The sequence below is a fragment of the Molossus molossus genome, unplaced genomic scaffold, assembly GCF_014108415.1.
Source record: "Molossus molossus isolate mMolMol1 unplaced genomic scaffold, mMolMol1.p scaffold_m16_p_12, whole genome shotgun sequence".
In the NCBI taxonomy this organism is placed as follows: Eukaryota; Metazoa; Chordata; class Mammalia; order Chiroptera; family Molossidae; genus Molossus; species Molossus molossus.
In genome coordinates this window covers 70,355,693-70,477,588 of record NW_023425347.1, presented here as the reverse complement: position 1 = coordinate 70,477,588, position 121,896 = coordinate 70,355,693, and the positions used below count along the sequence as shown (strand labels likewise).

Sequence of the window (121,896 nt, the reverse complement as noted above, 5' to 3'; positions counted from 1 at the left end):
AGGATAAAAAAAATAAAAAAGAAAGATCTCTTATCCTTTGAGATGGCATGGAAGGACTTGGAGAGTATTATGCTAAGCAAAACAAGCTAAGCAGAGAAAGACAAGTATCACATGAAAGACAAGTATCACATGACCTCACTTATTTGTGGAATATAATGAACTAAATAAGCTGCTAAACAAAATTAACCCAGAGACATAGAGGTGGGGTACAGACTGACAAGCCTCAAAGGAGGAGGGGCTTAGGGGGGGGAAGAGATAAACCACAGAATTTACATGCATGTATGCATGACCAATGAACATAGACAACAAAGCTGGGGATGAGGTGGGGGAAGGGGAGAAGGGTGTCAATGGAGTAAAAATGAGAAACATCTGTAACAAAAACAAATTAATAAAAATAAAGTAATAAATCCGTTCTCTGCCTACACCTCTACTAAGTTCTTTTTTCTCTAATTTAGGATCTTTTTCCGTGCAACTTCTGCCTTGAAGGTCTTTACCGCCCCTTTTTGCTTAGCTAACTCTTTCAGTATTCAACTAACAGCTCCCAGTCCTCCCTGATTCCCCCAACTGGAGTAGGGACCTTTACGAAGTGTCTCCCAGTACTCCAAGTATCTAGGCGGGGCCACCATTCCGCGTGAATGTTTGTTCTTTTTCAGCATCCTCTAATCCGGATTTGCACTGAGATGTAAAGGTAAGCAGAGCCCGGGGAGGAGCCAGCCGTAAGCCACACCCCCTTTCGTCCCAATTGGAGCGCACCACCTCTCCGGAACCAACGAGTTTCGCGTTGTTGTTCCGGTCGGAATTACCCGGCGGTGCACGCTGACATGGCTGCGCTGGTTGTGAGAGGTGTTTGGGACCTGCTGAAGCAAGCGGACTTCGCGAAAGTCCTGCGGAGACACCGCCATAAGAAGAAATGGGTAAAGTCCAGCCGGGGACCCAGGAGGGAACAGTGATAGTAGCCTCTGTCGGCAGCCCCTCGGGAAACTTCTCCGGCCCTTCCACGTCACGCTTCGTTCAGTTCGGTTCGCTACTCCCGCCTCTTTGGAACGCCTTTGACCTCTTTACCCCGCCCCTTACGGGGCGTCACTAAGCTCCTCCCTCTGACATCTGTATCGTCATCATCTCTGTCCGCCCTTTTATTTCGCCACAAGTCTTCGCCTCTCCCTCTAGTTACTTCTGCAGCTTCTTGTGTCCGCCTCTCTAAGTTACGTAATCACTTCCGCCTTCATTCTTCCAGTTACGTCACCGCCTCTTGTTCTCAGTTCTAGGTTATCTTCCCCTTGACCCCTGCTACCCTTTCCACTTCCCGTCCTCCCTTTTTCCCTCCCTCCCCCTCTTTCTTACCCTGCCTCTTCCCCTTCTCCCACAAGACCTCTTCTCCTCCATTCTGTATAGAATTTCCAGCCCAGTCACCCTCACCCCTCGAAAAAGGCCATAGCGACTTTCCCATTCTTCCTGGGTCTCCACCGTCCTCCGGGAAAGGATTGAACCCTTTTCTCACCTTCGAGCTGCCTCTGGCGCCCAGGAAAGGTTACAGCGATCACCCTAACCATACCTCTGGCCCGTCCCCAAACCCGGGCAAAAGGTGCACCGACTCCCCTCATACTCTGGGTTCTCCCCGATTCTCCAGAGACCCTTTCTCTGGCCTCACCTGTAGCTCTGGTATTTCTTCCAAAGCCAGCAAGCCTGGCTCCCTACCCGAACCCGCACCGTCCCTCTCCCCATCCCCACAAACTTCCCTTTGCCTGGCAGGATGTTCTTTTGAACCCTGTTCTCCACCCCTCGGAGGGCAATACTGCCACCAGCCTATCCACTTGGGTTTGCCACATCTGAGCCCTTGTTTTGACCGGTTCAGACTTAAGGGGTCACCCTGTCTTCATCCACAGAGCCTTGACTACAGCTTGATGAGTCCTCAGAGAACACTCGGTCCTGGTCCCCAAAGCCCTTACATTGACCAGAACACTCATCTCTGTCAGTCTGTTCAATACCCTTCAGCCTTGGTAACAAGCCCGGTGACCTCTCTTCCCCTCACTCATGTCCCTTTGGAAAGTGGCCCCACATTTTCACCTCCCCTTGCTCACCGACCCACGGAAAAAAGACCTGTAATTTCCCCACCAATTTCTCAAAGGGGTTTGGAGATCTCACAGAACTCCCCTCTGTACCCTTCCTGGTCCTTAGGGAGAAGTTATAATGATCCTCTTTCTTCAGCATCTTCGCCACCCACTGGCCAGTTTTACCAAGACTACCTTAAACCTCCAGACTCTTGTGAACCTAAACCACAGCTTGACTCATCCCCTGGGAAAAATTACTGTAGCTCCCCACCCTCTTCTCAGGCAAATGTGCCTGGTTGTGCTAGCTCACCTCAGGAGGGCTCACATAACTATCCCCATCTTACCCCAGAGGCCCACATATCTACTTCTGGGAGCCCTTATGGTGTCATCTATTTACCCCCTGGGATTATTGGTTCTTCTTGCTCACCCCAGTCCCAGGCTCCCAGGAAGCCTTGCTTTGAGTCCATTTCCTCCCGGGAGACTGCTGGGAATTCTTACCTCTTTTCTGGCACCACGATTTCTGGTCCCCCCTGTTCCCAGGAACCACCTCTTCCCCTGTCCTCTCATTGTCCTAATTCTGGCTTCTCTTTCCCTTCACCCCTGAGCAACCAGTTTATATCTCCACCTCAGTCACTTCACCATAGAAGCTGTAACGAATCCCCTCTCCTTATTCCAGTTTGTCCCCAAGTGAAGTCCCCCAAATATCTAGAGTTAAAACAGCCACATACGCCCCACAAACATAGCTCCCTGGTCAACCCTGCCCAGGACACTCCTTCTGACCAACCCAAGCCCCCTAAGGTCAATGCCTTTCCTCCACCTCCCACCAAATCTTCTGGTCTCACTGGTCCTTCTTGTATGGTGACATCCATCACAACTTGTTCAAAATCCCGCCCCAAAAAACTTCCTCAAGGGACTGTCTTACCTACTCTGGTCCCTAGAACCCTCAAAACTGTTATCCCCACTTCCCTCCCTCTCCGCTCTCCTTGTAATCCTATCTTACCCAATATTTATACTCAGAGCCACCCCCATGGACCCTTCCTAGGAGCCCCATGCAATACTCATATATATTCTGTGGTTCCCCCGACCCCTGATCCCTGCCCACTCTCTGGTTCCACAGGTCCCCCTCAGTGTCATAACCAGCCCATGGTGCCCCGTTGTAGCACCTATGGCACTCCCAGGGACCCATCTCAACCCCCTCGTCAGCCTATAGGACCTCCATGTTCTACCCACATCTATTCTTTTACCCCTTTAAGAATGCCTTTTGACCCCCAAAGTTTTCCCATTGCCCGTCGACAATGGGGCCACCCTGACACTATGCCCTGTGGCCTCCACATCTATTCTGTGGCTTCTCAAGGCTCTCCCAAAGAGCCTCCCCAGATACCCTACAGCTCTCCGTTGCCTTCATCCAAGAATTCCAGCTGTAGCACTAACCCCAGCTGTAGTTCAACTGTTAATATTAGTGAATGCCAGAGTAGTAACAGGCAGAACAAGAATACCCACCAAAGCAGAAGTCAGAGCCAGTGTGAGAGTCCCCACCATCCTAGCAGAAGTCGGAGTAAAAGCAAGAGTCTCCATTTTAGTGGAAGTCCAAACCCGAGCTGGAGCCCTCATCAAAACAAAAATCAAAGCCAGAAAAATAGTCCTGAACAATGCATAAATGAGGATCAGAGTGAGAGTCTTCAACTTGGCATATTTCAGGGACGGAGTGAGAGTTCCCAATATAGGAAAAGTCAGGGCCCTAGAAAGAGTGCCCTCCATAGCAAAAGTTGGAGCCGAAACAAGAGTCCCATCCTGGCAAAAGGCAGGGCAAGAGCAAAAGCCCCTGTCACAACAGGAGCAGAAGCAACAGTCTTCACCATAATGAGAAATGAGAGCCAGAGCAAGAGTTCTGACCAAACAAGAAATCCAGGCCAAAGCAAAATACATGGACCCGAACAGGACTGCCAGCCATAGTAAGCATCCAGCTGTAGCAATCAGGACCAACTTATAGACTCCTCAGTTGAAGTATTCATTTTCCTTTTAATCTTTCATGCTCTTCAAGCCTGACTGATGTTCCTCTATGCTACCCCATGCAGTCATCCTATAAGCTCCCGGGTTTTTTTGTACCTCAGAGTTTCTGTTAGCTCTCCTTTTCCTACCTTCCTGGGGTCTGGAAACTCTCCCAAAATGACCCTCTACCCTGTGATTGCACTGTGGTGTCTTCTACTGCATGACCTTAGGTAAGTTACTCTCATCTCCATCAAATGTGGAAGGTTGATATTTTTTGTATCCCACTGAACTATCTGTTGTGCTCACATACGCTAGGAGACATGAAAGTGCTTTAGAAAATGGAAGGACTGTTTAGAGAGAAAGGGTCTTTTGTTTTTAAGCCTGGCCTGAAGCTTTCTGCAAGGCCTCTATAGTTTTTTTCCAATCTTCTGTAGATTTTCCTCAAGAGTCCTCTTCTGAGCTCCCATTCTGTTAAGTTCCTCTTACTCCAAGGCCTTAAGGATTGCCCCCTTTCTTGGTGAGCCCCATGTGCCATCATGAGAGCTACAGCTTTCTTTCTCTCACAACCCTGAAATAGAAAGACCAGGTCCTCACTAGTTTTCTCTACCACATTTCTCTGGCAGCAGAGGCAGGGTCCAAAGTCAGGAGTGGGCACTTACTGGATCTACATTAGCTCTAGAGATCTGAGGTATTGGTGGGGTCAGGCAGTAGGGGGTAGAGGCAAGATTGGAAAACAGATAAACGTATTCTTTCCCTTTTAGGCTACCACGGAGCCCAAATTTCCTGCCACTCGACTGGCACTGCAGAATTTTGACATGACCTATGATGTGCAGTTTGGGGATCTTTGGCCATCGATCCGGGTTAGTCTTCTCTCAGAGCAGAAGTATGGGGCACTGGTCAATAACTTTGCAGCCTGCGATTATGTGAGTGCTGAACTGGAGCAGCTCCATGCCAGGGACTTTGTGAATAAAGCCTACTTGCATGGGGAATTGGAGCCTGAGAGTGGCCAAATGGCAGATCCATCCCCAGCTTCCTGGGCCTGCAGTCCAAACCTTCGATGCTTCACTTTCACCAGAGGAGATGTCAGCCGTTTCCCTCCTGCCAGGTAGGATCTGGAGCCATGGCTGGGGCTGTCCTGAGTGTCTGCTGGAAGTAGACAGGAAAAGACCCAGTTCTTGCCTTCTTTCTTTCTTTCTTTAGTTTTTATCCTCACCCAAGGACATTTTTACATTTATCTTTAGATAGAGCAGGAGGGAGAGAGGGAGGAAGAGAGGGAGAGAAACAACAATGTGAGAGAGACACATAGATTGGTTGCACCCACACGACCCCAACGGGGGCCGGGGATAAACTGCAACCGAGGTACGAGCCCTTAGCAGGAACCGAACCCAGATCTCGCTGGTCCCTGGGCCAACGCTCTAACCACTGAGCAAACCGGCCAGGGCTGTTTTATTTATTAAAAAAGATTTTTTTTCTTTACTGAATTTTAGAGAGAGAGGTAGAGATGGAAACATCAGTGAGAGAAAACATTCTGCAAGCCCCCCAGGGGGGATTGGGCCCACAACCTGGGCATATGCCCTGACTGGGGATCGAATCAGTGGCCTCTTGGTGCATGGGTTGACATTCAACCACTGAGCACACAGGCTGGGCTCTTGCCTTCTTTAAATAGAGATCATAATGTTGCTAATATTTACTGAGTGCTTATACATGTTTGCCATTTTTCTAAGTGCTGTACATATGTTATCTCATTTTGTTCTGTTACCAGCCCTAAGAGGTTATATTATTCCTCTTAACATTTGAGGAAACTAAGGTGCAGAGAAGTTAGGTCCTTCCTTAGTTGTTTCAGGTCCCTTAGATAGTAAGTGGTACAGCAAATATTTAAATTCAGGTGGTCTGACACCAGAGCCTGGACTTTGAACCTACTCTGATGTACTGCTTCCTATAGAAAACACTCACTTCTGATGAGCATTTTACTATATCCTGTCCAGTTAAAATGTGTGTTAATTACAACTGCTTTCTCATTTTCCCCTCATAACCACCCATCAAAGTGAGTAGGATAAGGACCCTCATGGTACCAAAGGAGAAGAGGGACTTGCCTAGGAAACAGGGTTTGCCTAGGGACACAGAGTTAGTCCAAGACCAGGAAAAAGAAAGGAAAACTTCTGGTCTTCTGATCCACTGCTCAGATGTATATGAAGCTGAATGAAAAAAGACTGTAACCAAATGCTAAATTGTGCTTTACAAATTGAGAAAAGGAGAGATCAGAGTTAGTTGTAGAATGTGGAATTGATCTTTGAAGTATTGAGTCATTCAATGGATTTTTATTGTATACCAAATGCCAGGCATTCTTAAGTGCCTATGTTACGGATGTATCAGCCCTCATGGAGCTTACAGTCTAGTGAGGAAGACAGCTATTAAAAAACTCTTTAAGCCCAGCCGGTGTGGCTGTGGCTCACTGGTTGAGCGCTGTCCCATGCACCAAGAGGTCACCGGTTTGATTCCTGGTCAGGGCACATGCCCAGGTTGTGGGCCAAATCCCCAGTGAGGGGCATGCAGGAGGCAGCCGATCGATGTTCTCTCTCATCGATGTTTCTGTCTCTCTCTCTAAAATCAATAAAGAAAAAAAATAAACAAAAAAAATCTTTAAGTCCTGGCAGGTTTGGCTCAGTGGTTAAAGCATTGGCCACAGACCAAAGGGTTGAGGGTTAGATTTCCAGTCAAGGGCACATACCTGGGTTGCAGGTTTGATCTCTGGCCCTGGTTGGTCTGTTGTTCGGGAGGCAACCAGTCAATGTGTCTCTCTCACATTGTTTCTCTCTCTCTCCATCTCCCTTCCACTCAGTCTGAAAATACATGGAAAAACATCCTCAGGTGAGGATTTAAAAAACAAAACAAAACTATAATTTTGATAAGTACTACAAAGGAAAAGTGCAAGATACTGTAATTAGGAGATGTAACCCAATCTTTTCTGAGGATGTGAAATTTAAGCTAAGACCTGAAAACTGAGTCGGATTTGAAGCTGGTGGCATGGGGGTGGGATGGGGATACGAGGCTACAGGAGCAGGAGCCAGATTATAAAGGTAGCATAGGCCATATAGGATTTTGGACTTTTTCTCTAAGGTTAAGAGGGAACCATGAAAGGTTTTAAGCTGGGGAACGATATGACCAGATTTGAATTTTTAAAATATCATTTTGGCTGCTGTGTGGAAAACAGATTAGACAGGGGCAAAGCTAGAAATAGGAATGTAAATTAGGCTTTTGCAACAGCCCTAAGCGACCGGCTTGAAGGAAGGCTGTATGCTTAAGAGTAGTAAGAGATGAGGCTGGAAAAGTATATGGAGACCATATGTGGGAATCTTGAATGCCAGAAGTTTGTAAGTTGGGGAAAGGGGATTATTTTTCTGGTGGCCCAGGGTTGCTTAAAAATAGCTGGAATTGCCCTGGCCGGTTTTCCCAGTGGTTAGAGCATCAGCCTGAGGTCCAGAGAGACCCGGGTTCAGTTCCCGCTAAGGGCATGTACCTCGGTTGCAGTCTGTCCCCGGCCCTGGTTGGGTCATGCGGGTGGCAGCCACTCGATGTGTCCCTTTCACATTGATGTTTCTCTCTCTCTCTCTCTCTCTCTCTCTCTCTCTCTCTCTCTCTCCCCCCCCCCTTCCCCCCCCTCTCCCTCCCACTCTCTCTGAACAAAAAATGGAAAAATTGTCCTCGGGGTGAGGATAAAAAAAAATAGCTGGAATTGCCCTGGCTGTTTTGGCTTAGCAGTTAGAGCGTCAGCCCAAGATTCCTGGTCAAGGACAGGTACCTGGGTTGCAAGTTCGATTCTGGGCCCTGGTTGGGGTCCTACAGAGGGAGTGAGGGTAGGGCAACCAGTTGATGTGTCTCTCTCCCACTGATGTTTCTCTCTTTCTCTCCCTCCTTCCTCCCTTTCACTCTATCTAAACAATCAATGGACAGGTAGACTCAGGTGAGGATAACAAACAAAAAGCTGGAATTGCCAGCGCTGTATGGCAATTCCATGTGTCCTTAGTACATTCTGCTGTAAATTGCCAAGATCTGTTTTAGAGAACCACCAGAAAGGGTTACAGAGCAGGAGAAAGGCAATAATGCACAGTAATTACAAGCATGGGCATTGAAGTCAAGAAAACCTAGATTTGGCTTGGCTGGTATGGATGAGTGGATTGAGCGTCATCCCATGGACTGAGAGGTCCTGGTTGGATTCCCGGTCAGGGCACATGCCCAGTTTGTAGGCTTGGTCCCCAGTAGGGGGCGTGTAGGAGGCAGCTGATTGATGTTTCTCTCCCATATTGATGTTTCTGTCTCTCTCTAAAAAAATCAATAAAAACATATTTAAAAGAAAAGAAAACCTAGATTTGGATCCTGCCTTTGCCACTTGTTAGACATGTGGCATTGGATTACTATAGCTCACTGTATGCCAGCTACTGTTCTAAGCATTTACTTACATCAGTTTCTTTACTCCTTACAATAATCCTGTCTGCTGAGTACGATTTTTGCAGATGAGGATACTGAGGCACAGAGAAGTTGAGTACTTTGCTGAAGTTCACACAACTAATGAGCAATGGGGCTGGATTTGAGATCCAGGCAGACTGGCTTTGCAATTCGGATTCTCCCGCCTCGTAGGGTTGTGGTGAGGATTAAATGAAATGATGCATGTTAATCACCTAGTATAATACCTTCAATATAGTACTCATAAATACTATATCTTACTATTGACATTATTCTCATCAAAGCTATGCTTCAGAAAGGTAATTTTAGTCATTGTGGGGGTGGGAAGATAGATTATAGCAGGTTTAGAAACCAATTTGGAGGTATTGGCTTTAGGCAGAACCATAGAGTAAGTAAGAACTATGTAGTTTCCTAAGTTAAGCTGTCTGAGATGCTCAGCTGCTATTCAGGGAGGACACTTTGAGAGTAGTTGGGAAAACCACCCCTATATGTTTGGATTTTTTTTTCCTTCTTGTCTTGATGGGCTCCCTGTAAATCAAGAGGATCTTAATCTCTCAGGAGTTCAAGGATGTATTCAGGGAGTCCAGGAACCTCCTGAAATTGTCCAAAAAGTTATGCTTTTCTTTTTTTTGGAAAGCCACTGTAGCTTTTAGCAGATTCTCAAAACTGTGAACTAAATAAAGGTTAAGGAATGATGCTTTCAAAAGGAAGGAACTTACCCGGCTGGTGTGGCATAGTGGTTGAGCGTCAATCCATGTACCAAGAGGTCACTGGTTGGATTCCCGGTCAGGGCACATGCCCGGGTTGTGGGCCAAATCCCCAGTCAGGGGCATGCAGGAGGCGGCCAGTTGATATTCTCGATGTTTCTTTCTTTCTTTCTTGTTTTTTAAAGTAATACATGTTTATTGTGACTATTTTATTTTTTATCCTCACCTGAGGACATTTTTTTCATTTTTTGTTCAGATAGTGTAGGAGGGAGAGATTAGAAGAGAGAGAGAGAGAAACATCGACATGAAAGGGATACATCGAGTGGCTGCCAGACGTACTTCGGTTGCAGTTTGTCCCCGGCCCTGGTTGGTCGTGCGGGTGGCAGCCACTCGATGTGTCCCTTCACGTCGATGTTTCTCTCTCTCTCTCCCTTCCTCTCTCTCCCTCCCACTCTATCTGTACAAAAAAATGGAAAAATATCCTCGGGTGAGGATAAAAAAAAAAAAGATTACTCTGGCTACTATGTAGGTGAATGGGTGGATGAGTAAATAAGTGAATGTGGGTCCGAGAAGTGAGTTTTTGCTAAGTAGAACTCAGTAGCCCCTGAGGACATGGAATTGGTGACCTTGACTTCCAGTGGGTCTTCTGATTTGGAATTTGACAATAAGGTGCTCTTCTCTCTTCTAGGCTTGGCAGCCTGGGTGTCATGGACTACTACTTGATGGACGCTGCCTCCTTGCTGCCTGTCCTGGCCCTTGGCCTGCAGCCTGGCGACATGGTGCTTGACTTATGTGCAGCCCCTGGGGGGAAGACACTAGCATTGCTTCAGACTGGCTGTTGCCGTAAGTCCAAGGGCTGGGTCTTGAGCAGGGAGGTCTCCCTACCTCACCCAGTTAGGGGCACACTGAATAGGATGGGCTCTCTGCCCCTAAGGTCAGAGAGGGGATAGTGCTTGCTGGTGTATTTTTCCTGTTGGTGATTATTTCCTCTATTTCTCTGTTGGTTGGCCAAGAAAGACTGTTGAGCAGAGCAAGGTCTCTGAAGGCAGAGTAAAGTAGTGCCCTGATCAATCTACTTTCACCCCTGTTTACTTTGTCTCTAAAATTAAGTTCCATGTCCTTAGCCTGCCAGCTAAAGCAATAAGTTCTAGCTGCAGCAACTCTTTATAGTTTTATGTTATTCTTCCCCAGGCTTTATGTACTTTAGCCATATCCTGCTACTTTCTGTTGCCCAAATTAGCCTGCCCCTTTGTTCGTGTTATGTTTTCTCTCTAGAATACCTGACCCCAGGTGGCCTCTCTACATCCTTTTAACTTTCAAGCCTCAGCTCAAGTCTGCCACATCCTGAAAAGTCTTTCCTCATGACCTATACTGGCCAACTGAGAAGTGATGCTTCTGTCTTCTATGCATCCAGTCATGGGCATCACCCTTGCAGCTGTCAGCACATTATTAGCCTTGCATCAGAGCTCCTTCTTCAATATTATGAATTCTGAGAACAGGCTTATGTCTTATCATTTTAGTAGTGTAGCCTAACCTGATCCTTGTGTACTGTAAATGTTCTTCACTTTTGTCATCCACTGGCCTACATCCTGCCTTAAAATAGGCAGTATTTTCTCCTTAAGGACCTGACAAATATCCACAAGGGGGCTGTGATTTTCACACTCACCCTGGCACTCAGACAAGTTTCTCTTGCAGTATGCCCTAGCCTTTTTTGGGGCCAGGACCCTTCTTTTCCAGTTCTCATCAGACAACTTGTACAGTTTGAGTTAGCTTCCGACTTCATGGCAGGCCCTATGGGTGATTCTTGAGAGGTACCACATTTGATCTCAGCCTTCTGTAAGTCCAGAGAGAAGAAAAGATGTTGATATGGCATAATGAGGCCAATGCAAGAGAGCCCAGCCTGTGTGCTGAGCTGTGCTGATCTTACTGAATGATGTGGGAATTCATCAGAAGTAGGATTACTTGGAAGAGGAGGAATTTGAACTAGGAGGAGCAAGAAGGGCCAAGGAGAAGTTGTTGAAAGTCTCTCTTCTAAGGTGTGCTAAATTACCAGGAACTCACCTCATCGCAGCGACTCCTTGATCCTAGGGAGACAGGAATTTCAGTGCAAGGAGAGAACTTAGAGTTCAACTAGTCCAGCCCTCCTATTTTATGGAGGGAGAAATTGAGCTGTGGAGAGATTAAATAAGTTAAATCTTTTATATAAGTTGAAGGTAGAGCCAGAACAGGACCCAGCTTTTCTGTTCTTATTTTATATCCAACTTCAAATTCCTCTTGAGCAGAGAATTCAATTTTTACTTCCTTGGTGTCCTCAAAAACTGGGACCATATTTCTTTGTGGGAACACTAAACTGTATTATAGTAGTGACCACTACCATTAGATAAGATGTGCACTCTCTAGTTTTTTTTTTTCTTCAAATATTAAATTTGTTGCCCAGCCAGTGTAGCTCAGTGGATGAGCATCATCCCATGGACTGAGAGGTCCCAGTTCCATTCCTGGTCAGGGCACATACCCGGGTTGCGGGCTTAATCCCCAGTAGGGGGATGTGCAGGAGGCACTGATTGATGTTTCTTTTTCACATCAATGTTTCTATGTCTCTCTCCTTTCCTCTCTCTCTTAAAAAAATTTTAAATTTATTGAGATAACCTTGGCTAAAAACATTATATAAATTTCAGATGTGCATTATAATTCTATATCTATACTCTATTGCATGCTTACCACCCAAAATCTAGTTTTCTTCTGTTACCATACATTCACTCACTGGTTATTGACCACACTTCCCGCTTCCATTTTACTCCTTGACTCTGAGGCCAGGTATCAATGGCCATTTGTCATGAAGTTTGCAGTAATATTTTTTCCTTATTGTAGAACTAAGAGCAAAATGAAATATTTCCTGAACTTGTGTCTGTTACAGAAGGGAAAATGAAAGATAGATGGTGAATCAATTAGGATTAGGTTTGGTAATATACAATAGAAAACTCAACTAAATGGCTTAAAGAAGAAAAGTTTATTTTTCTCTTACATGAGAGAAGCTGGGATATAAGCATTCCAGAGCTGGTATGGAGGCTCCACAATCATCAGGGTCTTGGGTGCCTTCTTTCTTTTGCAACCTATTTTATTGTTGGCTTTAGCACCATTGCTTGTGAGATGTTTTGTTGGGCCATGGCCTCTGAAGTTTCTTTATTCCCACAGACATAAAATGTCCATACTACCCAAAGCCATCTATAGATTCAGTGCAATCCCTATTAAGATCCCAATGGCATTTTTTATAGAAGTAAAAAAAAAATATATATATATATATATCCTCAAATTTATATTCCCATAGGCAATCTTGCTGCCAATGATCTCTCCACTTCCCGAACAAGCAGACTTCAGAAGATCCTTCACAGCTATGTACCTCAAGATATTAGGGATAAGAGTCGAGTTCGAGTCACCTCATGGGATGGCAGGAAGTGGGGAGAACTGGAGGGGGACACCTATGACCGAGTGAGTGATTCCTGACTTGGAACATCCAGTCAGCTAAATATGACCTCCTTAAGCTGACTCCAGACTCTGGGGCAGTAGGATTGAGCCCTACATGTTTGAGCATGTAGGGCTGTTTCTGGACCTGGTCAGCTCTCCATGGGGATTTGGAGAAAATAGGCATATGCAGTTTAGATGACTGGCTACTACTATCTTTATTAGAGACAGCAGTAAAAAGAGTTGAACCTGACCAAGTGTAAGAAAAGTTTATTAGGCTTATTTTATTTCTCAACTCATTTGGTTGCTCAGAAACCCTCACCAAAATAAGTATGAGCCAGCCCTGGCCAGTGTGGCTCGGTTGGGTGTCATCCCAAGGTTTCCGGTTCAATTGCTGATTCGATTCCTGGTCAGGGTACATGCCTAGGTTGTTGATCCCCAGTTGGTTCGCATGTGGGAGGTAATGGATTGATGTGACCAATGTTTCTCTTTCACATTGATGTTTCTCTCTCTCCCTTCCTCTCTCTCTAAAAGCAATAAAAACATCCTCAGGTGAGGATTAAAAAATTTTTTTAAAGTATGAATAAAAAAGTATGAATAAGCTTATTTATTTTTTGAATATTTATACAGCACATGGTACAAAAATCAGAAGGCGCAAAAGCGTATTCAGTGAAAAGTGCATTTCCCTCTTACTCCTGTCTCACAACCATCTACCTTCTCCCTACAGATGACCATTGTTTATATTTTATTCTATACCCTTGAAAATATATTCTTTGTGTATATACAAATATAAATGTGTGTGTATTTTTTAAAAAGTAAGAATGGTAGTATATATATTATACTCACTATTCTGAACTTGGTATTTTTTTTCAATTGATAATGTACCCTAAGATTCGGTCCTTTTAGTTTTATGTTTTTGAAGTATAATTGCTAGAGAATAGTTATATGCATTTAAGATTTTGACAGAAGTTACTAAATAACTTTGTGGAGGTTAAATCAGTTTTGATTTGGGTAATGAGTAAGAGTACCATTTCCTCATATCCTACCACCATTGGTGGTGTTAGACTTTTTGTTTTTTTGCTAAACTCAAACTGATAGTATATAATTTACATTCTGTTATTATGAATGATGTTGAAAGTAATTTCATATTTAAAAATTATTTCTATTTTATTTTTATAATTTTTTTTTTTATTATTGATTTTAGAGAGAGAAGAGGGAGAGGGAGAGAAAGATAGAAATATTGATGAGAAAGAACATTGGTTGGCCACCTCCTGTATGCTCCCCACTGGGGATTTGGCCCATAACTTGTACATGTGCCCCAACTGGGAATCGAACTGGCGACCTCTTGGTACATTGTGTCGACACTCAACCACTGAGCCACACCAGCCAGGTGTATTTTCTTTTAATTGACATGTTCTAAAAGTATTATTGAAAGCATATATTTCTAAAGATATAAAAAATATATAGCTATTGTTTCTGAGTTGTCATCTGTTCTCATCGTCCTTCCTCAACCACTCTAAGAAATTAAAAGAAAGACCAAGGATTATAGAATCTTGTTTTGGTGTGAGAGACCTGCTTCCTACCTGTGTAGGAATCCCCTATTCAGTTTTTTTGATATGGAAGCAAGTAGAACACAGTGGAGAGTGTGTGACCTCTGCCATTAGCCTAACCTGTTTACTGTATATATCACAGGGCTGCCACGAATTCACCTTGGGAAAGCTGCTTGATATTGCTGAATTTCAGCCATTTCATTTGTAAAATAGGGAAAACTACTACATACTGTTGTTATGAGGATTCAATGAAAATATATAGGGAAAGCTCTTAGCACTGTACCTGGCCATAAAGATTAGGCAGATACTAGGTGTCGTCGTCATTTAACCTGTGCCTGCATGCTCCCATTGACAGGTACTCTCTGAGGTTCTGTGACTGAACACCTCTGATGTTAGAAAGTTCTTGTTGAATTAAAATCTGTACATTGTATGGTATATGGTCGAATACTAGGATTCTGGAGTCAGACTCTGATGTTAGATTAGGTCTGTTGGATTAGAGTCCTGGCTCCATCACTTACCAGCAATTTACCAGGAGAAACTTGGGCAAGTTAACCTTTCATTAAACTTCAGCTTCTTCATCTATTAAATGATGATAATAGTAGTGCCTTTTTCATAAGTTAAGATTAAACAAGAATACATTTAGCCCTGGTCGGTTGGGCTCAGCTGTTAGAGCATTGACCCGCAGATGGAAGGGTAGCAGGTTCAGTTCTGGTCAAGGGCATGTACCTGGGTTGCAGGTTTGGTCCCCAGCCCCAGTTGGGGTTGTGTGGGAGGCAACCAATTGATGTGTCTCTCTCACATGGATGTTTCTCTCTCTCTCTCTCTCTCTCTCTCTCTCTCTCCCCCCCTCTCTCCTCTCCTCCCCCTCCCTCCTGCCCTTCCACTTTCTCTCTAAAAATCAATGGAAAAATATCCTTGGGTGAAGATAAACAAACAGAAAAGAATACATTTAGCACAGTTTCTGGAATATAGAAAGCACTTAATAATATTGTCATTATCACAATTTTTATTTTTTAATTAATTTTTTATACTCATCCGAGGGCTTTTGCATTTATCTTCAGATAGAGCGGGAGGAAGAGAGGGTGGGAGAGAGAGAGAGAAACATCCACATGAGAGAGAGACACACATTTACTGGTTGTCTCCCGCATGACCCAACCAGGGCCAGGGACTGAACTACAACCGAGGTACTTGCCCTTGACTGTAATTGAACCCACAACTCTTTGGTCCACGGCTGATGCTCTACTGCTGAGCCAAACTGGCCAGGGCCACAGTTCTCATTTTTATTATTATCATTTCTGTTGATTGATCCTAGCTATGCCTTCTGGAACAATATAGAATGAGCCACTTCCTCTTTTTAAAAAAAATATGTTTTTATTGACTTTTTTTAGAGAGAGAAGGGAGAGAGAGAAACATTGATGTGAGAGAGACAGATTTATCGATCGGCTGCACCCCCCCATTCCTCCTACTGGGGATTGAGCCCACAACCTCAGCATGTGTCCTGACTGGGAATGGAACCTGGACTACTCAGTCCCTGGGTCGATGCTCAATCCATTGAGCCACACTGGCTGGGCAAGCTGCCTCCTCTTTTTCTTGAAAGTGCTTCAGACATTTGAAAACAGTTTTAAAAAAAATGTTTTCATTGATTTTTTTTTAGAGGGAGAAGAAGACAGTTTTAATGTCCTGAAGATAGATGTCTTTGTTACTTTATTTGTTGAACAAATAGTTGTGTGCAAACTCAGTTTTCTTTTTATATGCATTTTCTTTTTATATTTAGCCTTGTTGAATCACTTCCTTTTAGGTATGTCTTTTATATACTGCATAGAATTGTGTTTTGCTTTATAAATGAATCTGTAAATTTTATTATTTTTTTTTTTTTTTTTTTTATTTTTTTTTTATCCTCACCTGAGGACATTTTTCCATTTTTTGTACAGATAGAGTGGGAGGGAGAGAGAGAGGAAGAGATAGAGAGAGAGAAACATCGATGTGAAAGGGACACATCGAGTGGCTGCCACCGCACGACCAACCAGGGCCGGGGACAAACTGCAACTGAAGTACGTGCCCTTAGCGGGAACCGAACCCGGGTCTCTCTGGACCGCAGGCCGACGCTCTAACCGCTGAGCCAAACCGGCCAGGGCAATTATTTTAAAACAGTTGATATCACTGATTAATTTGGTTTCAGCTCTGTTCAATCATTTTACTTTGTTTTAGTCACTGTGTCTTTCATTATGTGATCTCTCTTCTTTGTTCTTTTGGTTTTCTTTTGATGTATTATTGACAAAGGTTTATATTTTAAATCTACATTAGATAATTTCAGTGTAAAACTGTTCGGGGGCCTGGCTGGTGTGGCTCAGTGGTTGAGTGTCAGCCTATTCCCAGTGAGGACACATGCCTTGGTTGTGGGCTCAATCCCTGGTAGGGGGCATGCAGGAGGCAGCCGATCAATGTTGATGCTTCTCTCTCTCATTGACGTTTCTTTCTCTCTCTCCCTCTCCCTTTTTCTCCAAAAAAATCAATTAAAAAAAAAAGCATTAAAAAAATTGTTTTGGGGTTTAATTCTGCTGGTTGTAGTTTCTGCAAACTCTGTTCAAGGAGGCTTTTTCCTTTTAAGTTTTGTGGTTACTTTTGGCATCATAATTTTCTAATAACTTTTGGAGTATAACACAGAAGTGATCAAATCATAAGTTAATTGCTTAAGAATTATCTTTTATGAAATGCACTTCTACAGGATGGGGCAAAAGTAGGTTTACAGTTGTTCATATGGAAAATAATACAATAGTAAATAATAATTGAAGAATAAACTGTTTTGTATACTTACAACTGTAAATTTACTTTTGCCAAACCTTGTATTACTACTACCCTTTCAAGAACTATATTACCAGCATTCTAGAAACTCTTAGGCTCCTTTCTATCCTCCTAGAGGTAATCACTATTCTGGATTCTAAAACTATGGATGTTTCGAACTTTATATAAATGTAATCATATAGTAAGTACTCTTGTCTGACTTTTGTCTCAACATTATGTTTGTGAGATTCATCCATGTTGTTACCTATAGCAGTGGTTGGTTCACTGTTGTTGCTGGACTATGTCCCATGGTATGCATATATGACAATTTAATTGTTCATTCTATTCATAATAGACAATTGGGTTATTTCCAGTTTGGGACGATTACCAACAGCTTTGCTATGAACAGTCTTGTAAATGTTTTTTTGTTACACTTATGTACCCATTTCTGTTGAACTGTTGGATCATAGACTATTTATATGTTCAACTTTAGTCAATACTGTCAAATAGTTTTCCAAGTGATTGTGCCAGCTTACATTCCTACTTCCAGTCCCTCAAGTTTTTGTTTTTTAGTGGACTTCTAATGGTTTCAGATAGATATTTTAAATATTTTGTTAAGCATTTCTAGTTGTTTCAGCTGGATGGCTGGTTTGCAACAAGATATTGTGCCTTTACTAGGATTGAGAAAACCTGATTTTGTTTATTATCAGTTTATGATCATTGGCTAGTTAAATATCGAGCCCTAGTTAATTAGAAGATTAGTATTCCTCCTGAAAGAAACCTGCATTTGCTTTTTCCAGGTATTTGGAGGATCTGTCAACCCAGGACCATTAATTGCACTATATGGAGTTTTCTGGATCATTTGGGCATTATGAATTTGAACCTTTTACCTTAGTGATTACAAACTCTTAGGAAGAGTCTTTCTTTTTTTTCTTTTCACCCAGAGTTAAAGCCACAACAGACAAGTTCTCTTGTCTATTGTGGGCTGATTTTTTTCTAGTTCGTTGTTTGATTGAAAGTGTAGTCCTTTGAGGATTTCGGATTTACTATTGATTTCCATTCCAGTTTCCTACCTCAAGTGGGCCCAGTGCCTTGTTTTCTGTCCTTTCTTTTGGTGTGTGTGTGGTTTGCTAGGGATTTGATAAAAGATGGAAGCCATTAGCGTCAGCTCTAGCATGCCTCCTGAGACCTGTGCTCCTGCATTTTTTTAATTCTCACCTGAGGATATGTTTACTAATTTTAGAGAGAGGAAGGGAGAAAGAGAGAGAAACATTGATATGAGAGAGAAACATTGATTGGTTGTCTCCTTTACACACCCTGACGGAATTGAAACCAAAACCTAGGTATGTGCCCCGACTGGGAATTGAACCCACAACTTTTTTGGTGTACAGGATGATGTTCCAACCAACCGAGCCACCCGGACAGGGCTGTGTTCCTGCTTTTTCTTTGTCTTTTGAGGATTTCTCTAATTTTCTATGAGCTCTATGTGTTAAAATATTTTTAAGATATGTTTTATCCGGCCCTGGCTGGTTTGGTTCAGCTGTTAGAGCGTCAGCCCACCTTTCTGAAGGGTTTCGGGTTTGATTCTTAGACAAAGACATGTACTTGGGTTGCAGGTTCAATTGTTGGCCTGGTCAGGGATATGCAGGAGGCAATCAGTCAATGTGTCTCTCTCATATAGATGTTTCTCTCTCTCTCTCTCTCTCCCTCCCTCCCTTCCACTCTATCAAAAAATCAAGGGAAAAATATCCTCGGGTGAGGATTAACAACAACAAAAAGATGTATTTTATCCAATCTTTAGGTATTTTGTATTACAATGGTTTTCAGGACATTTAGTTCACTACATTGCTGGAAACAGAAGTATTATTTGCTTCTATGATGTGGTTTCTGAACATCCCAGTGTCCCTTCTCTGGGCTTCCCTATTTAATATTTCTTTTTCCTGTGAAGGCCAGCCCCATCACAGTTCTTGAGATGTGGGACCTGACCAGAATACAAGTTAATCATTATTTCTCAACTCTGTATGTACTGTGTCAATTCATGCAGCCTAGGAATACATTAGAATGTTAAACATTGGGTCATTATTAATTTACTTGGAGTTTCTGTTTAACTAAAAATGAACAGATCTTTTCCTAGATGATTTTACTTTTTTGAAATGTAAATATAGGACAATTAAAAATTTTTTGTTTTTGTTTCTAGTGCCTAGCACAGAGTAGGCTCTTAGTAAATGAATGCTTTTACATTTCTCACTTTAAGCTTTTCATATTAGATATGACCTTGTTTTAGCATAAGATATTTTATTTTAAATATTTATTGATTTGAGGGAGAGAAATATCAATTTGTTGATTTATTTATTGATTTGAGAGAAAGAAATATCGATTTGTTATTCCACTTATTTATGCATTCATTGGTTGATTCTTGTGTGTGCCCTGACCGGGGATCAAACCTGCAACCTTGGCATATTGGGAAGGTACTCTAACCAATGGAGCTACCAGGCCAGGGCACCATAAGATATTTTAAATCCTGATCCTGTTATTGAGTATATTAGCTACTCTCTGGGCATTGTATGATCTGTAAGTTGGATGTTTTCATTCAAATAGCTAAGGATCAAACCAAGGACACCTCTCAAGCCCTAAAGACTTCTTCATAGGTTGATATCAGTTATTTAATTATAGCTATCTGTGTGTTGGTTTTAGTTTTTTGGCCAGCCATGAGTATGCCTAAACATACTATTTTCCCACCCATTATTTCACAGTTGTCACCAGGTTAAAATGAGAAGCTTTGCCAGAGACTCTAGAGCAGCGGTTCTCAACCTGTGAGTCACGACCCCTTTGGGGGTCGAATGACCCTTTTACAGGGGTCGCCTAAGACTATCAGAAAACATATTTCCGATGGTGTTAGGAACTGAGACACGGCTCCTCTATTCGTCTCCAGGCGGGTCTGCCCACATGCAGATACGCCCACATATAACGTGAAGAACTGTATTAAAGGGTCACGGCATTAGGAAGGTTGAGAACCACTGCTCTAGAGGGAGCTCTCTGCAAACCCACCAGGTCCGGGGCCTAGAACAGCCCTGGCCTTAAGAAGCTCTAATACTTTACCCTTTAACACTTCTGGGCAGGTGCTGGTGGATGTACCCTGTACCACAGACCGCCATTCTCTTCATGAGGAGGAGAACAACATATTTCAGCGGTCGAGAAAGAAGGAGCGGCAGACGTTACCTATGCTGCAGGTGCAGCTTCTTGCGTGAGTAATAGACTTACAAAAACTCAGACTCTGTGCCAGAATACTCTGGGGGGTCTGGGGGACTGGAAGCGGTTGCCAAGACCATCACCCATAGAAGGGTCTTCTGGCTGTGGACCTGATTGGAAGAGACAGACATCATGGGATGGTCCGTGTCTGGAGCATAAAAACTTTATGTGGTAGGACATGCATAGTAGTGTGGACTGCACAGATTCATGTATGTTTGCTTATCTCCATGTTAGTCCCAGTACCAGTAAGTAGCTCAAGTTTGAAAAATAGTTGCTGAAGTCAAGGTTCTGTAGGGCTTGGGTAAGGACTCAATCCATAGCCAGTATCAAGGTTTGGTTCATAACTCTAGAACCAGAGCTCAGGGGATCATTTCAAGAAGGCTTTTAGAGGAGAGCCCTTGGAATAAGGTTGGGTTGCTCTCTCTTGAGGATGACTTTTCATTGTGGAAGAAACTTCATAGGCTGTCTAACCCAGCTACCCATCCCACAGTAGACACCTCTATCCATGCTTCCAGCTCCTTCTCTTGCCCTCCTACTTCTGGGAAGTTCACTTGTTACTGTTTTGTCTCTTTCTGGTTTCAGGGCTGGACTCCTTGCCACCAAACCGGGAGGCCACGTCGTCTATTCCACCTGTTCACTCTCACACTTACAGAATGAGTATGTGGTTAAAGGCACCATCGAGCTCCTGGCCAATCAATATAGCATTGAAGTTCGGGTGGAAGATCTCACTCACTTCCAAAAGCTTTTCATGGACACATTCTCTTTTTTCCCATCCTGCCAGGTTGGGGAGCTGGTAATCCCAAACCTCATGGCCAATTTTGGGCCTATGTACTTTTGCAAACTGTGTAGACTGACATAGCATCACCCTGTTCCTGAAGCCCTAGTGTACGAAGACAAAGGGTGTATTCCCATGGAGGCACCGGAAGCTGAGACCGGTGGCAAAGATGCACTCTGGGTCCTATCTCCATCTGGTTCAAGTCTTTCTATAGATAGTTTTTAGCAATAGGAAGTAGGAGTTTTTTTTGTCCTGCTGTCTAATTGTGGAGCATCAGCAGGTTTTTAACTCACTTATATCCAACCCCCCACTTCCCATCTCTAAGCCTGTACTAAAGATTCCTGCCACCCTGGGGGCTTAGAAGGAGGATCTAGTGAGCAGGCCCACACTTTAAGCTGTAAACTTGGGAAGAAGCATTTAGCCAATAAAATTGTTGAAGCTTCATAGAGCTAAGGCTGTGGTTGAGGGCCTCATGTTAGTCTAAGTACTGTTAGTTCTACTTGTACCAGCTGCTGCTACTGAGCACCAGCTCCCAGGTGCCCAATGTCTAGGATCACAGTCTGGTTACAGGCCTCTGGTTGCAGAGCCCCTCTTACACTTGAAGTTAGTTCTGCATGATCAGTCTTGAGCACTTGGTGGGCCCAAACAAGGCTATCTAGTTTCTTCATATGGCCTATGGTCTACTTTAAGAAACAAGTAACTAAAGATGTTAAGCCAGTGCAGCCTGCTTACTTATATTGAAAAAGCTCTCCTAAGCTGAATAATTCCAGCTTTTCCTCCTGCTGTCAGCAGCACTGCTGCTTAATTGTGGTTGGGGAAGCTGCTCTGTCACAGGGCTGTGATACAGTAAAACCTCAATATAACGGACTAATTCTGGCGAGGGGGGTGTCCGTTAAAGCTGAAAGTCTGTTAAATAATAAAGTAGGTTTTCCAAATGAATATATTAAAAAATTGACAAATTTGTTAGTTTACCTGTTTTCACTTATGTAGACAGGTTTGTGTAATTAAAATTAAATATGTATGAAAAGTTTTTTATATGTATTACAGTAATTTTATTTTGTATTTATTTTTTTATTCCTCACTCGAGGATATTTTTCTACTTATTATCAGATAGAGTGGGAGGGAGGGAGGAAGAAAGAGAGAAACATTGATATGATAGAGTCACATCAACTGGCTGCCTCCCACATGACCCAACCAAGGTTGGGGACAAACTGCAACCGAGGTTTGTGCCCTTGACCAGAATCGAACCTGCAACTCATTGGTCTGCGGGCCAATCCTCTAACGGCTGAGCCAAACTGTCCAGGGCTGTATTACAGTAATTTTAAATTTATTCTGAATAGGGTCTAGTAAATGCCTGCATTTACTAGGCACCTCAAGTAAACATACGTACATGCACCTCAAGTAAACATACGTACATGGCTGAAACTGCTGCAGAAGGTCACAACACACAGAACCAATCACTGCACTTGATTTGGTGTGATCACATGATAATTATTCACCAAATTTTTTTTTTTTTTTTTAATCCTCACTCAAGGACATTCTTTCGTCTTTTGTTCAGATAGAGTAGGAGGAAGAGAGAGAGAGAGAAAAACATCGACGTGAAAGGGACACATCGAGTGGCTGCCACTCGCATGACCAGCCAGGGCCAGGGACAAACTGCAACCGAGGTATGTGCCCTTAGCGGACACTGAACCCGGGTCTCTCTGGGACTGCAGGCCGACACTCTTAACCGCTGAGCCAAACCAGCCAGGGCTCACCAAATGTTTTTTTTACTATCAGTGACTTTTGGATTAAATATGTAGACTGTAGTTATAGATATGTAATATTTATTTATGTTGGTGAACTTACCAGTGTTTTTTTTCTTTTTTTTCTTAATTTATTTTTGTTACAGATGTTTCTCCTTTTTCTCCCATTGACACCCTCTTCCCCATCTCCCCCTGCCCCGCCCCCAGCTTTGTTGGCTATGTCCATTGGTTATGCATACATGCATATAAGTTCTTTGGTTTATCTCTCTCCCACCCCCACCCCCTCTTCTGAGGATTGTCAGTCTGTACCCTACTTCTATGAGTCTGGGTCTATTTTGTTCATCAGTTTGTTTAGCTCATTATATTCCAGAAATAAGTGAGATCATGTGATATTTGTCTTTCTCTGCCTGACTTGTTTTGCTTAGGATAATACTTTCCAGATCCCTCCATGTCATCTCAAAAGATAAGAGATCTTTCTTACAGCAGCATGGTACTCCATTGTGTGTATGTATCACAGTTTTTTATCCACTCGTCTACTGCTGGACACTTGGGCTGTTTCCAGATCTTAGCTATTGTAAATAGTGTTGCTGTGAACATAGGGGTACATATTTTCTTTCTGATTGGTGTTTCAGGCTTCTTAGGGTATATTCCTAGAAGTACCACAGTGTTTTTTTCAACATATGGCTTATTTGCTGAAATTTGTTAAAAGTAACAGTGAATTAATAACAAAAAAATAACCTGTTAATTATAAGCAATTTTTGGTTAAAAGATTTTTAAATTTAACAGGGTGTTGATTTTCACATATGACATGTGAATTGGAAATTTTGTCTGTTAAATCTGAAGTCCGTTAAATTGAGGTCTGAAAAATCAAGGGTTTACTGTACTCCTTTGTATTTCCTCTATTGTTCATTCCTCTAGCAAGTATTCCTTGAGCTCATGTGTGACAGGTAGTCAGGGAGCTGCTGGCGATGTAGCAGTTTGGACTGTGGGGAATAATGAGGCCTCATCCTTGGGAATGGCAATGCTCCTCTTTTGCTTTCTGAGCACCTAGGGATCTCCTAATGTCTTGTTATTTTCTGTTTTTGTTTTGTTTTATTTTCCTTGTTCCTGAACTGTGGCTGAACTCTGGTGCCAGTTGTTTGGGCCTCAAATAACTCAGAGCTCTTCCTTAAGCATCATAGGGCCTCACCACACACATTGTGTTTTGGGGAGTGACATTACATCATTTACTATTTGCATGCTAGTTTTGTTGTTTTTATAACTTTAGCACAAATAAAGCAATACCTTAATGGCAGGGATATTAAAAATTGCTTGTGGTCACTTGCAGATACTGTTTTTTAAATTTTTTTATCATTTTTATTTTTTAAATCCTCATTCGAGGACATTTTTCCATTTTTGTTCAGATAGAGTCGGGGAGAGAGAGAGAGAAACATGGACGTGAAAGGGACACATCGATTGGTTGCCACCCACATGACCCAACCAGGGCTGGGGACAAACTGCAGCCGAGGTACATACCCTTAGTGGGAACCGAACCCTGGTCTCTCTGGACCGCAGGTCAATGATCTAACCGCTGAACCAAATCGGCCAGGGCGATTTTTTTTTTTTTCCTCACCCGAGGACATTTTTCCATTTTTTGTTCAGGTAGAGTGGGAGGGAGAGAGAGGAACAGAGAGAGAGAGAGAAACATCGACGTGAAAGGAACACATCGAGTGGCTGCCACCCGCACAACCAACCAGGGCCGGGGACAAACTGCAACCAAGGTACGTGCCCTTAGCGGAAACCGAACCCGGGTCTCTCAGGACCGCAGGCCGACGCTCTAACCGCTGAGTCAAACCGGCCAGGGCCAGGGCGATTTTTTATATTAATTTTTTTTTCCCTGAAAAACTGGTCCTTGTGCAGAAAAGAGTGCATAATTTTAGAACCCTGGTATTCTTAGCTCTTCCTACTTTCCTTATCCTTTTTCTTCTTCTGTCACTCCTTTTGTTCTTTATGCCTTTCCTTGTTTGGGTATTAGAGTTGTCAGCTGAGAGAGATTTAGATGAGGTTAAGCTTTCTCCTTTCTTGGGATTTACATTGTAACTGTGGCCCCTGGAAGACCTTCTAGACTCAAAATCCTAGTGAACCTAGGAAGCTGGATCTCCAGGGAGTAGGATCATAATTAACTTCTTGTGTGGTATGGGCTTCCTGCCTGTTGTTTACTCAGATGCCTGGACTTTTGCCCTTAGCCTCCTGGGTATGCAGGCTGGTACTAATTGAATTCTAAGCAGTGTTAATTCAAGAGTAGAGGGTCTCCTTCCCCTGAGGTCCAAGTCTAATTGGAGACAGAGAGACCCAGGTAAGAAAAGCAGACAAGTACTTTGAAAAACAGTTTATCTCCTGTAATTGAATATTAACTTACTTTACCAACCCAGTTATTCCAATACTTGGGATAAATCCAAGAGAAATTTGTACATGTACACCAGGAGACATATACAAGAATGTTCATAGCAGCCCTAGTCTCAGAAGCAAAGCTGAAATGCCCATGAACAAGAGTGGACAAATAAACGAATTATTCACACAATGGAATATTATTCAGCTGTTAGAACAAATGAACTACAGTGACACATAGTATGGATGAATCTTAGCAATAAAATATTTAAAAGTTTAGTCCCAAAATATTAAATTTAACATGATGTCCTTTAATAAAAATGTAACAAAATGCCCTTATTTTACTTACATACAATATAACTTATTAATTTAAATGTACTGCTTAATGACTTTTGGTAATTATTCCTTTGCACTGAATCACCTTTCTCCTATCCCTGGTACCAGATAATCACTGATCTGCTTTCTGTCACTATAGTTTCACCTATGTTACCAGACTGAAGAGGTCGTTTGCCTGTGTGCATCAAAACCCAGTAAGACATGAATAGGAGTTTGCAGCCAGAAAAGTAAGGATTTATTAAGGAGATGATGCCATGCCCTGATTGGGAAAAAATCATTAACCATGGAGACTAAGGGAATTAGGGTCATGGTCAGGATTGTGGTCTCTACTGACTGGTCAGCACTAGGGTAGGGGTGGTTGATCATTGCATCTGGTCCTGATGTCAGCCATGGTGTTGATTCGTCTGGCTGCTCAAGGATGCGGTTGGTGGGGTTGTTCTGAAGCTGAAACACAACTGAGGCCTAGATGCTCTTTCTAGTTTGACCAAAACTCTCTGTGATCAACACACCTGAGGCTTTGTTTCTGAGGCTATTGCATGCTGACCAGAATCTCATTGCCCCGAGGGCTCAATGGTTAAGCAAGGGAAAAGGGAGGTGGGTGAGTCAGGGCACTAGATGCGGCCAATTTGAGTCAAAGGAAATAAATAAATAAATAAAGGCAGATGAAAGAAAATAAGGTTCCTGTGTGGTTACACCTGTTCTGGAATTTCATATTGTGGAAGATAGAGTTGATTTACAGCTGGATTGCAAAGCCCTTGTCTTTATCTGAATATCTGATTTTTCTCTCTTGGCCAAGGTTAGGGCACTGACCTAACTGGTTACATGTGTTTGGCTTGATTACATGGTCAGAGTAGCATAAAAGCCTTGCTGGGAACTTCTAATTTGAGCTCTCTCAAAGCTAAGAAACACAGATTATGGTAATTCAGTCCAAAGATAGAGTGCTTTATTTCATATCCTTGCCTAAAACTTGGAATTGTGTTTTAAACTTTTTTCTAGAAGGTATGTCTTGGTGTCTCACTGTGGTTTTATTTATTTATTTTTAATCCTCACCCAAGCATATATTTTTATTGAATTTTAGAGAGAGAGGAAGGGGGGAGAGAGAGAGAGAGAGAAAGGGAAACATCCATGTGAGAGAGAAATATCGATCAGTTGCCTCCCACATGCACCCTGACTAGGGATCGAACCTGCCACCTTTTGGTGTACAGAAAAATGCTCCAGCCAACTCAGCCACCTGGCTAGGGCTCATTGTGTTTATTTATTTATTAAGATATGTTTTTATTGATTTTTTTTTAGAGAGAGAGGAAGGGAGAGAAAGAAACATTGATGTGAGAGAGAAAAATTGATTGGCTGCCTCCTGCACACCCACACTGGGAATTGAGCCCATAACCTGGGCATGTGCCCTGAGCGGGTGAACTGGGACCTCTCAGTCCAAGGGACGGACGATGCTCAATCCACTGAGCTACACAGGCCGGACTATTTTTATTTTTTTGTACCAGGATATTTTTCCATTGCCTTTTTAGATAGAGTGGGAGGGAGGAGGGGAGAGAGAGAGAGGAAAGAGAGACATTGATGTGAGAGAGACACATAAATTGGTTGCCTCCCACACGACCCTGACCAGGGCCAGTTATTGAACCTGCAACCTAGGTATGTGCCCTTGACCAGAATCAAACCGGTGACCCTTTAGTCTGTGGGTCAGTGCTCTAACCACTGAGAAAAATGGCCAGGGCTCATTGTAGTTTTTTTGTTTTTTTAAATTTTTTAAATTGATTTTAGAGAGAGAGGAAGGGAGAGGGAGAGAGAGAGAGGAACATTGATGAGAGAGAGATCATCGATCAGCTGCCTCCTGCATGTCTCCCACTTGGGATTTGGCCTACCACCTGGGCATGTACCCTGACCAGGAATCAAACCAGCGACCTGTTGGTGCATGGGTCGATGCTCAACCACTGAGCCACATTGGCCAGGCTTGTTTTTTTTTTAAATCCTCACCTGAGGATATTTTTCCATTTATCTTCAGATAGAGTGGGGGGTGGGCATCGATTTGAGAGAGACATATTGATTGGTTGCCTCCCTTACAGCCCCAGCCAGGGCTAGGGACCGAACCGCAACTGAGGTACATGCCCTTGACTAGGATTGAACTTGGGATTCTGGTCTTTGGGTTGGCCCTCTAACTGCTGAGCCAAACTGGCCAGGGCATATATTTTTCTGACTAGGGATGTTATCAAATTAAATACAACTAAGATTGAAAAACTTACTTTTTTAAGGCAAAGATCTTTTTTTAAAAAAAATTGATTTCAGAGAGAGGGAAAGAGGGAGAGAAACATCGATGTGAAGATGTGAGAAAGAAACATCCTTCAGTTGCCTCCCGCACATGCTTTGACTAGGGATTGAACTCACAGTCAGGCATGTTCCCTGACCGAGAATCGAATCTGCCACCTTTTGGTGCAGCGGATGACGCTCCAACCAACCGAGCCACACTGGCCAGGGCTGGAAAACATTTTTAAAGAACATATATTCAATAAAACTATGCAAAAAGAAAAGAACTGATCTCATTGTGGGATGCAGGGGGATAGGATGGGCTGGAGGGAACATAGTTAAATTAGGTTATTGTCAGCATTCTGCTTTCATATTTAGTGCTTGTTACAATATCAAAACAACTAAAATGGTAAAAACTGCATAAAAGTGTATTGTTCATGATAAAAGGATGTCTTAAACATAGATTGTGCTTAATCCAATTTTGTGCACCTGACGTCCAAAAAGAGGAGGTGGTAGGGAACCAAGTCTGCAGAGTATAATAGTGCCAGATGTGGGAGGGGCTGTATCCAGAGACCTGGAAGCTTAGCAAAGTTGCCTCAGTCTTTCTCATGTTCCCTTTCATTGTGATGTATAATGGCCCATCTTTAGCAGAAGACCAGCCATGGGTCAGGGTAGAGAGATAACATGGATCTGTGGTTTTCATATTTGGGGAGTCACAGATATGTTTGATAGACTGGTAAAAATTTTGGTCCTTCTCAGAAAGGTACACACACACACAAAACACCACATTTTACACATAATCTCAGGGGTTTGGGCACTCCCTAAAGTCCATCTGTAAACCCCAAGTTAAAAACCTTTGGAATAGAAGGTTTTATAATTTGAGGGTCTTCAGTGGAAGACGAGGGGGGCATGCAGAGCCCCCACGGCCAACTTAAATGACCCACTCTTTTCCCCTGCCAACTTGCTCTTTTTCCTACCAGCTGAGCTACCTGGCCACGGCCAAACAAGTTCAACCTGCTCTTGTTCCTTTCTGTATTCCTCATCTCCAAACACAGCACCACTATCCACCCTCCTGCCAAAGCCAGATACTGCAGTTACTCTTGATGCCTAATTAATAATAGTAGTGACAATAATTACTGTTGGATATTGAACACACTTACTTGAGCCAGGCCCATGCTAAACATTGTTTTACAGCCGTTTCTTATCCTCACAAAAACCTTGAGAGAGGGATATCCCCCCCCCCCCAAATGATTTTTTAGATAGAGTGGAAAGAAGGTTGGGAGGGAGAGACAGAGAGAGAGAGAAACAATGTAAGAGAGATTCATCAATTGGCTGCCTCCTGCATGACCCAGACTGGGTCAGGGATCGAATCTGCAACCCAGGTACATGCCCTTGACTGGGAATCAAACCCTCTACCCTTTGGTCTGCAGGCCGACGCTCTAACCATTGAGCAAAACCGATCAGGGTGAGATAAGTACTCTTTCTTTTTAATACTTTATTTTTATTTTTTTAATTACAGGTTACACTCAATATTATTTTGTATTAGTTTCAGGTACACAGCATAATGGTTAGACAATTACGTACTTTACAAAGTATTCCTCTTGATATATATATATATATATATTTAAACCTCACCTGAGGATATTTTTCCATTTATCTTCAGATAGAGTGGGGGGAGGGAAGGGGAGAGAGAGAGAGAGAGAGAGAGAGCGAGAGAGAGAGAGAAAAGAGAGAAAGACAAAGAAACATCAATGTGAGAAAGACACACCGATTGGTTGCCTCCCACACTACCCTTACCAGGGCTGGGGACCAAACCGCAGCCAAGGTACATGCCCTTGACTAGAATTGAACCCACGACTCTGGTCCACAGGCTGACGTTCTAACTGCTGAGCCAATCCAGCCAAGGTGAGATAGGTACTCTTTTTAGTTCCATTTTATAGATAAGGAAATAAGCCTAGCACATAAGTAAATTTTTTAAAATTTGTTTTTATTGATTATTTTAGAGTGAGGGAGAGAGAGAGAAAAACATCAATGTGAGAGAGAAACATCGATTGGCTGCCTCCTGCACACCCCCAACTGGGGATCGAGCCCGCAACCTGGGTGTGTACCCTGACCTGGAATCGAACCAGGACCTCTCAGTCCATGGGACAAATGATGCTCAATTCTCTGAGCCACACTGGCTGGGCCACTTAAGTAACTTTAAATGATTATAATCTGACATTTCTTTTTAATTAAAAAAAAAATTTTTTTCCCTTTATTGATTTTAGAGAGAGAGAGATAGAAACATAGGTGAGAGAAAACATCAATTGGTCACCTCCTGCATGCCCCCTACTGGGGATTGGGCCCACAACCTGGGCATGTGTCCTGACCGGGAATTGAACCCATGACCTCTTGGTGCATAGGTCGATGCTCAACCACTGAGGCACACTAACTGGACTGACATTTCTTTCTTGAAATAACTCTTTTATCTAAATATCTGTTGTATCTTAGGTCAGGCCTTATTTTTCACTGAACAATAACAATAGCCTCAAAACTGATTTCTCTGACTAACCCATCCTAAATCTTCCCATTCTCTCCCACATTCTCATGCCATCCCTTATCTGTTGTATGGTACTGACCATAATTCTTTGCATCCTGTCCCAGTGCAATGTGACTTTGCCACTTTTCTCAAGAAACAAAAGTTGATTCCTCACCCCTTAAATTGGGGCTGACCTTATGATTTGCTTTGACCAGTCAAAAGTTCCTTCTTATCAGCTTGGAAACACACCAGCTCCGCCTCACCTTAAATATGTTTTCCTCAACTTGTTTCAACCTATGCCTTCTTTAGATATACACAAAATGCTAGGCTTTCTCTGTCCTTAATTTATTTGAAATTGTGGGGATAAGTTCACCATTCTGCACCTGAGTTTCCTCATCTGTACTACCTCATTGGTTATTATGAAAATTAAATGAGTTAATGTTAGTAACTGTTTAGAACAGTACCTGACATGTAGCACAGACTATATAAAATAATATAATAAAATAATGTGACTGAAAATGGATCATAGCAATAGCAGTTTTATTAGGGAAATTTTTTTTTTTTTTTTTTTGCATTCACCTTCAGATAGAGTGAGGGGGAAAGAGGGAGGAAGAGAGAGAAACATCAGTGTGAGAGAGACACATTGACTGGCTGCCACCCACACAACCCCACCCGGGGCTGGGGACAAACTGCAACCAAGGTATGTGCCCTTAGTGGGAACCGAACCCAGAATTCTCTGGTCTGCGGGCCAACGTTCTAACCGCTGAGTCAAACTGGCCAGGGCTAGGGAGACATTTTTATTTTAATTCTGAAAAGTAGTTCTTTTTACTTGGATCTGGTGACATCAGTGTGAGTGTGGAGTCAGTTTGTATGCCATAAGCTCTTAAAGGTGTGGGAGACAACATCTCATAGGTGGCAAACCAGTTTTTGAAAATTGACATGCAGAAAAGTGCATGCTTCTCTTCTTGAGAAGCACTGGTAGGATATTATTGCACATTTACCTCATATTTCACAGAGAATATATTCTTGATAGGTTGTAATTCAAATCCCAACATATCCATGTTATTTAAAGAACTCACCTGGGGATTAATTCTGCAAACTAAAGATGGCTTTTGTAGAGCAATTAAGTATCCCTCTGAAGAACATTCAAATTTTGACTAGAGATGGACTGAATTTCTTTGTCTAAAAATGCCTACCCTAGGTAGATTTCCCTCAGGGAACTCTGGTCCTCTCTTTCCTGTTGAATTTGGTGGAACCAATGTTTTTCAAGTTCTAATCTTAGGCCTTAAGAGGCCTTACAGCTTCCACTCTAACCTTGGAACTCTTCATTTATTATTTTCTAAGTTTACTGGTTTACTGGTGGTTCTGCGAAGATAAGCTGGGCTTGGCTAGGCTCATTCAAGTATCTGCAATCAGGTCTCTGCTCATCTTGGCTGGGCACTTTCATCCATGTTAGGAAGGGTCTGAGCAGGGGTAACTGCTGAGTAGGTTCCACTCCACGTGGCCTCATCCTCAGACAGACTAGCTTAGACTTGTTCTCATGGCTGAGGCAGGGTTTCAGAAAAAAGAGAGCAAACAATTCTCTTGCAGCCTAGGCTCAGAACCAGCACAATTCCTTGCACTGCTTTCTAGTAGTTAAATCAAGTCACAAAGGTTGGTCCAGATTCATGGGTGGGAAAATAGACTACACCTTCTGGAAGGAGAAGCTACAAAGGTATTTTGTAAAGAGCACAGGTATAGGAAGAGGAGGAGTATTGGGATCATGTCTGTAGTCAATTTACCACAGGAGACAAACTCTAACTCAGAGGTAGTAGGGGGCCTCTGCGGTGGTAGTGGGACTTGGGCCTGAGGTAAAAAACCTGACAGTGTTTTGAAAAGTCTAAAGTGCCCCACATGTAGTGGTTCTGGGTGTGGTGTCCTACCTCACCTGTGTGACTGTGAGTTCCTTGGAGCAGGGTTTTATACCCTTCCTGACCTCCCTTTCAGTACTGAAGAGAGCCTCACAGAAGTGAAAGAAAACAGGAGCAGAGCAGTTACTGAGAACAGAGGTAAAACACTGTTCTCTCATCCCCAGAACAAAGACAGACTTCAAACCCTCTGGAATCTGAGAAGCTCCCTTCTGCAAGCTTTCCTCCTACTCCTTGTAGCCCCACCCCACTTCTAAGGAAACTTGGCAAGGTAGTACTTGTCTTTCCATTTGACAGCTGAGGGCACATTAGGATGAGTTGTTCAGAGTTAGCAGCTAATGGGGGAGAACCTTATCCTGCTCAAGGAACCCACCAGGCTGCTGGTGGGACTAAAGGTAAGAGTAACTCTTCCTTACATGTACCACCTGAGTGCAGGTATATGCTGTTCAGCCTCATAGTCTGGTGTGGTATTGAGTTACAGATACTTTTCTGATAACACAGGTGGAGCCCTGGAAAGCCATCCCCACTGAATCCTTGCATCATCCTGCTCTTTCATTCCATTAGCCTCTGCCTCCAGCTTGCCTCTCCCAAATCCTCTTCCTCATTGCCTTCCCAAAACACTGGTAGGATTGTATCACATTTCTGCTTAGAAATAATGAGCTAATGTTTATTGAGCCCTTATCATGGGCCAGGTGCTGCTCTTTTTTAATCTTCACAATTCTCTGAGGTAGTCACTATTATTATCCCCCATTTTGCAGATGAGAAAACAGGTACAAGAGGCTAAAGTGACTTCACTCAAGGTTACACAGTAAGTGGCAAAGTTAGTATTTGAACTCAGGCAGTCTGGCTCCTGTGATAGAATTCTCAGGCCAGAAAACCCCTCTGTAGATTTCTGTTATTCAAATAAAAATAATATAGTGGTTGATATATATGGATTGCTTACTATATGCTAGGCCCTGTTCTGGCTGTGTTACATGTGTTAAGTATTTGATTCTTACAATAGTACTAGAGATTTGGGTTTAATATTATTAATATATAATATCCTAATTTTACAGGTAAGGAAATTGGGGCACAGTCACAAAACAAAGATGGATTACCAAATACTCCAGCTTCAGAGCCAAGCTTTGAACTGTGCTATCTGGCTTCCCCAAGGCTGTTCAGGCCAAGGTCCCAGCATCCAAGGCTCTTTGGGTTCATGTAGCATGATCTCTGCCTTTTGACCAAAGCATGGCTTTTGTTTCTTGGTCTATGCATGTTTTTTTTCCTTCCCAACCAGACCTTAAGCTCCACAAGGCTAGATTTGAGATCTGGTACATGCCTCAGTTTTTCCAGCTCACAGCAGGAGTCTGTAGATACCTGTTGAACTACAGAATGCCAGAGGTGAATTATCTTGGGATCCTCTCTCAGAGGACTGGAGTTAACATCCACTGTGACCTGAACATTAGACTCAGTCTGTTCCTGATTCAAGGTTTGTGTGCCTGATGCTAGAAAGCCAGTATTCAAGCCCTGGCCGGTTTGGCTCAGCGATTAGAGCATCGGCCCACAGACCAGAGAGTCCTGGATTCGGTTTCCACTAGGGGCACGTGCCTCGGTTGCAGCTTGTCCCCAGCCCTGGTTGGGGTCGTGTGGATGGCAGCCAGTTGATGTGTTTCTCTCACATCTATGTTTCTTTCTCTCTCTCTCTCTCTTTCTCTCTCTCTCTCTCTCCCCCTCCTCCCTCCCTCCTGCTCTATCTGAAGATAAATGTAAAAATGTCCTCGGGTGAGGATAAAAAAAAAAAAGCCAATATTCAAGACATCAGAGTTTGCAGTAAGAAACAGTTTATTGATGGAGAAAGTGCCAGCTCAAGAAGATGGGGAGGCCCTGGCCGGTTTGGCTCAGCGGTTAGAGCGTCAGCCTGTGGTCCTGAGAGACCCAGGTTCGGTTCCCACTAAGGGCACGTACCTCAGTTGCAGTGTGTCCCCGGCCCTGGTTGGGTTGTGCAGGTGGCAACTACTCGATGTGTCCCTTTCACGTCGATGTTTCTCTCTCTCTCTCTCCCTCCCACTCTATCTGAACAAAGTATCAAAAAAATGTCCTCGGGTGAGGATACAAAAAAAAAAAAAAAAGAAGAAGATGGGGAGCCTAAAGGTTTTGCAAAGCCATATTAAGGGAGCTCAGAATTTAAACTTTTTATGTCAAGGGAAGGGAGAAGAGAATACTTGTGGCAAGAGGTGTGTGACACCCAGGTGCCAGCATGGATCCAAAGAAGAGGGAGAAATCTCTAAATCTCTTTGTGCCCTGGTCCTGAACCCTGCTGATCTGAATCCTGTCTTGAGGCTCCTACACATCTTTGCCAAAAGCTCAAGCCTCTAGCTGGTTTTCTAATAATTAGTATATCTATGACAGGAGCTATTCATCTGAAGGTCTTGGGAGAAATGCAGGCTAGAACTAAGGTAGAGCCCTGGCTGGGGTGGCTCAGTTGGTTGAGTGTTGTCTTATGCACTGAGAGGTTGCTGGTTCCATTCCTGGTGGTGGGGTGCAGTGGGGTGGGGGTTGAGAAGTTGCTGCAGGCTCGATTCCCAGTAGGGTACCTCATTTATAAATTCATAATAAAAATGCCTTCCTCATAGGTCTGTTGGGAGGATAAATGAGATAAAGCACATGAAGTCCTGTGAGAGGCCTAGATGGGGAGCACCCAGTAAATGGCAATAAAGTATAACGTTTTATAGAAGATAACATTCCACCAAGTTCACCTGTGTATGCCTTCAAAGAATGAAACCTAAACCCCAAATTTTATGCATGGATTAATCTTGGACATAATGTATAATTAATACATATGCAAACCTTACTAGCAAATTCTGTTTAGAACTGTCCAGTTGTAGTGTTTCAATGAGGTAGACATTGTGGAAAACCTGTAGTGAAGTGCTTCAGCATTTTTATAATTAATATTGTGTGTGTGCACATGTGTGTGTAATCCCTCACCCCACTAATGAAGGGCACCAGGTGCCCAGACTCCTCTTGGTCAGACATACTTTCTGCCTGTTGGGTGTAAATTCCAGAAGGGGCCCAGGACTGTTAAAAGATGGCCTGGGAAGATCAGTCTGTGGGGTGGCTGAACAGAAGGACAAGTGATGGACAGTTTGATCATGAAGAAGAGCCCAGGGTTGGAGAATGAGGAGGGGCAGCAGGTGGACCCCCCAGAAGAACTTCCTGTGGAGGGTCCGAGGGCTATCTCTCCGCCTCGCCCCCGCAACTCCAAAGCCTCTCGCTGGGGGAGAAGTGGGCGTACTATGGTGTCAGCCTTGATGCAAGGTTCTCCAGGAAAGATGCCGCTAAACTGTTTGCAGCGATTAGTCAGGTCCGCGAGCCCAGTCTGTTTCTGCTCCTAGTTCTCTGGGCTGGCCTTTCCCGCCGGGGCTCCGGCTGTCCGCATCCTCCGGGAGTTGGGGCTCTAGGGTGCGCGGGGCTGAGGCTGGGCCGGGCCATGCCGCCGTGCCAAACCGCTGCTACGCTCGTGCTTCTGAGGACGCCCACGAGAAGCAGCTGCCCCTCCAGCTGAGCCTGACCTAGTGCACGAGGACACGGGGAGCGACGCAGCTCAGACCGTTGCGCACCGCCAGCCTCGGGCCCGTTGCCCGGCAACGGCGCGCTCCCGAGCGGGCCTGCAGCAGCGCAGCTCTCCGGCTCCTCCTACAGAGCGGGGCGCGGATCCCCGGCGGATCCAGGCCGCGTTTTGCGGCGGAATCCCCGAGAGCTGCTGCTTCTATCGCTCACGGTAGCTCTGGGCGGCGGGAGATCATGGTGCTGGACGAACTGTGGGCCGCGCTCTCTGGCGCCTCCGGGGCTGCCCTGGCCTGCTGCTTCGTAGCGGCGGCCATGGCCCTGCGCTGGTCCAGTCGCCGGACGGCGCGAGGTGCAGTGGCCCGGGCGCAACAGAGACGGAAAGCGGCCCTGGAAAGCATGGACAAGGCGGCACAGCGCTTCCAGCTCCAGGTGACGGTGGGGTCGGAGTACCGGGATCGCTGGGTGGGAGAACCCCCAGGAGCACTTTCAGCTGCCTGGATGTGCGCGGAGGGGCAGGTGGCGGGCAGTGCAGGTGTGTGGTCAGCGCAGGTTTGTAACTTTCGGAACCTCTTCTTGCCTAAATGCATTCCGTGCTCTTTCTGAGTCAGGTGAGGCCAAGGGGAGGAAGGGAAACGAAAGAGGTTAGTCTTGGAAGGCTATCGTGGCACTGGGTCACTAGAGGAGCTTTGCTCCGGGCCACAGAATCTCCAGATCATCTGACAATTAGAACCCTAAAATGCAGGCATGAGAACCGATAGGATACTAGGGTTAGGACTTTGGAATCGCCGAGTGATGACCAAGAGCTTACAGTTCAAATTCATTGATTTGTGGGTAAGGAGCCTCAGAGGGGCTGGAGAAGGACTTGCACAAATGCAGAGGGGGTTATTGGCAGAGCCAGGTTGGAATGAAAGTTTCCCCAGTTCCTATCGCCCAGGTTGTCAGTGGCCAGCTCGTGACAAGTCCCTTCCATGAGCAGGTTTAGTTCCACCCCTTCCCTGGGCGATCTGTTAACAAGCTTTTCTCTCATTAGATCAGCTCAGTGTGTGTATGGGGGCGGAGGGAGGGGCCTACAAGAGGGGCTTTCCCTCCAAGTATATGAGACACTGGACCCAGTTAGAAATCAAAATACTGAACTGTGGTCGCTGTCGTATGTGCTGAGGGAGAAAAGGCTTGTCATGAGTGTTTTTGAGTGATGCGTTTGATAGGATTACAATCTGACAGGTAGGAAGGTGGTCCAGGTGATGGGGACAACAGGAGGCAGGAGGGTGTGACTAGGGGGGAGACTGGGAATGAGCCACAAAAAATTACACATAACAGATGCTCAGATGCAGCAAGTGATTTTTGAGTTGGGGGTTGAGCTTGAACTAGAACCTAGATGCCCAGTGGGACTATCCAGTCTCATTCCAGTGGAGAGGAACAGTGGAGAGATATTAGGAAAGGAGACTGGACCTTGGATGCCAGTCAGGCCCAGAGTGTGGCCTTATTATGGTGAGGTTTTGGCTATATGTAATGGTATGAATTTATTCTATACCATTCCTGGGCCAGCATATGTCATATTTGTTTATTTATTGAAATCAAATACATTTCAATAAATAAATTCTGGTTCCAGCCTCCATTCATCAAGCTGGCTGAAAAATCTACCATCAATTTTTAGGATTTCCTCTACCCAGATTGGGAGGTCCTGGTGTTCAATCCAAATTGGTCACTTCCCCTACTTGAGCACAGGCTCTTCACTGTCTAGTCCTCCTCTGCCTGAGCTGTTAGTTGCCCCACTTGGGGATCCACTCAGCTGCTCCTGAGGCACCGAGTCCTTTTGTGCAGCCAGCTGAGTTCTGCCAGCTCCAGATACTGCATGGGACATCTGCAGGAATCTGCCCACAGTTTCTGCCTACAGAACTCCCCTCCCGGTCGCAAGGAATCCACTGGCTGGCAGGAGTGTGGGGTGGTGGAAGGGTGGGTCATCCCTCACTTCAACCTCAAGCATCAGTATATAGTTTCCCTCTGGAGATACTACCTTTCATTAGTTTAAGAAACGAATTTTCCAAGGCAGAAGTTTTGGCCCTGAAATACTAAGAGCTATTTATACACTCACCATGAGGTAAGAGAACTTGGCCTCAGAACCCAAAAGCTTGGCTCTTTCAGGAGGGGAAGACAGAAAATTTTTACCTTTTGGTTTTGCAAAGACTAGAGAAGAAAGGGAGAGCTACCTCGGGAGTTTGATTCTTTTGAGCTGTGAGCAAAGGGGTGAAATCTTTTTTTATTTTGACAGAGAGAGAGGGAGAGATCAGTTTGTTGTTCCACTTATTTATGCATTCATTGGTTAACTCCCATGTGCCCTGACTGGGGATCAAACCTACAACCTTGGTATATAGAGACAATGCTCTAACCAAATGCATTACCCGAGTAGGGCAAGGGGTGGGGTCTTGGCAACAATAGCTTTGTAGGCCTCCAGGGCAAGTAGGAGGTGGGCTGATGTCCACCCCAGCCTGAGCCTCCCTGACCCTAAGGTGCCCTCTGCTTAGCTGTGGAGTCACTGGATGACAGAGAGGTGGGTTTTGAGGCTGTCTCAGCAGCCTTTCTCCGCCCAGCCCTGAATAGCAAGGGGCATTGAGGTAAGCAGGGCCCTGAGCAGACCCTGGGAGAATACAGCAGCTTGTAGTACAGCTCCCGCTTGATAGACTCCAGACAAAGCTTATTGGGAGCCCAAATACCTTCTGTATTTCAAGTTGGTGCTGGAGGAGAGGGGACTCATAAGCATTTCCTGAATCATCACAAAATAGTTATCTCTCTCTAGATCTAGAACAATTCTACAGTAAGGCGTGTCTATGGTAACTCTCTGTTGACCATGTAAGGCTTAACAACCTGTAACAATTCTTTGCCAATTTCCTGCCACGCTGCTTCCTAAATGAGTTTTGATATTCTTTCTAGACCAAAGAGAGTGATAAAATTATGACAGAAACTTTAACCTTGGACGTAGCCAGGAGGGTCTGTGGGAGGAACTGAGGCTTATGGGAATAGTTCTGGCACTTTATGTCATTGGATAGCCCTCCACGGAAGAACCTTGTTTATAACAGAGTTCTATGGTTGCAACAACCTCTCCCTTTAACTTCCGCTTTCCTTTTTCAAGTCTCTCCTTCATCTTTGTTTGGTTCAGTGTGTGCATATGGTTTGCCATTTCTGCACACACTGGATTTCAATCCTTTCTTTTTCCTGAATAAATTCTTTTTTTGGTGATAGAATACCTAGTTGATTCCATTGTTTCTAGTCTGTCAGAGGGAGCACTATTAATAGAATATTATGGCTGGGAGAAATATCTCAGAACTGCTCATGCCTCTGTGCCTTTGCATTTGTAGTTTTACCTTGAATGCCTTTTCCTCACATTTGTTACAACCCCTTTTGTCAAAATCCCACTGGTTTTACAAATGTCACTTCCTTCAAATGGATCTGACTTGTAGTTCCTTCTCCAAAGCCCACCTTGAACCTGATTTTAACTCAAAATGACTCAGTAGATTAATTTGTTAACAGTGAGTTTGAGTTCTTATCTCCTGATATAAAAGAATTCAGGCCCTGGCCGGTTCGGCTCAGTGGTTGGAGCATCGGCCTGCGGACCAGAGAGTCCTGGGTTTGGTTCCCGCTAGGGGCATGTACCAAAAAAAAAAAAAAAAAAGAATTTAGACCAGGGACACTGATCAAAGCAAAGGCAGATTTATTGAGGCTCTGCAGAGGGCAAGAACACTGAGATAGGTTACCAGGTTCTGTACTTAAATGTGTGGGGCTTAGGGGTTTTTATGGCTTGGGAACATGGAAGTTGCTGGGATTAACCAATCAGGGAGTAGGTTAGGCTTTTTCTTTTTTGGAACACTGATGTCCAGCGAAGCAAAGCATTTGGGGATAGTGCAGCACTTTTTTTTCTTTATTGATTTTAGAGAGAGAAGAAGGGAGAGGGAGAGAGAGATAGAAACATCAATGAGAGAGAACATCGATTGGCCGCCTCCTGCATGCGCCCTACTAGGGATTTGGCCTACAACCTGGGCATGTGCTGTGACCAGGAATCGAACTGGCGACCTCTTGGTACATGGGTTGACGTTCAACCACTGAGCCATACCGGCTGGGCTGTGCAGCATTTATTATAGGATGCAGGAAGGGACTTTCCTAACCAGGTATTGAGTTGGTTCCTGTGATTAATGGGTTAGCTTTAGATCTGAAAAACAAATTTAAAAGAAATCAGGGTGGTTCCTGGACCATTGTTTCATAACTACCTATTGATAACTGCCAGAGTCCTGGTAAGCACTTGACTCGATGGGGGAATTTTGGGGAACATTTTATTCTGCCTGTTTCAAATTGAGGGACAGTATAGTTTTTGTTGAGACTAGTATTAGTGACATACATGATCAAATGGAAGAGAGATCTTGAAATAGAACAAAAGTGATTTAAAAAAAAACCATGAGGAAAATAAAAAAAACATGAAGACAATCCAGAATATCTGAAATTAGGACATAGCAGTTCAAAAGGAGGAAAACAGATGGAGGAGTGGTAATGATTGTCAGCGTGGAGCCGTCCAGACCTGTAGAGAATGTTTTTAAGAGTGTTTTAAGGCAAACGTATGCTGGGGAGCAAGATCTCAAATGCTCCAGAGAAGCGACTTTCAACCTTTTTTGTCTCATGGCACATATAAACTAATTGCTAAAATTCTGTGGCACAACAAAACAAATATTTTTGCTGATCTGACAAAAATATAGGTATACTTTTGATTGATTTACCCCTCCCAGAATAGTAGTTACCTACCCTTTTGCTCCCAAGTGACTTAAAAAAAAAATCAGGTGCAGCCCTGGCCAGTTTGGCTCAGCGGTTGGAGCGTCAGCCTGCAGACCAGAGAGTTCCGGGTTCGGTTCCCGCTAGGGGCATATACCCCCCCCCCCCCAAAAAAAAAAATCAGGTGCCTATACTTGTATATAAGGATTTCTGGTACCAAGAATTAACCAATCAGATGCAACCTTGTTATGCGACATGACCAATAAGATGCAACTATATTATATGACCTATATATTTATGGTTCAAAATAGAGTATTCACACCAGATGACTATTATTGTGTTGGCTGTTGTCATTTTTTTTTTTTTTTTTTTTTGGTGACAATCTAAGGGAGAAGAGGTCAGTGACTCTGACTAAAGAGTCAGGTATGGCATGTTGTAAAAATTCTTGTGGCACACTGATTGAAAATTGCTGCTCTAGAGAATAATAGTTTTGCATCTTCTTTTATGCATTTGAAATTAAGGAGAGGATGTGAGAAAGGTTGGAGAAAGCAAGGCAGGGATTGGATTGCAGGACAGTTAATAGGATTATGTGCTTTCTTGAGGGTTAATACTCCCAGGAGTGTTACTTCTGGTATTTCAAAGGTGTGTTAACCTAGATGCACAAGAACAATGGACAGGGCTGGTTTAAAAGCTTTCACTGAAGAAATTATAGGCCTGGGGAATGACTACCTACCATGCCTTGCTCAGTCAGGAATTTATGATTAGCTCACTTTGTGAGATTACGTTCCATAGAACCCTTTTTTTGGTCCACGGATTCAATGGTAGCTATAGTATCCTTCCCTTGAAAATGTATGCATGCAGACTGGCCACAAGCTCTGTTTGAAGTTATTTGTACACGTTCCTGCATTCTCCACACAAAGTTAAAATTTCCTCCTTGTTCACAAATTAATCTCCTGGAGGTGCAGACTTATCTTTTGGTGTCTTGTAAAGAGAAAATGTCTCAGATTCCTGATAACCAGTTAAAGACTAAAATTCTTTCCTATGTCTGCAAAGTCTTCAACTTGGAAGAACATAGGTAAGAATCAAAAATTTATGCTGAGAATGAAGGGGAGCTTGCTGACAGCTTCTTCTTAAAAAAAAATTGTTGATTTTGAGAGAGAGAGAGAGAGATCCATTTGTTGTTCCACTTTTTAAAGCATTTATTGGTTGATTCTTGTGCCTTGACTGAAGATCGAACCCACAACCTTGGTGAATCAGGATGATGCTCTAACCAACCCAGCAACCCTCCCAGAGCTGCTGACAGTTTCTAGTTGAGATGCACAGGAACTTTGTGGGCACCCTGTCAGTGAGGTGGGAAATGGTGGCGACCGGACTATCAGTGGTAATTATCCCAGTGTGGTGGGCCCTCTGGTGATTTTTTTTTTCCTCCCCCGAGGACATTTTTTTTTTTTTTCATTTATCTTCAAATAGAGCGGGAAGGAGAGAGGGAGGAAGAGAGAGAGAAACATCGATGTGAGAGACCCTTCGAGTGGCTGCCACGTACACCACCCCAACTGGGGCCTGGGACAAACTGCAACTGAGGTACATGCCCTTAGCGGGAACCGAACCCGGGCCTCTGTGGTCCATGAGTTGATGCTCTAACCACTGAGCAAAACCAGCCAGGGCCCTCTGGTGATTTTTACTTTCTTCCCTATACTGTTAGGAATTTAAAAAAACTAAAATGGTGATCACATATTTATATAATCGAGGAAAAAAGTGATCTTACTATTTTCATTGTGAGGTGAGAAAGGCAAGGTGTAGTACTGTGTATATAGTAAAATCCCTTTGTGCAAAAAATAGGATATATATCAATAATTATATGCATTGTGGGTTTTTCATAAACATTTTTTTCCTTGTAAGGTTTCATCAGAAACTAACTATGGTTTCATTTTTTGAAGAGAGACTGGGCAGGGTGGTTCCCAGAGATGGGGGAATGTTCACTTTTCATTTTTTATACCTTTAAAAAAATATCTGGGGAAGAGCTAAATGTGTCATCCTGATGAGCTAGAACATGCGATGCCTTGCCCAGCTGGTGTGGCTCAGTGGTTGAGCATTGACCCATGCACAAGAGGTCGCTGGTTCAATTCCTGGTCAGAACACATGCCCAGGTTATGGGCCTGATCCCCAGTGGGGGGCATGCAGGAAGCAGTCAGTCGATGTTCTCTCTCATCGATGTTTCTATCTCTCTCTCCCTTCCACTCTATCTAAAATCAATAAAGAAAAAAAAAAAAAAAAAAAGAACATGCGATGTCTTGATATGAACTAATAAAGCTGTTACACCAACAAAGAAATTAAGTCTTTAGAATGAATTATAAGTTGTAAAAGTAAATAAATTGAACTGTGTGTGTGTGAAAAAAAAATCCAGGGATTATTTAGTGTGTATGGAGAGAGATCATGGATCCATTTTTTTTCTTCTCTGTAACTCCCTGTATTATTTTTTTAAATCCTAAATAAGTATTGTATCTATTTAACAAATTAAGGGAAATGGTAGAGTGTTCTTTTTTTTTTTTTTTTTATCCTCACCCGAGGACATTTTTCTATTTTTTGCACAGATAGAGTGGGAGGGAGAGAGAGGAAGAGAGAGGGAGAGAGAGAAACATCGACGTGAAAGAGACATATCGAGTGGCTGCCACCCACACAACCAACCAGGGCCGGGGACAAACTGCAACCGAGGTACATGCCCTTAGTGGGAACCGAACCCGGGTCTCTCCGGACTGCAGGCTGATGCTCTAACCGCTGAGCCAAACCGGCCAGGGCGAGTGTTCTTGATATTGAGGTTGGAATACACAAGCTGTGTGAGGGGTATGTGTGGAGGGTGCTCAGCTCTGGCGGGTGTGAGGAGGTGGTGTTGCATTGAGGGGTACAGAGGAGTCTGACAGAATCAAGCTTGGAAGCACCTTCTGAAACATGTTCTGGAGCTTGTGGTGAAAGTGGTTTTAAGGGGAGAGGCAAGACCTGGTTGGGCTCACGTTGTCTGGGCTTGCAGGAAGGAAGGATGGGTGGGAGTGACAAGGCTTGGGCAGGGCAGCCAGCTAGGTGGCCCCTGGGTGACCTGGGAGAGAAAGGATGAGCAACAGTGAGGATCTTGGTAGAGGAGATGGAGAGGGTGGCCATTTTCCAGAGCTACTTAGGGGGCTTAGTGACTGAATGGATGCAGGTGGGAGGGAGAGGGAGGAGTCCAGGATGACTCCTGTTTTCTCGCTTGAACTTGGATGTATGCCCACCTTGGTGAGGGCATACACGAAGGAGGATGAGGAGCTGGTGGAAAGCGGGAGAGCAGGTTCAGGGGTTAGGACACAGCAGCGTGGGCACCAATGGGAATAGTCCAGTGACTGGATCTGAGTTCAATTAGGTCAGGCTGGGTAGAGGATCAGGTGTCCGTGGGGTAGGTGGATAGCCTGGAGAGGAAGCCACCAGAAGGAATGACTTCTCCCAGCATCAGAGAGGAGAAGAGGTGCCCAGAGGGAAACTCAAGGAGTCTCTGTCTTTCCCTACTGTCTGGCTCCTTCTCATCCTTCAAATCGCAGCTGAAATGTCACCTCCTGGGAGAGGCCTGCCCATGCCATTGGGGTTTGTTCTCTGTTGTTTCTATCACAGCACTCTGTTTATTTGCTTTCTCTTATGTACCATGATCTGTTCATTCTTTGTTAATTTGTTTATTTTCTTGAATGTAAACTCTCTGAAAGCAGGGACTTGCCTGTCTTGGTTACTTCTAATTCATAGTCCCTAATGTAGTCCCACATAGTGAGTGCTCAAAAAATGTTTGTTGATTGACTGAATAAGTGGGATGACAGAAGTAGCCAAAAGGCTAGAGGGTAATATCTCCAGGCCCAGAAGAAAATTGAAGAAGCTGACTTGTGGTCAATGAGACATGGAGCAAAATAAAAGAGTCAAGTTTCTTTTGGATTTGGCAACAAGGAGACCCCTGAAGACTTAGACAAGAGCAGGAGACCATAGAATTGAGAATTGGTGACTGTGACTCAGATCTTCTCTAGCCCGTTTACTAATTAGTCCAGTACCCTTGAGGAGGAAGCAACTGGGTGTTTGCAGGTAGGGGCTGATCTGGGAGCCTTTGAGGCCTGGCAGTGAGGTGTCAGAGCAAATGTCTCTCCTTCAGAGAGCTCTTCCCTGACTACCCTCTACCTGTGTGCTGTCCATTTTCCGCATCCAGTTTTATTTTCAAGTTATTTCTCACTATTTCAAATTCTTATTTGTTTACTTATTACTTATCTGCTCACTCCCAACCTGCACCTTATGTAAACCCCCCCCCAAAGCATGGATATGCCTTCTTCGTTTACTGCTCTAACCCCATGCTTAGTGTGGAATGAATGAAAAAATCCTCTTCCTTTTTTTTCCTTTTATCTTCAGATAGAGCAGGAGGGAGAGAGGGAGGAAGAGAGAGAGAGAAACATCGATGTGAGAGAGACACATCGACTGGTTGCCACCCACATTACCCCAACAGGGGCCAAGGACAAACTGCAACCGAGGTATGTGCCCTTAGTGGGAACTGAACCCGGGACTCTGGTCTGTGGGCCAACGCTCTAACCGCTGAGCCATACCAGCCAGGGCAAAAATCCTCTTCTTTATGCAGCCTAACCACCCAGGATGGGGTCTTCCTGTTTTCAGCCTCCCCTGCTAGTGGTTGGGTGGTCAGATGGTCAGGTACAGGTGGACAGCCAGTGGGCAAACTGTTCTGCGTGGGCAGAGAACTATAGTTTGCCTGTATGGTCCTAAGCAAGGTACTTCACTTCTCTGAGTCTCAGTTTCTTTATTGTGCAACAGGAATAATAGTAGATTTAATCAAAACATGGTGCCGGGCACACAGTAGGCACCCATTGACAATGGTTTAATAATCAGCCTGGGCCAGGACATTCCAAGGGCTCAGAGGCTTCTTCCTGGAGCCAGACAGGTCAGACATTTCTTTGTTATGTGCAAGTTCTGAATATCCCAGACTTGCTGAGTCAATGCTTTAAGCACACATTTTCATTTCTCTGGGATAAATAGCCTGGGGTTGAGTTGCTGGGATGTGTAATAATTGCATGTTTTTGCCATAGTTGTTTTTCGAAATCACCATACTGTTTTTTAGAGTGATTATGCCATGTTTATCATCACCACTGATGCACGAGTGACTGGTTTCTCCACATCCTCCCCAGCACTTGGGACTGTTCCTATATTTAGTTTAAGATGTTCTGATATGTGTGTCATAATATCTCACTATGATTTTATTGTTTTCTTCTGTTTATTTGCCATCTGCATATACTCTTCAATGAAATGCCTGTTCATGTCTTTTGCCTACTTTGTAATTGGATTGTTTGTTTTCACTGTTGCATTTTGAAGGGTTTTGTATTTTTGGATACTATCACTTGGATGGATATGTGGTTTGCAATATTTCTCTACAGTGTACACTTTGTCATTTCATCTTTCACAAAATTTATTTTAAAAAAATCGACCTGGGCATAGCTTCTCCCTGTGTATCCTTTCCAGGAAGAGATCATATCTGCACTGTCCAGGGTGGCAAGGGCTTGCCCTGGCTGGGTCACAGTGTCAGATTTGTGGGTGAGCATGTTTGTAATGGATTGGCATGTGACTGTGAGCATTTTCTTAGTAGGTGTGGGGACCTAAGGACATGGGCCACAGGCATGTAGGACCTGCAGGGAGTGAGGGACTGATCTGAGGTATCTCCCCAGAACCCCGACCTGGACTCAAAGGCGCTGCTGGCCCTGACCCTGCCTCAGCTGGTGCAGAAGTTACGCAATGGGGAACTGTCCCCGCAGGCTGTGCTGTTCACCTACGTGAGAAAGGTAAGTTCAGCCAATGCCAGCCATTGATCTTCCCTGCTTATTCCTGTGTTCTTTGTACACAGGTTGTGGGGGAAACCTGGCCTGGAGTTCATCCTGCTGAGGGCCATGGTGGGACCACAGTGCTAGGGGCTGCCAGGGAGAGAAGGAGCCAGAGCTGTGTGTGTGTGTGTGTGTGTGTGTGTGTGTGAGAGTGAGAGAGAGAGAGAGAGAGAGAAGAGAGAGATGGAGAGGAGGGGGACACTGAGCATGTTGTCTTAGCTAGAAACCTGACTTTTAGCCCAGACTTCCCTCTCCCTCCTGCCCCCACCCCATTGGTCACCAAGTCTAGTCTCTTCCTTTTCTTTTCTTTTTATCCTCACCAAGGACTTTTTTTTGCATTTATCTTCAGATAGAGTGGGAGGGAGAGAGGGAGGAAGAGAGAGAGAGAGAGAGAGAGAGAGAGAGAGAAACATCGATGTGAGAGAGACACATCGAGTGGCTGCCACCCACACGACCCAACCAGGGCCAGGGACAAACTGCAACCGAGGTACATGCCCTTAGCGGAAACCGAACCCAGGACTCTCTGGTCTGTGGGCTGTCGCTCTAACCACTGAGTCAAACTAGCCAGGGCTAGTCTCTTCCTTTTCTATGGCTCTCTCTAGTCCATCCCCTTGTCCCCACCCCCACCTCAGCCACCCTGGTTCTCCACCACTGTCTCCCTCCAGGATCAAGCACCAGCCTCCTGACCAGATCCTGTTCAGTTCTCCAGTTTTTCAGGTGCTACTCTTCTGTTTCGACTCTGTCTGCAGCATCCTCTCTGGCCAAGGCCTCTGTAGCTTGGGGCATCAGTGGTAGCTCAGCTGTTGGCAGTTCCCTGGCACACAGGGCCTGCCATGCTCTGTGCTGGCTTAGGTGGTATTCCTTTTACCTGAAAGGCCCTTCTCCCCTTCTTTGCTCTGCTTGGTGCAACAGGCTCCCCTGGCTGACCCTTCAGGGCTCAGAGAAGGAGTCCCTTCTTCCATGAAGCCTCCCATGACCCTCCTTCCCTCCCAGCCCAAGTTAGGGTTTACTCTTCAGTGTTCACTTTCTTTTTAAAAAATTTTTTTCTCTTTATTGATTTTAGAGAGAGGAAGGGAGAGGGAGAGAGAGAAACGTTGATGAGAGAGAACGTCGATTGACCGCCTCCTGCATGCCCCTCACTAGGGATTTGGCCCACAATGTGACTGGTAATTGAACCAGTGACCTCTTGGTGCATGGGTCGACACTCAACCACTGAGCCACACCAGTAGCCACACCAGTTGGGAGGGTGTTCACTTTCTTTTTTTTTTTTAATTATTATTATTTTTTTGAATCCTCACCAGAGGATATTTTCCTATTTATCTTCAGATAGAGCGGGAGGGAGATAGAGAGAGAGAGATAGAGAGAGAGAGAGAGAGAGAGAGAGAGAGAGAGAAAGAGAGAGAGAGAGAAACATCGATGTGAGAGAGATACATCGACTGGTTGCCTCCCTCACAACCTCGACCAGGGCCAGGGATGAACAACAACCAAGCTTTGTGCCCTTTACCAGAATTGAACCCTAGACTCTTTGGTCTGCGGGCCGATGTTCTAACCGCTGAGCCAAACTGGCCAGGGCGAGTGTTCACTTTCTTATAGCACTTTTTTCATTGCATTATGGGACCTGCCTTGTCGTTCTCTTTCCCATGTCAAATGTGAGCTTTTTTGTGACAGAACTTGTCTTTGCACCTTACCGCCAGACACTGTGTCTTTCCTATAGTAAGTGCTCAAAGAATATGTTTGAAATATGTTTCAAACATGAGTGTGGCTCTGTATAATTTCTTTTTTCTTTTTTTTTGGTACGTGCCCCTAGTGGGAACCAAACCCGAGACTCTCTGGTCTGCAGGCTGACGTTCCAGCTGCTGAGCCAAACTGGCCAGGGCACTCTGTATAATTTCTTGAAAGAGATCATAGGAAAGCATTCTGGTGATAGGTTGGCCTCCAACCTTCCTGCCTTAGGTAGCCTGGAGACAGATTTCATGAGACTGGGTGTGACAGCAGGATCTACACCCATTTTCTCCCAGTGTTTCACAAGAACGAGTTTTTACTGAAAGCTGTACTTCATTCTTCCCTGGCCTTTCCCTCCTGTAGAGCCCTATTGAGTGTGGTTTGAGGGCTTTAGCAAGGCCTAGTGGCAGACAGCCACACTGAGTGTGTCATTATTTTCAGTCACGTGCCCACCCCCTTAACTATGAATCAGTCACTCCTCCGTGTGCCTTGATTATCAGATTCAAGAGTTCCCGGGAGAGGGGAGACTTAGCTGGGGCAGATGTAGGCCAGGCCTGGGGCAGAGGAGAGTGTGCTGGGCTCTGGGAGGCTGGAGCCTGGGTCTAGCCTTGCTCTGTGCTGACGCCCAGTGTGGTCTGAGATGGGATCTGCCCCTTCTGGTTCCTGTCTGCTTCACTGGGCAGAGATGTAGCTTGAAGGAGGAGGGGAGTGGCCAAGGGTCAACCTCTTTTTAGCTCATTCCCTCTGAGGGGCTTCTGGTGCCAGTGCCTTGCTCCTTTGAGTGCCCTGATTGTGCCTTGCCCCTGGGACTACGCTCTCTCTTCATTTTGGGGTTGAAGGCCAGAGGCAACCAGGGTGAGACTGGGGCCAGATGTCCCCAGTGAGGGGGGTGCTGGGCCTTAGATTATCCTCTCTGCTCCTGGCTCTGGGCCATGTTGCTGGCTACTCTTTTCCTGACTATACTTTAAAGGCCAATTTTATATTATATTTTACATATATATATTTATTTATTCATTTAAAAAGGCCAGCCTCGCCCTGGCCGGTTTGGCTCAGCTGTTAGATCGTCGGCCTGCGGTCTGGAGAGACCCGGGTTTGGTTCCTGCTAAGGGCACGTACCTCGGTTGCAGTTTGTCCCCGGCCCTGGTTGGTCATGCGGGTGGCAGCCACTCGATGTGTCCCTTTCACATCGATGTTTCCCTCTCTCTCTCTCTTCCTCTCTCCCTCCCACTCTATCTGTACAAAAAATGGAAAAATGTCCTCGGGTGAGGATAAAAAAAAAAAAATCATTTTAAAATGCTCTGGCCGGTTTAGCTCAGCGGTTAGAGTGTCCACCTGCGGTCCGGAGAGACCCGGGTTCGGTTCCCGCTAAGGGCATGTACCTCGGTTGCAGTTTGTCCCCGGCCCTGGTTGGTTGTGCGGGTGGCAGCCACTCGATGTGTCCCTTTCACATCGATGTTTCCCTCTCTCTCTCTCTTCCTCTCTCTCCCTCCCACTCTATCTGTACAAAAAATGGAAAAATGTCCTCAGGTGAGGATTAAAAAATAAATAAATAAATAAAAATAAAAATAAAAAGGCCAGCCTCATTGTGCCTTGTGTCCATTTCTCCCTCCCTCTAGGCCTGGGAAGTGAATAAAGGGACCAACTGTGTGACTACCTACCTGGCAGACTGTGAGACTCAGCTGTCCCAGGCCCCAAGGCAGGGCCTGCTCTACGGTGTCCCTGTGAGCCTCAAGGAATGCTTCAGCTACAAGGTATGCCCTGCCTCAGTATCAGGCCTGAACTTCCCCATCCCTGCCAGCCAGCTCTGTGTCCTGGGCTACCCTGGGCCCTCAGAGGAAGTATCAAGTCCAGAGGCCCTGAGCAGGCACCATGCTGTGCCTTGGCCTGTGGGAGGGTGGTGGGAATGGACCCTGTGCTGCTGAAGGGTCCCTGATTCATCAGCCACGTTCCCCTCGGTGCCCTTTCTTCCCTCTAGGGCCTGGACTCCACCCTGGGCTTGAGCGTGAACCAGGGGGTACCAGCAGAGTGTGACAGTGTGGTGGTGCAGGTGCTGAAGCTGCAGGGTGCTGTGCCCTTTGTGCACACCAACGTCCCCCAGTCCATGTTCAGGTTCGGTCTCGGGGTAGGGTGGAGGCAGGGTCACCTGTGCCAGGGTGACATGACTGACCTGTTCCTGCTTCCTCCAGCTATGACTGTAGTAACCCCCTCTTTGGCCAGACCACAAACCCATGGAAATCCTCCAAGACCCCAGGTGGCTCCTCAGGAGGCGAAGGTGCCCTCATTGGAGCTGGAGGCTCCCTCCTGGGCTTAGGAACTGACATCGGGGGCAGCATCCGCTTCCCCTCCTCCTTCTGTGGCATCTGTGGCCTCAAGCCCACAGGGAACCGCCTCAGGTATGGTGTGGGAGGTGGGTGGACGAAGCTTCTGGATCCCTGGAGGTGTGACCTTGGCCTAGCTTCCCACCTTTCTGGATTCCTGCCAGGGATTCCCTCACTGGGTTTTTTCTGGGAGGGAGTGTTACAGCCCCACTGGCCCTAATTTCTAGTTTCCAAGTGCTAAGAGTTCCAAGCTGCTGTATGGGTGTGGAGTGGGGCAGAGGTTGGCTATTTCCTGTTTCCAATGTCTTGTTTTTCTTATCCAGCAAGATTGGTCTGAAGGGCTGTATCTATGGACAGGTGGCAGGTGAGATTTGTGGTTTCCTTAGTGCCCTGGAGGCAGGGTGGGTGTTTGCCTGATCCACCTTTGACCCTCCCTCTCTTGGGGGCAGAGTTTGGCCCTTAGGCCACTTTAGGTCTGAATCCTACCCCCTTGTCTCTGCCCACACTCCTGGGCTATGGCCCAGTCTTTGCTTGGACCCAGCCCCAGATCCCACTTGGGCCGAGTGATCTCTCTTTTCTCCCCTCCCCACCCGACAGTACAGCTCTCAGTTGGCCCCATGGCCCAGGATGTGGAAAGCCTGGCGCTGTGCATGCGAGCACTACTGTGTGAGGACATGTTCCGCTTGGATCCTACTGTGCCCCCCCTGCCCTTCAAGGAGGAGGTGAGCAGGGATGGGGGGTGGGTTCAGTTGTCACTGGTGCTCCTGAGCCCAGAGAGCAGCCCCCAGGTAATGTGGGCAGGCCTTAGAGGCCCTGTCTCCTGAAAACCACCCCTAGGGGCCCGGACCAGGGTCAGCTGCTACTCCCCAGATAACAGATGGAGCCTTTACCTGCGTTTAGAAACCAGTCTTCCAAATTGGCAGCTGGGAACCTTTGCTGAGGACAAGCTCTGCCTTCTAGCCCCAGCCTCTGCTGCTGTCACTGAGAAACCACTTCCCATCACCAAGAACAGCTTGCGGGAGAACTGATGTACTTCCTCTGTGTTTGGCTCTCTGCAAATAGGAGCCTTTCTTCAGTGTTTGCCTCTGTATCCCCAACCTCCACTGTGGTGCTTAGCAGGTAGGCTGAGTGAGTTAAGGACAGTTAAAGGCGGAGCTGCCTCCCTGCCAGAGAAAGCTGGGATCTGTGCGCAGTGTGGAATGCTGGCTCTCTGAAATACCACCAAAACAGCCTGTTGATCAGACAAAGCGGTGTTGACTAATTTCTGTGGTGAGGGAGGATGCTGCCTCAACAGAACCTTAGTAGCACCAGGGCAGGAGGGGCAGGTGTGGAGGGTGGGTGGAGGGGGGGCAAAGTAGGGATATTTGTTGAGATTTTAAAGTTTGGTTTAAGGTGGGTATTTCAATGTGGGGGTTTGTAAGGATCATGATGGAATAATAGTTTAGGATTGGTGGACACAGCAAGGTGAGAATTTTAAGGAGGTGAGGGATTTAAGTAGTCTTGGAGCATAAACTGTCATTTGCTATTTCTGCTGAAGAGTTGATGGGTCTTTCAAGAATGAAAAATAAAGTTATTTGTACTTTATTTACAAAGCATTCAGGAGTAGTCAAGTCAGATGGATGCAGACAGTGGAGTAGTCAGGTCATGTTAATGTAGACAGTAACTGTGTGATGTAAGCTCCAGTTCTCCCTCACCCAGCCCAGGATGCTTGGAAAGGCTGAAGGCCCCTGGACAGGAGAGTGGGCCTCGGTGTTTCTTGGCAAGTGCGAAATCTGAGCTCAGTGGGGTGAACTTCTCCTCCCCAGCAAAGGAGGATGTTCTAACTGAACTCAGTGGCTCATGAACCCCTCCCTGAGAGGGAGGAGAGGTGGAAATGAGGTCCTTGTCCTGAGGTCTGGAACAATTTATCATGGGAACCAGGGCTTGCGTTCCCATGAAACAGGCAGTGCAGAGCCTCAGCTCAAGGAGACAGGGTGCCTGGTTTCTGGACCTAATATTGTCACTCTGCATTGGGTGGCTTTGGACCAGTTTCAGCCCCACTCTGAAGCCTTTTTAGATCTGAAGCCTTAGTTTCCTCATGTGACCAGTGGGGATCTTCAGACTTGCTCTGCCCACCTGCGGAGTCACTGTGAAGTTATTTTGTGAAAGGCCTGGCTGGCCGACAATTTTCAGAGGATCCATCCAGGCTGCAGCCTGGCAGTTGTCTGGCTGAGTAGCTTTGGATCTCTGGGAGCCCTGCCATGGGCCACCCTCTCCTGACCTGGCTCTGATTCTTGTGTTTTGTTCCCAGGTCTATAAAAGCTCTCAGCTCCTGCGTGTGGGGTATTATGAGACAGACAACTATACTATGCCCACCCCAGCCATGAAGCGAGCCTTGCTGGAGACCAAGCAGAGACTTGAGGCTGCTGGCCACACGGTATGGCTGCAGGAGCCCAGAAGTCCTGCCATGGTCCTTTCTTCAGGGATACCACAGTGGTGCACAACTGTCCATAGGTTCCCAAGACCCTGAGCTGGTAGACTAGTGGGTTTTAGTCTGCTCATCTCAGACACATTTATGTATGGCTCCAGGGAGTTTTCATGAGCCAGCAAGGCTACCTTTGTGACTCCAGTAAGAGCTACCATGCTGCAGAATTGGTCCAGTCCATCCTCAGGGCCACCTGGGAAGCATGGGGGTGGTGGACCCAAGGGTTTCTAGGTATGGGGGGCTTATACCTTTCAATCCCCGCAGCTGGTTCCTTTCCTGCCAAGCAACATACCCTATGCTTTGGAGACCCTGTCGACGGGTGGGCTGTTCAGTGATGGTGGCAGCAGCTTCTTACAGAACTTGTGAGTGATGATGAGCCTCGGGGTCTGTGGGGGGATCAGGCCATGGGTAGACCCAGGGAGAGCAGTGGGGGTGCTTTGACCCCCAGTGATAGGCCACCTGGGGGAAGATGGGAGATAGGCCTCAGCTAAACACAGAGAAGGACTAAACATTCTGGGCAGGGACCATGCGGCATCTCCAACTGCAGGTTGAGCCTGGCAATACCTCACTTTAGAAAGGTGCTAGTGCAAGGAGAGGCTGGATTGAACATCTGTGGCCTGGCCCTGAGATGAGCTTTTTGGGAGGTAGGAGATGGGCAGGGAGCTACCTCTGTCCTGGGAAAGATTGAGACAAAGACAAGGTCAAGCAGGAGGGCCGGGGTCTAGACATCATGCTGTGACTCCAAGCGCTTGTTTTTCTTTTTTCTCTCTTTGGAGGGGGCACTTGGATAGGCTCTTCTTACTTGAGCCACATCTTTCCCTTTCGAGCAGGACCTCAGTTCTCTCTTCTATGAAGTTTGTGGGTTGGACCAGACCCACTTTAAAGGACTTTGCAGAGCTCATGTTTAGAGAAACTGGTTCCACTCTAATGTTTTCAGACCTTAAAGACTGACAGAGGCAGAGGACAGGCCTGTAAAGGTGCCTTGTGGTGATGTGCCCAGGCTTACCGGACTTCCCCCAGAAGCCGAGTGTGGTCCAGGCTTCAGTGAAAGGTGCTACCTCTTACTCTGGCCCTGGGACAAGTGTCATGGGTGGCCCACTTTGGACAGCCCCATTGGTGCCTCCAGGCTGGTGTCATCAATAGGGGATGCCCTAAGTATTAAGCCCTGGCCGTGATGTTGCCCTCAGCCCTCATTGCTCCAAGCTAAGTTTGTCAGGGAGTGTGACATGGAGTCCTGCCTCGGGGAGCTCCAGTGGGTGTCGGGCATCCTGAAGGGTTAGCAGAAACAAGTCACACATTTGAAAGGAGGCAGATGAGCCCAGACAGTGTGGCTCAGTGGATTGAGTGTTGTTCCAGGGACTGAGAGGTCCCTGGTCAGGGCACATGCCTGGGTTGTGGGCTCGATCCCCCGAAGGGGGCATGCAGGAGGCAGCTGATTGATGTTTCTTTCTCACATTGATGTTTCTATCTCTCTCTCTCTCTAAAAAAAAAAAAAAAAAAAGCAATAAAAACGTATTTAAAAAAGAAAGGAGTCAGATGAAGGGATGAGAGACCAGTGGTTGCAGGAGTCTGGTGAAGAGAGAGATGGACAAGGGTTGCTGAGTAGAAAGGGGGGACCCAGTGGGTAGGGGTAAGCCAGGAGGGATGTCTGGGGTGGGAGTGCCTGGACTGGACCCTTTGTTTCCCAGCAAAGGTGATTTCGTGGACCCCTGCTTGGGGGACCTGATATTGATTCTGAAGCTGCCTAGATGGCTTAAAGGACTGCTGGCTTTCCTGCTGAAGCCTCTGGTGAGGGCACAAGGAGTGGGAGGGGTGGGGTGGGTGAGAGAGAGCTTCTGGGGCTCTTCCCACTTCTCCTTAGCCTCTCTTGTTTTGGGAGGCATGGTCTCTTCTTCTTTCCAGCCCCTACCCAGACTCCTCTCCTCCTCCCATGCCCTATAAGCTTTAATCAGCCTGCATGCTGAACGGGTGTCAACTTGGGACCTGGGGGAAGGACAGAGGGAGGAAGCACGGGTGGCTTGGCCTGAAGAAGACTGTTGTCAGCACCTGGCCCAAAGATGAGCGACTGACTGTTCTGTCCTGCAGCTCCCAAGGCTGGCCGCCTTTCTCAGCAGCATGAAGTCTCGGTAAGTATTTCCATGCTCGAATGTCTGCCTCTCTTTTCCCCTGGCCTGGGTTTAAGTGGTTTCTGACAGGTAAAGAGGTGGGAAATAGCTTCTGAGGCTGGAAGTGGCCCAGATAGGGTGGCAACTCTGTTATTCAAGATCTCCAGCTTGACTAGTGCGGGGAACGGGAGCTTCTTGTTCCCAACACCATTCAAGTTGGAGGCCTTGAGTTAGAGTTTGTGATGCAGCCCCTCTGTGGCCTTCAGATGGGACCCTGAAGTTGTCTCAGCAAGGTCCAGGTCTGGCTGGAAAGCAAGGGCCTGAGGGAGACTACAGGATGGAGCAGTGGAGAGGAGAAAGTTGACCTGGCTGGGGCATGGGTGGAAAGGACCAGGAGGGATTGCTGTGGGGCAGGGGAGAGGGGGATGGTGAGGGCCCTGTAAGAGACACTGTTCTTAGAGATCTGACCTGACCTGAGCTGCGCTGGGTCTGACCTGCCCCTTAGTGGCTCAAGCAGGAAAAGCAGGGCATAAGCTGCCCCACTTTCAGGCCCTGGCATCCTGTGGACTTGCTCCTTCTCTCACAACCAGACATTTAGGACTTTTGACAGCTCTGTCCTCTCCTAAGGGTAGCTAGGAATCCTGCCTGGTCTGGTCCTAGCTCTGCTGTGGAGTCACTAAGTACCCAGCCTAAGTCCCTCTTAGGGCCGTATCTCAACGGGACAGTGGGGATTTGAACTTCTGCCCTGCACTACTTCCTTCTCGGAATTCCCATAATGTTGAGAAGGGTCTTTGCAGGAATGAGATTTGGGAGGTTAAGAATAGGGGTCTGATGTTGCAAATCTCCTAATCTCCATGGCCATCATGGCCGGTGACTCCACTCCCTCTGCCAGGTCCACTGGAAAGCTCTGGGTGCTGCAGCATGAGATTGAGGTGAGGCCAGGGCCCCTGGACTGGACTAGGGTGTGGGGATGTGGACAGGGCACCTGCCAGTGGGATCTCTTGGGCACTGGTCCTACTGGTCTCCTAGAGCAGCCTGTCATTCCCCCTTCCCCTCCCTGGACTGGCCTGCTTGGGCCCTGCTCTTTGACCCTCACTTGCCCAAATGCACATCCTTGGGGGCTGGGTCAGCCCGGGGCTCCTATTCTGGATGCCTCTTCGCCCCTCTCGTGCTGCCTGTCTGGGCACTGTGTGGCCTTTCCCCGGCAGGAAGAATGGTGTCTACAGTTCTTGTAGGAGGTGGGGAAATCAATTCCCCCCGAAAGCAGCCATGCCTGCATGTCCTGAGGACCTCTATTCCACTGTGACTCGGTTTAGATCCCCCGGCAGGTGCTGGGGCCCAAGCCACCCAGCCACACAATGCCTGCGTTGAGTTCATGTGATGGACTGGGTCTGAGTGCTTCACCTGCTGTGCTGGAACCCTCCCCAGGTGTACCGTAACTCTGTGATTGCCCAGTGGAGAGCACTGGACTTGGATGTGCTGCTCACCCCCATGCTGGGCCCTGCTATGGACTTGAATGCCCCAGGCAAGGCCTCAGGTGAGGCCTGCTTCCCTAACATGCCCCTGACACACCCACCCATCCCTTCTCTTCTGTGAGTTCAGCCCTGTGCCTGGCAGGGCTGCTGGGAAGTCGATGAAGAGGAGCCCTGGGGGAGGATCGGGCTCTTGGGGGACTCAAGTCTAGCTAGCTGGAAAGATGAGAGTCATATGGGATGCCCTGGGAAGGAATAGTTTCCTGTCCCCCACACTATTCAAGTTGGAGTTAGAGTCTATGGTTTTTGGAGGTAATAACTGAAGTCCAGTGGGATTTAGATAAGCCAAGAAAAGAGGAACAACATTCCAGGTAGGAATGGGCAAGGGCATGGGGAAAACACCAGCAGGCTCTCCAGCCTGCCCTGAATCTGGATTCCTGGGCTTTGCCACTCACTCAAGTCTCAGCCCTGGGAAAGAGCCTATCTCTGTCTGTGGTCAGGCGCCATTTCACAGGGTGGGGGACTGAGGCGCAGATAGGACAGCTGACATTAAAGGTCACCCGGCCTGCTCCAGCCACTTGTGCTATGTCTCAGGGGCCGTCAGCTACACTCTGCTCTACAACTGCCTGGACTTCCCAGCGGGGGTGGTGCCTGTCACCACGGTGACCCTTGAGGATGAGGCCCAGATGGAACATTGCACGGGCTACTTTGGAGATATGTGGGACAAGGTGCTGTACAAGGTAAGGTCATGGGGACTGGCCTGGCCGACCCTGGGTTTCCCTTCCCCGGGACTCACCCATACCCTAACTCTAGCTGCTGTGGAGGAAACAGTATAAACACATATAGTGCTTGCCTGTTTTTCTTAATGAAAGACTGGCCTGGCCTGCTCTGCTGCCCCTCCCTCCATCTGGGGTGCTTCCTGGACCTAGGGTGGGGTCCTGCCTCGCCGCCTCCCATCCTGCTCCCGGTGTCCTCTGCAGGCCATGAGGAAGAGCATGGGGCTGCCTGTGGCCGTGCAGTGCGTGGCTCTGCCCTGGCAGGAAGAGTTGTGTCTGCGGTTCATGCGGGAGGTGGAGCGACTGATGACCCCTGAAAAGCGGCCATTCTGACTGCTGCCTGCCCAGCCACCCAGCTGGTTCCAGAGGACCTGCTCGATCTGTGCCCAGCCTGGTCAGGGCACCGCTGCCACCCTGCAAGGACATGTTTGCCTGGGGGCAGAGGCCTCCTCCCCTTGCCCCCTCCAAGAAGCCAAGATCCCCTGAGTCTGGACCTTGCTCCTCCGTCTGGTCCCCAGTCTCGGCCCTGACCCCCTCCCCATGTGGTATGACATGGGCAAAGCCCCACTAAGAGTCAAAAAATGGTTTCATTCTGTGTACTTTCTGGCCGTCATTGTTAGAGCACTGGGGTTTGGAGACTTGACCTTCTAGAGCCTAATTCTAGCCATGTCAATTTCCTGCTCCCAAACCTCCCCTGGTTCCCATCATATACAGGATGGACACAGGCTTCTCAGTGGGTGTTGCAGACCCAGCACTTCACCCTTCCCCCCACCCCCCCACTTTAGACTAAGTCCTACTTTGCTAGATATTGCCCTTTTTCTTCTTCCTTCCTTTGCTTCTTCCTTCTGCTGAGGATGCTCTTTCTGCTCCTCTACCTTTAGATCCTTTGAAGCCCAGCTCACATCTCTCTTTCTTCAGAAGGCTTTCCCTCCTTCCTCTAAGCCTTGGAGTAGGTGGCCAGTTTCCTTCAGTCTGCCCCATGTGCTGGGCATCTGGGGGTGGGGTGGGGCTGGGGCTGCCTCTCTTAGCACGCTGGCTCTCCTTGATGGCAGGGACCCTATTGTATATCTTTGTCCTCAGTGGCCAGCACAGGGCTGGGCACAGGTCAGCAGGTCTGGAGTGCTGACCCTGAGCTGGGACTGTTGGGAGGAGGAGTCCACAGGCCTGGGGAGGTGAGCACCAGACAAAGTGATCTGGTAGGGAGTGCTCATAGGGCTGGCCAAGGACTGTATGAGTCTGGGAAGGCTTCCTGAAGGAGGAGGATCTCTGTTGAGTCTAGAAGGTTCCCAGAGGCTGAGATAGGGGACAAGGACATCCCAGGGAGAAGGAACAACAGTATGCCCAAAGACCAGGATGAGTTTGGTAGATGGAGGTGTGTTGAATGGGCACAGGAGAAGGAGCAAAGATGTAGGTGGAGCCAGATCAAGGTGGACTTGGGGGGCCAGTTCAGGAACTTGAATCCTGTCTCAAGGAAAATGGGGAGCTCTTGAATGATCACACAAGTGCAGCAAGGAGAGTAGACTGGATGGACAGGGGCTGGGGAAGGATAGGAGGTTGCTCCATTATCCTAATCTGGGGAGGAGGCCTGAGGCCTGAGATAGGGTGGGGGTCCAGGGGCAGAGAGAGGTGTTTTGGGAACTGACAGTTGAGATGCAAGTGAGCTGTCTCAGCTCAGTCTCCGGGTCCCCTCTCACTGTGCTATGTTACCTGACAGGTGGAAGGTTGGCTCAGTTGTGACAGACTTTTTGGCCCTACTCACAGAGCCCCTCCCTTCTCCCTGGCCCCCTGCTTGCTGTAGGTGTTTCTGAGCCTGAGCCTTCTGGTAGGGTAGGCCCCAGGTTCTCATCTGGCCTACTTCAAATTATTTTCGGGGCTCACCAGTGAAGGCTTCTCCATTCTGATTTTTCTGCTCCTTCAAACATGCTTCCCTTCCCAGTTGCACAACCAGTGGTACCTGCTTTCTCTGCCAAAGGCGTTCCTGCCTTGGCATAAGTTTCGGGACAGACATGAGGCACCCACACCTTGGGGCTGACTAGAAGGCCCAATCCCCATGAACACCTAGATTAGTAGTTGCTGTACTTTGCCCTGATTTCTTGTAACTGCTGTGTCATTTCACCTCATATTAGTCCATAAAACCACCTGCCATCTGCCCAGTTTCCTCCTGACCCATTTCTCTTTTTGGTTACTAATATCCTCGCGAGGCTACAGTGGGGGATGCTCCTCCTTCATTCCTTCACTGGTTCAGTGATTCATCCTTGGAGCCCCAGCATGGTCATACCAACCCTGTGCGGAGCAGTGCTGGAGCTCAGCCAAGCCTGGTTTCTGTCCTTGGGCCTCTGGGCCTGTGGGGGTGGTGGACATTGACACAAACACACCTGTTCCCAGGTGATCAGGGCTGGGGAAAGGGCAGACAAAGGGCCAAATGCTGCCATAAGGCGGGGGAGGGTGGTGGTCATTGCATAAGTACTGTCTCCACGGCTATGCTCTAATCCAAGCAACCTACCTCTCCTGGACACCACAGTAACCGACTGGGCTCCCTGCTTTCCTTGTCACCGTTTCCCAACCTATTTTCCACATAGTAGCCAGAGTGATCTCTTAAAAGTGTATATCAGATTGAGTCACTTCTCTCCCTACAACCTCCCAGTGACTTCCCATCCCATCAAGAATAAAATCCACCCTGGCTGGTTTGGCTCAGCAGTTAGAGCGTTGGCCTGCGGTCCAGAGAGACCCGGGTTCGGTTCCCGCTAAGGGCGCGTACCTCGGTTGCAGTTTGTCCCTGGCCCTGGTTGGGCCCTGTGGGAGGCAGCCACTTGATGTGTCCCTTTCACGTCGATGTTTTTCTCTCTCTTCCTCTCTCTTCTTCCCACTCCATCTGAACAAAAAATGGAAGAATGTCCTCGAGTAAGGATTAAAAAAAGAATAAAATTCAGTGTCCTTGTGTCCTACAAGGCCCTGTGTGAAGTGGCCCTTGCCCACCTCTCCAGCCTCACCTTGGGTGTCTCTGCTCTCGTTCGCTGTGCTCCAGCCACACAAGCACCTTTTGGTTTCTTGATCATCTCAAGCTGGCCCATGAATCACAGCCTTGGTGTTGGCTGTCCCCATGCTTGGAACACTCGGCTGCTGTGTCATCTCTGGTCACCCACTGATTAAACGGCTTCCCTGACACTGTCTCATATGTCACCCTTTGTACTTTTTAGCATTATCACCATCTGGAACCACATGATTTTTTTTTTTCTTTTCTCAAACAAGCTTCCTGAGAGCTGTTTATCACTGTATGGCATGTGGAATGGGGCTTATGAAGTACTCAGTTCTTTGAACATTCAGTGAGCATGTGCTGAGGACCAGGCTCTGTACTGGGTGCTGGGACCGCAGTGATGAATAAGACTAGGTTCTCGTCCTCTTGGAGCTTGCATTCTGGAAGATACTTGCTGAATGACAGGAGGGAGAGAGAGGGCAAAACAATGTGAGAGAGAAACATTGATCGGTTGCCTCCCATATGCACCCCGACTGTATGTGCCCCAACCAGGCATCAAACCCACAGCCTTTTTGGTGTACAGGATGATGCTCCAACTAACGGAGCCACCTGGTCAGGGCTGAGAGAACATTTTTTTTTTTAAGATGTGGGAGACTTAAGCTTGATAAATGCTGCTAGGAAGGAGTCAGCAGAGTTACATAGATATAAACGTGGGAATGGAGGGTTCAACCCATGTATCACTCCATTTAAGAAATATTAAGCCATGGCCGGTTTGCTAAGTGGTTAGAGCATCGGCTCGTGGACCAGAGAGTCCTGGGTTCAGTTCCCACTAAGGGCACGTACCTCAGTTGCAGTTAGTCCTCGGCCCCAGTTGGGGTCGTGTGGGTGACAGCCACTTTGATGTGTCTCTCTCACATCGATGTTTCTCTTCCTCCCTCTCTCCCTCCCGCTCTATCTGAAGATAAATGCAAAAAAAAGTATTAAGCCCGGCTGGTGTCAGTGGTTGAGCATCAACCCATGCACCAAGTGGTCACTGATTCGATTTCTGGTCAGGGCACATGCCCAGGTTGTGGGCCAAATGCCCAGTGCAGGGCATGCAGGAGGCGGCCATTCGATGTTCTCTCTCATCGATGTTTCTATCTCTCTCCTTCTCTCTAAAAATCAATAAAGAAAAAAAGCAAATATTAAGCAACTGCCATGTGTCAGGCACTTTGAAAAAGGCTTACAAAGCCCTTGCTTTTTGGCAGCTTACTTTCTAAGGAAGGAGGCAAGAAATGAGTAAACATAAAAGGTGATTTGAGCTTCTAGGAAGTGGAATGAAGAGATAAAATGGGCCCTGGCCGGTTTGGCTCAGCGGTTAGAGCGTCGGCCTGCGGTCTGGAGAGACCCGGGTTTGGTTCCCGCTAAGGGCACGTACCTCGGTTGCAGTTTGTCCCCGGCCCTGGTTGGTCGTGTGGGTGGCAGCCACTCGATGTGTCCCTTCACGTCGAGGTTTCTCTCTCTCTCTCTGTTCCTCTCTCTCCCTCCCACTCTACCTGAACAAAAAATGGAAAAATGTCCTCAGGTGAGGATAAAAAAAAAAAGAAAAAAAAAAAAAAGAGAGATAAAATGGGGTAATGTGGTAATGAAGTTACGCAAATCAAGAAAAGGTGATGTGCCCTGGACGATTTGGCTCAGCGGTTAGAGCGTCGACCTGCGGTCCTGAGAGACCCGGGTTCGGTTCCCGCTAAGGGTGCATACCTCGGTTGTAGTTTGTCCCCGGCCCTGGTCGGTCATGCGGGTGGCAGCCACTCGATGTGTCCCTTTCACATCGATGTTTCTCTCTCTCTCCCTCTCACTCTACCTGAACAAAAAAATGGGAAAATGTCCTCGGGTGAGGATAAAAAAGAAGAAAAGAAAAGGTGATGTAACAAGGCTCAGGGTGCTGTGGGGGTGATGCAGGTACCAAATGGTCCAGGGGAGCTGAGTCACCACAGGAGTGCCAGGGTTCAGTGAGGGAGGTGGAGGTGGGGGCAAAATGTCAAAAAAAGAAGAGGAAGTACATGAAGAGTGTGCCCACAGGAGGGCTAGTTCCAGAGGCCCCTTGGAGGTGACAAAAGTCAGAATGTCAGAGGGTGGATGACTTTAGGATTACCCTTTAGGTCATGAGCAACAGGTCAACTGCTGCCTGCACATCTGGCCCTGGGTGACCCTTGGGTGTTCAGACAACATCACCAACCACAAACCCACCTCCATCCCACCAAATCTGCTGACAGTTCGTTCCTCTCTTTCCCTCTGAGACAGAGGACTGGGCTGAAACACCCAAAAAGAGTGGAAGGGCTCACACACTCAGCCCCTCCTGCCCTACTGCTTTACAGCTCCCCCATTTTTCCTGCCCTTCCTCAGCAAGTCACATCCACCTCCTCACCTCCCCCCACCCCAGACTCCTCTCCACTGCCCTCCGTGACCATAGGGAACTCCTGGGCCAAGGAGGAAAAGGATGAGTCTGGAAGAGAACCAATAGACTAGGAGGCTGGAATCCTAGCATCAGAAGTGTGGCCTTGCTTTGGGAGTCAGGAATGAAAGCTGACCTGCGACAACAGGGGCAGGGGTGAGGGCCATGCAGTCCTCACCTCCTTGCATCATCTCCCCTAGGGTGGATGCCTTCTGAACTCTGCCTACTTCCCTGGGTGTCTTTCCTTTATTCTCTGCCTGGGGCCCAGATGCCCTCTACCCCCCTACCCCACTGTGGGCTGTTAACTTTGGGCACATATGGCTTGTTCAATCCACCTGGCCTGGGAGCCATATTAAGGCGGTTGGCAATTATCCTGAAAACAACAGGAAACCTTAGGAGCAACCCTACCAGGAATTGGCAGCAGTCAGACTAAGGTGCTGGTGTCTGATTGCGAGGTGAAGGAGGAGGATGAGAAGGAGGTGTAATCAGAGCTTGGCCACCTGCAGGCTTGTCTCTGCCAAAGCCTCTTGCACATAATGGACTGAGGGACAGGGGTCTTTGTCCCCAGGATGTCCAGGTGGAGGTAAGAACCAGCTGGGAGGGCTCCTGCCGCTTGGGGCCCCAGAAGTGGGAGGGTGCTCCAGCAGTGTAGCTGACAAGTAGGAAGTGATCTTGAGGAAGCAGTTGATACATCCACACAGGCCCCCTGATGCCCGGGATGGCTTTGCTGTTTCACCCCTTGCTGGGGCTATTCCTGCTGACGCTGCTGGGGCTGCTCACTAGGCGGCTGCCCTGTTTTTCTGGCAGCGTGCTCCAGCATGGAACAAGATCCGCAGGGCACAAAGGCGTCGGGAGGTGGCGCTGGCACAGCGTCTCCGGCAGCAGGTGAGTGGACACCAATCCCTGAAGCCCCTAGCCTCAATTCCAACAGGTGGATCTTACCTCAGGACACACCCCTCCCATTGCCTTATCCCCTTCAGAAGACAGGGAGCCTGGGAGGACAGTCCCCTACCCAGCTCTCTCTATACTAGATCTTTGTGTAGTCAGTTCCTCTCCATTTTTGTCTTTCAAGTCCCTTTAGGTCAGGGGCAGTGTTTTCGCTGTTCTCCCAGTGCCTGGCAAGCTCACACTATGCTTTGGGTTTGCTGTATGGCCTGGAGGATGTGACAGCCCCCTTCTGGGCCTTGGGCTCCCTGACTGCTCAAGGAAGGGTGGGCGCGTGGTATCTTAGGGTCCCCAACTTTGGTTGACGATGGTCAACCCTGTAATTGGGGGTTGGAGAAAGTGCCTGAGGTGCTGTCCCTGTGATCTGGAGTTGCTGAGTGTCTTCTGCCATCCCCTGGACGGTGATTGATGGCCCCAATGGGCAGCTTCTCTGCCCGAGCTGCTGTAGTTCCTGAGAAAGTGTATTAATATTAATTGGGGCTAATTAGTTGGATGAATCAATCTGCCCCCAGAGAGCAGCTGCCCCTCCTTGGCTGATGGAGAGGAAATCTGGGCTAATGGGGCTGCTGTGGCGAATCAGCATGATGGAGAGGATTCCTGTGTGCAGTGGTGGCCTCATCTGTGTGCAGTGGTGGGTTTAGGTTCCTTTACTGCCAACACCAGGGCCTGACTGTGTGCTCCTGCTAGTGTGTTACTGTGTGCTGGTTGGGATGCGTCAGGCTGTGTGCTGCTCGTGTTTGGTTGCGTGCCTGTGATGTGCGTGTGCCTGTCTGGGTGTGTATGTGTCGTGTTACTAGTTGGAGTGTATACATCTAGATATGTCTGGGTCTGAATGTTTGGTTGAGTGTGTTTGTGTGTGATCATGTGTCTGATGTGTAAGGACACCTGGTTCTGTACATGTCTGGGCATCTGGATGGTAAATGTGCGGGCATCTGAAATATGTAGCTATTGGGCAGGGTACCTGGTGGGGCTCTGTGTGTCTGGTTGGCTGGGGGAGTGGAAAGGGTTTGGGGCGGGTCACCCATGGTGTCTCCAGCCTCCCCTCAAGGCTATAAGCCTTTTGGTTCTCAGCACCTATTCTGTCCTCAACAAAGCTATACAGGTCTATCCTGGGCACCTTCTCAGTCGGGTCACTCTTCTGCCAGGGATACCCTCAAGGCCTCAGGTGTCCAGCTTTATGCCCTAGGGAGGTGGAAGGCTGAAACACAGGTCAAACCTTCAAAGGATTCAAACAAATTCAGTTCAATTCAGTTTTGCAAAATTTCACAGAGAGCTCCTGTGGTCTTGCTTTCTGCTGAACCCTGGGGATAGATTCATTTAAAGATGAATCTGAGCCCTGGTAGGTTTGGCTCTGCGTCGGCCTGCGGACCAGAGAGTCCGGGGTTCGGTTCCTGCTAAGGGCACGTACCTCAGTTGCAGTTTATCCCTGGCCCCGGTTGGGGTCGTGTGGGTGGCAACCACTCGAAGTGTCTCTCTCACATTGATGTTTCTCTCTCTCTCTTCCTCCCTCTCTCCCTCCCACTCTATCTGAAGATAAATGCAAAAAATGTCCTTGGGTGAGGATGAAAAAAATAAAGATGAATCTGACATCCAACTCAGACTTGCCTTAGAGATGTTCTCACTCTGGGTGGGGTGTAATGGAAACAGAGCTGTGCCAACCAGGATGGGAGGCAACTCAGCTGAATGTGACAAAAGCCAGATGCCCATGGAGCTGTGGGACTTGGCAGGAGGGGTGATTTGCTCTGTCTAGAGCAGGTCATGTGGGAAAGGCTTTAAGAGCTGAGCGTTGCAAGATGTATAGGAGTTTTCCAAAAGGAGGAAAGAACAGGATAGGAGGTACCAGACAGAGGAAAGCCTGAGGTAAGGCAGTGTTTCTACAGAACACAGTAAATATTTGTAGGGTCCACCGGGGTAAACAGATAAGCTGCTCATGGCTGAAGGTTGCTTACCAGGAGGCTCTGGTCACCTCTGGACAAAATTGACTGCCCTGAGGGTTGAGGGTTTTTACAATATCAAACATATTTAACTACCACTTTGGAAATATTAATAATAAATCAATATGCTAAAACTTTAAATATTTTCTTTGATTTTCAAACCATGATAGAAGGAAACACCAGGTGAGTGTGGAGAAGGCAGATGCTCATGGGGCTGTTGGACTGCACAGGAGGGGGTGATTTGTCCTGCATTCTTAGCCCTATTATTGGTCCAGGATGGTTATCAGTCAGACGCAGGCGGTCTGGATGACGGATGCCAGGTGGTCTGGAAGATGCGCACCAAGAAGGCTGGTTATATCCAGTGGTCTGGATAATGGATGTCAGGTTAATGTATGTGTGAGTCCTTCCGGGATAATCAGGGGGTTATCTGGAGGTCTGATGTATGTCCAGGCACTGATGCAGGACTGGAAAACTCAGAAGTTTAAGTTCCCAGGCTAGTTAAAATGAGAATAGAATCACTTCCTCAGGCCTCAACCTACTTTACTTGAGTAATTTAGCAGCCTGACTATATTGAGTCCATTTTACCTCTTCACTCTTTCTTTGGGGACTGGAGAAGAGAGAGGACTGAGAAGCTGAAAAGGAGAGATGGCACTGGGTGTGGATCCCTGGTTGCCCAAGAACAGACAACCCAGGTTACATAATTTGGCTCTTTTTGTCTCCTTCCCCTGCTTTTAATTTTAGCAACTAAAATTCCACTACCCTACAGGGTTCTTCCTCCATCCGTTCTGCTTTTATCCTCTGACTTCCCACAACCTCCTATGGTCCCCCAGCTCCGGCTGCCCCCAACTAGGACCATTCAGTGACTCAACAAAGGGAAAGCCCTGTTTGTGCTGGAGGAGTGGGGTTTGTGGGGAGGAGGATATGGTTCTGGCTGGGGAGCTGGGGAGGGGAGGGAAACTGGTTTTGTGTCCCCCCCCTTTTATTTTTGCCTCTGTTCATTCATTTCTCTGCAGAGGGGAGCCCAGCTTAGGGAGTAGAGAGAGACTGGAGGGCAAACTGGGCCTTCTCAGGACCAACCTATGGGTGGGCCAGCAGGCTTCTCATCTTCAGCTGAGGGCATGGGTTAGTGTGTGCCTGCCTGTCTCAGGTGTGTAGGAGCTGCGGGCTTTGGCAGGTGGGGCAGGAAAGAAGATGTCATGGGTGATGAAAACCACAGCAGTGGGAAAGGCAGAGGGGACACCGGGAGCGAGATGTGGAACCAGGTGTTTATTAGGAAATGGCAGAGTCAAGGAGCAGTGGTGATGCCCCCCCCATTACAAGTTTCCCCACCCACCCCACATCCTCTGTTATGCAGCATCTGCCTGGTCCTCATCATCCCCAGGCAGCAGGTGCCCTTCCTGCTGCCCTGCCCTTAAGGCTGAGTTCCCAGCAGTTTCTCCTTGTTTCCCCGAGGTCGCTTGAGGGCCTCCTCCGGAGAAAGGGCTGTCACAGCTCCCATCCCGCGGAATCGTTGTAGGAAGCGATCAGGGTGTCTGTGAACCTGCTGGACCTCAAGTACCTCCTCAGAACCCCTGCTCCTCCAAGGGGTGGGGGGCTGGCCACCAGGGCAGAGTCGGGGCACCTCACCAAAGTGCCAGAGGCCGCTCCCCCAGCTGCTCTGTGGCTGCTGAGTCCCTGTGAGCCTCCTGCCCCCGCCTGGCTCTCACGCAATTCTTCCTCCTTGGCCGCTGCTCTTCCTCCAGCCGCAGGGCCTCCAGCTCCCTTTGCCTCACGCTGCCGCTGGCACTTCTGGACATGTTGCCGGGCCAGGCGATCTGACCAGGCTGAGAAGGCCTCGGGTTTCTGGGCCGCACGGGAAGCATGGTCTTCGAGCGGTCCTACCACTCGGGCTCTAGCTTTCCCTGCAGCTTCTGTCTCCACTCGTGCTCCCTGGACGCCTCATCTTCTTCCTCCTCTTCAGCCCAGAATCTGCCCAGGGGTCTTCCCATCCTTATTCTTTATTCCCTCGGCAGAGGGACAGCCACTCAGCAGTGGCAGGAAGAAGTCAGTGTAGGCATCAGGGTGGCAGCGCGCGACCGCTGTGTTCCGGTGGCGGTCCTGGTGGGTAGGGGCACCCTGAGCCCGAGAAGCAGGCACAGGGCAGGGGTATGGTGGCAGGCACGGGCCTGGTGCAGTGCGGGGTGGGTGCTGCCCAGCATGAACATCAAGGCCTGGGTGTCTCTGGAGGGCCAGCCAGCCTGCAGACAAGTACCCACAGAAGCTACGCCGGTGCTGGCAGCGGGGAGTGGAGGTTTAAGCAGACTTGTAACATCACTAATTTCATTCCTTGTGTTGAATCCTTCTCAGCTTCTGCTGAACCAGTAGCAGTTACACTCACAATTCGCTAGGTTTTCTAAGGCCCTCTGAGATTTTCCACAGGCCTCAGTGAGAAGTGTGACACGGTAGTGAAGGGTGCTGGGCTCCCTATTTGAGTCCTGATTCTGACACTTAGGGGTGAGCAAAGTTGGTTTGCAGTTGCGAGTATGCCAGTTTATTCTTGTATTATAATTTACTAATTATTGTATCGTTTTCCATATGAACAACTGTAAACCTACTTTTCCCACCCCTGTATATTTTATATAATTTCTCTGTGCTTTAATTTTCTCATCTCTACAATGAGTGAGGATTATAATTATAGCACTCAAGTTAATAAATGTTTACAGTGGTGCCTGGGTACCCAAGTGCTATCTATTCTCACTTTCGTAATAAAGTTAATATCTTTGTTGAGTTGACATTTGGTGAGTTTCAATTAATTTGATCTACTAGATGGAAGTGACACTCAGCAAGGTTGGTGAGAAGGTGTGGTTGGGCCTTCCCCTCCCCTCCAGGTCAGGGTGCCTGCCCAGGGACAGAGGAGCAGTCCCAGCAGATGTCAGTGGCAGGGGACAGGGGGGAGGCTCATTAATATCTTGTGGCCTCCTCTGTCCACCTCTCCCCAGCTCCTGGAAGAGCTGCCATTTTCACCAGAGGCCATGCAAGGACAAATGCAGGGGAGCTCTAGCCTCAGGGGTTTAGATGGACATTGGGTACTTGGTGGTACAGGGATGCCACCAGGGGTGTCATCTTTCCAGGTAGACATGTAGGAATTGGGTATCATATTCCGTGTTGGTGGTGAGCCTGTGAACTGGCGTTGAGTGCTGGTGTGGTTCCTGGGAGGCCGACTGAGGATGCTTAGGGCTGGGGAGAAGTGCGGGTGAGTACAGGCTGGCTCTCCACAGCCCCAAGGGAATCAGAGGCTGTGCCTGGAAGGCCCTCATGGCTGAGTATTTACTGTGGACTGTGAGGAGTCCCAGGGGAGGGCCTGAAGCAGCTGGCGTGGTGGTATGCTCAGGGGAGTGACTTTTTGCTAAGTTATTCAGAAGGATTTCAGTATTTTAGCCACAGTGCAGCTGTTGCGGTGCATTCTAACTGAATGCCCACCCTGTCTGTGTCCAGGCCTTGTGGCACACCTGCTGGGAAGTTTTTTTAAAAAATATTTTTAAATTATAGTTGACTACAATATTAGTTTCAAGTGTACAACCCAGTGATTATACATTTATATAACTTACAAAGTGATCACCCGATAAATCTAGTACCCATCTGACACCATACAGTTATTACAGTATTATTGACTATGTTCCTTATGCTGTACTTTACATCTCTATGACTATTCTGTAACTACTAATTTGCACTTATCTCTTCATCTTTTTCACCTAGCCCCCAACCCCACTCTCATCTGGCAACTATCAAAACGTTCTCTGTATCTATGAGTCTGTTTCTGTTATGCTTGTTTGTTTATTTTGCTTTATATTCCAAATATAAGTAAAACCTTATGGAATTTGTCTTTGAGTTATTTTACTCAGTACAATACTTTCTAGGTCCATCCATGTTGTCGCAGATGGCAAGATTTTATTTTTTCATGGCTGAGTTATATTCCATTGTACATATGCACCACATCTTTTTTTTTTTTTTTTCAAATCTTTATTGTTGGATGTAAAATGTATTACAGATGTTCCACATTTTTCCCCCATTGACCCCCTCCTCCCCACTCCAGCCCCCCTCCCACCTTTTCCCATACTATTGTCTGTGTCCATTGGTTATGCATATAAATTCTTTGGTTTATTTCTTCCCACCCCCCCAACCCCTTTCCCTTTGAGGTTTGTCAGTCTAGCAATGAATTTGTGCTTCTTAATCCCTTCACCATTTTCACCCATTCCCCCAACCCCCCTCCCAACTGGCAACCAACAAAATGTTCTCTGTATCTATGAGAATGTTTCTGTTCTACCTGTTCATTTTGTTTGTAGATCCCATTGTTGATAGATATGTATTCATTGCCATTTTGTTTGTTCATACATTTTGTCTTTTTCTTCAAAAAGACCCTTCATCATTTCATATAATAACGGTTTGGTAGTGATGAACTCCTTTAACTTTTTCTTGTCTGGGAAAGTTATTATATGTCCATCAATTCTAAATGACAGCTTTGCAGGATAGAGTAATTTTGGTTGTAGGTTCTTGGTTTTCATCACTCTGAATATTTCTTGCCACTCCCTTCTGGCCTGCAAAGTTTCTTTTGAGAAATCAGCTGACAGCCTAATGGGAACTCCCTTGTAGGTAACTAGCTGCCTTTCTCTTGCTGCTTTTAAGATTCTCTCTTTGTCTTGAACCTTTTGCATTTTGATGATGATATGTCTTGGTGTGAGCCTCTTGGGGTTCATCTTGTTTGGGACTCTCTGTGCTTCCTGGACTTGTATGTTTGTTTCCTTCACCAAGTTAGGAAAGTTTTCTGCCATTATTGTTTCAAACAGGTTTTCGATTTCTTGTTCTCTCTCTTCTCCTTCGGGCACCCCCAAGATGCGAATGTTGGCACGCTTGAAGTTGTCCCAGAGGCTCCTTACACTATCCTCATTTTTCTTTTTGCTGTTCTGATTGGGGATTTTTTGCTTCCTTATATTCCAAATCGATGGTTTGCTCCTTGGATTTACATACTCTATTATTGAAGCTGTGTAAATTATTCTTTATTTCAGTTAATGCCTCCTTCAGTTCTAACTGTGTATCCATGATTTCTAATTGGTCCTTTTTTATGCTCTTGAGGCCCTCCCTAAGTTCACTGAGGTTCTCACTAAGTTCATCGAGCATCCTTTTTTTTTTTCTTTTTTTCTTTTTTGTTCAGATAGAGTGGGAGGGTGAGAGAGGAAGAGACAGAGAGAGAAACATCGATGTGAAAGGGACACATCGAGTGGCTGCCACCCGCACGACCAACCAGGGCCAGGGACAAACTGCAACCGAGGTACATGCCCTTAGCGGGAACCGAACCCGGGTCTCTCCAGACCGCAGGCTGACGCTCTTAACCGCTGAGCCAAACCGGCCAGGGCTCATCGAGCATCCTTATAAGCAGTATTTTGAACTCAGTATCTGTTAGGTTGCTTATCTCCATTTCGCTTAGTTCTTTTATTGGGGTTTTGTTCTGTTCTTTCATTTGGGACCTGTTTCTTTGTCTCCTCATTTTGGCTGCCTCCCTGTATTTGTTTCCGTGTATTACTTAATGAGAGGTATGGGGCTCGCTGAGACCAGATGCTGCTCGTTTGAAAGAATTTTGGAAAAACCTGAAGCAGGATCCAAGACAGGCCAATCCTATGGTTAAGCAAGTGGCAACAGCTTGGGTGGGCTTGAAAGTTGGGTGGGGTGGGGCGGGGCCTCAGGGAGTCAGCAGGGCGGGGCTACTAGTGTGAGCCAGGTTGCTGGAGTCCCAGATATGGAGACTGTCTGCCGCCCCAGGGAAGGGCTCACCAAAGGAACAAAGGCCTCTTACAGCACGTTTATATGCACCACATCTTTATTCATTCATCTATTGCTGGACACTTAGGTAGCTTCCATATCTTGGCTATTGTAAATAATGCTGCAATGAATCTATGGATGCATATGTCTTTTCAATTTAGTGTTTTGGGTTTCTTCAGACAAATACCCATAATTGGAATTGCTGGGTCCTTTTTTGTCTTGTGTTAAAGTCTATTTTATCTGATATAAATATTACTACCCCAGCTTTTTTTTTTTTCATTTCCATTTTCATGAAGTCTCTTTTTCCATTCCTTTACTTTCAGTCTGCGTGTGTCTTTTGATCTGAAGTGAGTGTCTTGTAGACAGCATAGATAAGGGTCTTGTTTTGTTATCCATTCACCACCATATGTCTTTAAAAAAAATTTTTTTAGAGAGAGTGGAAAGGAGGGAGGGAGAGAAGAGAGAGAGTGAGAGAGAGAGAGAGAGAGAGAGAGAGAAACATTGATGTGAGAGAGGCACATCAACTGGTTGCCTCTCACATGCACCCTGACTGGGGCCAGGATTTATCCTGCAATGCAGGTATGTGCCCTTGATTGGAAATCAAACCTGCAACCCTTTGGTGTGTGGGCTGATGTTCTAACCAGTGAGCAACAGTGGCCAGAGCCAAGCCACCATATGTCTTGATTGGAGCATTTAATCTATTTGAATCTAAAATAATTGTTGAGCTCAGCCGGTGGTTGAGTGTCGACCCATGCACCAAGAGGTCACCAGTTCGATTCCCAGTCAGGGCACATGCCCAGGTTGTGGGCTAAATCCCCAGTCGGGGGGCATGCTGGAGGCTACCAATTGATGTTCTCTCTCATTCATGTTTCTATCTCTCTCTCACTCTCCCTTCCTCTCTCTCTAAAGATCAATAAAGAAAAAAAATTAAAATAATTGTTGATAGGTATATATATATCTATATACACACACATATATATATATACACACATTTTATATTTCATATTTTTGATCTTTTTGTGTTCTTTACAAGACCCTTTAACATTTCTTGTAATATTAGTTTGGTAATAAACTCCTTTAGCTTTTTTTCCTTGACTATCCTAAATTGTTTATTAGGTAAGAATTTAATAAACATTACTTATATTAGTGGTAACAGTAGAGCTGGAGAGTATTATACCTTCTCCAAGCTGCATGGCAAGAAACACCAATAGTGTGGTGAAACTTGTGCCCCTTTCTAAGGCACAGTTCTTGCAGCCTGCGGATATCAGCCCTCATATCTCCCTGTGCTTGTGGGCTGGTTTGGTGATCCAGTGGGTGTCAGGAATCCTTCTGATAGCCTTATAGAATGAAATGAGGATAACCTCAAAGAATTTGTATGTGGAATCTTCACCAACCCAACTCTCAGAGCCCCACAGTGGCATCCAGCTCATTCTTCAGCAGCAGCAGCAGCAGACTGAAAGCTTTGAGAAGACTTAGCTGGTTACCACCATGATGCATAGGCTTGCTGTAGGTTGTACCCTTAGGAACTGGATGTTTGAGGCCACCATGGCTCACATGAATCCAATATGTGACATAACCTTGCTTGGCCTTGTATCACAGCCTGCATGCTTTATCAGGCTGAGTGGGGCAGGGTGGGGCAGGGCAGGGGTGGGCTGTGGAGCACAGAGAAGAAAGCACACTACATCGAACTGCTTCTTCTTCCATAGCTTGGATGTACTTGTAAGTGCCCATCTTGGCTTACTTGATGGCTGCAGCTTCTTTTAGCTTTTTTCTTGTCTGGGAAGCTCTTTATCTGTCCTTCAATTCTAAGTGATAGCTTTGTTGGGTAGAGAAATCTTAGTTGTATGTCCTTGCTTTTATTTTTTATTCCTCACCAGAGGCTATTTTTCCATTTATCATTAGATAGAGTGGGAGGGAGGGAGGGAGAGACAGAGACAGAGAGAAACATTGATGTGATAGAGCCACATCGACTGGTTGCCTCTTGCACAACGTGATCAGGGCCCAGGTTGAACTGCAATGAAGGTATATGCCCTTGACCAAAATTGACTCTGCGAATCTTTGGTCCGTGGGCCAACACTCTTAACTGCTGAGCTAACAGTCCAGGGCTGTGCTTATTTTCATCACTTTGAATATTTCTTGCCAATCCCATCTGGCCTGCAAAGTTTCTTTTGAGGAATCAGAGAAAGTCTCATGGGAGCTCCCTTCTAAGTAACTAACTGCTTTTCTCTTGCTGCTTTTAAGATTCTCTCTTTGTCTTTAACCTTTTGCAGTTTAATTATGATATGTCTTAGTGTGGGCCTCTTTGGGTTCATCTTGTTTGGGACTTTCTGTACTACCTGGACTTATATGTCTATTTCCTTCATTAGGTTAGGAAACTTTTCTGTCATTATATTTTCAAATAGGTTTTTGATTCCTTGCTCTCTTTCTTCTCCTTCTGGTACCCCCATTATGTGAATGTTGGTATGCTTGAAGTTGTCACAGAGATTCCATAAACTATCCTCATTTTTGACATCAAAATTACAACTAAATTACAGAACCACCATCATTCAGAACCACCTGAAATCTGGCTGAATGGAAGTCCTACAACTAGGGGATAAAAAAAGAAGCTACATGGAGCCCGGTAGGAGGGGTGAAGATGCTGAACAGGCTGGTCCCACACCAGCCTGTGGTGGATAAAATTTGGGAGGGATATGTTAGCTGCAGAGGTCCTCCTTGAGGAGGGAGGAGTCCCAGCCCCATACCAGGGCCCCCAGCCCAGGGTTCCAGTACCAGGAAGAGAAGTCTCTATAACTTCTGGCTGTAAAAACCAATGGAGATTGTGGCTGAGGGAGATGGAGGTGGCTGGAGTCCTAGGCAGTTCCTGTTAAAGGACCTGCACACAGACTTATTCAGCCTCGCTCCTTCTGAGCTCCAACATTGGGGCAGCATCTTGAAAGACACCAGAGACTTACAGGAAGAAAATAAATTGTGTGGCATCAGAGCGAGAGCTGCGGAGTCAGCTTTCTCCCAGACAGAAGTGCTGGCAGAGGCCATTATTCCTTTGATGAGCCCTCCCCATACAAAGCTGGCAGGTGGGTGCCATATCTGAGACTCTATCAACCTAGCTCACACTATTTGCCCAGCCCTGGTGATTCCCTGAGCCCTCCCCACCCCACTTTCTGCCCCACCCAAGCTATTTCCAGTGGTTTTTCCATGTGAATGGCCTGTCTTGGCTCAAGCTTCAGATTTTCCTAAAATCTCTCAAACAAGCAGCATCTGGCCTCAGTGTGCCCCGTACTTCTCCCTACATGGCCCCAGACCCAGCACTAGTAGCAGCCAGACTTGGTTCACGGCTTGGCCTCACCTGGGCATCTCCAAGCCCAGCACAAGTCACAGTTATCTACAGATTGCTTTCTAGCTCATGCCAGGTGGCCCTGGGAAGAACACAGGTGATGGCTGACCTTGGCTTGAACCTCCTGAGTGGTCCCAGAGCCAGAGTACCCAGTGGACAGTTTGGACCATGTTGAAGCACCACCACTCAACTACCTTTACAAGTGATACACTCAAGGGACAGACTCAGTGGGCACTGAGCCCTGATGAAGTAAGTCCTGCTCTGTTGGGTGGGCCCCTGCACAGCTGATCCTCTACAGTGGTTAGAGGTTGTTGGTTGTTGGTTGTAGCCAGTCCTTGCAGCTGATCAAACTGGGGGTAAATCTTTCCCATTGACATGCTAACAACAATTAAAGCTCAACTATAAGAGAAGGGTGTACACAGCCCACACAGAAGGCATACTTAGAGTGCCCAGCTTTGTTGATCTGAGAGGCTATGCCACTGGACCCTCTAGAACACCTGCTACATTAGTCTGTTCTACCAAGCCTGGGAGACATAGCAGCTCTACCTAATACGTAGAAACAAACAAGAGAGACTGCCAAAATGAAGCGATAAAGAAACATGACCCAAATGAAGGAACAGAATAAAACTTCAGAAAAATAACTAAATAAAATGGAGGCAAGCAATCTACTAGATACAGAGTTCAAAACACTGATTATAAGACTACTCAATTAGAAAGAAAGATCTCTTATCCTTTGAGATGGCATGGAAGGACCTGGAGAGTATTATGTTAAACAAAACAAGCCAAGAGAAAGACAAATATCACATAATCTCACTTATTTGTGGAATATAATGAACTAAACAAACAAAATTAACCCAGAGACACAGAGGTGGGGTGCAGACTGACAAGCCTCAGAGGAGGGGTGTTTGTGGCGAAAGAGATAAACCACAGAACTTACATGCATGTATGCATGACCAATGAACATAGACAACAAAGCTGGGGATAGAGTGGGGGGAAGAAAAGGAAGGTGTCAATGGCGGGGGGGAAATGAGAAACATCTGTAACAAAAATAAATTAATAAATAAAACATTAAAAAAAAAAGAATACTCAATTAACTGAGAACTTCAAAAGCAAAAAAAGGACAAATCAGAAATGAAGGATACACTAACAAATGGAAGCTAATTTACAGGGATTCAGCAGTAGAGTACATGAAGCCAAACATTGAATCAGAGATATGGAATATAAGGAAGTAAAAAACCTTAATCAGAATAGCAAAAAAAAAATCCAAAAAAGAAGGAAAAAAAGAGGATAGTGTTTGGAGCCTTTGGGACAACTTCAAGCACATCAACATTCACATCATGGGGGTAGTGGAAGGAGAAGAGAGAGAGCAAGACATTGGAAACCTATTTGAAAAAATAATAACAGTAAACTTCTCTAACTTGGTGAAGGAAATAGACATACCAGCTCAAGAAGCACAGTGGGTACCAAATAAGATGAAGCCAAAGAGGCCCACACTAAGCTCATCCTAATTAAAATGCAACAGGTTAAAGACAAAGAGAGGATCTTAAAAGCAGCAAGAGAAAAGCAGTTAGTTACCTAGAAGGGAGCTCCCATGAAACTGTCAGCTGATTTTTCAACAGAAACTTTGCAGGCCAGAAGGGATTGGCAAGGAATATTCAAAGTAATAAAAAATAAGGACCTACAACCAAGATTTCTCTACCCAACAAAGCTATCACTTAAAATTGAAGGACAAATAAAGAACTTCCCAGACAAGAAAAAGCTAAAGGAGTTCATTACCACCAAACCAGTATTACATGAAGTGTTAAAGAGTCTTCTTTAAAAAAAAGATTAAAAAATATGAATAATAAAATGACAATAAATACATATCTATCAACAATTGAATCTAAAAAACAAAATAAATGAACAAGTAGAATGTGGGAGACTATTTGCATGGCATCCATTTTGTTACAATCTGCTCTGCCATCTCCTGCCCCAAGGCAGGATATCTCTGTATACAATGTTTCTGCATTCCTTTAAGTAACCATTGACTCAGCCAGTTATGCTCTGTTTATCTTTTGTTCCACCCGGGATATTTACCTGAAATTGCTTCAGGGTGGTTACCATAAACTTATCGCTTAGCAACAAATGTTCTTGTTTTTCTGCTTCTTGCCCTATATATTGTGTGGATCTCCCCAGAATAAACGAGACTTGATCAGAACCCTGTCTTGTTTCCATTTCTCATGTCTCCTGTCCCTCTTCATCCTCACTCCCCCTCTAGAGTCCTCGTTGCTCGACCTGCGGGATGGGTCAGTAGAACAGAAACAGACTCAGATACAGAGAACATTTTGATGGTTGCTAGATGGGAAGGGGGTTGGGGGATGAGAGAAAAAGGTGAAGGGATTAATAAATACAAATTAGTGGTTACAGAATAGTCATGAGGATATAAAGTACAGCATAGAGAATATAGTCAATAATATTCTATGTATGGTGTCAGATGGATGCAAGATATTTTGGGATGATCATTTAGTAAGTTATTTAATGTCAATGTAAGAAACATCCAAACCTGTAAGAATTTTTTATGAGTTTATTTGAGCCAAACTGACGATAATTACGATAATTAATTGAGAAGCAAAATCTCAATGGATTGAGAAAAGGCTCCAGAGAATGGCAGTTTTGCACCCTATTTTATACATTACAAACAAAAGAGGCATAAGGTAAGTTACATAAAATTCACTGATGATAGATTAGGGAGGCAGGAGAAAGCAAATCGGGGAAATCTCAGGGATTGGATAAAAAGTTAAATGGAGAGCCCTGGCCAGTTTGGCTCAGCAATTAGAGTGTCAGCCTATGGACTGAAGGGTTTTGGTTTTAATTTCTGGTCAAGGGCATGTACCTGAGTTGCAGGTTTGATCCCGGTCCCGGTTGGGGGTGTGTGCAGGAGGCAACCAGTCGATGTACCTCTCTCTCATTGATGTTTCTCTCTGTCTCTCTCCCTTCCTTCCACTCTGTCTAAAAGTCAATGAAAAAGTATTCTCGGGTGAGGATTAACAACAACCAAAAGTTAAATGGAGAGACACATTGGTGGGTATAGGATAGTTAACAATGGACACTTACAGCACAAAGAGGTGGTATGCAGGGGAACAAGATAACAATGAGAGGTTCCATGGTCTTGAGTTCTCGTGGGAGATTATTCCATGAGGGTTCTAGGAAAAAGGAATTACTCAGACACCACAAAGGTATGTTATCTTAGATGCAAAAAAGACAGTAGACAGGCTTATTTAAGGTAAAGATTGACCTTTATCAAGGAAGATATGGGTCTAGGACATGACTACCTGCTATGGCTCACTTTTCGTTAAGAAATTTTAATTTCAGATCATCCTGTGTGGTTACTTTTGGTCACTGAGTTTGTAAGGCCACCATGTAGGCCTCCCCTGAGTTTGTCAGATTTAGTATGTGGCCCCTGTTTTGTCCACAAGCTGGGGTGTACACCTGAAGCTAATATAATAATGTATGTCAACTGTAAGTGAAAAATTAAAAAATGATTTAAAAAATATCCTCATCCCTTCCCCCCTTCTGATTGGGTGTTTCTTCTTCCTTATCTTCCAAATTGCTGATTTGATCCTCTGCTTTATCTACTCCACTGCTGATTTCTTGTAATGTATTCTTCATTTCTGACAGGTTCTTTTTTATGTTTTCTGTCTCTTTGTTAAAGTTCTCACAAAATTCATCGACTCTTCTTCTAAGTTCAGTGAGTATCCTTACAACCAGTATTTTGAACTCTGCATCTGGCAAGCGCCTCCATTTTCTTTAGATTTTTTTTTTTCTGGAGTTTTGTTCTGTTCTTTCATCTGGGACATGTTTCTTTGTCTCCTCATTTTGACTGCCTCTCTGTGTTTGTTTCTATGTGTTAGGTAGAGCTGCCATGTTTCCCGGTCTCGGTAGCATGGCTTTATGTAGTAGGTTCTCCCAGTCACCTAGACCACCCCTCCTTCTGCCTCCATGGGCTGCATGTACTCTCCTGTTGTAGTTGAGCCTTGATCGCTGTTGGCATATCAATGGGAGGGATTTATCCCCAGGCCAATCAGCCTGAACTACAGCAGAGGAGCCCTGTGCAGGGGCTGAGGCCATGAAGCAGGACTTGCTTCAACAGGGCTCTGAGGCCTGATGAGTCCACCCCTCGAATGTGCCTGTCCCTTGACAGTGTTGCTGGTGGAGGTGTTTGGGTGGTGCTCTAGCACAATCTGAAGTTGTCTGCTGGGTATGCTGGCTTTGGGGCCTTCTGGGAGGTGCAGGCCAAGATCAGCCACCCCATGTGCCCTGTCTGCGGCTACCCGGTATAAGCTACAGAGCAATCTGCAGATTGCTGCTCCTTGTGCCGGTTTTGGAGGTGCCCAGGAGAGGCCAAGCTGTGAACTGAGGCTGCCTGCCGCTAGAATGCAGCATGGGGCCACTTAGCTAGAGAGATGGGCGCTCCAAGGCCAGATGCTGCTAGTTTGGAGTTTGTGAACCTTTGAGAGATTTCAGGAAAGTCTTCAGCATGAGCAAAGATAGGTCTTCTGTGTGGAAAAGCCACTGAACACGGTTTGGGTGGGCTAGCAAGTTGGCTGGGGTGGAGTCTCAGGGAAGTACCAGGGCCAGGTGACCTGTATTAGCCAGATTGATGGAGACTGAGTTATAGTGCCTGCCTGCCCGCCAGCTCTGTGTGGGGAGGGCTCAGCAAAGAAAGGATGGCCCCTGGCAGCACTTCTGTCTGGGAGAAAGCTGCCCCTCCAAGCCCCTGCCCTAAAGCCAGACAATTCAGTTCCTCCCTGTGTGTAAGGCTGGGAAGTTCTTTTTTTTTTTATCCTCACCCAAGGACATTTTCTTTTTCCTTTTGTCTTCAGATAGAGCAGGAGGGAGAGAGGGAAGAAGAGAGAGAAACATGATGTGAGAGACACACATTGACTGGCTGCCACCCACACAACCCCAACCAGGGCCAGGGACAAACTGCAACTGAGGTACATGCCCTTAGTGGGAACCGAACCCAGAGACTCTCCAGTCCGCGGGCTGATGCTGTAACTGCTGAGCCAAACTGGCCAGGGCTGGCTGGGAAGTTCTGAGCCCAGACTTCAAGATGGCAAAATGGCACAGTGAGTAGAGGGACTGGGCAGTGTGGCTAGGGCAGCAGCATACGGGAGGGGGGCAGAGAAAGAGGAGGCTGGGGAGATGGGCCCACCGGGACCCAGGCAGGAAAGGGCTTAGTGTAGTGCCTGGTACCCAGTAAGTGCTTCATCACAAAAGCTTCCCTTCCCAAGAGCCAATAGAGGGTAATGGTGAAGGTATAGATGAGCTGGGTTTAAGTCCAGCCTCCCCGACCTTGCGCAAGAGAGTTAACCTCTCTGTGAGTCAGTTGACTTCATTGGTGAAATGGAAATGATAATAATAAAACCTGTCCAAGGGTTTTTGTGAAAATGTAATGAATTGATGCAGGCAAAGTACTTGATGTGCATTGATGTATCTGAAGATGAACACCTGTTATACGCTTATATTGAAAGTCTGACAAACTGTACTAAGGGGAATGGTGCTGCGACTTTATTCTGAGGGCAGTTGGGACCTATGGTCAGATTTAGGTTCTATAAGATCTTAAAAGGATCACCCAGGTTGTAGTGAAGAGGTTGAGCCAGAGGGGAAGAGACTAGAGGCAAGGGCTCAGTGAGGGGGCTGTTGAAAAAACTGAGAAACAGAAGGAAGGAAGGAGGCCGGGGAGTGAGAGGTGAGAGCTATGAAGGAGGCAAACCCCCCGTGGGCAGTATGTATGGCTAAGGGAGTGGTCACTGGAATCCCGCTGCCTCCGTGGGGGATGGCTCAGCCAAGGTGTGGATCCAGGCTCTGCCACTTACTAGCTGTGTGTCCCCTCTCTCTGTGCCTCAGCGTCCCAGCTGGGACTGAAGAGAACTAAGGGAAGACAAGTTTGCCTTCCTGAGTGGCTGCTGTGCTCTAGGTCCTTGTCATGTCATGCTTGCCCCTGACAGGAGTCCTGAGGAGCTAGTGTCAGGCTTTTCCTCATTCCCTGAAGGACTTGGCTCAGAGCAGCCGGGGGGAGCCTGTCTGTGGTCATCCTACATGGTTGGCCAATGATTGACTTCTAGTCCTTTCCTCTCTGAGGACACTTAGCTCTTGGCAAGGGAAGGCACCAGCCCTGGGCTACCCACTTGACCGGTGGTGAGGTCAAGGCTGGGTCCCAGCTCTCCTGCCACCCATGTTAGACTCTCATCCTTTCCCAAGGTCATATCAGCAGGTTTGGAGGGATAAGAAGGAAATGTGGGATGCTGGTTGCTCCTCTGAGGGCAAACCACACAGAACTGAACCTCATTTCTACAACCCCTGAGTCCCAAGATATACATATAAAGTCACTCCCTCTCCAATTGTGCTCCTTCTGAATAGCAACACTAGGGGATTGAATAGCAACTCCTCTGTGCCAGGCCCTGGGCTGGGCACTGGGGAGGCAGAGACAGAAGGGAATATCCATTGCCTGTAGGGCTTTCATGCCAACCTGGAGACAGACCAATAAATGTTTTTAATGCTAAGGGTGAGTACAGGGATAGATATGTACTGAGCACATGGACATGTGTACAATGGAGTGTGTGGGGTGTGATGCTGAGTGTGTGGGAGTGGGCCTAAATGGATCAGTCTTTGGTATCTGCCTGCCCTACCCCGTCTCTACAAGAGCCAGGCCTGGACCCCAAGCCCATCCTTGGAGCTACCCCTGGTGAAGCTGGCCCAGAAGTTGCAGGCGGAAGAGCTGAGTCTGGAGAGTGTCCTCTGTAGCTACTTAGAGGAGGTTGGGGTCAGGGGTCAGGGATCAGGACTCAAACCTGCCTCTGGGCTAGAGTGAGGGATGTCATCTGTCATTGTTCTACTCAGAGGAATTAGGGGTAGATGTAACCTTGGTGCTGCAGGTAGCATGGGAGGGTGCTCATGCTATAGTCATCTGTCACTTCCATTCTGCTCTGAGTCAGGTTTGAGGGAGGGGCTGAGGTGACTGACTGTCCTCTTCCTGGCCTCACCGTGAGCCCTTATCTGGTTTCCCTCAATGTTGCTCAGGCGCTGAAGGTGCACCAAGAGCTGAACTGCCTGACAGATTCCTGGGGAATGTGAGGAGCAACTGCAGGCATCGAAGCAACTGCAAGTTCAAGAAGAGTGAGAGAGGCCTTCTCTACGGGGTCCCCATGACTGCATGGTGAGTCCTGGGGTGTACATGCACAGGTATACACATATGTGTGGGTGCACACATGCCACTGAATGCCACTGAGCCTATGAGCATCTGAGTGTGTGACCTGGATGGAGTAAGTTACTCAATCCAGGATGCACAGCTAGAAAGTGACCAGCTGGGGCTGAACTCAGTTCAAAGCCCCAGTTCAAACCCAAGCCCAAACCCAAACTCTTAACTACCATGTTCTTCTGCCACCTGTGAATCCCCCTAAGGTGCGGCGCTTGTGTCTCAGAGGGTGTGAAAATGGATGTAAGTGGGGTGGGGGGGGAGGGATGAGAGTCTGTTCACGGAGTGATTCTACCCTGACCCCCAAGGGCTGGAGTTAATGTCACTTTCCTGAAAGGCCATGCCTCTACCTGTGGCCTGGCACAGTTCCCGGAGAAGCCAGTGGCCAAGGACAGGGTCATTGTGAATGTGCTGAAGGCCCAGGGAGCTAATTCCCTTCCTTAAGACCAACATCCCCCAGACATGGCTCAAGTCTCTGAAGCAGACAGGCTGGGCCCGAGGCTGGTCCCAGTCCTGATAAAGAGCAGAGGGAGAGGGGAGAGCTAGTCGTGCAGACCTCGAGGACTGAGGTTCTTGGGCAAGTCTTCGTGCCCTGTAAGCCTCAATGTGTGGGCCTCATGGTCTCTAAGGGCCCTCAGGCTTGGAGATTCTGAAAAGTTACGTCTGTTTCTCTCCCAGCTTCTGTCTCTAATTGTTCTTCTCATCTCCTATTCTCTTTCCTCCCCATTCAGTCTTTAGTGTATCCAGTTTTTGTTTGTTTGTTAATTCTCACCCCAGGATAATTTTTCCATTGCTTTTTTTTTTTAGAGAGAGTAGAAGGGAAGGGGGGGAAAGAGAGAGAGCGAGAGATTGGCTGCCTCCTGCATGAGCCCTGACTAGGACTGGGGATCGAACCTGCAACCGAGGTACCTGCCCCTGACCAGAATCAAACCCACAACTCACTGGTCCATGGGCCAATGCTCTAACTGCTGAGCCAAACCGGCCAGGGCTAGTGTATCCATTTTTAAAAATATATATATTGACTTTAGTGAGAAAGGATGGGAGAGGGAGAGAGAAACATCAATGTGAGAGAGAAGCATAGATCAGTTGCCTCCTGTATGCACCTTGACTGGGGACAGAACCCACCACCTGGGTATGTGCCCTCACGGAGAATTGAATGGTAACTGGGACTAGTGTGTGTCCATTTTTGTGAGGACCCTGTTCCCAGTTCTGACAGCACAGTTGTGGGCTCCTTGCTCCTTATTTTAGGAAGTATGATTGGCATCTGCTATGGGTCTTTTCTGTAGCAGCGGTTTTTCACCTCGGCCAAAAGGGAAGCCAGGAGGTCTCAGCCCCTGGGAGGAGCTCATGAGTTGAGGCAGCACTGGGGTTAACTCCTGAGTGTGGTTGGCCTCTGTATGGGGAAGGGGTAATCTTCCCCAGTTAAACCTTCACCTCCCAACCCCTTTCTTCTGCTTCCCTCAGCTTTGAATGCAGCAACCTCATCTGTGGACAGACTGAATCTTTTGAATTTAAAGAAGACCCCTGGAGAATCCTCAGGGGATGAAGGAGCTCTGCTGAGAAAAGGGGGTTCCATCCCAGGCATGGGTACTGACACAGGGGGCAGCATCTGCACACCAGACAGCTTTTGTGGTGTCTATGGCCGCTGGACCACAGGAAACCGCCTCAGATACTCAGTGGTGGTGCTGGGGGGGGGGGGGGCAGTAGGCTCAGCCCAACCTAGAAGAACTAGGGGTCTGTGGGAGCAGAGGGGCCTGCTCCACACATTAACTCTCACTCACACAGCTTAGTACTAGGAAAAGTAGGTGAAGGTAGGAGGGTTTCAAGTGACTCCTGCCTCAGCCACAGCTAAACATGCCATGTTTGTTACAAGTGGCAGTGGAATAGACCTTCCACTCATTCATTAACTCATTGTTTATTAATTCATTCATCTATACATTTATACATTTACCTACACTTTCTCTTATTCATTCATTAATCCATCCATTTATCCACCCATGCAGTCATCAGCCCATTCTCTATCCATCAGTTTAACTATTCATCTACCATTTAAGTTATTTAACAAATACTGAGTGTTTGCTCTGTGCCAGATACTGTATATTAGGTACTTGGGATACATCAATGAACAAAAAACTTACATACATTCTTCCTTCCATTCATTTATTCATTCATTTATCCATTGATCTTGTCAAGCCATCCACTCATCTACCCATCTGTCAATCCATATTTACCTTTATTCACTCATTCACCCATGTATCCATTTACATTTCCAATAATCTTTCCATCTATTCTGCATTGATCCATGCATCTATCCATCCATCCACTCATCTTTCGACCCCACTCTGAGTACCTACCTTGTGGTGACCCTGTGCTGGGGACAGAGAGCACTCTCAGACCCAGCCCCTGCTTCTGTTAGACATCCAAATGGCTTAGTCAGAAAGTGACTAGAGCTCTAAGAGAGGGGTCAAAACTTGTGGGAACCCATAGGATGAAGCCAACATTTTCTTCACCAGAGATTTATTAAAAGCCGAGACTTTGAACTTTCAGAAGCAGGGCAAGGAAAGGGAAGGCTTCCTGGAGGAGGCAGCATTTGAACTTGGTTTTGAAAGATGGACATACAGAGATGGCATGGTGTCTAGAAGGCTGCAACTGTAAGCAACTAACTGCTTGGAGTAATATGTGTTCATGGACGAGCTAGAAGAGGAAGTCATACAAGTTGATACTTTACAGCCATGAAGGGCAGTCAGAGATCAGACTTTATGCTATGGGTCACTGTGAGTTATGGGAGGGTTGAAGCAGTTCTTATTCCTGTGTGCTGAGCCCTGGGGGAGTGCACTGGCTGGGTGTTCAAGCCTCCTTGGCACCCAGGCTCTTCCCTTCAGGTGCTGAGCTGGGCGCTGCGTGGGTGGGGTTTTGCAGCTACGCTGGAATTGCTTCTGCTGTGAAGGGCAAGAAAGTAGGTAAGCTCCTATCTGTGCCTAATCAAAAACAGACCTGCCAGCCTCTCTCCCAAGGACATTTCACTCAGCCCCTATCTCAGACAGATTAGCCCCACTAGTGATAAAGGAATCGGGGAGAAGGGACTTTATGGCTTCTACCTGGCCTCTCCTAGTCCAGGGACTCTTGCCCCACTGAGAAATGCTTCCTGTTATCTAGCTTTAATCTTTCTTATTGGTCTCTTGATGTTCTGTTGCAGATGAGATTATCTCTCCAGGCACCAGAGCTGCTTTGGTGAGTTTCCCAACTCCACCTGTTCTCAACCCCTGACCCGGAATGGCCCCAGGAACTCTCCCTTTGGCTCTGATCATGGCCCTGGGCCCCACCCTCTGAGGCCAGGCAGTGGGGATCCCCAGAGGAGAAAGGATGAAAGGTGTCTGCCTCCCTCCCCTCTGCTGTGCAGTGAGCACCATGGCTGGCCCCCATGCCTGGCATGTGGACAACCTGGTGTTGTGCCTGTGAGCCCTGCTGAGTGAAGACATGCACTGACTGGACCCCACTGTGCCTTCCGTGCCCTTCAGGGAGGAGGTGAGCCAGGTGAGGGTGCAGCCCGGGAGGGCTCCTTCCTCTCCCCTCCTCTCATTCCTCATTGACCCGACTGCCATCTGGCCAACCCATCTGAAGATCTCCTGTCCTAGCCCAAGGTGCAGTGAACAAGATGCCCACATACTCAGTCGTGTTCAACTCCCTACACACATCCTGTTACAATCAACCTATGATCATTGTTTGTCATCCGTTATTTGCCTTTATTAATCATCCTCATTCTCTCCTGACAGTTCTTTAGCTTAAAAATATTTGTGTCTATTCATCTACTTATCTACCTGCCCACCCATTCAACTCCAACCCACTACTCTATCCATTCAACTCTCTGCCCATCCACCCATTCACCATCTCATACATCCACCCACTCACTCATTCACAAATCTATCTCCCTGTCTGCTCCAGCCACCCAATCACTCACCTCCTCATCCATTTATTATTTCAGGGGTTTCTCCAGAGGACCTAGAGCCTAAAAGTATGTAGGGAAGCTCGTAGGGAGCCCCTTGGCTCTCCCTGGGTAAGGCCAGCTGTGGCCCAAGGCTCTAATATATAAGTCTGGCTCCTGGAGAGAGTGAGATCACTTTGTCCCCTGCCCAATCTCCCCTCAGAGCCTCACTCAGCCCCTCTTGCCCCCAAGTATACACCAGTACCTGGCCCCCTCGAATTGGCTACTATGAATCAGATGGCAACACTCCACCATCTCCTAGCACGGCCAAGGCTACAAGGCTCAGCTCCAGGCTGCTCCAGGCTGCAGGACATGAGGTAGGCTTACTAAGCCCTGGGAAAGGGGTAGAATGGTGTTTGGGGAGAAGGCTGGACTGGTGAGAATAATACACTGGACAATTCTTGGAGAGAAAGGAAATTATATCTGAGTAGGGGCTGCTGAGATCATCGTGTTTCCCCTAAACTTCATGGAGAAGATGGATTGGGTGGTGTAGGGATGGGTGGGGGGGCACCCTGTGAGAAAGGCATCAAGATTTTTTTCCTTCTCCCTTCAGTGGTGGAGACTTAGGGACACACTCTTAAAATTCCTACAGCCTCAGTCTCTGTTGTCTCTATCAAATGGCTATAAAGAGCTTGCTGTCTTCAAAGTCCTCCTCCCCCTCCTCCCTTGCCTCTTGTGCCCCAGTGGCTTGTCCTGGCCCTGCCTCCCCTTTGAGAACTGCTGGTTGGTCACACTATACTGTGTGATCTTGGGCCCCTCTCTCAACCCCTGAGCCTCAGTTTTCCACCACATGGGCAGCTGTGAAGATTAATGAGCCCACATATGTAAAGCACTCGGCATGGGGCTGGATCACAGTGGAGCAGGCAGGAAATAGGGGCTGCTCGAATTCCCATCACATCTCTGTGAGGGACTGGGCATGAGCCACCCACAGGCCTCCCATGCCCTGCTGAGGAGCTGAGGTGGAAGGTGATGTGGTATCCTCTCCTAGATCCTGACGGATGCAGAGCGAACACAGGGCTAGGTGGGAGAAGCTCCAGGCCCTGACTCAGCCCGTTCCCTTCTCCGTCCCCTGGATAGAGTATGCCATAAAACACCTGTACACAGGGGGTCCGTTTGCCAATGGAGGTGCCACCCTTCTCGAGAAGCTGTACATTCGCTGGGACTCAGACATGGGGCAAGGTAGAAATGGGATGTGGGAGGGGATCTGTGGGCCTGGGCTCATTGTGTGACCTTAAGCAGCAAGTCATCTATTCGGGTCTCATCTTCAGAATGCACATGTTCCAGGAGTGGTGGTGGTGGGAACAGAAGTGTTTCTTTTTTTTTTTTAATGTAAAAATTATTTATTTATTTATTTATATCTTTATTGTTGAATGTAGAATATATTACAGATGTTCCTCATTTTTCCCCCATTAACTCCCTCCTCCCCACTCCCGCTCCCCTCCCACCTTTTCCCACACTATTGTCTGTGTCCATTGGTTATGCATATAAGTTCTTTGGTTTATTTCTTCCAACCCTCCAACCTCTTTTCCTTTGAGGTTTGTCAGTCTAGCAATGAATTTGTATTTCTTAATCCCTTCACCTTTTTCACCCATTCCCCCAACCCCCCTCCCATCTGGCAACCAACAAAATGTTCTCTGTATCTATGAGAATGTTTCTGTACTACCTATTCATTTTGTTTGTAGACTCCATTGTTGATAGATATGTATTCATTGCCATTTTGTTTGTTCATATATTTTATCTTTTTCTTCAAAAAGACCCTTCATCATTTCATATAATAACGGTTTGGTAGTGATGAACTCCTTTAACTTTTTCTTGTCTGGGAAAGTTTTTATATGGCCATCGATTCTAAATGACAGCTTTGCAGGATAGAGTAATCTTGGTTGTAGGTTCTTGGTTTTCATCACTCTGAATATTTCTTGCCACTCCCTTCTGGCCTGCAAAGTTTCTTTTAAGAAATCAGCTGACAGCCTAATGGGAACTCCCTTGTAGGTAACTAGCTGCCTTTCTCTTGCTGCTTTTAAGATTCTCTCTTTGTCTTGAACCTTTTGCATTTTGATGATGATGTGTCTTGGTGTGGGCCTCTTGGGGTTCATCTTGTTTGGGACTCTCTGTGCTTCCTGGACTTGTATGTCTGTTTCCTTCACCAAGTTAGGAAAGTTTTCTGCCATTATTGTTTCAAACAGGTTTTCGATTTCTTGTTCTCTCTCTTCCCCGTCTGGTACCCCCAAGATGCGAATGTTGGCACCCTTGAAGTTGTCCCAGAGGTTCCTTACACTACCCTCATTTTTTTGGATTCTTTTTTCTTTTTGCTGTTCTGATTGGGAGTTTTTTGCTTCCTTATATTCCAAATCGATGGTTTGTTTCTTGGCTTTACCTACTCTACTATTGAATCTGTGTAAATTATTCTTTATTTCAGTTAATGCCTCCTTCAATTCTGACTGTGCATCCATTATTTCTGACTGGCCCTTTTTTATGCTCTTGAGGCCCTCCCTAAGTTCACTGAGGTTTTCACTGAGTTCGTTGAGCATCCTTATAAGCAGTATTTTGAACTCAGCATCTGTTAGGTTGCTTATCTCCATTTCGCTTAGTTCTTTTCTTGGGGTTTTATTTTGTTCTTCCATTTGGGACCTGTTTCTTTGTCTCCTCATTTTGGCTGCCTCCCTGTGTTTGTTTCTGTGTATTACTTAACAAGAGGCATGGGGCTAGCTGAGACCAAATGCTGCTCGTTTGAAAGAATTTAGGAAAAACCTGAAGCAGGATCCAAGACAGGCCAATCCTACGGTTAAGCAAGTGGCAACAGCTTGGGTGGGCTTGAAAGTTGGGTGGGGCGGGGCTTCAGGGAGTCACCAGGGCGGGGCTACCAGTGTGAGCCAGGTTGCTGGAGTCCCAGATATGGTGGCTGTCTGCCGCCCCAGGGAAGGGCTCACCAAAGGAACAAAGGCCTCTGACAGCACGTTTGTCCCGGAGAAAGCCCCTTCTCCAGCCCTCGCTCCAGTGCCAAACAGCTCAGTTCTTCCCTGTATGTCTCTGGTGCCCCTCGAGCTGCCTCCCCCCTGAGCTTAGAGGGAGTGAGTCTGATAAGTTCCTTTAAGGAGCTGCCTGGGGCTCCAGCCGCTTCAGCTTCCCTGAGCCTCAGTTCCCACTGGTTTTTCCAGCCAGAAGTTATGGGGACTTCTCTTCCTGGCACTGGAACCCTGAGCGGGGCACCTGGTGTGGGACGGGGACCCTCAGTCCTCAGGAAGGACCTTCCCAGCCAAGGTGTCCTCCTGATTTTTATCCGCCACACGTGGGTGTGGGACCAGCCTGTCCACACCTCCGCCCCTCCTACCAGTCTCGATGTGGCTGCTGCTTTAATTCCGTAGTTGTAGGACTTCCATTTAGCTTGATTTCAGGTGGTTTTGAATGATGGTTGTTCTGTAGTTTAGTTGTAACTTGGATGTGATTGTGGGAGGACGTGATACCGCGTTTACCTACCCGCCATCTTGACCGGAAGTCCAGAAGTGTTTCTTTGGGTCTGGCCTCCCTCTATGGCTTATCTATGGAGGGATAGTTGGGTGTGTGTGAATCAGTCCATGACTGAAAAGCTGAAACAGACCGGATGTGTGTCTGTGGTTCTTCAGTAAGGGGGTCACTGTGGACCCCTGCATTAAGGTGTTAGCCAGCTCTGCCTGCCAGAGCCACCGAAGTGTTTCTTGGCCTGGATCCTGAAGTATATAATGTGTGGACCCAGGACGGGGAGGGATTCAGAGAGGGGTGAGGCCTGGAGAAGAAGAAGCTCAGGAAGGGGGTGGGGGCTGGCTCAAAGAGGGGGTTAGGGTCAGAGAGGAGCACGAGACCCAGAGAAAGTTGGCTCAGAGCTGGGTTCAAGAGGAAGAAGAGCTGAGAGAGGAGAATGGAGGCTAGAACAGAAGAGTGTTTTCAGAGAGGGGAGGAGGCTTCAGAGAGGCTCTGATGGGGAGGGAGTTGTAGAGAGAGGAAGGGGTTTCACAGAAAGGGAAGGGATTTAGGAAGGGTGGGGGCCTAGAGGGGACTCAGGGCTGGGTTAGGTGGAGGACTTAGGGCTCCATGTCTGTACTGAGCAGAGTCGCTCTTGCTGGACCCCCACCCAGGGCAGGTTGGCATTGCCCGTTGGTTTCTGAAGTTGGTGTTCCCCTCTCTCCTCACCTCTAGGAGCCCCAAACTGGCCAGAGTTTGGAATAGATTCATGGAGTGGGGTGAGTGGTTGAGTCTCTTTAGGTTCAGCTCGCAAGGGTTTTCCATGGGGTGAAGATAACTGAGTGAGGGGCAGAAGTTAGAGTTGGCATTCACTGGGGGAGGGCTAATTAGACTTTGGGATCCAATTAAGGTTTTAAGATCATGCCTGACACTAGTTAAGTGTAGACTTTTGAGTGGGTTTGGGGTTGTTTTTGGTTTGGAGCTGGGGTCTGATTTGGAGTTAAGCTCTGAGTTCAGGCTAGAATTGGGTTAGGTTGTGGTAAAGGTTGGGCCTGAGATGAAGTTAGGGTTGGGCTGGTTGAAGTTGGTTTGAGTTGGGGTTTGGGTTAGTTTGGAAGTGGGTGGGGATGTGGCTGGAAGAGGATTCTGATTTGGGCTTGGGTTTGCTGTTGGGCTTGGCCTGGTGGGCCTTGGAGTTGGGGTGCTGGTTGCAGTTGGGGTAGAGTAACCTGAGGGCTGACCTGGGGCCTCACAGGTGAAGGAATAAACCTGTAGTTTTGGGAGAAGCTTGTGAGTCCTAGTGGCTGCTGGTGGTAGTGGGGTATTGACCAGAGGATGTGTACTCTTGGGAACAGTGGACAGGCGGGGACAAGAACGGGGTTATTTCCAGCCCATCAGCTGATGTGCAGCCTGCACTGAGGCCAGGCCCTGCTTCTTGGGTATCATGTCCCATTTGTATAAAAGAGTCCTCCCATGCTGACCTTTGGACTTCTCAGAGTCTTCCTCATTCCCCTACGACACCAAAGAAACTGGGAGCAGCACACAGCTGTGCAGGTGTGCCTGGTGAGACCCAAGGGACTGCCAAAGCAGGGGCAGCAGAAACCTGGGTGGTGGCCAGACAGGAGGCAGAGCTCTGTCCTGGCCTGTAGGGGAGGCCTGGCTGGACCTGGATGAAAAGGCTTAGTGCCCTATGAGGTTAATCTAGTTCATCTCTCTGGGGCCAGGATGATATATTGCCTCCAAATACTGTAGCCTGAGACTTCCCTTCCCATCTCTTTACCTTGGCCCCTGACCATCCCCAGATATCTCAGTCTGCATCTCATTGCTTGGGAATTCTTCCTGGTGCCTAACCCAACTCAGCCTGGCAGCACCTGACCTTGTCCTGCAAACAGTGACTTCTGCTGGTCTTACCCCTCCTGCCCCTATTGTCCCTGTGGGAATATCAGCGAGAGTTCATAGACAGGTGGAGGTCTTTGGACCTGGATGTGCTGCTGATGCCAGCTCTGGACTCTGCCTTCTACATAGGCGATCCTGCCAAAGCAACAGGTGAGAGAGCACTGGGTCCTGGTGGGGTTGAGACAGGGAATCCAGGACTTCTAAGTCCTGCCACAGCCTGTGTGACCTTGACCTTTGCTTTCATTCACTTAACATTTTTTTAAAATGTTAAGATAAAATTCAGATAACAGAAATTCGCCCTTTTAAAGTGTACAATTTAATGGTTTTAGTATATTCAGAATGTCATGCAACCACCACCACTATCTAATTCCAGAACATTTCCATCACCCTGAAAAGAAATATTGTAGCTGTTAGGAGACACTCCCAATTCCCATTTGCTTTTATTTTTTAATTTTTTTTTGTTCAGATAGAGTATGAAGGAGAGAGAGGAAGAGAGAGAGAAAGAAACATCGACGTGAAGGGACACATCGAGTGGCTGCCACCCACACAACCCAACCAGGGCCGGAGATAAACTGCAACCGTGGTACATGCCCCTAGTGGGAGCCGAATCTGGGTCTCCCTGGACCACAGGCTGATGCTCTAACTGCTGAGCCAAACCGGCCAGGGCCAGAGAGCAGCTCTTATACCACTCTGGAAACCTGCTGGACTTCCCTGTTGGCATAGTGCCCGTCACCACCGTGACATTGCAGGACGAGGAGGAACTGGCCTTCTACAAGGGATACTACAGAGATAGTATGACAGGAATTTCCAGGAGGGCAATTTTCCTCTCCTTTCATCTCCTGCAGGGGCACAGGTCAGGATTGATTCTTGCCTCAATCCCTGTGGATGGGTGAGGGTGAGGTGAGATGGGTCTGGGCATTCCCAGGGTTCTACTTCTACTACAGTGTCACCCCATCCCTGAGGACACACCATTAACCTCCAAGTCAGCCTCTGTCTTTGTCAGGGAAGAATACTTCACAAAAATAGTTGTCTACTTGATACCTCTGTAAGGAAAGTCCATTCCAGAGGCAGGATGGTGGATCAAGGCAAAGGCCTCTGGTTAGGAGCTTTCTGTGAAACAACTGGACACTGCCCTTCTCTGGGCCTCAGTTTCTTTCTTTTTTAAAAAAAATTTTTTTTCTATATTGATTTTTTTAGAGAGAGAGGAAGGGAGAGGGAGAGAGAGAGAGAGACATCGATGTGAGAACATCGACTGGCTGCTTCCCACATGCCCCCCACCGTGGATCAGGCCCACAACCTGGGCATGTGCCCTGACTGGGAATCGAACCAGCAACCTCTTGGTGTATGGGCCAATGCTCAACCACTGAGCCACACTGGCAGGGCTGGGCCTCTGTTTCTTTGTCAGAAAAATGGGAATAAAAAAAAAATCTATTTTGTGCCCTGGCCAGTTTGGCTCAGTGGTTAGAGTGCTGGCCCGCAAACCAAAGGGCTGCAGGTTCGATTCTGGTAAAGGACACGTACCTTGCTTTCAGTTCAATCCCTGGCCCTGGTCAGGGTCATGCAGGAGGCAACCAATCGATGCATCTCCTTCACATCGATGTTTCTCTCACTCTCTCTCCCTCCTACTCTATCTGAAGATAAATGGGAAAATATCCCTGGGTGATGATTTAAAAAATAAGATAAAATAGACTTCCGGTCAAGATGGCGGCGTAGGTAAACGCGGTATCGCGTCCTCCCACAACCACATCAAAGTTACAACTAAACTACAGAACAACCATCATTCAAAACCGCCTGAAATCAAGCTGAATGGAAGTCCTACAAGTACGAAATTAAAGCAGCAGCCACATCCAGACTGGTAGGAGGGGCGGAGGCAGACGGGCTGGTCCCACAACCACGTGTGGCGGATAAAAATCAGGAGGCTCCCGCGGCTGGGAAGGTCCTTCCTGAGGACTGAGGGGTCCCCGTCCCACACCAGGTGCCCCGCTCAGGGTTCCAGTGCCAGGAAGAGAAGTCCCCATAACTTCTGGCTGGAAAAACCAGCGGGAACTGAGGCTCAGGGAAGCTGAAGCGGCTGGAGCCCCAGGCAGCTCCTTAAAGGGCCTGCGCACGGACTGGTCGGACTCTCTCCCTCTAAGCTCGGAGGGGAGGCAGCTCGAGGGGCACCAGAGACATACAGGGAAGAACTGAGCTGTTTGGCACTGGAGCGAGGGCTAGAGAGGGGGCTTCCTCGGGGACAAACGTGCTGTCAGAGGCCTTTGTTCTTTTGGTGAGCCCTTCCCGGGGGCGGGAGATAGTCGCCATATCTGGGACTCCAGCAACCTGGCTCACACTGGTAGCCCCGCCCTCTGACTCCCTGAGGCCCCGCCCCACCCCACCCAACTTTCAAGCCCACCCAAGCTGTTGGCACTTGCTTAACCATAGGATTGGCCTGTCTTGGATCCTGCTTCAGGTTTTTCCAAAATTCTTTCAAACGAGCAGCATCTGGTCTCAGCGAGCCCCATACCTCTCATTAAGTAATACACGGAAACAAACACAGGGAGGCAGCCAAAATGAGGAGACAAAGAAACAGGTCCCAAATGAAAGAACAGAACAAAACCCCAATAAAAGAACTAAGCGAAATGGAGATAAGCAACCTAACAGATACTGAGTTCAAAATACTGCTTATAAGGATGCTCGATGAACTTAGTGAGAACCTCAGTGAACTTAGGGAGGGCCTCAAGAGCATAAAAAAGGACCAGTTAGAAATCATGGATACACAGTTAGAATTGAAGGAGGCATTAACTGAAATAAAGAATAATTTACACAGCTTCAATAATAGAGTATGTAAATCCAAGGAGCAAGCCATTGATTTGGAATATAAGGAAGCAAAAAATCCCCAATCAGAACAGCAAAAGGAAAAAAGAATCCAAAAAAATGAGGATAGTGTAAGGAGCCTCTGGGACAGCTTCAAGCGTGCCAACATTTGCATCTTGGGGATGCCAGAAGGAGAAGAGAGAGAACAAGAAATCGAAAACCTGTTTGAAACAATAATGGCAGAAAATTTTCCTAACTTGGTGAAGGAAACAGACACACAAGTCCAGGAAGCACAGAGAGTCCCAAACAAGATGAACCCCAAGAGGCCCACACCAAGACACATCATCATCAAAATGCAAAAGGTTCAAGACAAAGAGAGAATCTTAAAAGCAGCAAGAGAAAGGCAGCTAGTTACCTACAAGGGAGTTCCCATTAGGCTGTCAGCTGATTTCTTAAAAGAAACTTTGCAGGCCAGAAGGGAGTGGCAAGAAATATTCAGAGTGATGAAAACCAAGAACCTACAACCAAGATTACTCTATCCTGCAAAGCTGTCATTTAGAATCGATGGCCATATAAAAACTTTCCCAGACAAGAAAAAGTTAAAGGAGTTCATCACTACCAAACCGTTATTATATGAAATGATGAAGGGTCTTTTTGAAGAAAAAGATAAAATATATGAACAAACAAAATGGCAATGAATACATATCTATCAACAATGGAATCTACAAACAAAATGAACAGGAAGAACAGGAACATTCTCATAGATACAGAGAACATTTTGTTGGTTGCCAGTTGGGAGGGGGTTTGGGGGAATGGGTGAAAATGGTGAAAGGATTAAGAAGTACAAATTCATTGCTAGACTGACAAACCTCAAAGGGAAAGGGGTTGGGGGGGTGGGAAGAAATAAACCAAAGAACTTATATGCATGACCAATGGACACAGACAATAGTGTGGGAAAAGGTGGGAGGGGGGCGGGAGTGGGGAGGAGGGGGTCAATGGGGGAAAAATGTGGAACATCTGTAATACATTTTACATCCAACAATAAAGATTTAAAAAAATAAAAAATAAAAATAAAATAAATAAATAACTAAAATAAGATAAAATAAAACAAAAATCTACTTTGCAGGGTTATATTAAAGTTTAAATAAAAAAACTCTAGAGCAGTTAGGAAAAGGTCTTATATGTAGAAAGTGTTCAACAAATGCTACTATTACTAATTCATAGGTGGCTGAACAAAAGGAAACAATTTATGGGCCTATTTAATGCAGGGTCTAAAAATAACAACCCTGACTTGGGTGAGAGAGAGAAAGAAAGGGAGGGACAGAGAGACTGAGTCTGAAACATATGCATGTGTCTGAGTCAGACATTAAGTAACTTATTTTTCTGGACATTTTTAATTTTATTTTTATTGATTGATTTTAGAAAGAGAGAGGAAGGGGAGAAAGAGAGAAAAACCTTGATCTGTTGTTTCATTCATTCATTCATTGGTTGATTCTTGTCTGTGCCCTGACTTGGGATCGAATCTGCAACCTTGGTGTATCAGGACAATGGTCTCACCAACTGAACAACCCGGCCAGGACTGGAAATTGATTTTAATGGAACAGTTACCTAGTGGAACTGCTGACCTGAATTCTAAAAAATAACAATAATCAGAATAATACTATCTAATGTGTCTTGAGCTCTTAATCTGTTCCAGGAGCTGTTTAAAAGGGATATATACAGGCCGGCTGAAGTGACTCAGTTTGTTGAGTGTCATCCTGTGCACCTAAAGATGGCTGGTTTGATTCCCCATCAGGGCATATAACTGGGTTGCAGGTTTGATCCCCAGTCGGCAACCAAGGCAACCGGTTGATATTTCTCTCTCACATCAATGTTTCTCTCTGTCTCTCTCTAAGCATGTCCTCAGGTGAGGATTTTTTAAAAAAAATGATATATACATATTCCTATAACTATCCTGTGAGGTTCTGCAAGTGAGGAAATGGAGAAACAGACAGGTAAAGGAACTTGACCAAAGCCACACAGCTAGTTGAAGTGAAAGAGCGAGGCCTGGAAGCCACAGGACCTGGCTCCGAGACAAAGGCAGATAAAGGCTTGTATGATGTTATCATCATAAAGCAGCAATATTCAGCCTTTTTCATCTCATGGCACACATAAACTAATTACTAAAATTCTATGGCACACCAAAAAATATTTTTTTTGCTGATCAGATTAAAAAATAGGCATAATTTTGATTGATTCACACACACAAAAAGTAGTTACCTACCCTTTTTGCTCCAAAATGACCTTAAAAATAATCAGGTGCCTATACAGGTGTATATAAGTATTTCTGGTACCAAGAATTAACCAATCAGATGCAACTTTGTTATGCTATGTGACCAATAAGTTGCAACTTTATTATATGACCTGTATATTTATGGTTCAAGACAGGGCATTCAGTGCTGGCCGGGTGGTTCAGATGGTTGGAACATCGTTTCATGCACCAAAGGGTTGCAGGTTCAATTCCTAGTCAGGGTACATACTTGGGTTTTGGGTTCAATCCCAGGGGGGATATGTACAGGAGGCAACTGATCAATGTTTCTCTCTCACATTGATGTTTCTCTCTCGCGCGCCCTTCCTCCCTCTCTAAAACCAATAAGAACATATCCTCAGGTGAGAATTAAAAAAAAAGACAGGGCATTCACACCAGATGGCTATTGTGTTGGCTCTTGTCATTTTTTTATTTGACAGTCTAAGAGAAAGGAGGACAGTGCCTCTGACTACATAGGCGGGTATTGCATGTTTTAGAAATTCTTGCTTTACACCAGGGTGCCTGCCACAGCACACCAGTTGAAAATTGCTGTCATAAAACAATGACAACATGTTTGAATTCCTACAAGTATGTTTGGATTTCATGGCAGGCACTCAGACTCAGCCCCCATGTTCCTGGGCCTGTGTTTGGGGTCAAGGCACACTTTTCACTGCAGAAATGTAACCAGGTCCTGGATCAGGGATTTGCACATTCTTCTTTCCTTTGCTAAGAACATTGGGTGGATACTCGGTTTTATATTTTATTCTTATACTCAGCTCTTTCCACAAGGAGCAAGTTTTACCCTGGAGAACTGTAGACAGAACAGTTGTTTGTTTTTTTTTTTTTTTTTTTTTTTATCCTCACCCGAGGATATTTTTCCATTTTTTGTTCAGATAGAGTGGGAGGGAGAGAGAGGAAGGGAGAGAGAGACAGAAACATCGATGTGAAGGGACACATCGAGTGGCTGCCACCCACACGACCAACCAGGGCCGGGGACAAACTGCAACCGAAGTACGTGCCCTTAGTGGGAACCGAACCCGGGTCTCTCCGGACCGCAGGCCGACGCTCTAACCGCTGAGCCAAACCGGCTAGGGCGACAGAACAGTTTTTCCAAGAGGTCCAGGAAATCTCTATCTTAATATAGATTGGGGTAAGATATTTGGATGAATGCATACCTGTGGGTAGTGAGGAAGGCTGGGCAAGGGGCTTGTGAGCAGGAAGCAGGCTCTGACTTACAGATACTCTCTCTGGGCAGGAGGTGGAAGGACCCATGGAACATCCGGTGGCTGGGCAGTGCATAGGTTTGCCATGGGAAGAGGAGCTGTGTCTTTGTTTCATGAAGGAGGTGGAGACCTTGACCAAGAACCAGAAGGAACCCAAATGACAGGCCATTTCTTCCCCTGGAGACCTTCCTACATCCTTATCCAAGTCTGTTCCTGATGCCCCTTCCTTCTCATGAATACCATATCTACCTCATATCTCCTCCTTCTGAAAGCCCACCATATTTCTGTTCTTTGTAGTCTCTCTGTCCTTGTGGGTGCTTAATCTGTGGACTCAGGTCCACCCAAGATGGGGATCAGGATAAAGGGTTCCATCCACATTTCTGACTGGCCCATCTGATCTAGGTGGCGTTGCAGCCTTCTGCCGCCAGCTGTTCTCCTCCAGCTCAGCCCCCAGACCCTGTCCCAGATTGCAGCAGAAGGGAATGGGTCCCAAACTGGGAGGCTGGAGACCTGAGTTCAAGTCTTGGCTCTGCCACTGGCTTGCTGTGCAATGCTGGGCAAATTACTTCCCTTCTCTGGATCTGTTTTCTCATCTACAGATTTAGGGAGTTAGATTTGGTGACTTAACTATTCTGTGATCTGTGATTTCTAGGTACTTCCCTGATCATGAACTTAGCTCCCACTACTGTCTAGAGAAAGCTCCAGAGAGCAAGCCAAGGGAGTGAAGCCTACTCAGAACAGACCCTGGGTTGGGACCCAGACCTCAGCTCACAGTCTAGTGCTTTGCCCACAAAGTGCTAATTTCTTGGCCCAACACTCAGCCCCTCCTGAGATCCTCCAGTATCCTCTGCCTTGGCTCTGCTATAGCACAGACCCCCTCATTCCCTCAGACTGCAGCCTTCTTGCCAGCACAATGTGCCTCTGTGCTTCTGTTCATACTATTCCTTTTCCCTGCAAATCATCACTGTCTTCTGCCCTTCGAGCCCTTTGTCAAATGCCAATTCCTCCAGGAAGCCTCCTTTGATTCCTTCAACTCTCTCGTGACCTTCCCCTCACCTGAACTCTCTTAAGATCCTCCTGCTCAAAACTTATCTTTCCTCCGGGCCAGGCAACTCATTTAGTTAGAGTGTTGTCCTGATATGCCAAAACTCACCTTTCCTGCTCCGTTTGTCACTGGGTCTTTATGCTGTGGGGACAGTGGTGGCAGCGATGAGGCAGAAGAACTATCTTGAGGCTGTGGCATGGAAACCACAAGATAGCTGCCTGGGCCAGGCTTGCTCTCTCCTCTGGGCCTATGTTTATCACACAATGCTAAAAGCTTTTGAAGGAACATGTCCATTCTGTTTCTAGTTGCTGGTTCTGGATAATTCTCAAGTGTGCCTCAAACTCAAGCCCAATTGACACCCCAAATACAGAAACTTCTTAATCAAGAATCAAGACATGATATACTCATTGTTAAAGAAGCAAAAATTGTGGAAAAGTAGACTCCAAAGAGTATTGTTGATTACTTGTAAAACATGCAACAAAATGATTAAACATCATGGTAAAAGCAGAAGCTTTCTATCACCACTGCAGAGCAATCCTGCCACTCCTATGAGTAAACTCAGCCTGAAGACACCAGAGAGAAAGACTCTAAGTTTTATAAACCTAGATCATGATATGTCTGGTTCCAAAGGCAAGAGCCCAGCATTGATTTTCAGAGCACCTGCGTCTGGACAGTCAACACTCACTTACTTTTCAAAAAAATTAGAACACAACTAAGAAACACTTCTGTCAACTAAAAATGTTGTTTAGATTGAATCTCAAAAGGATTCAAAGGTAGACTTAAGAAATTTTTTGCCCTGGCCAGGTGGCTCATTTGGTTGGAGCACTGTTCCATGCACCAAAAGGTTGCAAGTTCTTTTTATTTTTTATTTTTTATCCTCACCCGAGGACATTCCTCCACCTTTTGTTCAGATAGAGTGGGAGGGAGAGAGAGGAAGAGAGAGAGAGAAACATCGACGTGAAAGGAACATCGACGTGGCTGCCACCTGCATGACCAACCAGGGCCGGGAACAAACTGCAACCGAGGTACACACCCTTAGCGGGAACCGAACCCAGGTCTCTCTGGACTGCAGGCCGACGCCCTAACCACTGAGCCAAACCGGCCAGGGCAAGGTTGCAGGTTTGATTCCTGGTCAGGGCACATACTGAGATTATGGGTTTGATCCATGTTTGGGGCATGTATGGGAGGCAATTGATCAATGTTTCTTACATCAATGTTTCTCTCTCTTTTTCTCTCTTTTTTAAAAAATCCTCACCCAGGGGCATTTTTGCATTTATCTTGAGACAGAGCAGGAGGGAGAGAGGGAGGAAGAAAGAGAGAGGAACATTGACGCGAGAGAGACACTTCGAGTGGTTGTCACCCACATGACCCCAACCAGGGCTGGGGACAAACTGCAACCGAGGTACATGCCGTTAGCGGGACTGAAACCGGTATTCTCTGGTCCGTGGGCCGACGATCTAACTGCTGAGCCAAACCGGCCAGAGCTCTCTCTCTCTCTTTCTCTTTCATCCTCTCTCTCCCTCCCACTATCTGAACAAAAAATGGAAAATGTCCTCAAGTGAGGATAAAAAATAATAATAATAAAAAATAAAAATTTCTTATCTTCTTTGTAAAAGATGAACTATGAAAATAAGAAGTATTTATTTTATTAAAAAAAATTTTTATTGATTATTTTTGGACAGAGAGAGAGAATAAGAGAGAGGGAGAGAGCGATAGAAGCATTGATGAGAGAGAACATTGATTGGCCACCTCCTGCATGCATTCACACTGGGGATTGGGCCCACAACCTGGGCATGTGACCAGGAATCAAACCAATGACCTCTTGGTGTATGGGATCGACCCTCAACCACTGAGCCACACCAGCTGGGCTGAAAATAAGAAGTGTTTAATGCAATTTCTGAAACTAAAGTTAGCCAGAAAAATAGCTTTTAGAAAACTTATTTATGCTCTAAATACATGAAAACTAGTGTTCAAAAGCAAAATTTTCTTGGCATTCTTCAGTATTTATGGAGAAAATACTTCATTAGAATGAATAACTGAAACCTGCCTACTTCACAGGGTGGTTCTGAGAATAAAAAATATATGAAAGTACAGATAATGTATAGAATTATACGCCTGAGCCCTGGCCGGTTTGGCTCAGCGATTAGAGCGTTGGCCTGCAGTCCAGAGAGACCCGGGTTCTGTTCCCGCTAAGGGTACGTACCTCGGTTGCAATCTGTCCCCGGCCCTAGGTGGGTCGTGTGGGTGGCAACCACTCGATGTGTCCCTTTCACGTCGATGTTTCTCTCTCTCTCTCTCTCTCTCCCTCCCACTCTATCTGAACAAAATATCGAACAAATGTCCTCAGGTGAGGATAAACAAAAAACAAAACAAAAAAAAAAGAATTGTACGACTGAAACCTACATACTTTTATTGGCCATTGTCACCCCAATAAACTCAATAAAAATTAAAGATATATATATGAAAAGTCCTCGTAAGTAAAGATATATATGGATAAAACAAAAACAAAAACACACCCACAACTTCCCCTTCCCTTATCCCATTCCTCTTTGTAGCCCTACTTTCAGTTAACTAGGAAAACCAATGAACTCATCCCTCTTTGTACTTAATAGCACAAACCTTCTGGAGATAATATCTTAATGCAAAGGAACAGAATTCATCCATCAATCTATCCTACATTTGAGTATCATCTCTGAACACAAATGATGGAATTTCAGGCAGAAAAAGGCCTGAGTTTAACTAAGATGAAGACCCCAGGAATTTATACCAGAAGGGCAGCCTGGACTCCACCTAAAATAGAAGAAACCATTTGGGGTGTCCAGGTGCAGGCTGGACAGGGCTACTGCTGATATCACCATGGCCTCCACCCCTCTCCAGGATCCACCACAGAGTCTGAGACCTTTGCTGGAGGAGCCTCATGGTTTACCCTCACTCAGTTGGTAGGGCTCCTGCTTTATTCTTCCTCCTCCTTTAGAGGGAGGTCTAAGAGGTTCAGAGAAGGGGGAGGGGAGCATAGAGGTTTTTTAGTTAGTTAGTTAGTTAGTTAGTTTGTTTGTTTATCCTCACCTGAGGACATTTTTCCATTTTTTGTTCAGGTAGAGTGGGAGGGAGAGAGAGAGAGAAGCATCGATGTGAAAGGGACGCATCGATATGAAAGGGACACATCGAGTGGCTGCCACCCGTACGACCAACCAGGGCCAGGGACAAACTGCAACTGAGGTACGTGCCCTCAATAGGAACCGAACCTGGGTCTCTCTGAACCGCAGGCCAATGCTCCAACTGCTGAGCCAAACTGGTCAGGGCGAGGTTTTTTTTTGTTTTTGTTTTTTTTATCTTTAATTAGCCTTGTGGAAACAAGGCCACCAAAAATTTGGTTGCCTCCCAAAAATAAATGGGAGAGAGAGAGAAGATAGAGGTTTTTTGTTTGTTTGTTTTTAACCTCAAGTGGCTCCTGTCTCTGCGTCCTGCGGTTTACTGGCTGTAACAGTCTGGGCACCAGGGGGTAGCATTGAGCTTCATACAGCCCAGACATTACCGCACTTGGGGCTTTAATCAGATCCACTTCGACCAGGACATTCTCAGCCAGATCCTTGTCCAAACTCCAGTGTATAGATTGGGAAACTAGAGGGTGAAGAAATAAACATAGGGGAACACAGGAATAAGCCGGGTGCTATGACTTTGGGTGAAACTGCACATTTTAGGAGACAGAAGGCAGAATTCTATTTTTGGCTGAAACTAGCCTGGAGAAAGGGAGCAACAGAGACCAAGCCTAAGGGACTGAGTCCCATCCTGGGGCCAGAGTTCTCTCCAGGCTAGGCTTTCTCTGGTTACTCTTGAGCTGATATTTGGGGTCAACAGCTTTCTTCCTCCCCAAGCCCAGCTCTAGCTCATGCACTGACCTTTAACCTCTTACTACTTCCTAGCACCATCTTTACCAGGCATTTGTGACTGTGGGCAAGTCACTGACTCCCCCAAAGTCCCTTGCTTTAGGGACCTCTCTGAGGCCTCTGTGTAGGTGCACATGGGACCTCCAGGGACTTAATAGTTCCTGCTTCCCCGCTCCTCACTCCTAGTACTTCCACCGTGGAGGACTTGATCTGGGTGTGCATACATCCAGGCTCTGTCTTCTCTGCAGTCTCCTAGCCTCTCTAAGATTCAGTTTCTTCTTCTGTAAAATGGAAATATAATAATGACATCTGCTACAGCCTCAGGATGAGACAGATCCACAGAAGGCGAAAGCCAAGTGGGAGAGGGCCTGGGGTTCCGCCCCAGCCTGGTTGTTGCTGTGAGGTGAGAGGCAGGCACACGTCTGGGTTTCTGTCTTCAGCATTCACTGGGAAGAGCCAACTCCTCCAGGGAAAGCCTGTCCCAGAACAGTGCAGTAGGAATTTAGCTCAGAAATAGGAAAATTCCCAGGGCCAGGTGGTTCTACCAAGGCTGGGACTGAGGCCCCAGACTAGGATCCTTGGGAAGAGGGCATCTTGAAGTCTGGTCTTGTTTCTGTGTTGTGGGATATGGGTGAGACCTATCCCCCTTCTGGGCCTCAGTTTTTCCTTTGGCAGCAGGGGGAGCGGTGGTCAGTGTATCTTGCCCCCCCACCCATTTCAAGGCTGTGCCAGTCCGCCTCCTGTCGCTCCCCGCCCCCCAAACCCGCGCTGGCCCAGGGACTTACCCGCTTCTCCACCCCACCCACCGCACTCCCACTTCGTCACCTAGCCGGGTCACGAGGGCCGGACAGACCGACCCTAGGGGTGTGCCCCCTCCTCTCCCGTGCACTGACGGACTGACGGCCCCGGCCAACCCGCCCGGAGTCCGGCTCCCTTCCCAGCCGCCCGGCCGCCGGCTTCGCGCGAGGGCCGCCCCGCCCGCCGCGCCTCCCCGGGCGCCCGCATTAAAGCGCATATGCAAGCCATGAATTATCAACTGAAAGGAGTCAATTACCGGCTCTAAAAACGAGTGTCTGCGCCGGGAGCGCCCGGGGCCATCCGCCTATTTACGGAGCGATTTCCCCCGCCTGGCCTCCGGAGGGAGAGAGACGGGGAGAGACGGAGCCGAGGCCGGGAGGGAGAGCGCTGGAGAGAGACTGGGGGAAAGAGAGCCAGAGACCCGCAGAGACGGGGAGAGAAGCTGGGTCGGGAGAGAGACACAGATTAGGGTGACGCCAGAGACTCAGACGAGGCAACCGCAGCTTGGGTGCCTCTTCTCAGAGCAGCAGGGAGAGGGAGCCCCTAGGACCTCGGAGGCCCTCTGTTCCCCTCCCTCAGTGTCGGTGTGGGGACCCTAGTTCTCTGGGGCTGAGAGAGGCTGCTCTGGGGCACCAGAGTTGGGGGATAGATCTGGGACTCAGGAAGTGCTAAAGGGGGTGTGTGTGTGTGCATAGATTGCAGAGAGGCCTGTCCTAGCAGGAAAATGGGGAACAGGCTGCGGTGTTGTCCAGTGTGAGGTGAGCTGAACAGCGTGATGGTGAGAAGAGGGAAGAGGGAGTGAGGAATAAGGACAGTGAAGATAGAGCCCGAGGTGGGAGTGTGTGTGGCTCCTCAGCACTGAGAGAAGTGGTGAAACCCACCCGGTGGACTCAGGAAGTCCTGTCTGCCCCCTAGGCTCTCACCCAAGCTGTTCCCTCCTCTGGAAATGCTTTTCCTGCAGGCTCCTACTCATTCTTTGACTCTGGGCCTCCCCAGCTGCTGTACCTGCCTTAGCCTCAGCACACACCCCATTTCAGTCTGAGATCCAGGCCTGACTTCACCAGGCAGTGAGTATCACAGGGGCAGGCCTGAGTCCACCTACCTTAGTATCCGGAGGCAGCCGCATAAATATTTGTGGAATGAATGTATGAATGAATGAGTGAGCTGGACTAGAGGGCATCTTTGCATGGACTGAGGCTGTGACCAAGGTCCAGAGTTTGGAGGGAAAGGCAGACTGTCAAGAACTGTGCAGGTTATGTGGAAGGCTTCAAGCAACCTCAGTGCTGGGGTGAGGTCACAGTAAGTGAGTCAGGCCCTGGCTGTGCAGGGAGGAGATGAGTGGAAAAGCAGGGGCAAGAGGATAGGAGTGGGCAGAGAGTTGAGGACTAGCTCACTAGCACCAGCAAGTTGCTGCCAGAGCCCCCAGAGCCTTGCCCTTACTACTTCAGGGACCCTGGAATTCTAGGCCTCTTCTGGAGGGGGTGGGGACAAGGAACCCCAGGAACTCTGAGGAAGGAGTGAGTCTAAACTGGGGCAGACGGAAGAGTATGTATGGGCTTGGGAATCAAATAGTCTTTCTCTTCTAGCTGTGAGATCTCAGGCAAACCTCTTTCTTAACTTTTGAGCCTCAGGGTTCTTATCTATGAAATGTGGACAATTCTGTACACTCTTATGTGAACGTTCTCCCATCTACATAGCACTTTCCCCAAGAGGGAAAGACCACACCTAAAGTAAGAAGAGTAGCTACTATTTATTGAGGTTTACAAGGTGCTAAGCACTGTGATTAGTGGATTATCTCTCTCTTCCTCCTAACAGCTTTCTGAGGTTGTGAAGTCACTTTGCAGACAAGGAAACCCAAAGAGGGTCAGGGATTGGGAAGGGGCAGCATCAAGTTTTGAAGCCATGTCTGACTCCAGAGCCCTGCGCCACAGGGCTCCCCAGACTTGGTCCCCATACCCCCTGCCCTGTTCCCTCAGACGTGAGCCCAGATCTACCGAAGGGGAGGCTGAACATGGCAGTACAGCTCAGGTCCAGTGGCGATGGCCCCTGGGGTCTTATTCCCACCACAGTGTGGGCTGGGTAGCCTGCTTGACAAGTCTGCAGCCCTGCCATGCCATTAGCGGGCAGCCAGAGGGGGTGTCTGCAAGTACCAATGCTGGGGTTCCCGCAGCCGCTTGCCTATTAGTGGCTGGTGGCTTCGTAGTGATTTATTGGGGCTTCTTCATTTCCCCTTGGTCCGCTATAAACATATTTATACCACCAGAGTGACCGATAAATTTCCCTTATGAATCCTGTTATCTCCCCCATTAACCATCCGTCACCTTTTATGCGGCCATGATGGGCTGGGCCAGGGCACTGGGGCTGGGTGGGAGGCTTGCTGCCCGAAGCCTTGGGCCCAGTGAACTCTTCACCTCCCCCACTGCTCCCCAGACAGAGCAGCCACTGCTGCCTTGGAGCTGCTTCAGGAATGAGGCCTTGGAACAGACTGGACCAGGTGAGCCCTTTGAAATGTGTCTTCCACCTAGGTCTCATGAGGAGCTAACTTGAGTCTCTCCCACTGTAGCTCTGGCTTTATCTTTTCTAAGGGAACAGGAGTCTTCTGAAGCTGCTGCTACTGCTCCTCGCTTGTCCTCTGCCCACTCTCAGCTCTCATCCTCGTCCCCCTAAGTGCAGCAGAAAGCTGAGACACAGTGAGATGTGGTGCCAGGGGACTGGATGTCAGCTGGCATGCGCCAAGCACCTCCTCTATGCCAGTCACTTTACATCCATGATTTCTTGTGATCCTCCCCAAATCCCGGAGCCAGACATTCATAATTCCATTGGCCAAATGAGGAGATAAGGCTCAGAGACATTAAATGAAGAGCCCAAGGTCATTCAGCCAAGGGGCAGAGCTGTGATTTGGGTCTTTCCTGGTACTAAAGCTTCTGTTTTCAACCACTATACTCTACCACCTCTTCAGATCCCTGGGCTAGAAGGGGTTAATCCAAGAAAGTTTTCCAGGGGCGAGGGCTACAGAGCAGGGGAGGAGGGAGAAGAGAATGGAGGGGGTGGGGCCTAAGTGGAAGGCTGGCAGGGAGAAGGGGGCAGGGCTGTGGGGTGGGGAACTTGGACACCTGTTCAGAGTCAGGCCCCAAACTGCTGGGGTAGGGGTGGGGCAAGGTTTCTAAGTGCCCTAAGGCAACTGTTCTGCCCACATCTGGCAGGACAAGGGGCCTAGTACATGGTCAGGACTAGCAGACCTGAGCCTGCCTCAGATCTTGCCAGCTGTGTGACTGGGGAGCCCCACCTTTCTCTAGGCCTCAGCCTCTGCCTGGACCTGGGCATGGAGTGTTCTGCCCTTTAGGACCTGACATACCAGCCTCCTTAGGAGAAGGCTGTGTTTATGTGGGGTGCCTGGGAGTCTTATTTTCTCTCCCTTCACCACGATGTCAGCTGGAATGGTGAGAGTTCCTCTACAGTCAAGATGACTCACACTGTCTAATGGAGAACAATTTCAAAGCTTAGGTAGACCTGAGTTCCCCCCGAGCCCTGGCATTGCTCCTCTGGCCCGAGGAGGATGGGTATAGGTGAATGTTACTATCCTCATTTCAAAGGCGAGGACACTTAGGCTCAGAGAAGGAAGGAATCTGAGCAAAGAACTGAGCCCTGGGGTAAGGTACAGTGACTGGGAGAGGACTCAGCGCATTGGAGTCGAGAGGTGGCAGGAGCAGAGGGTGGAGTGTATGTAGGCTGCTGGGTCTGAGTTGGCCCCAGGTCAGGGGTGGTGTGCTCAGCTCTCTGAAGGATGTTTAATTTCTTCTGTCTCTAACAATGCTGTGCCATCCTGGGTGGTCTAGGGGTGGGTAGGGCAGAGGGGATTATGGGCTAACACAGCAAGGAAACAGATTCTCCTCAGACTTCAAGAAGATGTGGCAGGCAGGTCATTCTGGCCATTCCCCTGCCTCCCAGGGCCCAGAGGGAGTTGCTGTTGGTTACAAGCTCTAGTCCCTCTACTTTCCGGCTCTCCACACCACAGAGTGTGTGAGTAAACAGCCATGCTGGGAGGAAGGAGACCTGCTGTGCAGTCTGGAGCATGTTCTGGCCCTTTCTGAGCCTCATCCCTTAGCAAGTCTCCAGGTTAGACTCCAGACTCCATGCTACCATTTGCCATGGACACTCCTCCCCTCAGACCAGAGCTCCTGAAGCGGAGACCAGGGCAGAGACACGCAGGCACAACAGCCAGACGCTGGTCATCTCTCCCACCGTGGTTCACAGTCGTGCTCCCTCTCCTGGTCTTACCTGCTCCTCTCCTTCTCCTTCCTTTTGCCCTCTCTATCCTGCCAACTGTCTGTCTATCTTTCCCTCTCTGTGCTGGCAGCCCCCTCCTCCATGTCCTCTCCACTCTGCAAGGTTGGAGGGAGGGGCAGAGCAGGGAGTGTGCGTGCACAGGAGCTCCCGCCCTCCTCCGCTCTGCCCCCTCCTGCTCTCTCCTCCCACACTTTCACACACACACTCTCTCTCTTAGTCATTTTCAATGTCATAAATTTCCACGTCTCTCTCCTCTACTCGGCTATTACCTGCGCCTCCGTCACCAGCCCTGCTCTCGCTCCCAGATGGGCTAGGCCATCTCCGCTTTGCAAATGACTCAGGGAGAGAGAGGCAGGGAAGGAGGGAGAGAAAGGAGCAGAAAGAGACAGAGAGAGATGGCGAGAGATCGAGAGAAGAAGCCAGAGAGAAGAGGACAAGAGCCTGAAGCAGAAAGGGGGAGAGAAGCAGCCCAGAGAGGCCTCAGTCCTCTCTTCCTGCCTCCTCCACATAGGAAAGTCCAAAGTTGCTGCCACTAGGGAGCCTGCTGCACTCGGGCTGAAGGGGGTGGTGCTGAGTCTGGGGTGGGGTCAGGTCACCCAGCACCCCCCACCCTGTGGGACTTGCTGCAAGTCCTTCCCCCAGTCGTGTTTCCTGAAGGCCTCTGCATGTGCCAGCACTGTGCTAGTGGTGAAGCAGACGCTTGGTGTTCCTCTCTCCTTCCGCTGAACCTAGGGGCAGGCAGACAGGGAGGTGAGCCCCATGCCTACAGTGTGCTAGGACCCCTGGGGACACCTGTGGGGGGGTTTCAGAGTTCCCACAGTTGAAAGTGGGCTGTCCTGGGAGCTGTGCCCCTGGCTCCTGCACAGAGCTCTCTCCTAGACAGGGCCCTCTCACCACCAGCATGAAGCTCCCTCCTCAACTCCTTTTTAAAAAAAAAAAAAAAATTTTTTTTTCTATTGATTTTTAAACAGAGAGGAAGGGAGAGGGAGAGAGAGAGAAACATAGATGTGAGAGCCGGACATTGATTGGCTGGGGCTGCCTGCCACCTCCTACAGGCCCCCTGCCAGGAATCGAGTCCTGCAACCTGGGCATGTATCCTGACCAAGAACTGAACCAGCAACCTTCCAGCGCACAGGATGACACCCAAGCAACTGAGCCACACCAGCCAGGGCCTCCATGCCTATCTTCGTGAGAGCTCTGAGCTTTCTCAGCACTGGTTCCTCAGATGTCAACAGGGCCCTGGGAAGACTCAGGTTGTCTTAGAGAGAGCATTTCCAGAACCCATCGTTGGAGAGTGAGGCAGGAGGAGGATCCGGGGTGGGGGTGGAGCAGCAGGACTGGGGACAGTGTGGACAGGGAACCAAAGGCCCCCAAGATGCTGCCAGGAGGGACTCAGCGAAGTACCAGCTGGTGCTGCTGTTGCTGGCTAATGATGGCGTGTGTAGGAACTGCTAGTGGTGCTGGCGGGACATGGACCCTGGGCCTGGGCCTAAGACCAGACCTCCTGAAAGATTTCCTGCTGTACTCAAAATTTATTTTTTTATTTTATTTATTTATCCTCACCTGAGGACATTTTTGCATTTATCTTCAGATACAGCAGGAGGGAGAGAGGAAGGAAGAGAGAGAGAGAGAGAAACATCAATGTGAGAGACACACCGACTGGCTGCCACCCACACAACCCCAACTGGGCTGGTATGAACTGCAACCAAGGTATGTGCCCCCAGCGGGAACTGAACCCGGGTCTCTCTGGTCTGTGGGCCAATGCTCTAACCATTGAGCAAAACCAGCCAGGGCTCAATTTCTCTTTATTTATTTATTTATTTTTTTATCCTCACCCGAGGACATTTTTTTCCATTTTTTGTTCAGATAGAGTGGGAGGGAAAGCGTGAAAGAGAGAGAGAGAGAGAGAGAGAAAGAGAAACATCGATGTGAAAGGGACACATGGAGTGGCTGCCACCTGCACAACCAACCAGGGCCGGGGACAAACTGCAACCGAGGTATGCGCCCTTAGCGGGAACCGAACCCAGGTCTCTCTGGACCGCAGGCTGATGCTCTAACTGCTGAGCCAAATTGGCCAGGGCTCAATTTCTCTTTAAAACGTACATATGATCATGTCACTCTCTTGGTTCAAACTTCCAATGCCTCATCCCCCCCACTGAAAACAAAATCTGAACTGGTTTAGGAGGCCCAGCTGTTCTGGTCCCACCCCTCCCTCCTGACTCCTCTCTCCTGACATGGCCTCCAATAAGACCAGGGCCTTTGTACTCACCGTTCTCCTCGTTCCACAGGGCTGGCTCAAATATGACCTGTATGGAGGAGCCAATCCTGAGTACCCCAACTAATGATGAGTCACCCCATTAACTCTGTCATGGCCTTCTGAATATTTATTTGTGGCACTTTTTACACTCTGTCATTATTGGTTTAGTTGTTTAGTGTCTGTCTTCTCTGATGGATTGTGCCTTCCATGAAGTCAGGAATCATGTTTTTCCTGGTCATAAAGACAGTATCTGCCATGTCATGAGCCCTCAAAAAGTATTTGTTGAATGAATGAATGATGTTGATTTAGGCACATCCTCCTGACCTTGGTTTGGATTGGAGCAATATGGGGATAGATGTTGAAGTTGGTCTGATGGTTTCCAGGTTGCTGTCCATCTGGCAAATCGGTTGAAATACCAGTGTGATAGATTCCATTTCAATGGAGAGAGGCATTTTGTCCTGATGTTGGGAATTTAGCCTGTGACCAGGAACAGTCCTCATAAAAGAGTTTTACTCGACCAAAGCCCACATAGGAAGTCCTTCTATCTGTGGGAAAACACACACATACACACACACACACACACCACAGGCACACTCATACCCATGCACAGAGTGGCCTAAAATAAGCCACACTCACACACATACACAGACTCCCCAAGAGATGTATATACACCAAGGCACACAGGACAAGCCTAGTTACTCACATTTCTATGCACTCTGTACACAATCCCAAAAGTTTATGGTTGAATAGATATATGCCCACACACCCCTACAAATGTGTACCTTTGTATGCAGACACAGTTATAAACATCAACATAATTAAACACTAAAAACATCACTGGAGAAGATACCTGTTCACTTGGTTACTGACCCGGGAGTCCACACTATGGAGTGACAGCCTGGGCTCTGAGCTGCCCTCCAGCAGGGGATGCATGATGCTGCTGAGTGATCCACTACCCTGCCTCATCCCTGCACCTCCCTTCACTACTCCAAACCTCCTGGCCTGGCGGGAGGCTCAGGCTTCAGCAGACTCAATCTGTGGCCAGAGGCCGGGCTCAGCTGGAACTGGGGTCAGGGTTTGGTCTGTGGCCAAGGTCAAGGTTCACTGGGTGACTGGGGTCAGACTCATCTGGAACCAAGGTCAAAGGTCAGTCAGGGGCTGAGATTTTTGTTGATGCCCCTTGTCTCTGCTCACAGGTGTACCTCTTGTATGTGCCATCCCAACCAGCTGCTGGTGGAATGAGACTCTGGGTCCTCATCATGCGTGGGCCTCTGCAGCCGTGTATGGGGGGGCACGTGGGGGGCCAGGCTGGGCAGATAGCTGTGAGGTACGTTTCCATCTCCGCGGGTCGGGCGGGCGAAGCCATTTCCAATCTGCTCTCTATCATTTTCAATATCATTAATCCCAGACACTCTATTTTCCATGCCTGCGCAGCCAGGCCCCCGAGTGTGCGCCGTGTAAAGTGACACATATTCATCACCGGCTCCTGGCGCCCGCGCCGACGCTGATACAATATTAGTGTTGCCCCCCCGCCCCCCGCTCGGGGCCCGCTCCGCCCGGCTCCCCGATGGCATGAATCCATCACCTGGAGCCTGTGTCACTTCCCCCAGCAGCCACATTTGTTTGGGCACTTAGGAGGTAATTGTGGCACATTAGCCGGGGTGGGGAAGGGCGCTGGGCCCCTGGGAGGAGGGGAGGCCGAAGCATCTTCTCCCACAGCCCAATCCCATCCTGGCCTGGTGCTGCTCCTGGACTCAGGCTGGGGCCCCAGAAACCTGGGTTCTTGCTCAGCTGTGGAAGGGCCTCATGTAGGGGAGGCCAACTTGCACCCCAACAGGAAGCCTCAGAAGGGTTCCCCCACTTCCCTGTAAGTCCCAACATTAGGGCTTGGTCTAGGGACATCCCAAGCTTGGAAGTGATGGCTTTGAAACCTTTTCTTGTCAACCAGTCAATATCCCAGCACTAGAGCTCAGCATGTGGCAATGCCAGCCTTCTCGCTCCATTTTAAGTTCCAGATGTGAGAGGGAGAGAGGGAGGCCGGAGGGAGGAGACAGTACCCGGCCTTTGGGAGCTCAACTGAGGGAAAACCTGGCTCTGCCCTGGGAACCTTGGTTCGGAGAGGGGTGACATGGCCGCGCCCTCAGGAACCCTGTCTGAGTCCAGGTGGAGGAGGATGTCATCCAGCTTGTGCAGTAGATGGTGGCCAGGGGAGAGTGCTTTTGGGAAGACTGCCTGGAGGCAGTGGGCCAGCCACAGGGACAGCCTCTGGACACTGGGAGGCCCAGAGTGGTTACAGCGGAGGGAGGAGCAGCAGCCGGGGTCATTGATCTGGGCAGAGGCCAGGCTATGCCGGGGCATGGGTTTTCCCTCCTCAGTCCGCAGGGCTAACACCCATTAACCTCGTCAGCAGACAAATTGCCCGTCTTGTCAAATTCCCATTTAAAATGCAAACTCGATTTGACAGAGTAAACCGAGCGGAGGTGGGAGCGGATAATCCAGTGGAAGCTCATTAGCAGGGCCCAATGAGAGGGGCCTGCTGGGATGGCCTAACGAACCTGCCATGATGAACCTCCAGCCTTTCAACATCCCACCACCCGGTCAATACCCTGATGCACCTGCCCTGCAGCCCACCTCCCTCGAGGAGTCTGGGGACCCCAGCTGCCTACTACCCACTCTGGGAAGGTGCATCTGAGAGATCTGGAGGCACACAGAGCTGGGAACCAAGCCCTGCCCCTCTGGCTGCCCACTGAGCAACAACAGTAGCTGTGTCCCCCGACCCTGCCCTGGGTTTCCACTGGGACACTGCATGTATTTTCTCCTACGTGGCCCTCATTGTAGGGGTCCTGTGAGTTGACATTAGTAACTCATTTACAAATGAGAAACTTGGGACTCAAGGAGGTTGCCCAGCTAGAAATAGGCAGGCAGAGGTGAGATTTGAACCCCAACCCATTAGACTCCCACAGTCCCATCTGTAACCACTGCACTACTTGGCTTTCCTGGATTGTAAATGCTTAACCTGTCCCCTCCGCTTCTTTGTTCCAATGCTGTCACTAGCTGTGTCCTGGGGCAGGTGAAGGTCCTGTCCACCCAGATACTCCTGTTCTGTGCCGCAGCCAGGCTGCCGATACTTGTTTCTAATACTTGGAATAACTGAGAAGTAGGAAGTCACCAACAGCCAATGCACTGTCACTACACCTACCTCCCCAGGACACCCCCCAGCTCCGTCCCTCCCAGGTGCAATGGAGGCCCTGCCACCACATGGGGTGCCCAGCATGCTGGGAGGGGGTGCTGGGTGATCTTGGGCAAGTGTCCTCTTGGGTCTCATCACCTGGCCTGTTGCTGGCATTGTAGCCTTCTCACCCCCAGTCTCTGCCCCTCCCCCACCAGCTTTTCACAGGCACCAAAGCAATTGCTCTGAATCCTACTACTTTTCCATCATGACTCCTTACTTCTCCCAAGTCCAGATTCCTCAGCTGCCATTCAAGGCCCTATGCAATCTGGACTCAGTTTACCCTTCCCATCTCTCATGGCACAGAATGTCCTGAATTCTCCTGTATCTCTGACTGTGAATCACCCTCATATCCTTGTCTGGCACCACCTCTAGACTCTGCACTCACTCTGGGAAATCCTCTTCCTCTTTAGCCCCTCTCTGCACCCCATCCTCACCTGGCTCTAGCAGTGAGCTGGAAGAAACCCCTTTGAGACCCTGGACCCTGTCTGGGAATTGGGGGGCTGCAGAGAAGAGGCAGGGACTGTTCTTGGCCTCCCTCCAGTTGTCTGCAGAGCCATCCTCTGAGGCTGGCCTAATTCCCTTCAGAGCCCCGCTCCCATCTTCAGGGTAGTGCTTAGGGAGCTGAGAGCCCAACGTTAATGCCTAAGAAAGTCGTGGGTGGATTAGAAAGCGAGGGGGATTAGGGCCAGAGCTGGTGGCTGATGCAGGAGCAGAGCCCCTCCTCTTGAGGAAGAGGAGGCTAATCCTGCTTAGCAACCCAGGAGCCAGCAGAGCTGGGAGGGGGCCTTTTTCCCACCCACTCACGCTGCTCAGACCTGCCAGGCCCACCAGGCCCCAGCCCACCAGGCCCAGACCAGGCAGGCATAGTTTTAAGAAGACCCATCCATTCACTCTGTCCTCCAAACTTTTGGTCCACTGGTATCCCCCAAACCATCTCCGCCTTGTCCCCCACACTGCCCCAGCCCTCCATGTGACCCCAAACCTTCTTATCTTACTGTCCCCACACAAACTACCCTGTCTAGGCACACTCCCCCCAAGTTTTATAACTACCCACACCTTCATGAATTGAGCCATCTCACTGAGACTCCTAGTGCCCCATCCATCCCTGCTGCCCAGGACATCCAAAGTGGATGCTGCGGTGCTGCCCAGATCCTCCTTGAGGGCCAAGGCATGTGTTCCTGCAGCTGCTGCAGTGTTGGCTATTGGTGACACCATCAAGTTCTTCCCCTGGGGAACTGCCCTCAGCTGCCTCTCCCAAGGTCCATGCCCTCTCCCTAGGGGCGGTCCACAGGATGACTGGTCAATGTAGACAAAGGTCTGGCCCTCTTACTTCAGTCTGGGGTGAGTCTGGAAGGCAATCCCAGCACTGGAGCTTCCTGTGGGCTTGGCTGAGGCTGCTTTTGCAACAGCACCGAAGTCAAACTCTCGCTCTGCCCAGTCCTGCTCCCCAACTGCTTCATAGGCATTGCTCCTCTGACTGCTCCTCAATAAGCCCCCGGCATACCCTGTCCTGGTCTCTGCAAAAAGTCTCACCCTTCACTTTCCCTTTTAAGTCCCAAGGTCAAGGATAGAAGCTTAGGTTGATCGGTGAAGGGCGTGGATTTGGGAGTTCTTGACCTAGTTGCCCAACTCAGCCCCATGAGGACCTGCAGTCCTTCCCTGGGATTAATCCTCAGAGCCCCTCTATTGTCAGTGGTGTAGGCAGTCCTGTGGACTGGGTGGGGAGAGAGAGCCTGCCCTGGAGACCCAGTTTGGGATCCTGGCTGGAAAGAGGAGGCAGATCTTTCTATCTGGGGAGCTGATTGAAGAAAGAGGGATGCCCGGCCGGTGTTGCTCAGTGGTTGAGTGTCGACCCATGCATCAAGAGGTCGCTGGTTCACCCTGGCCAGTTTGGCTCAGCAGTTGACCGTAGGTCTGTGGACCAGAGAGTCCCGGGTTTGGTTTCCACTAGGGGCAAGTACCACACACACACACACACAAAAAGAGGTCGCCGGTTCGATTCCTGGTCAGGACACATGCCTGGTTGTGGGCCCAATCCCTAGTTGGGGGCATGCAGGAGGCAGCCAATCGAAGTTCTCTCTCATCAATGTTTCTCTCTCTCCTTCTCTCTCTAAAATCAATAAAGTAAGAAATCTTTTTTTAAAAAAAGAAAGAGAGGGACCCTGGTCGGAGAGTTTAATCTGATGTGGGGGAGGCACATGACTTCCTGTGGGTCTGGTCTTAGAGGAGAAGCAGAACTCTGCTTAGGGGGCCCAGTCTGAGGGAGAAGGAAGAACCCCAAATCAGGAGCTGAGTCTGAGGAAGCAGACTGGGTTCTGGACCAAAAGAAGAGGCAGAAACCCACCTGGACTGCCTGCTCTGCGTCCTCCACTCTACCATCCAGGTCTTTCCTGGCCAGTCGTGGCTCACTCTCAAGAGGTCAGCCAGCCAGTGTGATGCCTAAATGTGGAAGGACTGGGTTTCTAAGTTAATGACAGGGGTGTGTGAGAATAATAGGAAGGACCCTACTACTTGGCTCCTTAGATCCATTAGGCTTAAGCTGTGGCACGTGGGGATAGACGACATTCTGGATGCAGGACCTCTGCAAAATTCTGTTCCTAGAATAACTTGAGAGCAGGGGCAGGGGGACTGGACAGCTTGACCTTTGAGAGTCAGTTTGGGATGTGGGGGTCAGTTGAAGGGGACCACTCCCACTCTGTTCCCTTTGATAGACAAATGCTAATGACATTACCAGCAATTGACCAGAAACGAATAAATAATTCAGTCTGGCCTGAAAATGGGAGAAAAGTACTTAAATGCTATTGACAAGCCAGTCCCTGGCCTCATTACCCATGCAGACTCAGGCCTCCACATCGACCATGCCCCCCAATTCCTTCAAACCCCACTGTGGGCAGCCTCAGGCCTCCCTCCCACCAACCTGGCCCAAGCTGAGTATATGGAGGGTGACCTGAGGAGGGATGAGGTGTGTGGCTAGAGGTACCATCAGAAAGGATAGTGATTCCCCAAGTCCTTCCCCATTCCCCAACCACTGCAGTGGCTTCTGTTCACAGGCTGGGTGTTCCTGGCCAGTCCCTCTCTAGCCCAGCCCCAGGTGTGCATACATGGTGGTGGTGGGGGGCACAGGCATGCACACACTCGCACACACAGAGCCTAGCAGCTGCTGCATCCTCTTCTAGGACAAGAAGAGTGGTGACCCCCGGGGCGGCTGTCAGTCACTGTGCTCTCAGGGAATACAAACTCATTAAATGTTTCCCTGCCTTGTCACAGGGGCCCGAGTCCCCGAGTCAGGCCTGAGGAGGAGGAGAAAAAAACAAATGTGCAGCTGATCCTTTAAAAGCACATCCTGTATTTCTGACCCCTGGAGAAGAGGATTATGAAGGGTGGGGATTACCCGTGGAAGGGCCTCACTATGGGTTCCTCCTGTAGTATACTGAGCTCCCCCAAGCAGCAGCTCTGCAAAACAAAACCTTTTTATGTTCTCCAAGGGCCTCCCTCTCTCTTCCTTGGCTGCCTGGGCCTGACTTCCACCTCATGGTGCTTCCTTAGGCATCATCTGGTCTCTTCAGGGAGAACGATGGAAACCATTCTTCCTCTGACTCCTTCCCTGCTGCCAACACATTTATGCAAGAGTCACGGAGCCCCCATGAGGTTTGACAGTCAGAAGCCAACAAGGCCCACTGGTTGGAGAATGGGGAAACTCAGAGACCTCAGCCCAGTGGGCAAGCTGCCTCCTTGCTGGATGGCTCCTAGCTGGACTCGGTGGTGGGGAATTTGGGAGGGAGGGCTGAAACCTGGCCCTGGAGGTACAGGATGCTCCAGTGGGTTTGAAGGGCCTAGGCTATAGAGTACACTTCAGCCCAGCTCAGAAAATAGTTATAAAAGGGACTATCCCTGTGTGAACCAACAATTTGGTCCTAAATGTGGGCAGAGGCCCTGGTGCCCACCCCCTTGCCTATCCCTAGTAGCCAGACTTATCTTTCCACTCCTTTTGGAGCCCAGACCCCCACCCTGCAGTCTGTTCGGTTTGGACTGGGGTCACCAGTCCTGACCTCTATCCTGGTCTCCCTGCTGCCTGCCAGAACCCTGCCCACACTAGGCTTGACCCTGGAACTCCTGTGAACCAGCCAGGCTCTCTTCCACTCCCCCCAATGCCAAGTGCAAGGACTCCTCAGCTTTTCCATGCACACTACCCATACTCAGAGTGGGCTAACACACTCCATTCCTGTTCATCATTCATACAGCTCTTCCTCCTGGTGTCTCTTCCCTCCCCCTGGAGAACCAGGGGGAGTCACTTATCCAGATCCACTGCCTCTCCTCAATGCAAACATTCACAGGAGCATTAACAAGACTAAAACCCAATTAGCCTTCAATTACTCAGGCCTCAGCCAGACTTTCTGTGATGTGGACAGGGGTAAGGAATGTGTTTGGGCACTTTGGGGAACTGCCTGGGTGGTAGCCCCCTCCTTCCTATGGGTCAACCCCTCCCACCATGCAGGGCTCCTCCTGTCCCAGCCAGTCTGCTCCCCACAGCTCTCCCTCCTGCCCTACACCACCTTCTTTCCTTCCTTCTTACTCTTCTCCTGCCCTTCATTCCTTCCTCGTCCCTCTTAAAATATTCTTCTTCTTAAATGCACATAACTAATACATGGTTTGAAAAAACTCACTGTAAAATCATAATGCAGAAAAATACAAAGAGAAAAGCTAAATCCCCTACCCCCTGCCGCCCTTTGGTTCCATTGCCAGTAATTAGGGGTTCTCCTTCCTTACAGACATTTTCTTTTTTAAAAAAATATTTTTTATTTTTAGGGAGAGGAAAGGAGAAGGAGAGAAATATCAATGTTAGAGCAAAACATCAATCTGCTGCGTCCTGCACAATCCCTACCAGGGATCAAGCCTGCAACCTGGGCGTGTGCCCTGGCCAGGAATCAAACGGTGACCTCTCAGTGCATGGGAGGATGCTCAAGCGACAGAGCCACACCAGCCAGGATCAGGCATCTCATTATATACATTTACACACAACCCACAGTTTTAAAGTGCTTTTTTAAACATTTCAAATAGGGACCCTACTATTCATATTGTTCAATGACCTACTCTATTCACCGAACAATGTATGAGCTGCATCTTTCCATGTCATCACACAGATCTATCTCCTCCTTCTTCCTGGGTATATAGTATTCCATGGTATGGCTGTAGCATACTGTATTTAGTCAGTCTTTTCTTGATGGACATTGAATTGTTTCCAATGCTTGGCAATGACAAGTGTTATTGCAGTAACCACCTCTCCTTATACTGCTGTGCACAGAGGCAAACAAGTGTTGTTGTGGACAGATGCCTAGAAATGGAATTGTTTTGAAATGCATATTTAAAATTTTGATAATTATTGCCAAATGCCCTTCCCCTCCAGAACCTCCAAGGAGACTTGTACTCCCTAGTCTCCATTTCCCCTACTCTCATCAACACTGGGTTTTATCTTCTAAAAAATATTTTTCAAATAGGGAAAATGACGTCTTGTTATTTAACTTGTAGTTCTCTTTTTCCTCACATGCTTTCTCCCTTCCCTTCTCATTTACTTCATTTCTTACTTCCTCCTCTTCCTCAATTCCATTCTCTCTCTCTCCTTCAGCTCTCTTTTCATTCCTGCTTCCTTCCCCCCTTCCACACCATCTTTCTGCTCTCTTCCCCACATCTTATCATCCCTCTCCTTCTCCCTCCTCCCCTGGGTACTACAGTCCTGGGGGGAGGGACACCCAGAGAAGCTATTAACCCTGCCCCCCCAATACTCTGAGTCCCACTCGCCTCTTAACACCTCCCTGAGCCTGGGCCTCTAAGCCCCATCTCACTCTCCTCTCCCTCTAATCACTAAGGCTTATTTCTGATTTTCTGAAGTGACAAGGAGCTGGGTCTAGGGGGAGGGATGCCTGTCAGCCAGCATCTCCTAGGATAGAGGGAGGGAAGGACGCGGGGAGGGAGGCTTGGCTCATGGAATGTGGAGACTCCAGCAAAGAGCCTCCTCACTCTGTATAGACCCAAATTCTCCAGCCCCTTCTACTTTGGCTTAGTGTATAGGTCCGCCTCAGACTGTCTCTAGTTTCTTTTGTGAAGGGAAAGTGATTCCCTAACTTCCCCCAAGGGAACTCCTGTGCACAAAGCCTCAGTACTCTATTGCCCCCCCCCTTCTTCCTCCCCTGCCACCACCCTGTTGCCCCATCTCCCTCTGCCCTATCCCTTTGATCCTAAAGGTGGGAAATGCCTCCACTGCTGCAGACCCCTTGTCTCTTGTATCTTAACCCATAGAAATCCCAGTCTCCCTTCCCATGTCCCAAATCCATCCCTCCAAGAGCTCAGTGAATCGGCATAAATTTAATTAAGGACAGCAGCAAATCTCGTCACTTTAAAGGCATTTAACGTTTAAAATATGTGCTGAGAAGAGTAGAGGTCTCAAGAGAGGTGGAAGGAGGGGGGCCGGAACAAATGTCAGGGAGTTACCCTTGAGCCCCAGTTCTAGATCTGCTGTGTGACCCTGGATGCTCCCCTTGGTGTCTCTGAGCCTTTCCTCATCAGCCCCCAGAACTTCTAGGAAACCCAGCAGGAGTAGCGGAGTAGCATGCTCCTGTCTGGAAGTGTTTTCCCTGGGCTAATTTAATTATGTGGCCTAACTGGGCCCAGGCTGGGGAGGTGGTTAATGGCAGCTGCAGAGACAGTGAGTAATCAAGAATTAATTAAGCGTTTCTGGGGATTCCAGAATCCTGGCCAGGGATTCCTGGGAGCTTGGCTGTGGCTGGGTGAGGTGTGGGGCCCCTCCAGCTCCCCCTGCCCCTGCACCGCCCCTGCTCCTGCCCCCTCAGGAGAGGGGGAGGCAGCAGGCCCTAGCTCCAGGAAGGCTCTGGGTGCAGGGCTGCCCAGGAAAGCAGTCTCTGATCAGTGGGATATGGAACCACACAGAGACTAGCACTGATAGGCCAGTCCAGCAGCCAGCAGTGGAGCTGGACAGATCCGGGGCCAGTGACTGTCTGGACATTTCTGTTAAGGGCCCAGCCTGTGTAAAAGTTGGGACTCAGTCTAGGCTGGGCAGATGGTAAACAAAATACGCCTCTGGGCTTTGAAGTCAGGCAGCCCTGTGTTTCTGCCTCAGCTTTCCTACTTTCCCTGCCCAGGAGCCTTCCACTGCTCCACTGCCGTTGCCCTGCCCCAGGGTCTGTCCCCCAGCTCTTCCAGGAGCACGTTCCTTCATAGCACTCAAGGCTCAGCTGCCCGCCCCCCCACGCCCTTAATAACCACTCAGTTGAATTTATCTCACCAGGCCCTAGTCACTGCTACATCACTTTACCTTATTTTCTGTTCTTGTATTTCTTTACTTGTTTCCAGTGTGCCCACCTGCCCCCTTCACTAGAATAAAGTTCCAAGTGGAGGCACAGACAGGGTCAGTGTGGCTCACAGCCGGATTCCCAGAGCCCAACACAACACGGAACCTGTAGAAGGTGTCTCCGAGAAGGAAGAAATCCCTCTGACCGGTTTCCTTACCTGTAAAATGGGGACATTAACACTGCAGGCTCTAAGGGGGTCTGAAGCATGGACTCGAGGAGCGCGGGGCGCCGTGCCTGGCCCAGACCTCGCCAACGGTGGCGGTCATGACATGATCAACACCGTAGCGTCGTCTACGTCGTCGTCGTCGTCGTCGTCACCATCATCATCACGGGCGATGCCCCAGCCTCCGGGGCCCAAGGACGGGGCTGCGGGGTGGAAGGCTCCCGCCGACCCGCCGCGGGCCCAGCCCCTTCCCAGGCGCCCCCGCGCCGCCGGCGCTTTGAAGTCCCAATCCGGCAAATAGAGTCAATCAATTATGAAGGGAACAATCTGGCGGCCCCTCGGGGAGCGGCGGCCGAGCGATCCCGGGGGATTAGGCCGCAAATCGCGCTGAGCCTCCCTAAGTGACAGCGAGAGAATTGCGCGCGGCGGCGGCGGCGGGAGCGGGAGGGAGCGCGGCCGCTAACCCGATTATGCAGATCCGCCGGGGGCGCGGATTAGGCCGCGGGGGCGGCTTCGCCCTAAGCGGCTCGGGGATTTGGGAAAAGTTTACTCTGGCGGAGGGGGCGGGGACTCCCCGGGCGGGCGGCCCGCATGGCGCCCAGCTGGGTGAATGCAGGACAGTCGGTCGGGCCGGGAGAGAAGGCAAAGGTGGGTCCCAATCCATTCCACAGACATCGCAGCCGCACTTTTCTAGGCCCACAGTCACACAGGAAAAGTGTCACACGCCAGGGCCGACAATAACCCAGGCACCACCCCCCCCCCCCCACACACACACAGGTTCACAATCACCCTCCCAAGCCACAAAACCCTAGGCAACACATAGGGAGGCTTGCGCACATACACACAGGCTCGGTCAGCATCACGTATAAACCAGACCATAATTGCTCACACACTCAGGAAACCCGGGCTCACGGTCACAGGAGCATGCACAGACACTCTCACAGACACACAGTGTGTTCAGATGTGGTGCCTCCCTGCATCGCAGCAGAAACCCCCATGGACATAGGACTAGATGTCAGTCACACAATGGCCCATGCAGACATATGGCCAGGTGCACAGCCCCCACCTGTGCTCTTTTACAGACCTCCCTGCCCCTCCCCCCAGGAAGGACCCTGAAGACAGGTGTATGCTGTCTCTGAGCATGTATGTGTTTTTGAGCCTACCAGGATGGCCCAGATCTCTGGAGTCTGGGCCTCCCCTTGGGCTTCTGTGTCAGGGGCCTTCTCAGGACAGATGGGAGGAACTGAGGTATGGCACTGGGCTGGAAATAGGCAGAGTCCCCCTGGTGACTCTGGCTGGGGCTGCTGCTTTCCTGAATAGCAGTCAGGAGGAGGATGGGGAGAGAGAATGGTAGCTCCCCCTTACCAAACCAGGGAAAGGGCACAGAACCCAGCTATAAGCCAACCCAAGGCAGGATGTC

General features: G+C 47.9%; 2 protein-coding genes and 1 pseudogene across 4 annotated transcripts; all 3 read left to right on the top strand.

Annotated features, from left to right (window-relative positions):
* Positions 1 to 788: 788 nt before the first annotated feature.
* NSUN4 (NOP2/Sun RNA methyltransferase 4) lies at positions 789 to 21,914 on the top strand. Its single transcript, XM_036257513.1, has 6 exons — positions 789 to 914; positions 4,799 to 5,142; positions 9,894 to 10,048; positions 12,531 to 12,691; positions 20,115 to 20,239; positions 20,827 to 21,914. Exons 1-6 carry the CDS (start codon positions 822 to 824, stop codon positions 21,101 to 21,103), a joined length of 1,155 nt encoding a protein of 384 aa, XP_036113406.1. The 5' UTR covers positions 789 to 821; the 3' UTR covers positions 21,104 to 21,914.
* Positions 21,915 to 35,840: 13,926 nt separating this feature from the next.
* Positions 35,841 to 58,163, top strand: FAAH (fatty acid amide hydrolase). Of its 3 annotated transcripts, XM_036256115.1 has the most exons (15): positions 35,841 to 36,120; positions 46,170 to 46,283; positions 49,661 to 49,795; positions 50,020 to 50,153; positions 50,231 to 50,437; positions 50,686 to 50,726; positions 50,960 to 51,084; positions 52,653 to 52,778; positions 53,091 to 53,188; positions 54,515 to 54,614; positions 54,912 to 54,952; positions 55,824 to 55,863; positions 56,360 to 56,468; positions 56,998 to 57,143; positions 57,384 to 58,163. In XM_036256115.1, exons 1-15 carry the CDS (start codon positions 35,926 to 35,928, stop codon positions 57,510 to 57,512), a joined length of 1,740 nt encoding a protein of 579 aa, XP_036112008.1. In that variant the 5' UTR covers positions 35,841 to 35,925; the 3' UTR covers positions 57,513 to 58,163. The 3 variants fall into 3 exon arrangements, 1 of the variants encoding a protein (XP_036112008.1); XR_004958907.1 differs by lacking the exon at positions 57,384 to 58,163 and having other exon boundaries at positions 56,248 to 56,468; positions 56,998 to 57,010; XR_004958908.1 differs by lacking the exon at positions 56,360 to 56,468 and having other exon boundaries at positions 35,842 to 36,120; positions 57,384 to 57,498.
* Positions 58,164 to 98,652: 40,489 nt separating this feature from the next.
* On the top strand, positions 98,653 to 99,237 carry LOC118626782 (annotated as a pseudogene).
* Positions 99,238 to 121,896: the final 22,659 nt, after the last annotated feature.

Coding starts and splice junctions, on each gene's coding strand:
- FAAH (XM_036256115.1), top strand. CDS start 35,926: ATGGTGCTGGACGAACTGTGGGCCGCGCTCTCTGGCGCCTCCGGGGCT. Junction 50,438..50,685: donor CCCACAGGGAACCGCCTCAG/GTATGGTGTGGG, acceptor TTTCTTATCCAG/CAAGATTGGTCTGAAGGGCT. Junction 55,864..56,359: donor TGCTGCAGCATGAGATTGAG/GTGAGGCCAGGG, acceptor AACCCTCCCCAG/GTGTACCGTAACTCTGTGAT.
- NSUN4 (XM_036257513.1), top strand. CDS start 822: ATGGCTGCGCTGGTTGTGAGAGGTGTTTGGGACCTGCTGAAGCAAGCG. Junction 915..4,798: donor ACCGCCATAAGAAGAAATGG/GTAAAGTCCAGC, acceptor TTTCCCTTTTAG/GCTACCACGGAGCCCAAATT. Junction 10,049..12,530: donor GCTTCAGACTGGCTGTTGCC/GTAAGTCCAAGG, acceptor ATATTCCCATAG/GCAATCTTGCTGCCAATGAT.